General features: G+C 42.2%; 3 protein-coding genes, 1 non-coding gene and 1 pseudogene across 13 annotated transcripts; 3 read left to right on the top strand and 2 right to left on the bottom strand.

Moving 5' to 3' along the window:
* Positions 1-6444: 6444 nt before the first annotated feature.
* PLA2G15 (phospholipase A2 group XV) lies at positions 6445-18807 on the bottom strand. Its single transcript, XM_068993299.1, has 6 exons — positions 18696-18807; positions 12549-12705; positions 9962-10080; positions 9615-9713; positions 8992-9216; positions 6445-7125 (listed from the first exon to the last, which is right to left on the bottom strand). The coding sequence occupies exons 1-6, from the start codon at positions 18805-18807 to the stop codon at positions 6614-6616; spliced, it is 1224 nt and encodes a 407-aa protein (XP_068849400.1). The 3' UTR covers positions 6445-6613.
* Positions 13821-14221, top strand: LOC138096100 (small ribosomal subunit protein uS19 pseudogene; annotated as a pseudogene).
* Positions 18808-25436: 6629 nt separating the features above from the next.
* ESRP2 (epithelial splicing regulatory protein 2) lies at positions 25437-32088 on the top strand. 9 transcript variants are annotated; one of them, XM_068992079.1, is made up of 15 exons: positions 25437-25656; positions 25745-25873; positions 27350-27463; positions 27591-27705; positions 28044-28142; positions 28365-28419; positions 28490-28597; positions 28672-28804; positions 28883-28925; positions 29082-29383; positions 29494-29706; positions 29802-30000; positions 30151-30337; positions 30649-30814; positions 30890-32088. In XM_068992079.1, exons 1-15 carry the CDS (start codon positions 25459-25461, stop codon positions 30977-30979), a joined length of 2151 nt encoding a protein of 716 aa, XP_068848180.1. In that variant the 5' UTR covers positions 25437-25458; the 3' UTR covers positions 30980-32088. The 9 variants fall into 9 exon arrangements, with proteins under 9 accessions (XP_068848180.1, XP_068848182.1, XP_068848183.1 ...); XM_068992081.1 differs by having other exon boundaries at positions 28487-28597; positions 28744-28804; XM_068992082.1 differs by having other exon boundaries at positions 28487-28597; positions 30235-30337.
* On the bottom strand, positions 31948-124782 carry NFATC3 (nuclear factor of activated T cells 3). Of its 2 annotated transcripts, none has more exons than XM_068992075.1 (10): positions 124663-124782; positions 93325-94459; positions 91390-91552; positions 74408-74607; positions 67855-68027; positions 65131-65271; positions 62534-62589; positions 61293-61419; positions 54676-55677; positions 31948-34827 (listed from the first exon to the last, which is right to left on the bottom strand). In XM_068992075.1, exons 1-10 carry the CDS (start codon positions 124763-124765, stop codon positions 34706-34708), a joined length of 3222 nt encoding a protein of 1073 aa, XP_068848176.1. In that variant the 5' UTR covers positions 124766-124782; the 3' UTR covers positions 31948-34705. The 2 variants fall into 2 exon arrangements, with proteins under 2 accessions (XP_068848176.1, XP_068848177.1); XM_068992076.1 differs by lacking the exon at positions 31948-34827 and adding an exon at positions 45190-45290.
* On the top strand, positions 47305-47412 carry LOC138097285 (U6 spliceosomal RNA). Its single transcript, XR_011146484.1, has one exon. It is a non-coding gene; the product is annotated as a U6 spliceosomal RNA (small nuclear RNA).
* Positions 124783-126637: the final 1855 nt, after the last annotated feature.

Below are 126637 nucleotides of genomic sequence, written 5' to 3'. Positions count from 1 at the left end.
TGTTTGAGTTTTCATCTAGGATACCAGGAAACTCAAGATCAAACTCATTTCCCAGTCACAATGAACAGATGTCTTCACTTTTCAACAATACTTGATATCTAGTCTTTTTCATGGCTTCGGTTTCCTATTTTTACTTGCTCATTGCAAGTACCATTAATTATGGGACTTTCCTGGTGGCTCAGAGGATAACGCATCTGCCTGCAATGCAGAAGACCCAGGTTCAATCCCTGGGTTAGGAAAATCCCCTGGAGAAGGAAATGGCAATGCACTCCAGTATTCTTGCCTGGAGAATCCCATGGTCAGAGGAGCCTGACAAGCTACAGCCCACAGGGTTGCAAAGAGTCGGAAACCACCACAATTACTCTTTAGAAAGAGATATAATAAATATATAATTTATCTAATAAATTTTAGTGTTACATAATTGTTAATTATGTGTGAGCCATTCTCTTTATTACTATTGTACCCACATTGTACTCAAGTAACTAAAACTCTTTACAACTCACAAAGATCCAAGAAAGTTAACAAAGAGCAGAGCAATTTTATTCACCTGTGAGGAAATAAGCACCCATCACACTTTCACAAGCCACTTCATCATAAATGGTCAGGTACAAAGAAGAAAATGAAGTCTCCCCAGTCAGACCTAATTCCAAGTGTCTGTCTTGTCGAATTAATCTCTGCAACAAAACGTGAGAGGTAACTTATCCAAACATGAACCTAGTAAGCAGCAAGACCCTATTTCCTTTTGTAAAATCTAATTTTGACATGCCCAGCAGGGGTAGCACTCAATTACTGAGAAGTCCCATTACACCCACAGTGGGGTGTAATTGAACACCTGTCTTGAAAACTAGCCTGGTCACTTCAGATCATGCATGTCTAGACAACTGCAGCTCCCTCTGTCCCAGGTCCCATGAGCACCACTTCAGTCACTTTTATAGAAAAGTATCCACACATCCTGGAGACTACAACAGGAAGCAGAGGGCATAGGTCAGGAAATTTCCTGTACCAAGAAATGCCAGGGAAATCAGCCATATAACTGGTATTTACTTTTAGGCGGTAATAAAAATACCTTGATAGACAGGGAAGGAGGCAGATAGGAGAACATCAGGCTTGTGGTTTCCCACATATTTGTCATGAAAGAAAAATCAAAAATAAAGAACTTTAAATGATAATCTGAGGCCATAGTTGGCAAGCAAAAGCCAGCAGTACACAGCAGGGCTTCAGCAATGCAAGCAGCCTGGGTCGTTTACTCAAGGGCCTCCCAGCAAGAAAAGAAAAGAGAGTTGAAAATGATTTCAGGAAGCACTCACAGGTTTTCAAAAGTCTGTTCCTCCCAGATCTTCAAAATCAGGCATCAGTCCTGAGAGATAAGCAGCAGTTGGCTGAACTTTCTGCCACCGGGCACTAGATTTGTTGGCAGTATTTTTTTTTTTTTTTGCCCCCATCAAGGGCAGAGATTGAATTCTTTTTACCAAGCACAGACCAGTGCACACAGAGGTATTCAAAAACAAATGTTAAATTAAATATTGATTCCTGCTTATCACTGCCTATAACACAAGTGGTGCCCAGTTTGCTCAGTGCTTAGTGAAGAGTTCTCTGAATGCTTCACAAATATCGTCTTCCATTTAACATGAGATGATCAAACAAGATGACGGGATATGAAGACACTAAGCCGAGCACACCGTCCTCCCTTCAACAGGCTAGACTCCAAGTCCAACAGGAGCCTGTCCGCCCCCCAGGGCCTCCCAGAGAGCTCGGCTCAGGCGCTCACATGCTCAGTCTTGCCCCGTGAGCCTTGCTCAGTTTGAGTCTCTCCCACGCAGCACAGGTTCTTTCCCAGAATGAGACCCACATGCGCTCTCTCTCGTGTTCCCAGGGCCACACTCGGGGCCACTCTGACCGCGGTCTCTCTCACACTCACGGCCTCTCACCATCTCCTCTGTCTGTCTCTCGCCCACTCATGGGAGTCATGCTCACGCCCAGGGTCTCTCTCACACACAGCGTCACCTTCACACTCCGCCTCTCGCACACTCAGAGTCACCCTCAGACCAACTCTCTCTCTCTCACACAAACACACACACGCGGCGTCTTTCCTCACACACTCAGCCCTTACACTTCTGCAATTCCCCTCACGCTCAAGGTCCCGCTCACACGCACGGCTTTCCCCTCAGGAGGGAGCGCGCTCACGCGCAGCGTCTCTCACGTGCCCGCGGCCTGCGTGGCCCGCGCGGGGTTCCCGGGACTGCATCCCGCACGCGGCCCCAGCGCGGCCCGGGCCTGGCTCCCCGGGCCCCGCTCCCCTCGCCCGGCCCCCTCCCCCGCGGCCGCGCTCTTCCAGCCCCGCTCGCCCGGCGCGCCCGCCCGCGGCCCGTTACCTCGCGGTGGCCCGGCGCCTCCAGGATGCTCGCTCGTGCTGCCGCCGCCCCCGCCGCGACCGCTCAGGCCCCGCCCCCGCCACGTCACCCGCAGCCGGATCGCGATAGCGCGCGCCGCGTCGGGACAGAGCGCGCGGCTCAGCGCGGGGCTCGCGGGCGGCGGCGCTTCCGGCCAGCGGGAGGCCGCGGCTGCTTCGGGGATTCAGCGGGCTGCGCTGCGGCGCCCGTCCGTGCGGTCCCGGTTCCCGGGACCCGGGCCCAGTCACGCTTGCCGACTGGATGGCCGCTCCCCGACTCTGGAGACTCTCTGGGCCTCTGAGAGGACGCATCCGCGGGGGAACTCTAAGTGACCCCACATACGTTTCCTCTGTGGTTCTTGGCCTGGGCCACATTCCCGGTGCGGGGGTTGGGGGGGACCCCATACAGCTCACACGAGGAACTCTGAAGAGCCTCCCTACTTTGTTCGCCGCCAACACTGCTACTAGAGACCCTGCGGAGACACAGACCCAGGACGCGACCTCCAACTACCGCACATCCTTTATAGTCCCCACAGACACATGGACACAGCTGGGCTTCAAGAGTAAACCCCAGGCCTCCCTGGGGCCCAGGCATGAGGAGCGTTTTCAGTCTTCATCCTGCCTGACTCCTCTTGGAACTGCATCCTCCTTTCTTCCTCTCTCTGGTTCCTCCTCCTCTGCTTTCTTCTAAGGATCCTTTTCCTCTGGTAGCTCCGGGGCTGTGTTTAGGGCCTCCTGTTCTCACGGAAAGCTGAGCTTAGCCCCTAGCTTCCACACCTCAAGCCATGATTCTCTTCTAGGCCATAGAGGCATTTCCCCCAGACACTTGTTCACAGCTGCGCATCCTCTCCTTTCAGGGTGACTACACAAAAAACCTCCCCACCAGGCAGTGACCCTGCAGAAGATAACCCCTTCTGGCCCCTAGGCTCTGCATCTCACGGTTTTCTTCTCCCCAGCCAGAAGAGCCTTCCAATTCCTATCTTTCTGTCTCTAATCCATTCCCCACAGAGTAAGCTGTGCTCCTAAAATAGAGATTGGAATGATTTCATATCTAAATGCCTAAAAGCCCTTCCATCTCCTCCCTATAGACCTGAAATGATGATCCTTGAAAAGCTTTCACTGGTGCTGCCCTCCTTGCTTTCTCTGCTTGGATTATTTTCCCTAAATGTGAATGAGAGTACAGGCATAAGGTGTCATTGCTCTTGGCTTTATTGTGATTTGCAGATATTGCATCTTTTACAATTAGGTTTGTGGCAACCTGATTTTGTCAAATGATGGTTAGCATTCTTTGGCAATAAAGTATTTTTAACGTAAGGTATGCACATTTTTTTAGACATAATGCACACTTAATAGGCTATAGTGTAAACAGCTTTTAGATGCACCAGAAAAAAAAAATTCATGTGACTCAATTTACTGCGATACTCACTTTATTGCAGTTGTCTGGAAATGAACTCGCAGTATGTCTGAGGTATGTCTGCTTGTATATATTTGGAATCATTAGAGTCTGACCCTTTGCCCCCTGGATCAATCCCTCCTGCCTCTCTGGCCTGGAGAGGAAGGGCTCTGGATACTTGTGTCACTCAATGGCAGCCAGTCCACTTGTTCCTGTATCAGCAGCATACATGACCTGCAAACTCCCAGAACCTCCGACTTCACTGTCTCACACCCTGCCAGCATCCTGCCACCTGAAAGCTATTATGAACCAAGTGCTGAATCAGATGTTCTGTAACACCATCAGTGTTCCTCAGGTCTACTGTGGAAGGTACATTTATTCATACCTGTTCTTCAAATGAACAAACTGAGGCTCAGGGAGTCAGACTACTTAGCTGGAGCTGGTAAAGCTCAGGTTTGAACCCCTGTCTGCCAGTCCTGAATCGTGCTCTGACTCCATATCCTTTCTCTGCAGCTGTGAAACCGAGGGTAGAAGTGGGATTGAAATAGGCCAGGGGTGAAGGTGGCTATAAGGCTATAAGGCCTGGGGGTAAGGCCAGAGATGCAGCTGGATTTCTAGACATCCAGCTGTATTTCTATTTCTAGAAATACATCCAATGTACTTCTAGACATTCTAACCCTCAGGGCAACACATTTTTCCATGCTGGGCCAGTAACTGGTGTAGTGAGAGGGTTCAGATCGCCCTCTACTGGCCCAGGATGTATTGACGCCTAAAACCTAGGCTAGCCAGGCTCCTACTCAAGGAGGCAGGAATTGGGGTTCCCACCACCCACACTGGCCCTCAGCTCTGCACAACAAAATTCAGGCCTGAATACCATCCCTATGCATGATTTCCTGTCTCAGACATTCTGTTTCTCTGCCCTTATCCATCTTCGTTTGCTCCCCAGTCTCTCAGTCCCTGTCTCTGCCCATCTTGGTCTCTCCGCCTTCCTCAGTCTTACCCTGTCCCCAGAGACGGACAGATGGTGGGCAGATGAGCTTATGAAGCTAAGTAGAAGGGTGGCATCCTAAAAAAAATTCAGAGGGTGCTGAGACCTGTAAGTTGAGGGCGGGTAGAGGCTGGGAAGGGGAGTCCAGTCCTGCCAGTGACCGGCAGAATTGTCCTTGGCTGCCAGCTCTCAGGTGGCATTTGGGGTCTGTTGACCAGATAGGTGCAGGGAGAGGACAGGAGCCTCTCTCCAACAGGAATGTTTCACATCCTGGTTCTCAGTCCCAGGACAGGAACTAGATGCCCGGAGAGAGGGCAGGAGGATAAAGCCCAAAGAGGAGCACAGGAGCCACAGTTTGGTGCTGAGAGACCCCATCAAGGCCCCACAAAAGGTCAGGGTCTAACCCCCTGATTACCTGCCTCTCTAGCCCCCTCACCTTCCACTGCCTCCCTCCTCTCATGCTCAGAGCAGAGGCTAGGCCAGGGCATTTTACAGCATCCAGAATACTTTTATTGCCAGAATCGAGGTACAACCTGCTCAGAGTCCCATATGGGGCCCCCCACTAAGGAATGAAGGGAAAAACTGATGCTGGGTATGAATGTGACAGAGAAAATCCCACTTTACAGAAACCTTGTAGGAGCGAAGCACAGTCCATCCTGACTGTGGCTTTAGGGCCCCACCCTAGAGGCCAGACACAAGTCTTGGCCGTCGCCCACTTGGAGATCACCAAGGCAGATCCTGATCCTCCATCCCTCCTGTCACAGGGAGAGTCATGCAGCGCCTCTGGAGGGGACCCTCAAGGCACCCGGCTCTCTCAGGGGCCCACTTGAGTTTCTGGGCTCATCCCTGCTGACTAAACACCACTGAGCTACTTGCTAGAGATAGGTGCTGGGCAGAGTGAGCAAGAGTCCCACCTCCTCTCAGTCCTGTGCCAGCCTACGTGGGTGCTACAGAGACCCTAGGGCAGGGCAGCTAGCTATGTGGCAGGTTAGCAAGAGGGCAGCTCTGGGTGGCTCTGATTGGCCTTGGCTGCTTCCTTGAGTTCTGTTTCTTCATAAGTACCTAAAGGGTGAGGCACCAGGCCCACTCTCATCCTTGACCCACAGCCCCAGGGTGAAGGGAGATAGCATCAATACTGTGTACACAGACCAACCATGGAGATCAGGGCTCCTGGGACCCAGTCCCCAGCCCTGAGCTAGGCTGTTCTTAGAGGTAAGAGAGGTAGGAGTGAATGCCCCAGGCCCTGGGAACACTGGGAACACATGGAGAAGACAACAACCTACCCCTGCCTGCAGGGGGAACTGGGCAGCTCCCAGAAAGCCACAGTTGGACTGAGTGAGCAGTTAGGCCACAGGGAATCCAGCAGCTCCAGCCACTCATGGCCAGTAGCAGGCCGACGTGTGGCCAGTGTGTGAGAAGGTGCACCCTAGGGACCAGGAGCCCATCCTAGGGACCACAGGCCAGTAAGATCCCTCATCAGAAGGCCGAGGAGCCAGGGCCTGGTGGGCAAGTGTGAAAAGGCCACAGGGGTAGGAAGAACACACGGTTCTGGCACTGGCGAGTGGGGCCAGGTGCCAGTCAGTCCCCTTATGAAGCTATCCTGAGGTCACAATTCCACCAGCAGTAGCACTCTTGCCATCAAGGGTCCCTCAAGTAAGTCCAGACTATGTCTTCCTCAATTCCAGAGAGGAAGGATAAGAAAACACCATTTCCCCATTTCACAATCCAAGATCTAGGAGTTTAGATGATCAGTCACAAACCGCTAAACTTGTGGGCCATGGTAGAAGAAGCCAGAAGAAGCAGCGGTGGCTGGGTCACCCCATGGCCCTGCCCGCCACGGGCATCAGGGCCCGAGAAGCACACGTTTCAGGTAGGCCAGGGTAGTGGTGTTGGCCAGCATAGCGATGTGCTCATTGCCGGGCAGCGCCTGCAATGACACTTCTTGCTTCTGGAGGCCACGCCAGGTCTGGCAGTGCAGGGCGCTCTGCAAGTTCACAGTGCCATCACCGCTGCCATAGCGGATTTTTGGGTCACGGTCTGGGAAGCTCTCGTAGTCGTAGGACTCTGGCGTGGGGACCCCCGTACCGTAGAGGCAGTGCAGTCGCACGCCAGGAGGCACTGTGGCCTCAATCAGCCCCTCCGTGTCCTGCCGCATGGACCAGCCGTCTTTGAAGCCGATGTCCTGGAAGAACTGGCGGTAGTCCTGCAGCGTGTAGTTGGCCTTAGGTGTGTGCACGAAGACCTTCTGTGGTGACCAGGTATAGTTGTAGGGCAGCAGCCAAGTGGTGGAGACGGCAGACCGCTGCTGTGCCCGGATCTTCAGGGACTTGATGACTGGGATCCGGTTGTTGTCTCCTGTGGGGTTAGGTCAGTCTTTGCTAAGGAATGCCAACTAGCTGGGCAGCGTACTAACCACCAGGCCCCCTGCCAGCCCCCAGCCAGTGCCCAGCCAGCATTCCACCATTGCTACAGTGTGGACATCATTGACAACTCCCCTATTTCCCTGTATTTTTGCTCCACCTGGGAAGCACATGACCAAGACTTGTTCCTTTCCTTTTGCATTTTGTCACTAGAGGTCCAAGAGCACATACCCATAGGGTGATTTGTGGTTAAAAACAATACCTTCCTCAGAGTACTTATCACCTGGCCGGTATGCACTGACCCTGTCGAAGGTGAATCAGCAGGTTGGCAGCCCAGAGACCCATTCCTCTGAATCTTTATTACATTGAGCTTTATAAACTTTTTTTCCCTTCCTATGCTCAGACCTACAGCCAAGCCAGCCCTGGTCTCATCCCACCCACCTACCTGGCACCTGGGCACCCGGGCCTCCAGGAGACAGGGCAGGAGGGGAGGCCGCGGACAGAGAAATGCCAACACCACAAACACACCACCGGCCAGTGAGATCTCCAGAGGAGAAGCAGGAAACACGGACCCCCATGTCCTACTCAGAATCCAGGGCCGCCCATCACCCCCACTCTGACTGCAGACCTTCAGTTCTGCCTGATAGGGCCTGGCTCCAGGACCCCTCAGGAAAGGGAATCCCTAGCTAGGGGTCCATAACTGCCACTCTTCCTGCCCCACCCCCACTCCCAGACTGCCAAGGCCTGACAGCAGTTTCCCAGCATCTGAAGCAAAGCTCTAAGGGGGCTCATGGGGAAGCTTTGAAATTCAGGGCCAGCTCTGAATTCCCCCATAGCAACTTGTCTCAAACTCAGACGATGCCCACATCTTTCCTTTCAAGTTCAGGCTGGACAGAGTAGACAGTGGGATAAGTCCTCACTACAACTGGATCCACTGTCCAACTAATTCAGGGTCACTACAGACAGAAGCCTGATCACAGTGATCATGTGACCAATAGGCAGGTCAGGCAGTGCTGGTCATTTGAGGAAGAACGCTCGTCAGATGCTTGGCCCAGCCCTGGCTCACGGCTCCCACAGTGAGGGGCCATGGCGCTCATATCCAGTCCTAGCAGAGGGAGGAAAGCCCTCTGGCTCCAGCTGGCAGGTTCTAACAGTTGTGAAAAGGCAGGTGGATTGGAAAGGAACAGGGAAGGAGGTGGTTTTCCCAACTGCCAACCAAGCGGGCCCAGATAAATCTGCACCTGCTTCCTCTTTGTGTTGCCCACAGAGGCTGCCTGCGGCTGCCGAGTGAGGTGTAACTCATAAACAGGAAGCCGAAGCCCAGCCTTCCTTCTCTGGGGTGAAGGTGGGGATGAAGAAATGAGGAGGGGGGTCAAAGAGAGGGAGAAGTCTCCTGCAGATAACTTAAAAAAAATTTTTTTTTATTGTTTGGCAGTGACATCTTAGTTTCCTGACCAGGGATTGAAACTGCACCCCTGGGAAGTCCTTCCTCCAGAAAATTCTGGATCAATCCAAGTTAGACCAGCCAGGCCCACACAGTGTGTGTGTGTATGTGTGTGTGTCTGTGTCTGTGCGTGTGAACATGTGTGCCCTATATGACCAACAGTTATGTCCCTCTATGCACATGCTGCAAGCAACTTACACAGATAACAAGGGTCATCGACTAGAGAGGTGAATTTAGAAGTAGTGTTATATTCTCTTTTAGAAAGAGATGTCTGGAAAAGAATACCACTCTGGAGAGGGAAGGCTCTGGACCCAAGAGAAGAGACATGAGGGTAGCCCAGGAAGACTCGAGAGAGGGAAAGAGACTGTGTCACCCCCAGCACCAGCCCTCCTGATGCTGGGCCAGGTGGGATCTTACCTGAGGCCAGGACACGCAGGGTCTTGGCCACGCCCCCCCAGGGCGGACCCAGTGCCACGAAGGCAAGGATGTACTTGTCCTTCCAGTCCTGTGGCTGCTGCTGCAGAAAGTAGAGCATGTACATGTTGCCCATACTGTGGGCCACCAGCACCACAGGGCCCTTGTACAGTTGGTACATCTCCTCGATCATCTTGCGGAGGGCCAGGAAGTAGGGCCCGTTTTCATCTGCAGGCCAAAGCCAGGCGGGGGTCAGGTAGGAAGGGTCCTTGGGCCTGAACCATAAACCATGTGTCAGGCCAGACCCAGGACTACACGGGTGGGGAGAGTGTGAAAATTCCAAGGGGAGGGGTCTGGTTTCCCCTCAATTTCCACAAAGGGAGCAAACAGAGGAGCTCCTTTCCCCTTCCTCTGCCTCATTTGCTATTCCCAGGGCTCAGAGGCCCGGAAATCTTGGGCTGAGGGTGGGGGAAAGACAGGACAGGGTGATCAGGGATGGGAGCAGTGACAGCTGGGCTGGATGCCAGAGACTCGGGTGTAGGGGAAGGCCCAGGGCCTGTGGTGGCTGTGATCTCCTCCTTCCCACCTCCCATGGCCTCCGGGGGGAAACCAGAGCAGCCACTTACTTGGAGCTCGGCGCCAGTCGTAGGGGGCCCCCCGGAGATCCTTGCCTCGTTCGTAGCCCCAGCTCACAAGGCCTTCCACCATGGTATGCAAATAGGAACCTATAGACAGAAATGCTTAGGTTTAGACAGAGTACAGTCGCTGTCAGCCAACCACACCACGCCTACCAAGGAGACTGTGACATCTACAGCCAGGAGATCCCCAGGAGAGCGCTCTACAGCTCTGTGCCCACATGGATCAGAGATGGTTCACGAGCCATCCCTTCAAACCAGCAGGGTTCTTCCCACTCTAGGAACCCCTCAGAACCTCCATCCCCATTCCCTAGGGGGCATGAGGAAGGGCTACATACCCACGCTGCTTTTGCTGGGGTCCAGGAACTCCAGTGAGAAGGTGTCCCCAAAGCCAGGGACACGCACATCCACACCTTCGGGAAACTGGGTGGTGTGGGACGTTTGGTTGTAGACCAGCCTGCCAGGAAGGGATACTGAGCCAGTGACCCAGAGGCAACACCAAAGTTGACATGTCCCAATACTGTCCTGGGCCCTGAGCCATATTCCCTTCCCATCCTCAGGTCTGGTCAGATGTATAGAGACCAAAAAAGTAACAAAGCAAGTTTGTAAAGCATAGATCCAAGTTGTTGCTGTTTAGTTGCTAAATCATGTCTGACTCTTTTGCAACCCCATAGACTGTAGCCTGCCATGCTCCTCTGTCCATGGAATTTTTCAGGCAAGAACACTGGAGTGGGTTGCAATTTCCTTCTCCAGGGGATCTTCTTGACCCAGGGATCAAACCTGCATCTCCTGCATTGGCAGGCAGATTCTTTACCACTGAGCCACCAGGGAAGCCCACAGATCTGAGTAAGCCCATCTATAGGAGGACCCCATCAAGGCTCACTCCAGAGACTGGCTCCAGAACCCACAGGCAATATTCCCTTCTCCTCACTGTCACCCACATAAGAACGCACATTTTAGATCTTGTGGGGAGAGGGACCTGGCTACCAGGCCTGGCTCTGCAATGAACATCACACTCTACCCCAAAACTCGAGCAGCCTAACTTTGCAGGCTCCCACCACTTCCTCTCCGTGGATTCAGTTCCCGCCATCCACCCTAATATGACCCAGGGCAAGGCAGATGATGAATGCAACACACAAAGAAACCAGACAGAGAAACCCTGAGCACCAGTGGCTGCTGTGTGAGCTGGAGGGCAAGGCCTGGAGAAATGATGGGGCCAGGGTGGTAGGAGATAGGAGGAGAGCCTTGTGCCAGGTCAGGACTTCTGCTCTAGCCTCCCCTGATAATAAGGAGGCAAAGGTGCCCGAAGAAACACAGGCTAGACCCGCAGTCCCCAGAGGTCCTGAGTCCCACCCACCCTTAGGGATCAGCCACAGAAAGCTGATAAGTACCCAACACTGGCCCAAATAAAAGTCCTGGGACCCACTCTCTCCAGGGCGATCTGGAGATCATCCCAATGGCCACTCAACAAAGTTCTAGAAGGCCAAAGCACTCTGGTCTGAATGCAAGTCCCAACAGGTCAGAGGCCCAAGAAAGGTAGACAACCCCCTCTCAGGGTCAGTGTGCCCCTCCAGCTGGCATTACCTGAGACCATTACGCCTCCACCACAAAAATAGAAATGCAGATCAACATCCCAGAAATAGCCCTGATCACACAAGGAGGAGGAAAAGAGTCAAGAAAGTTGGTGAAATAAACAACAGGGAAAGGCAGGACACCCAGAGAATTGGCTGGAACCAGACAGTGTGCCTCCAAGGAAAACATTTTAATTTGTAAGATTCCATTCAGTTCAAATACTTACTGAACACCAATTATGTTTCAGGTTCTACAGCTTTAAAGATAAAAGAGACACAGTCCCTGCCTTCAGGGAGCTCCGTGTGCTCAGAATATGCTCAGGAACCCTGAGCTCAGAGATACACAACTCTGGGTTGAATTCCAGTTTGCCATTTATTAGCTGAGTAACCCCAAACAATTTTGTAACCATTTCGAGCTTCCAGATTTCCTCATCTGTAACACAAGTTACAGCACTGTTTCACAGGGTTGCTGTAAGACTCAATGAAAAAAAGTGGGGGAGGTATTCTCTGGTGGTCTAGCGGCTAGGACTTAGCACTTTTACAGCTGGGGTCCGGGTTCAAGCCATGACTGGGGAAATGAGATCACGCAAGCCGCACAATGCGGCCAAAAAACAAAGAAAGAAGAAAATACGTAAAATACATAGTGTCTATGTTCAATAATGAGTAATTCTCATCAGTGACTATCTTATAATGGGAGAAACATCCTAGAAAACTATGTTTGGCAGGCCAGGAATGCAAGTTAGAAGAGGCAGAAAGAGAGATTAAGAGCTCTGAGGGGTGGCAGGGAGACTTTACAAAGGAATCAGTCTGGGGAGAGGGATGGTGGAGATTTGTTAGTTTGGCTGCACCACGTGGCATGTGAAATCTAGTTCTCTGACCACAGATCGAACTTGAGCCCCCTGCACTGGAAGTGCAGAGTCTTAACTACTGGACCACCAGGGAAGTTCCAGGCTTGGGTTTTAAAGAGTGAATGGGAGAGAGTTGATCAGGCAAAGGGTGGCCCAGAGTGAAAGCAAGTGGAAAGGAATCCCAGGAAAAACAAGCAGCTGGAGAAGCAGGCGTGACCAAGGCAGAGGCAAGGGAAGGTATTGGGGTAGGGGGAGGTGGTGGCGCAAAGCAAGGCTGTGAATAGCAACTGGGGCCTAGAAACCACAAACAGGGCAAGAAGCACTGGAGAAGGGAAGGGGAGAAAGTTCTGGCTGGGAGGGCACAAAGGCAGTGCAGACCAGATTGGGGAAGGGAGAAAGGTCAGTGACCTGGAGGTCCCTTGAGGCACAGATGATCTAGAAACAGGCTCTGGAGGCCTCTTTGGACTAGGTCAGGGGGCAGCACCCTGCTGTGCCCCAGCCCTCACCGGATATTGTCAATCCAGCAGTCAATGATGAAGGGCAGCAGCAGCTCCAGGTTCAGCCACAGTGTGAAGTAGTGATCCGTCTTCTTTGAGCAGACGTAGTGCACGACGGATGGCTTGTCCAGCTTTGCCTCCAGCTGGTTGCCCATGTCACCGGGCACTGCAGGGGGACACAGAGCATGAATGAGGCCCTGGGCCTGGCTGGATACCCAGCGGCCTTCTCCCCACAGCTGTCCCAGGCTGTAGAGCAGGTGATACTCAGCAGGGCCGTGTGGGGCTCCTAGACACAAAAGCCTTTCTGTGTCCACCATTTCTTTGATTATGGGAAACAGGCTTCTTTCTGCCTCATGACTTCCCTGAGTTCCAAGGGGCAGATTCAAGCAGTGGTTAATTAGCAAAGGCAGGGGATGGGAGACCTGGGAGAAAAGTTAGTCAGAAGACAACCATGCAGCCTTGGGGCAAGGCCCTGTTGTTCTCCACACACAATATAGCTTTGAGCCATTTTTCAGATTTCAAAACCCCCTCCAGGTAGAAGTTAACATGTTATGGATGGTATGCTGCCCACATCAGAAGTGACAAGCAGATTCAAGGGATTAAATCTGTTAGAGTGCCTGAAGAACTATGGACAGAGGTTCGTAACATTGTACAGGAGGCAGTGATCAAGACCACCTCCAAGAAAAAGAAATGCAAAAAGGCAAAATGGTTGTCTGAGGAGGCCTTACAAATAGCTGAGAAAGGAAAAGACGTGAAAGGCAAAGAAGAAAAGGAAAGATATACCCATCTGACTGCAGAATTCCAAAGAATAGCAAGGAGAGATAAGAAAGGCTTCCTCAGTGATCAATGCAAAGAAATAGAGGAAAATAATAGAATGGGAAAGACTAGAAGCACAAGCTGAAATCAAGATTACTGGGAGAAATATCAATAACCTCAGATATGCAGATGACACCACCCTTATGGCAGAAAGTGAAGAGGAACTGAAGAGCCTCTTGATGAAAGCGAAAGAGGAGAGTGAAAAAGCTGGCTTAAAACTCAACACTCAGAAAATGAAGATCATGGCATCCAGTTCCATCACCTCATGGCGGATAGATGGCGAAACAATGGACAGACTTTCTTTTCTTAGGCTCCAAAATCACTGCAGATGGTGACTGCAGCCAGGAAATTAAAAGACACTTGCTCCTTGGAAGAAAAGCTAGGACCTAGACAGCATATTAAAAAGCTGAGACATTACTTTGTCAACAAAGGCCCGTCCAGTCTTTCTGAAGAACCGACAAGACGATGGAAGTGGAACAGAAGAGGAAGCGGACATTCTGCAAGTTCACCTACTGCAGCGGCGTGGACCTCAACCAGCTGCTGGACACGGCCTATGAGCAGCTGATGCAGTTATACAGTGTGTGCCAGCGGTGGCAGCTAAACCGCGGTCTGCGGAGGAAGCAGAACTGCCAAGAAGAATGTGCCGCCCATGGAGAAACTCCAGGTGGTGAAGACAAACCTGCCGCATGATGATCCTGCCCGCCATGGCGGGCGTCTGCAACTGCAAGACCTTCAACCAGGTGAAAATCAAGCCTGAGATGATCGGCCACTACCTAGGAGAGTTTTCCATCACCTACAAGCCTGTGAAGCATGGCCAGCACAGTATTGGGGCTACCCATTCCTCCCACTTCATCCCCCTCGAGTAACCTGCCAGCCAATAAAGGCAACAGCTGCGGCTGCTGCTGCTAAATCGCTTCAGTCGAGTCCTACTCTATGCGACCCCATAGACGGGAGGCCACCAGGCTCCCCTGTCCCTGGGATTCTCCAGGCAAGAACACTGGAGTGGGTTGCCATTTCCTTCTCCAATGCATGAAAGGGAAAAGTGAAAGCGAAGACGCTCAGTCGTGTCTGACTCCTAGCAACCCCAAGGAGTGCAGCCTACCAGGCTCCTCCATCCATGGGATTTTCCAGGCAAAAGTACTGGAGTGGGTTGCCATTGCCTTCTCCAATAAAGGCAGAAAATGAAAGTGAAACTGAAGTCACTCAGGAGTGTCCGACTCTTTGCGACCCCATGGACTGTAGCCCACCAGGCTCCTCCGTCCATGGGATTCTCCAGGCAAGAATACTAGAGTGGGTTGCTATTTCCTTCTACAGGGGATCTTCCCGACCCAGGGATCGAACTCAGGTCTCCTGCATTGCAGGCAGACGCTATAACCTCTGAGCCACCAGGGAAGCCCTCAACAAAGGCAGGGACTTCACCAAAAAAAAAAAAGGTCCCTCTAGTCAAAGCTATAATTTTTCCAGTAGTCATGTATGGATGTGAGAGTTGGACTACAAAGAAAGCTGAGCACCGAAGAATTGATGCTTTTGAACTGTGGTATTGGAGAAGACTCTTGAGAGTCCCTTGGATTGCAAGGAGATCCAACCAGTCCACCCTAAAGGAAATCAGTCCTGAATATTCATTGGAAGGACTGACGCTGAAGCTGAAACTCCTAATACTTTGGCCACCTGATGTGAAGAACTGACTCACTGGAAAAGACTCTGATGCTGGGCAAGATTGAAGGCAGGAGGAGAAGGGGACGACAGAGGATGAGATGGTTGGATGTCATCACAGACTCAAAGGACATGAGTTTGAGCAAGCTCCGGGAGTTGGTGACGGACAGGGAAGCCTGGGTTTCTGCAGTCCATGGGGTTGCAAAGAGTCAGACACGGCTGAGCGACGGAACTGAACTGAACCGATGCTGTCCACAAGCATGTAGATGCCCAAAGACTGGCTGGAACCAGAAGGTTGATGATCCGCTTTATCTCACCACCAACCCATCAGAAGAATACCTTGAAGAATGTTCACAAGCTGATTACACTCTCTTGGAATCTTAACTATAAAACGTATCACCCTCTCCAAGTTGGGACACACAGTTCTGAGGGCATGAGCCCACTGTGGCCCCCTTTGCCCTGGCAAAGCAATAAAGCTATTCTTTTCTACTTCACCCAAACTTCTGTCTCCGAGATTTAATTCGGTGTCAGGGTACAGAGGCCAGTTACAGCTTCACAGGCAAGGTCTTATACTCTGAAAGCAGGATCAAGAAACAGGACAGCGCTTATGGCCACTTAACCAGTCAAAGCTAAATCCAAAGGCGGCACTCTGGGACAGGCTTGCGGAAGGGGACAATGAACAAAAAAGGTTGAGAGAAGCTGCCACCGGCCAGCCTACCAAGGCCCTCAGACCTTACTAAAGGTCAGAGCCCAGCTGCTAAATCCTGCTAAAGATCCCGGAGGGCAACTGATCTGGGGACCCCAGCACCTTGGCACACCTGGACCCTGGGTTGGAAATGGCTCTCCAGAAGCTACATACGGTTCCAGCCACAGCCCCATGGGGATGGGTGTGGCCAGGCTCCACTGATGACTTCTCTCTACCTGTTCAGTCTATATAGGGTCCTGCTTTACTGCTGTGCCAGGCAAAGGGGGCCACAGTGGGCTCCTGCCCTCAAAACTGGGTGTCCCAACTTGAAGAGGGTGATAAGAAGTTTCATAGTAAAGGTTGAAGGAGAGCGTGATCAGCTGGTGGACATTCTTCTGATGGCTTGGTGGTAAGATAGGAAGATCATCAACCTGCTGGCTCCAGGCATCTACAGGTGTCTACATGCTTGTGGGCAGCATGCTGCTGCTGCTGCTAAGTCGCTTCAGTCGTGTCTGACTCTGTGCGGCCTCAGAGACGGCAGCCCACCAGGCACCCCCGTCCCTGGGACTCTCCAGGCAAGAACACTGGAGTGGGTTGCCATTACCTTTACCAATGCATGAAAGTCAAAAGTGAAACAGAAGTTGCTCAGTCCTGTCTGACTCCTAGTGACCACATGGAGTGCAGCCTACCAGGCTCCTCCGTCCATGGGATTTTCCAGGCAAGAGTACTGGAGTGGGCTGCCATTGCCTTCTCCATGTGGGCCGCATACTCTCCATTAACTGTTAACTTCTTGTGACACTCAAACCCACCCACCTCCATTCCTTCACTGTCCCACCTTCAAGGCCCTTCTCAGTCCCAGTGACCTTTACCTTTTCTCCCAGTGACCTTTGAGACCTCACTGCTCCCACATGCCACAAACATAGCCCCATGTAGGGTCCATGATCACTAATAGGACAACCAGTGTTTGGCTCTCCTGGGCATTCACTGGACTCCAGCTGTGAACCCAGCCCTGCAGAGGACAAGCCCTCCTTGGGCACCAACCTACAGTGTCCTCAGGGCAGACATGAAAGGGAGGTATGGCCCCGGCTCTCATCTCCCTTTGTGATGTGGTGCAGAAGTGGGGAGCATGACAGGCCCTAGATGACACACCTGTGGACTAGACAGTGCAGTGGCGAAACCTTGGTCACTGTGTCCACCACAGAGGAAATATCTGAAGGAGGAAGTCACCAGATCTGCTCTGCCTGGATACCCTTTGCCTTGGTCAGGGCATGTGGTCTCTAAAAGGGTCACTTCCTAGAACTAGGGAAAGAGCCATCCACGTGCCTTTCTCCTCAAGTAATACAGGAAGAGGTGGAAATAGCTTGCTACAGTTCCATCCCACTGCCCAGGGCCTTCTGTATTCCTCCTCTGGCCTCTACTTCCTCTGCCACCAACTGGAGACCCACTCACGAAGACTTGTCACCCTTGGATGCTGATCCTCTGATGGCCAAGGTCAGGTCCCTGCTTTGCACCCAGAAACAACTTGTCTGCTGCCCACCATGGGGTTTCCCAGGACTAATGTCAATAGCCTCATTCTCTGAGAAGCTAGGCAGGTTAGAATTCCAGTTGCTCTGTGTCTCTAGGTACACCCTGAGGCTCCTCTGCTGTGATGGAGGATAACTAAGAACTGAATGAATAAATGAGTCCATTTAGCACCAATCCAGGAGAAAAGGCCTAGGATCTGTCCGATCAGAGACCACATACTTCCCAACGCCACATTCTTCATACTCAGTACTCCTAAGGTCCACACAATGCTCCTGGCAGGCCCCCAGGGTGATGTCCAGGTGACTCAACCAGTCTCGAGCCCTGACCATCCACTCCTACCCCCACTCCATTACAGACAGCCTGCACTGCTCACCTTCCTCCCTCTGATACATAGTTCCCTCTGCCTGGAACTCTCCTGGCCTCAGGCTCCAGCTGCGCACTCCAGGAAACGTCTCCTGACCCCTGATGTGATGGATGGATTCTCTGTGTTTGCCTAGCACAGACCTTACCTCTGGAGATCATCCTGCAAACTTACAGAAGGCAAGGCCAAATATGCCCAAACTCCATGGTGAACCTGGGCCCAGCATCCCCCAGGGAGCATGTCCTGGCCCAGAGTTCCTGGTGAAGGACCCCTGGGATCACACTGCCTGCCAACCCCAGCTCTTCTTGGGAATGATGGCTTGTATGAGGCATCCAAAGCCCCCAAGACAGAGATCTCATCCCTGCCATACCCACCACAAGGAAATACTGCTGGCTTCTGTACAGCTCCCTGGGCTAGAAGCGAGGAGGAGATAAGACTGGGAGGTTGCCTAGCCCCAACACAGCACAGTCCAAGTAGGTCTGACAGGGGTAACGGTGCCATACAACATCTGTTCATAGCAAGGGTCTCAACCCTTCCCTCCACCTGTATCCATCCTCAGATTCCCTTGAGCCTCCTCCCTCAGGCCCAAGGCCACATATTTGATAAGTTAGGGGAAAGCCCTGGTGGCAGGCTAGGAGAGTAATCCTTCCCCAAAGAGCTTACTCTCAGTAATGCCCCTCCTAAATGTGTCGGGCTGGAAGGGTGGAGGGAGACAGCTTACTAGCCAAGCCTAAGTCAACACTGAAGCCCCTGGGTGCCAACTTCGAGGGCACTCTACCGCCTACCCTCAGGAGTAGGGTCAAAAAGCCTCGGTCTTTCCAGCTAAAAAATGGGGATAAGGAGAGGCGAAGCTTGGAAATGAGACGACCCCGCGGACCGATGCATAAACGCGCGATGCATAAACCCTCCCACTTAGTCCCACGTTCTACAGGGAAAGGTGACAAGAGTTTGACCACACCCGCGCCCAGCATAACGGGAAGTGGACGGACAGACCCAGGTGACAAGACAGTCATACGCTCCTCCACCTCGTGCTTAGAGGAGATGCAGACAGCCCCGCCTGCACCCCATCCAGCCGGACGCACGAACGAACGGACCCACAACTGGACGCGCGCCTCACCCAGCACCACCGGTGGCCGACTTCCAGCTGGGAGCGCAGGATCTGCGAGCATCAGGAGGAACAGGAGGCCATCCATGAGCAGGGTGGAGCGGTAGAGGCAGAGGAGACCCATGGCAGGGACCGCAGCTCCGGGCGAGAGGGGAGGACTCAGCTTGGGTCTCGTGCCTAGGCCCGGCAGGCAGCGACGCTCTTAACCCCGCCGCTCGCAGCCTTCACAGCAGCCGGGCCAATCAGGACCCGCCTCCTGCAAACGGCCAGCCAATAGGAACTAGCCTCTAGGGTAGTCCTTCCCCGTCGGAGCTCACCGCCCCGCCCCTACCCATCCCTGGCCCTCTCCATTAACTGCGCTGCACGCCGAGCGCATCGATCGATAAAAGCTCAGCCCTGCTTTCGCGCACGGTCTCAGCGGTTCTCACCCAACCCACCTCTGCTGGGTACCCAGCTCAGCCCTCCGCATCTTAAGTCCACGATGAGCAGCTCTTATCCCTGATTCCTGGCGCTTCCCTCATCTAGGATGCGCCGGGCCGAGTGGGAATTCAGGGTACAAAGCTCAGTAACTCGCCGCTGCTGAGCTACCCGGGTCAAGCCTGAGGAAGAAGAGGATAAGTGAGCCTCGGGCTGTTCTTCAGCCGGAGGAAACTAACCAAGACCTTTGTTCAACTCCCAAGCCGATTCTTGGCACCATTCCCCAAGAGCACCTGAGTTCAAGCAACATTGACCCAAGGACCCACCTGCCATCTGCCTAGGGTAAGGCCAGGTCAGCGTGTTTCGCTTCCCAGTGAGAGTTCAGCCCGCCTGTTTCTGGAGTGTGGAATCACCCTCTCACCCCCATCCCTGGCCAGTTTGTTCGCCAGGTTAAGAGTGGGCTTGAACCTCAACCCTGCGCCAGCCCAAAGGCGAGTTCCCCTGATGTTCCTCCACCATTGCCACCCCACGCAAACCGGACATCCAGAGAGGACACAAGTCTCTATGCATGGAACGGGGTGGGGGGGGGGGGGCGGCAGGGACGGGTAGCAAAATAGAGTGGGCAAAGGTTTGACAGCCAGTAATATTCTGGGACCAGGCATTACTCTGGAATAGAGAACCAGCATGTTTGGAGAGGAGCTCTTGACCCTTCACACATCCCTTTCTTGAGAGCCAGTCAACACCCTGGTCATCCCTGGCTGATTCTGAGACCTTTTCCTGCCCCTTCCTCCCTCTCTCCCTCCCTTTCTTTCTCTTAGTCAGTGGCTGATAGTTTCTAACCTCCTGGAGTGACCCTCAATGAATCTACTCACCACCTTGGCCTGCCCCTCCCATGTGCTTTTAGTGAAACACATTTGTGGTTGGGATACTCTCCTCTCTTAAGGTCCAACTATCTTCCACCTCAGACCCTGACCCAGGGACCCCCTTCCAAAACCCTTCTTCACCTCCATCCCAGACCATAGCAGAGTGGCTGCTGAGGACTGATCTGGTGTAGACCCAGTATGGGTGACCATACTAGGCAGATGTCTAGAGCCAAGGGTTAAGTGGGGACAGGGTGGAGATCAGGACAGCCTGGGCTGCCTTGGACTCTGATCACAGTCTAAATGCCTTGTCAGCCCAGCGGCCTCAGGTGCCTATGGGCCCCTCAGAAGGTGGCCCTGTCCTTGAGAGTGTTTCCCTGCTGGCCCCCTCCCATAGGCCCTGAAGATGATAGAACCGTGACCACTGGAGGAGGGGGTGCCAAGGTCTAGTCAGTAATAAACCAGTGCGGGCACTGTGGAGAGGGGCCAGAGGGTGAGGGTCCCCCATTTTTAACATGATCCCCTGGGCTGCAGACCTCGATACCTCCTTGACTTTCAGACGCACAACTACGTCGTCACCAAATTTTCCCAGCTCTACTCTCCCAAAGCCAGATTACCCGCATCTCCCTAGCAGCCTCCTTACTTATGTCCCAGTTTATGCCCTTATTCCTGTGTCATTAAACATTAAATCAGATCATTGAGACTTCCCTGGCAGTCCGGTAGTTAAGATTCTGTGCTTCCACTGCAGGGGGCACAGGTTTGATCCGTGGTCTGGAAACTAAGAATTCTCAGGGGAGGTAAGTGACTTGGGAGGCGATGTTAAGGGCTTCTCCTTTCACCTAGGCTATCTTAGGGTGAAGTCTCCAATGCCAGCAGCTCCTCCCTGCTTCGCAGCACCAGGTTCCGTCGATGGAATCAGTGCGCCCTCTGGTGGGTACTGAGCGGCTATTCGCGGAGCAAATAAATACATGGAAATGGAAACTCCAGGGAACCCAGTGCGCTAGCTATTCTGGAGGCTTGCTAGAATAGGTAAGAAAGGGTCGCAGCTGGCCCAGCTGGGGGCCGCTGGCCGCTGAGGGTGGGGATGGGCCAGGGCTGGCGAGTTTGGATCGCCGCGATGGACCCCAAGCAAGCGCTCAGCCTCAAATCCTCCGACAACGGAATTATTTCCTGGGAGTGAGGAGAGTGAGTTTACACCATTCCTCGTCTTGGAGTTCCACGAGAAAAGCCACACTCCTCAGATGAGGAACCCCACCATCTACTCAGACCTTCATGTACCTGCAGCTGGAGCGCCCACTGCCTTAGTGGCAGGCTTCCAAGCGCTCCAGTGAGGACGGGATTCCGCTAGCTTGCGGGCAGGCTCACCGCACCACGTTGCTTTTTCCTGAATACCCAAAGTACTGTTTGGAAAAGGAATCTGTCTGTGCCGTTGGAGTCTCGCTGACGTCTCTCGCGTATCTTATCTCTGATTCATTCATTCGTGACTTGTGAACACTAGCTAGTAGCAGGGTGAGGATGGGGGACATTTATCAGTGAAATACAGAAATTTCAAACCGCAGTGGCTACCCTTGCTACAGAGGGAGGTGCCTTGAGGGGAAAATCTGGAGGGAGAGCAGGGGTTAACTAGGGCAAGGGCGGGTTGGAAGGAGAGGCACAGATGACACTCTAGTACAAAGCTCCTGTGGCCACAGGGAAGGTTACTTTTGATGGAATACGGGAAGAGCGCTTGGTCAACCATTCATTCATTCTTGAGTTACTACTATGTGCCTGGCAGGTCCAGTGATAGACTTTGGATAAGCCTTTCCTCAGGCAACGGCAACCCACTCCAGTACTCTTGCCTGGAAAATCCCATGGATGGAGGAGCCTGGTACGCTGCAGTCCATGGGGTCTCGAAGTTGGACACGACTGAACGACTTCACTTTCACTTTTCACTTTCATGCATTGGAGAAGGAAATGGCAACCCACTCCAGTGTTCTTGCCTGGAGAATCCCAGGGACGGGGGAGCCTGGTGGGCTGCCGTCTATGGGGTCGCACAGAGTCGGACACGACTGAAGTGACTTAGCAGTTCCCCAAGGATATTCTCACGGGGCTGGGTTAGAGTGGGGGGTGGGTAGGGGATGGATGGTGGGGTAGGGAGACAATAAACGATTTATCGTGTTAGGAGTTGTTTTAGTGGTGGCAGAAGACATGAGAGCCGGTTGGGGGACAGGAATCCGGGTTGTTTAGTATTAATGGGCTCATCTGGGAGGACCATCTGAAAATAAGTAAGGGAGCTCAGCAAAGCAGGGGGACCAACGAAGTTTTAACAAATTTAGTTTTTCAAGAGTCCTAACATCAGGAATTATCATGTGGGGGGCAGGGGGCGGACAGGTGCGCGGGTATCCGGGGGAGCTGTCCCACGCTTGGGTTTACTACTCGCCAAGGACCTGTACACTCATGAATGCGCCTCCAATGGAAATGCGCTCAGGACAGCTAGAGGTACCAAGGGGTTACCTCGAGCGGGAGGATTCCCTGGGAACCTGACGTTGAGACCTACCTGTGCTGAATGATGAATAAAAAAGGACCTAGCGCGAAGGGAATACCAGACCACCTAACCTGCCTCTTGAGAAACCTATATGCAGGTCAGGAAGCAACAGTTAGAACTGGACATAGAACAACAGACTGGTTCCAAATAGGAAAAGGAGGATGTCAAGGCTGTATATTGTCACCCTGCTTATTTAACTTATATGCAGAATACATCATGAGAAACTCTGGGCTGGAAGAAGCACAAGCTGGAATCAAGATTGCCAGGAGAAATATCAATAACCTCAGATATGCAGATGACACCACCCTTATGGCAGAAAGTGAGGAGGAACTAAAAAGTCTCTTGATGAAAGTGAAAGAGGAGAGTGAAAAAGTTGGCTTAAAGCTCAACATTCAGAAAATGAAGATCATGGCATCTGGTCCCATCACTTCATGGCAAATAGATGGGGAAGCAGTGGAAACAGTGTCAGACTTTATTTTGGGGGGGCTCCAAAATTACTGCAGATGGTGATTGCAGCCATGAAATTAAAAGACGCTTACTCCTTGGAAGGAAAGTTATGACCAACCTAGACAGCATATTCAAAAGCAGAGTCATTACTTTGCCAACAAAGGTCTGTCTAGTCAAGGCTATGGTTTTTCCAGTAGTCATGTATGGATGTGAGAGTTGGACTGTGAAGAAAGCTGAGCGCTGAAGAATTGATGCTTTTGAACTGTGGTGTTGGAGAAGACTCTTGAGAGTCCCTTGGACTGCAAGGAGATCCAACCAGTCCATTCTAAAGATCAGTCCTGGGTGTTTGGAAGGAATGATGCTAAAGCTAAAACTCCAGTACTTTGGCCACCTCATGCAAAGAGTTGACTCATTGGAAAAGACTCTGATGCTGGGAGGGATTGGGGGCAGGAGGAAAAGGGGGCGGCAGAGGATGAGATGGCTGGATGGCATCACCGACTCGATGGACGTGAGTCTGAGTGAACTCCGGGAGTTGGTGATGGACAGGGAGGCCTGGCGTGCTGCGATTCATGGGGTCGCAAAGAGTCGGACACGACTGAGCGACTGAACTGAACTGAGCGTGAAGGTCTAGTGGTTGAATGGATGGGGATGCCAGGAAGGGTGAGACTTAAATCAGGTAGCCGCCCGGATGGCCCGGGGCTCTGTTGTCTAGGAGTAGAGCCCAGACTGGAGCCTGGCGAGGGGCGATACACGCCAGCGAAGTTTTAGGAGACGATGGAGTGCTGTTGGGGTGAACTGCAATCAGCTGCAAGGGCGTGGCCGGGAGGAAGACTGGACTCCGCCTGCGCATGCGCTCTCCTCGTCGGGTGAGGGAGGGGCTTTACCTCCCTGTTGCGTCCCGCCCACCGGACAAATATTTGACATTCCAGGCTTATCTAGAGGAGGGTGGTGCCCGAAGAGCGCTTTTCCTCCTCCCCCGGGGCCTAACTGGCTCAGTGAGTCCAGGGGTGGGGTCAGCCGGCTGGCAGTTGGGTGACGGTCTAACCTAGGACAGCGAAGCGCGGACACTCGCCTGCAATCAAAGAGAAAGCGCGGGTCGCCAGCAGCCGCTGGAAAGCCAGTGTGCTTTCCCTTTGCTTCCCAGCCGCCGTGTCCCGGGCGCCTCAGTCTCTTCATCCGCCTAGTGGGGACGCAGTGCAGCGTATATTAGAGGGTAAGGCCTCGGAGGCGCCTCCTCTACGCCGGGCTCTTTAGCTCTTATTCGTCCGAAAGTCAGAACGCAGCGCCCAGCTTCTCTGAAAGCGTGAAATGCGGCTCGCGCCCCAGTTCCAGATCGGGCTTCGCAACCCGGTGTGTCTGCTCTCTCTGGGCTGGAGTCCCTTCTCACCGGATTCTTCTTCAGTTTCTCAGTCACATAAACGGGAGAATTTGGGGAAGGCCGGGACGGCCTGGAAACTCACCATAAAGGATCTTCACCAAGCCCGACGGGACGAAAGGGTGCTGGGAGCCCTCCACGAGAGACTGTCCAAAGAGAAGAGATGGAGGATCTGCGGCCCCCTTGAGCACCTTGCACTTTCGCCGCTAGCCCTCATCGGGTAGCGCGCTCTCAACTCAGCAACAGGCCTGTTATCCAGGCGGAAGGACGAAAGCATACCGCAGCTCTAACGTCGGGTTGGGGCGAGGCTCCTTGCTGGGGCAGTCCGGCTCAGCGCCGTCTAGAGGCCCGCTCTCGGGAGCTGGGGCGGGGGATGTGGGAGACGCGCTTCTTCCTTCCCTAGAAACGAGGCCTGAGCACGTCCGACTGCGCTTTGGCATCGCAGGCACTTCCAGGAGCCCGGCTAAGGCCCAGCCTTCGCACCTGTGTTCACAAACCCTGCCCACTGACCTCTGGTGAATCCCCCAATGGTTCTAATGCTCTCTTGTGCTTCCGGCCACTCTCCTCCCACCCCAGTCGACCTCTGGCAATCACCCTACAAGCCTTGGGGTGATACCTGGTAACGCTTACCGCCCCTTTGACTTTACCCCTCCAGACCGGCCGTCGTGACCCCCCACAGCCTCTGGGCTGCCGCTTACGGACTGAAGAAGACCCCCAGTTTTGCACTTTCCTTGGTAGAGCCCTGGTGGGAGAGGGGAGTGGGAGGGGATGGGGGGTCGCCCCAGAAGTCAGGCAGGGTCGGCTGCGGGAGTGGAGTCTGGGTCTTGAGCGCGACCCCAGGCCGGGAGAGCGAGTGTGAGCGTCCAGGGCTGGATTCTAGCGGCCCTCCCCCAGCGTTCCCGGGCCCTCGATCACGTGGCCGGCGGGGCCGACAGGTAACTCGCCCGGAGAGGGCGGGGGCCGGTAGCCGCCCCGCCCCGCGGGGCGCCGCGGGCGGGTCTCAGCAGCGCCCACTGCGCCAGCCGGGCCGCAGGTGCCGCCCCCAACACACGGTGTCCCGCCCCAGCCGGGCCGCGTCTGCCATCGGTCGGTGCGTGCGTGCGCTTCGTCGATCCGCGTGTGTCTGGCCGAGCGCCCCTCTCCTCTGCGGCCATGACTCCGCCGCCACCCCAGCCGCCGCCCCCAGGCCCGAACCCCACTGCAGACTCCGCTGCCGACCCCCGACCGGGGCCTGGACCCCTGGTCGTACTGTTCGGGGCCACGGCCGGTGCGTTGGGGCCGGACCTGGGTTCCGACGAGACCGACTTAATCCTCCTAGTCTGGCAAGTGGTGGAGCCGCGGAGCCGCCAGGTAGGGTGGGAAGGGGGCGCTGAGATCTCCTGAGAGCTTCGAGATCCCAGGAGCGCAGTGGCTGATCGGTTTTCCCCGCCGTTCGCAGGTGGGGACATTGCATAAGTCACTGGTTCGCGCCGAGGCGGCCGCGCTGAGCCCGCAGTGCCGCGAGGCGAGCGGCCTGAGCTCCGACAGCCTGGCGCGGGCCGAGCCGCTGGACAAAGTGCTGCAGCAGGTGAGCGCCGGGGCCGCGGTGAATGGAGGCACGGCCGGGCTGCAGGGACATTTCTCGGCGGGAGAGGCGGCAGGAGGCGAGGCCTGGCGCACCACAGCCAAGTGGCCAGGGTGGTAGGACGGGTTCCTGTTGTTTGAAACTTTCAGCGACTCCCTAATGTGCGTGTGTCCGCGTGTGTCGGCCGTTCCATGGGGGGCGTCTTTTCAGACTTTACAGTGATCCACTCCTGCTGAGGGGGTGGAGATGGAGGCTGCGAGACCCCTCCCAGAGTCCCAGGCCTGCGGGGGGAGGTAGGTGAGACGCCTTTGGGAACCTGCCTGGCCAGGTCGTCCAAAACAGCAGCCGGAAGCTGAAAGGGCCCAGGGGCCCAGACTTGGCCACAGGTCACGGTCCGTGCCGCTTGTGTCCTCGGCCCACCCACCCGCCTGGGAGACGCTGCAGCGGGCGTAGGGCGGTGTCTGCCCCGGAGGTAGACGCCGCCAGGTGTAAGCTGCTCGTCCAGGCCTGTCTCGGTCGGCTGGCCAGGCATGGGCGCTGTCCGGACCCCGCCTGGGGGGCTACCTGGCTCCTGAGTGCAAAGGCCTGGCTGAAGTGGAAGGCGGTTCCCTTTGCTGTTTCTCTTGTCTTCTTCACTGCGCTCACCCCTGTGCCTGACTCTTGGGTGAAATGACTGAAAATGCTTTACTAGCACAAATTCTTTTATCTTCCGACAACTTTGGTGGTTCCTGATGAGGAAACAGGCACAGTGATGTGAAACATGAGTCTGTTCCAGGACTGCAAAACTAGCCCCCACTTGGGATGCGTGGGCTGGGTCGCCTTGCTCTGCTAGCCTCAGATGGGAAAGCTCGGGCTAGGGAAGGCTCTTGGGCCTGTGGTTTGTGCTCATACGTGTTCGCCGGCGGGGATGAGAATGGGGGAGGGGCTGGGCCGCTTCCCGCCCCCTCTATGAGCAAACATCTCAGTGCCAGCCGGTCGATCGGGTCTGGGTCAAAGCTCATGCTGCCCCTGGCGTTCAGGTGTGGAGCTCTGTCCTTGAAGTTTTTCGGCCCCCGGGTTGGTCAGACCTAGGGGCGGGGCTGCCATTGACCATGAGCAGGCTGGGCCTCCCACAGGACTGGGCCTCCCTCACCTGTCTGAGGGTGGTGCCTGGTCTGGGACAGGTTTAACCTGCTTTGTCCTGCCCCTCCCCACCTGCTTGTCCCACTCAACCAGGTGTTTGCTCTGGCCCCATTCCAGACTCCTGGAGTGTGTGTGATGGGGGCTCGGAAGATCTGTGACTACTCCCATTTGGCCTGGAGGTGACAGTGGAGGGAGCGGGTGGGACACAGAGCCAGGCCCAGCAGGCGTGGCAGCCTCCTCCCCAGGCAGGGAAGGGCTGAACATCTGGCTGAACCAGCTTTGCAAGCCTGCACCCTCCCTCCCCCTGCCCACCTGGCTGTTAGTCCCTCTGTCTCTCTCTTCACTCCCTATTCCCAGTTCTCACAGCTGGTGAGCGGGGATGTGGCTCTGCTGGGCGGGGGCCCCTACATGCTCTGCACTGATGGGCAGCAACTGCTGCGTCAGGTCCTGCACCCTGAGGCCTCCAGGAAGGTATGCCACCACTGAGGGTGCAACAGGGGGCACAGTTCCCAGAATGCCCACTCTCACAGGGGCGGGGGCGGCGGGAGGCCAGGGCAGCTCAGTTCCCTCATTCATCCCCATTCCCATGTGCCCCCAGAACCTGGTGCTCCCCGACACCTTCTTCTCCTTCTACGACCTCCGCAGAGAGTTCCACGTGCAGCACCCAAGTGCCCGCTCTGCCAGGGACCTCACCGTGGCCACCATGGCACAGGGTATCTGTGGCCCAGCAGAGTGAGGGTGGAAGGGTGGCTGCAGGCTGGATGTATCTTGAGTATGCGCATGCTGGCAGGTTGGATGGACACATGTAGGTTTACATGAACTGCTCAGCCCCCGACTGCAAGTCTGTGTGTCTGTGCTGGGGCACATTTGGAATGTGGGCATATGTCTCCATTTATCTAGGCTGCGGGTCTGTCATGGCACAGATGAGCCAAGCCAAAACAAACGTGTTTGCTGGGATTCTGCGTGTGTTTATGTAGGGGCTGTGAGCTTCAATGGGACGTCAGTTGCCCTCTTGTGCTGGGATTTCCTCATTGTTATTCTCTGCTCATAGACCTGGGGCTGGAGACAGATGCCACAGAGGATGATTTTGGGGTGTGGGAAGTGAAGACAATGGTAGCCATCATCCTCCACCTGCTTGAAAGTCCCAGCGGTAAGGTTCCACTCACCACCTTTCACCTGTTCTCACAGCTGGGTGAATGCCTGCCTCTTACTTCCTCCAAGTTCCCCTCCCCACGTGTCACCTTTTCTGAGAGGCCACAGGTGAAAGCCCCTTTGTTGCCTCCTCATCCCACTCAAACTGTCCTTTTTGCAGAGCTTGGTGGGGACACCCCTCCCACCAGACCCTGCTGACCCACGTGCCATCTCCTCTCAGGTCAACTGTTTTTGAAGCCTGAAGTGGTGAAGCAGAAATATGAGACAGGGCCTTGGTGAGTGAGGGGGCAGGGTTGGGGGTGACAGCAGCTGGACAGCTCTGATTGTGCCCTGCCCCCACAGCAGCAAGGCCGACGTGGTGGACAGCGAGACTGTGGTTCGGGCTCGTGGGCTGCCATGGCAGTCATCAGACCAGGACGTGGCTCGATTCTTCAAAGGGCTCAATATTGCCAGGTGGATACAGCAGGGTGGGTGGCACCGGAGGGCAGGCCCACCCAGGAGGGACTAACGCAGTGCTGGCTCTGCAGGGGTGGTGTAGCACTGTGCCTCAACGCCCAGGGCCGCAGAAATGGTGAGGCCCTCATCCGTTTTGTGGACAGCGAACAGCGGGACCTAGCGCTGCAGAGACACAAGCACCACATGGGCGTCCGCTATATCGAGGTGGGGTTCTAGGGCTGGGAGCAGAGCAGGGCAGAGCTGAGCCTGGGCAGGCATGAGACCCATGAGCTGTCCCCACAGGTGTATAAAGCAACAGGAGAGGAGTTTGTGAAGATCGCAGGGGGTGAGTGTGCTCCCAATGGTGCCTAGTGCCCCCAGCTCTTGACACGTCCTGTTTTCTCATGCCTCTAGCCTTCCTGTTCCCCTGGGTGCCGGTGTGGGTGGGTATTGGGAAGGGCACAGATGAAGTCAGTAGGTGACTCCCACGGCCTCCCCCAAGGCACATCACTAGAGGTGGCGCGTTTCCTGTCACGGGAAGACCAAGTGATCCTGCGGCTGCGGGGACTGCCCTTCTCGGCTGGGCCAGCAGATGTGCTAGGCTTCCTGGGGCCAGAGTGCCCCGTAACGGGGGGCGCTGATGGGCTGCTCTTTGTGCGCCATCCTGATGGCCGGCCCACGGGTGATGCCTTTGCCCTCTTCGCCTGTGAGGAGCTGGCACAGGCTGCGTTACGCAGGCATAAAGGCATGCTGGGTAAGCGATACATTGAACTCTTCCGGAGCACTGCAGCTGAGGTGCAGCAGGTGAGCCCCCCAGGCCCCACCCCCCACGCCCATGTACCTCTCCAGGGTGCCCCTTCTCTCTGGCCTTGCCCTCCTTGGCATAATCAACCTGCTGCTTCCTTTCCTTCTAGGTCCTGAACCGCTATGCCTCCAGTCCACTCCTTCCCACCCTGACTGCTCCACTGCTGCCCATCCCCTTCCCACTGGCAGCTGGGAGTGGGAGAGACTGTGTACGCCTGCGAGGCCTGCCCTACACAGCCACCATTGAAGACATCCTTAGCTTTCTGGGGGAGGCAGCGGCTGACATTCGGCCTCATGGTGTGCACATGGTACTCAACCAGCAGGTAAAGCTGCTGCCTAGGGGGACCAGGGGAGCCAGCATGGTTAGGAGTAAGGGATTCTCGCACATGACGGACAGCTCACAAGGTGGTGTGCACAGGGCCGGCCGTCAGGTGATGCCTTCATCCAGATGACATCAGCAGAGCGGGCCCTAGCTGCTGCTCAGCGCTGCCATAAGAAAGCAATGAAGGAACGCTATGTGGAGGTGGTCCCCTGCTCCACAGAGGAGATGAGCCGTGTCCTGATGGGGGGCACCTTGGGCCGCAGTGGCATGTCCCCTCCACCGTGCAAGCTGCCCTGTGAGTGTCCCAGGGGCTGGGGAAGGAAGTGGCATGTGGGAGCCAGGCTGTTATCACCCTCACTTTCTATGTGGGGGGACTCCTCTCTGGCTGCCCCACCCAGGGCAGTGCTGGGCTCCCTGCAGATACACTCTCTGCTTCTGCCTCTAGGCCTCTCACCACCCGCCTACGCCACCTTCCAGGCCACCCCGACCCTCATTCCCACTGAGACAGCAGCTCTGTATCCCTCTTCAGCACTGCTCCCAGCTGCCAGGGTGCCTGCTGCTCCCACCCCAGTCGCCTACTACCCAGGGCCAGCCACTCAACTCTACATGAACTACACAGCGTACTACCCCAGGTACGCTCAAAGAACTTCAGTCTTGCCCTCCTGTCTTGGTTTGTGGGAGGCTCATGATCCATGATCCCCTTCCTGGGCCACATAACTAAAGGTCTCTTGGAGCTCCCTTATTCTGAGACAGTGCGGGAGTGACAACTGTGGGCTGATTGATGCCACCTACATACTGGAATAGAGAGGACTCTGTGGAGGCAGGGGTTTTAGGGAGGAAGAAATGAACCAAGCACAAGGCAGAGGCAAGGGAGGAGGTGGGTAGGGCTCGGTCTAGGCCATAACGGGGACTACACTACTAAATCCCTGCCTTTTCTTCCCAGCCCCCCTGTTTCCCCCACCACTGTGGGCTACCTCACCACACCCCCTGCAGCCCTGGCCTCTGCTCCCACCTCTGTGTTGTCCCAGCCAGGAGCCCTGGTCCGTATGCAGGGTGTCCCATACACAGCTGGTATGAAGGATCTGCTCAGCGTCTTCCAGGCCTACCAGGTGAGGTGTGGCTGGAGTGCTGGGGAAGCTGGCTGAGCCTGGGGCTCCCTGCCTAAACCTCTGTCCCTCCTACAGCTAGCCCCTGATGACTACACCAGCCTGATGCCTGTTGGTGACCCAGCTCGCACTGTGCTACAGGCTCCCAAAGAATGGGTGTGTTTGTAGGTGAGGGAGCCAGGAGGTAAGAGCTGACTGATGTCCTCAGCTAATGGGACTCTCCTGTCTCCAGAGAACCAGCGCCCTCAACCTGGTGGCTTCTTTCTGGCTTTTCAAAATCCTCAGAAGGCCCCCAGAGGAGATCAAGCTCCAGCTCCATCCCCCAACTTATTGCTCTGCCTGTCCACCTCAGAGATGATGGCTGGACCCTGCATGCAGGGCTGGGGGTGGAATGGCACTACCCTGCTCCCAGTGGTCGGATCTGGGCTGCTTAAGTAGCACCCAGAGAGCCTTTGTTCTGTTCTGGCTATGGCCTGTGCCTACAGATTCTGGGGGGCTGATGTCCACAGCAGGCTTGGTTTCTTTTTAAAAAATGTAAGCCCTGGTGCTTTCAGTGTATGACTCCAGGGAGCTTCTTTCTGAGTAAAGATACCAGTGTCCTACCTTCCCGTCCCTTCTGACGGGGTGCAGGGTCAGCAGAGTGTGCTGGTCCCACTCCCCAGGATACTTGGACCTCTGTGACTACATTGTGCCAGGGGTGGTCCCACCTAAGGATGATGGCCTCCCTGGAGCTTGGCACAAGGAATAGCAGATGGCAAAAATCACAAGCGGTTTTGATGGACTCTACTGCAGTATCCCCAGTGGACACTAGGGGGCAGGAGGCCCCCACAGAAAAACTCAGGCTTGACTTGTAAAGGGACTTCTGCCTACTTTTCATGCACATCTTGGGCAGGTCAGTTTTCCTGAACTCAACAGACACCTTGGAATGTCCTTTGCACCCACTGCAGGGTGCCCAACTGAAGCTTCAGAAGGAGTTTGGAATTCTACCCTCTCCTCTGTAAAATAAAGGTTCCTAGCCAAATGGACTTTTTAAAAGCCCAAGTGCCCTTCCCTTTGGCACACAGTGAGGGGCTCCACACCAGCCCCATGCAGAGGAACACTCAGGCAGATTTCAAGGAGACTGTTGACCTGTCACCGTTTATTATTTCAGCACTGTAACTGAGGAGCCTGAATTGCTGGCTTCTTCCCTTTGCATTTGTGTAAGGAGCACTGTACTCCTATAAAAGGTTTTAAAATACAAAATGTACAAGAAAACACAATCTCAAGTGCTGTAAACATAACTGAGAACCAGTTCCTTAACTGAACATCATCCATTTTATAAAATACAAGGTTTAACTTGAACCCACCTGAGCCATACAGATGACCGACCATCTGTTCTGAGTATCAACAACAGGGCTTTACAGCCGGACTCAGCAGAGCTCTGTTGATAGGGGCTAGCCCTGGGGAGGGGTGGGATGCACCCTGGGCAGCAGCACCACACTCGAACTCAAAGACATCTGTTCCTCTAAAAGCTGTTTTCAGCCAAGCTTTTTAGTGCATCTCCAGTAAGCAGAAGGCTGCTCATCCCCTTCCTCAACCCAAGGCCTAGCAGGGCTGGAGAGGAAAGGGGTGGGCGCTAGCGTGTGCCCAGCTGCTCAGTGCTGTTACTGGAATTCAATTTGCATAGGCCAGTGGATGTGTGCTGTAACACCCCTAGGTTGCACAAAAAGTAAGGTCTCTGTCTACAAAGCCAAAAAATACTGTCTTTTACACCAAAGCTTTCACAAAGCTGATACAAAACTGCTTATGTAGTATACAAAGCTCTATTTTAAAATTTAACTTTTATTTTAAATAGGAAAGCATTTCTAGTGCTACAGGCATCAAGGTATTTAAAAGGCATCAAATTTTGGTGCATAGCAACTCTGGATCATAGAGGCTTTTATTCTTGAGGGCAACAGAGCAACCCCCAAAGGGTCTTCCAAGGGAAGCTCTTGTAAGGACCCCATGTGAGGTGGCTACACCAGGGGCATGAGGGCGGAGGAAAGTCTGGCCATCTCAAGAGGGTCAGCCCCCCAAAACCCTCCAGAGGAAGCTCTGGGCTTCCAACCACAGGCCCTGAAGCAAATCTCACCATCTACAAGCCGTGACACAAAACTCACTTTCAAAGAAAATGTGAAAACACTGGGCTCCAAGAAGGACTAGAGTGATTTGCTGAAAGATAGATATTTTTTTCTAACTAACTTTAGGGAGAAACTGAAAACATTGTGGCTTAAAGGAAAAAAAAAAAAACCATACTTCCTCATTGTAGGTCAACAGCTCCTATCTGGCTGACTAAGAGATGGTGGACATTGAGCTGGCTCCCTCTACCCAGGCCTCACTTGGCCTCAATAGAGAGTCCTGGCATCTGGGACCTACAATCCCCTGGAGTAACAGCAATGGAGCCTGTGACCAGCCCACCACACTGTCTCTCCTATGTAGGCACTCAGAAAATTTGCTTCCTGAATAGAAGTACAACATTTCATTTGAAAACGTACTGCAAGCTTCAGGGGCCTTGAAATAGGCCCAAGCCTTGGAACAAGAAACTAACCCACTAAGGGGATGGGTAAGGGCAGGGTTTGAAGAGAACCCAGGTTGGGCACCTCCTTTGGTAGACAGCAGGCTGGAGTTTCTTGCTGGCCCCTGTTTGGGCATCAGCCTTACCAGCAGCAGCACCAGGGCATCTTTGGTGTGGAGGGTCAGGTTTACAGTGGTATCTCATTTTTGGATCTGCCTCAAAGCCTTTTAGGGAAAGGTTGCTTTGTAGGCCATGTGGATGGGGCAGGATAGGCCAGGATCATTTTAGGCTGTAAACAATGAGGGGAAAGCCTCCCATGCCAGTGCAGATCTTAAGAGCTTCCCATCTGAAATCCTGCAGGTCCTCTGCCCTGGTGTTGAAGCAAAGCTCATTTGTGCTTGGCTTCTGACACAGCCTGGCCTCTAGAGATGAGCTAGAAGCAACAAAGTTGCCTAAACAAACCATCAAGAGACTGTGGCAGCCAAATGCTAATGCTTCCATGTGGAAAAGGTCTGGGACCAGAGGACACAAAAAGGAAAAATACTCCACAGCCTACCTGTTAGTAGGATGGCAGGAATTAAAGATAGCAAGCTAAAAAAAAACCCCCATCATTCAAAGCTCCCTTACATGTAGTTAATTTACCCAAGGCCTTGAGGGGAAAAAAAGCAATTTCAACATGGAGATGGTATGGAGAGACAGCAGGAAGATTACCTAAAAAGTTACAAAAATGCTATGCTCTGGAATGTCATTTTGTATTCCAACACTTCAGTGATTGGAATGGTCTCTTCTCATTTTACCTAAGAGTTTACTTTTATAGAGAAGTATGAGCTACATTTGGCTTTACTTCCTATGAATCTATGAAAGGCTTCCAGGACACATGCTGAGTTTCTGAGGCATAGGTGTGGGCTTGGGGTAAATTTTTTTTTTTTTCTTTTACCTCTGGAAAGTTTTATCAAAAGTTTTCTACTTTAAAAATATCATCAAAGCTAAAGAGTCCTTCAAATGACCTAAAGCAGTACAAATCACCAATCCTAGCTAAGCAATCAGGTCACCTGCAGAAGCACCACCTCTGAAATGGACAGACTGCTGCATTCACACTCAAAGCACCCATCATATAAAAGTATCCTATTTAAATATAAAAAGCAAAGCTCATTTCTCCAAAGATCAAACAGCCTGTACTGCTCCTGTTCTCTTACAAAATCTTCCCAAGGCCTGAGTTGGAGGAATGCTGCTTTCCCCACATTCGGTGATCCCAACTCCTGGCTCCATCCTGAAGGTTGCAGAGTTGGAAACCCAAGGTCCAAGGAGAGAAACATGCTGAGAAGTACATGATGGTGGACACAAGGCTGTAGTGAGCAATGTCAGAGCCCGTCGGATCTTCCTAAATCCAGGGAACTGGGACCCGGGAGGGGAGTCTGCCTGCTCGACCCTGTCCCTTGGGAAACGGAAATCTGGGACATGTCTCTCCCAATTACCTCGTTCACTGAAAAACAAGAAAGGGAAGAGTAATTAGTGACCTCTGTGTGACTAACCATATGATGCTCGAAGCCGAGCTCTATTTCAAAGATGTTTTTTCCCTTTCTGTGGCTTTCTAAAAAAGTGAAGGCAGTGCTTGAAGCCTACTCTTGAACTGGATGGAAACATCGTTCCCAAAGTTCTTCCAGGCCCCTCTTTCTCTATCTTTCAGGTCAGTTTTATTGGGAAGGGAAATGGATCAGAGAAAAGGGAAATGTTCCTACCCTCACTGTGAAGGCTCAGGCTGCAGAACAGAAGACAGGATTCTTATTCACCTTAACCTAACTTTTCCTTAATCTGCATCCCTTTAGGAGAGTTTTCCTTTTCTGATTCCTGCAATGCACCTTGGATATAAAGTGAATGAAAATAAATACTTTGATAAGAGTTGAGATCTGGGGATTACTTTGTTACCCTATGCTAATAGAAACATCCTTTATTATATAGGGGCATTTGTATTGCTGATCCTTTCAGAAAAGGCTCTTGATTTTGTTGATTTATAGTCTTCTGTGAGGTCCAGTGCAAAGAATTTTAATCTTAGGAATCAATATAGAAGGAAACATCCCAAATAAGAACTTTTAGTTCTCTCACCATTAGAATTCTTTGCTTTGAAATGAAAATTGTTTTGCTTCATCAACTAAAAATTCTATACTAAGACCACTACTAAGCATATACTCAAGGGATCTGAAAACTACTTCCACATAAAAACTTGTACTCAAATGTTCATACCAGGCATTATTCTTAATAGCCCCAAAGTGGAAACAACTCAGTTGTCTACCATTGATGAGTGGATAAACAAAATGTGGTCTGTTCCATACAATGAAATATTATTCAGCCTTAGAAAAGAATGAGGTTCTAAATACATGTTGCAACATGGATTGAACTTTGGGAACATTATACTAAGTGAAAGAAGTCAAACACAAAAGGTCCTATCTTGTCTGATTCTATTTATATAAAATGGTCAGAACTAACAAAATAAACAGGTGGTTGCCAGGTGTTACAGGGACGAAGAAACGGAGCGACTGCAAAGTGGTATGGGGTTTCTTTCTGGAGTAATGAAAATGTTTTAAAATTAGATACTGATGATGGTTGTACAACTTTATGAATATACTAAAAACCACTGAACTGTATTATTTTCAAAGATGAATTTTAAAGTAATGAATGAATAATGAATCTCAGTACAGCTTTTATAAATAAAAACAGACCAAGAGAAAAAAAACTTTCCATAATTAGCATCTGAAGTGATCATAGAGCAAAGGAGACACTATTGATCATTAAAAAAAACTTAAAGTATTAGTATCTAATCTATTGTTTAGGTAGTTAAGAAAAAAAATTTTCAAACTCATATACTCATTATGGCTATAAGGAAAAGGGAAGTAACATTCACTTCACAAATATTTATTGAGCATCTACGGGTTAAACTTTAAAACTGAAAATTTGTATCTTGTTTCAGCTAATCTTGACTAACAATTTAGGATCAGTATTATCCCACTTTACATATAGATAACAGAGGTTGTGTCACACAGTTTGCTTAGTAAATGGTAGAATCAGTTTCAAAACACCCTTTCAACTTTTTGAAAGCCAAAACAATAAAAGAAGGTGGAAATCATTTAGACAAAGAAAATGCAAAGGTCTTGGACAAAAATAATTCTAGGAGTGAGTGTGGAGGAAAGGATTGATTCGTTACCACCACCAAGGCTCTAAGTCTAGGAAGAACAGTGCTGTCACTACTGGAGATAAGCTGAGGAGGCATTTAGAGGAGGAAGGTGGTAGGTCAGCTCTGGAACTGAATTTGGAAATTAGAACATCCAAAAGGAAAAGTCCTACGGGTAAGAAACTATAGTGAACAATCAAGAGGAGATTTATGCACCTTCTTACTAGAGACTTGGAAGTATGGGAGCAGTTTCACAGTCCCACTGAAGAGCAAAAGACTGAGAAAAAAATGAGTGGGAGTAGCCTTGTGACCTGAGGAGAAAATAAGACCTGGGAAAGCAAAATATGTAACCAAAGGAATGGCCTGGAAATTAGGTTTGGTTTGAATGAAGGCTTTGCCACTAATTCCAGTGTATCCTTGACAAATTATTTCACATATCCAAGATTCCCATTTCCATGGCTAATGGTGTTATAAACTAATAAGGTCTCTTTAACCATAGAAGTCTGTGATTCTCAACAAACAAATTTTCAAATAGCATTCAGAAAGGTAAAGAAGAGAAGGATGAAAATTTGGCTTGACTGGCATTAGTAATCACACTGACTGTAATTAGTTCAACAGTACGTGAACCGTGAATTTCCAGATGTTCAAGCTGGATTTAGAAAAGGCACAGGAACCAGAGATCAAATTGCCAGCATTCGTTGCATCTTTGAAAAAGCAACAGAGTTACAGAAAAACATCTACTTCTGCCTTATGACTACGCCAAAGCCTTTGACTGTGTGGATCACAACAAACTGTGGAACATTCTTAGAGAGATACAAATACCAGACCACCTTACCTGCCTCCTGAGAAATCTGTATGTAGGTCAAGAAGCAAGTTAGAACCGGACATGGAACAACAGATTGGTTCCAAATTGGGAATGGAGTACGTCAAGGCTGTATATTCTCACCCTGCTTATTTAACTTATATGCAGAGTATATCATGCGAAATAATGGACTGGATGAAGCACAACCTGGAATCAAGACTGCAAGGAGAAATATCGATAACCTCAGATACGCAGATGATACCACCCTTATGGCACAAAGTGAAGAGGAACTAAAAGCCTCTTGATGAAAGTGAAAGAGGAGAGTGAAAAAGTTGGCTTAAAACTCAAAAAACTAAGATCACGGCATCTGCTCCCATCACTCCATGGCAAAGAGATGCAAAAACAGTGGAAACAGTGACAGACTTTCTTTTCTTGGGCTCCAGTATCACTGCAGATGGTGACTGCAGCCATGAACTTGAAAAATGCTTGCTCCCTGGAAGAAAAGCTATGACCAACCTAGACAGCATATTAAAAATCAGAGACATTACTTTGCCAACAAAGGTCCATTTAGTCAAAGCTATGGTTTTTCCAGTAGTCATGTATGGACGTGAGATCTGGACCATAAAGAAAGCTGAGAGCTGAAGAATTGAAGCTTTTGAACGGTGGTGTTGGAGAAGACTCTTTAGTCTCTTAGACTGCGAGGAGACCCAACCAGTCTATCCTAAAGGAAATCAGTCCTGAATGTTCACTGGAAGGACTGATGCCGAAGCTGAAACTCCTAATACTTTGCCCACCTGATGGGAAGAACTGACTCATTGGAAAAGACCCTGATGCTGGGAAAGACTGAAGTCAAGAGAAGGGGATGACAGAGGATGAGATGGTTGGACGGCATCACCGACTTGATGGACATGGGTTTGAACAAGCTCCGGGAGTTGGTGATGGACAGGGAGGCCTGGCATGCTGCAGTCCATGGGGTCGCAAAGAGTCAGAAATGATTAAGCAACTGAACTAAACTGTGATTAGTATTTAATGCAGAATAGAAAAGAAATAGAACTGTAAGCTAAAGGAATTAAGTACAAAAGGGTGAAGATTAAGTAGTGCTGGCTAGCTCCAATAATCATTAATTGAGATCAATTTTTGAAGGTCATTGATATACAGACTTATGAAGGCCTGTGCCAAATAGATGGTGCTTTTTAAATAAATTTTCCAGGCTAGGACTTATTGACCATTCTTGATGGTCTGCATAGAACGATGGAATTAATCTAAACTGACTCTTGACTGCTAGAAATAACTCATTGAAATAGCATGTAAACGAAGCTATGGGGATGTATGTCAGTACATTTTCTCTTCAGTTTCCTAAGTATAATGAAGATTTTTTAAAAATCTTATATAGTATATATATGTATGTATATGTATATATATATGGGATTCTCTGGTGGCTCAGCTGGTAAAGAAATCGCCCGCAATGGGAGAGACCTGGGTTCGATCCCTGGGTTGGGAAGTTCCCCTGGAGAAGGGAACGGCTACCCACTCCAGTATTCTGGCCTGGAGAATTCCATGGACTGTATATTGTCCATATATATAGTAAATAAAGGGATATAAATAGACAAGGCAGCCTTTGGCACCTCTGTCATAACAACAGAGAACAGTGTTTTCAGTGTGGATTCTACACGTGGGTCTATGGGTTAGTTTTGTGCCAAGAGAGAGCCCAAGGATGGCTGTGATCTCTGTGCATGGCCTCTAATGTTATTCATCTCATTAGACTATCAGTAGGTATCAGTATTATCTGTCACTCAAATAGCTTATGAGCTCCCAAAGGACAAGGACCTTACTATCAAGGAATCATCAATTTCTGATAACTGAATAAATGGATCCTAATCGACTATGCCAGGACTTCCCTGGTGGCTCAGATGGTAAAGCGTCTGTCTACAATGCGGGAGGAGAAGGAAATGGCAACCCACTCCAGTACTCTTGCCTGAAAAATCCCATGGACGGTGGAGCTTGGTGCAGGCCACTGTCCATGGGGTCGCAAAGAGTCAGGCACGACTGAGCGACTTCACTTTCATTGACTATGCCAAAGCTTTTGACTGTGTGGATCACAATAAACTGTGTAAAATTCTGAAAGAGATGGGAATACCAGACCACCTGACCCGCCTCTTGAGAAACCTATATGCAGGTCAGGAAGCAACAGTTAGAACTGGACATGGAACAACAGACTGGTTCCAAATAGGAAAAGGAGGACGTCAAAGCTGTATATTGTCACCCTGCTTATTTAACTTATATGCAGAGTACATCATGAGAAACGCTGGGATGGAAGAAGCACAAGCTGGAATCAAGATTGCCAGGGGAAATATCAATAACCTCAGATATGCAGATGACACCACCCTTATGGCAGAAAGTGAAGAGGAGCTAAAAAGCCTCTTGATGAAAGTGAAAGAGGAGAGTGAAAAGGTTGGCTTAAAGCTCAACATTCAGAAAACGAAGATCATGGCATCTGGTCCCATCACTTCATGGCAAATAGATGGGGAAACAGTGGAAACAGTGTCAGACTTTATTTTTGGGGGGCTCCAAAATCACTACAGATGGTGATTGCAGCCATGAAATTAAAAAACGCTTACTCCTTGGAAGGAAAGTTATGACCAACCTAGATAGCATACTCAAAAGCAGAGACATTTACTTTGCCAACAAAGGTCCGTCTAGTCAAGGCTATGGTTTTTCCTGTGGTCATGTATGGATGTGAGAGCTGGACTGTGAAGAAGGCTGAGTACCGAAGAATTGATGCTTTTGAACTGTGGTGTTGGAGAAGACTCTTGAGAGTTCCCTGGACTGCAAGGAGATCCAACCAGTCCATTCTGAAGGAGATCAGTCCTGGGTGTTCATTGGAAGGACTGATGCTAAAGCTAAAACTCCAGTACTTTGGCCACCTCATGCAAAGAGTTGACTCATTGGAAAAGACTCTGATGCTGGGAGGGATTGGGGGCAGGAGGAGAAGGGGACGACAGAGGATAAGATGTCTGGATGGCATCACCGACTCAATGGACATGAGTTTGGGTGAACTTCGGGAGTTGGTGATGGACAGGGAGGCCTGGCGTCCTGCAATTCATGGGGTCGCAAAGAGTTGGACACAACTGAGTGACTGAACTGAATTCAATACAATTACTTGGAAGCTATTTGGACTTGTACCCTGAAAGTTCATTAGGTGGTATGGTAGGAGAGGGACCAGAGAATGTTATTGAAATTCACACACGGCATCTGATTTTGACTTTGACAGTGTCTATTTTAAACAGGTCTCACAGCAGTGGCGAAAAGCCAAATATAGAATCAAGTACTCAGCTCACAGTCATCTTTTCTGTTGCTTATTTCTTCCAAAGATGATAACTTCAGAGATATTATAGGCTGCCATAAAACCACAGCTTTTTCAACTCTTATCTCTCTGTTCAAGTTTTAAAACAAGATGATTAAAAATGGTGCTCTATCATCATAAAAAACCACATAATACAATTTTCGTGTGTCTTTATGAGGAAGTCAATGCTTACATCTTGAGGATGACAGTCTATAACCAGCACTATCCACCCACTCACCAAGTACATTTTAATGATAAACCCATGATTTCCTGAAAAAGTCAGGTGATAACCTTTATAGCAAAAGCCTGATCCAAGCTGTGTTATTTCTGCTCCCCTTCACCAAAGTTCTGCTCTCCTTTTGCCTAGTGTGCTTAACTTCATTTTGCTAAAACAACCTGGAAGGTTCTTGACAGTTCAGGATTCTAAGACTAGGATAAATCCAAGATTTTTCACAAAGAAGCACTCAAGCTGACTATACACAAAAATACTTTGATATATAATATTAATACATAATAATTAGCTAGTAGATTTAATTTCCAGTGGAGCAAAGAACTTGTCTATTTTGGTCTCCACTGACTCCTTTAGTTCATTTCAGTTCTGTCGCTCAGTCGTGTCCGACTCTTTTGTGACCCCATGAATCGCAGGACACCAGGCCTCCCTGTCCATCACCAACTCCTGGAGTTCACTCAGACTCACGTCCATCGAGTCCGTGATGCCATCCAGCCATCTCATCCTCTGTCGTCCCCTTCTCCTCCTGCCCCCAATCCCTCCCAGCATCAGAGTCTTTTCCAATGAGTCAACTCTTCGCATGAGGTGGCCAAAGTACTGGAGTTTCAGCTTCAGCATCATTCCTTCCAAAGAAATCCCAGGGCTGATCTCCTTCAGAATGGACTGGTTGGATCTCCTTGCAGTCCAAGGGACTCTCAAGAGTCTTCTCCAACACCACAGTTCAAAAGCATCAATTCTTTGGCGCTCAGACTTCTTCACAGTCCAAATCTCACATCCATACATGACCACTGGAAAAACCACAGCCTTGACTCCTCAGTGCTTGGTAAATACTGAGTGCCGGAGAAAATTACATCCCACTGAATCTTTAATGGCATGCTGGCAAAACAACAACAAAAATTATGCTCAAATAATAGCTACTGAATATGAATTTTAGGCCAGGGAGCCAGTACTCCAACAAAGCAGTCTTTTCACCATTCTTCAGCAACAACTTGAGAGCAGTGTGGTATACAAGTCCACTGGTGTCCCTTGCCCCTCACTTCTCCCTCAGATTGGGAGCTCTAGGCTCTGGCTCCCTGAGATAGCCTTCTAATGTGGCCAAAATTTGTCAACTTAAGCAAATCAAAATTATTACTGATAAACAAATCTATAATGTAAGTTATAGGTAAATCATTAGCAATCTTGATAAATACAGTACTTCTTAAAAACATTAATGCTTACAATTTCATTTTTACTTCCTTTTGAATGTACATATGCATGTGTTTATTGATTTAAATCCTACTCCATAAAGCATGTGAGTTGGCTTTATATTTTTCACCAATTTAAGGTAAAAACAAAGAGCTATTTATACCCCTCCTATACAACAGTCTCACTTTCTCTCTATAAAGAGTAAAGTGCATTAAAAGCCTAGAACAACAGTCAACAGCCCTCAACACCCGTGCTAACAGGTTATGTAGGTCACAGCATTTAGCCCACTTGTGGCATCCACCGTCCTTGACTCCCATTACCACAACACCTGGATTGCCTGTGTCACCACAACAGAAGTAGTCAGAGCCATCAGCAATATTTGCTATAAGAAAAAACTTTTTTTTTAAAATCCAGGAAATGTTCAAATTGTAGTCCACTGAAATGCTATCTACACACAAGAATGAGGTGTCTGAGTAACAACAGGTCTCTTCTTTAGAGCTATTTCCAATGCTTACGAATTCAGAGTTAGAGCTGCCAAGCATGGTATGGTATGAAATCTCACCACCAGGTGGAGGGGCAGGGTAACCTAGAGCCCTGCCTCTGAAGTAGGCACACACACATTGTCAAACACACAACAGTTTAAAGGGTCTTCATAACCAGCATTTGAGCATCTTGATCATTTTTGTAAACTATTTTTAGGTCTAATTAGTCTCCATTTATGTATACTATTTCATTTTATGCTCCAATCAATGAACATTCATAAAAGTTTGGCAAGTTCATCTTTTCGTTCTTTCCTTACACCCCAAGATTAAAGGTACAGTTCATTCTCTGGCTGAACAATTTTATGGAGATATTATATTTTATAAAATGAAGGTACAATCATTTTCTAGATTTCCCTTGAAGAACCAAGAGATATTTGGAAGTAAAAGAATAGAAATTATTTTAAATGGATGAGAAACTAGTACTACTTTATGGTTTATTACTCTAAAGCAGAGTTTTCCTAAGATTTACTTTCATGTTATTAGGTAAGTTATAAGAATAATCTCTAAATGAAATACATAAAATACTGAACTCAACTATTAATTATTTTGCATTTATCAAAATCAGACTAATTTGCCTTTTCAAGCTAAAGACAGAAAAACATTCCTGAAAATTTAGAAGTCGACCTATGGTAGACTGCTACTGTCCTAATTCATTCTTCTCTAGTAACTGAGCTCACACTGAACTCTAGATAGTTTCCAGCTCTAGGACAGATTCAATTTATAGGCACAATGATCAGAGATATCCTTCACTTTTAACATTAGGTTAACACTACTAGTAAAGGGAAATTATGACACTTTTTGTTTTCAAACTGACTGAGGGGAAGGTCAGTCCTGCTATTACAGGTCCTAAGAAACCTTTTATATATGTGATACTATACTGTCATACAGACCTTTCCTCTAGAAGAAGTTGTGACTCAAAACATTCTACAAAGACAAACACGGAGTCTCCAGCTAAGTAAGTACTTTCAAGTACAGAGTTACTTGAAAGTATATTCAAGTAACAGCACGTATGTTTTTGTATCAGCAAAAAAATGAAATGTAAGGGGAGGATCCAAAGACAAAAAAACTTCTTTTCAATTTGGGTTAAGATGTGGGATTCTGAATTTTAGGCTTATCAGAAGATTGTCCTTTTCCTTTTTTAAAATTTGAACATTTTCTCTGAGTAATCTTGTTCATTTCTATATACTGTTGACTCCTAAATCTACTGTCTCCAGATCCCAAACCTGAGCTCCAGAGTTGTAAACCCACACAACTTATTCCACACCTATGCTATGAATCCCACACGCTTGCCTCTTCAATACCTTGCTCCATCAAATTTCCTCACTCTTCCATCTCTTTAATCAAGCTACCCACCCACCCTCTCCTAAGATTCTTCTCATCATTACTTAAATATGGGTAAGTCTCCATCTCAAGCCAGCTAGCAAATAAAAACCCTAGACCCACATGGCCCTCTATCTCTAATTTTTTTTTTCATTGTTTAATATCTTAAAGGAGTTATCTACCCTGCCTGCTATTTCTCTGTTCTTACCTCCTGCTCATTCCTTAGCCATCCCTTCACTCCACAGAAACACTTCTTAAGATCACAAGTGACCAACCTGTTGGCTTCATACATGGGAAGGACAATGGGGTAAGCACTGGAAGAAAAAAGCTTTAATTTTGGTTCAGCTGTGATGTGCCTAGGGCAACCTAAACTTTCTTCAACTGATTTTTCTCCACTATAATACTAGGAAATTCATTTAAATCCTAGTTATAACTCTCCTGAGAGTTTTAATTTTTCTTTTTTACTATTTTTTAAATATTTATTTATTTTTTGACCATGCTGTGTGCTGTATGGGATCTTAGTTTCCCAACCAGAGGTCAAACCCTCTGCCCTTTTATTGGGAGCAGAGTCTTAACCACTGGACCACGAGGGAAGTCCCTATAATTTCTATCACAGACTTTCTCAGACGGCTTTGAGAGTCTTTGAAGAAAGGAGCTATATGAGGGAAAGGGAGGGTTATGGTTGCTTGCTGAGGTAGAAAAGGCTTGAGGCCCAGCCGGCTCCCTCAAAAGCACAGACTCCTCCCAACTAGAGTCCCAAAAGAAACTACCAGAAATGGAAAGATGGGCCTAAAGGGCAGGTTCGAGGGTAAATGATCCAAGTTGCCTCTGGCAAATGGCTAATATTTCCTGCTTCATTTCCATTCCATACTGCCTTACCTCAAAACTTAAAACGGTACTTGATCAGAAATGAGAAGGCTTATACGCCTGATCAGCAACTATATTTATTCAGCACGCAAGCCAGAGAATTCATATAGATAGGCCTCCCTCTGCTTTGGTTTAATAAATCCAATCAAACACTCATTTTCCTTTTATTCAAATCCAGACTAAAATTGTTAAGTACAAGTGTGAGAGCCTGAGTGTGGTTAAATTTACAAAGCGGAGTATTAAAGTTTAGCTCCAAAGATGACGAGTGGGCCCCTACCAGAAGATGCCCATGGATACCCCCTCCTCTGTAGCACATGCAAATCCTGCCACTGCATGCAAAAATCAGACTTGGGCACAAAAACAATCGAACATTTCAATCAACACTCACCCTCTAGATTCTCCAGAAAGGAGGTGGACATGAGAGCTCACTGTGGTTAGGCCATTTCTCTGCTGAACCTGATGGCTGGTGTTCCAAGTCAGACATAAACTGGTCTGTGTCAAAGAAGACAACATCACTACTGAATGGAACAAACCAGAGGGTAACAATCTACTACATGCCCAGCTTGTTTTTTTCTATAATCAAGAGGAATTTAGTTTTCCTTTACCTGCCAGTCATGGCATAAAATAGCTCCCCACAGTTTACTGGATAATTTAAATACTGGAGTCCAGAGAGTTTAGGTAATGTTGATTTATTTTCAAAATTTAAAAGGGCAGTAATTTTTAACAGTTACAGTGATGGTTTTCAGTGATTGTCAAGGATAGATTTAATTTTCAATAAACTAGTTTCCAAATACTTGTCTGTGGCTATATCTTTTTTTTGGCTGAGATGCATGTCATGCAGAACCTTAGTTCCCCGACCAGGGATCGAACCTGTGGCTCCTGCAGCAGAAGCACTGGAAGCATGAAGTCTTAACCACTGAACCACCAGGGATGTCCCTCTGTGGCCACATCAGAGTTATTTGGGCACTTAATAAAAAATAAACTTCTGGGCTCTAGAGCACAGAATCAAAATGTCTACGGGTAGGGGCCCAGAACACTATAGGGCCCCTATAGACAAATTTGCAGGTCATGAAGGAATGTTTTTTAAACTAAAGTTCACATCTATTAGCACGTTATGAAATCAAGAGGAAGCTGAAATCAATATTAAAAAAATAGAACAAAACAGAAGATGGGCTACATTTTCTTTAATAAAGGTTAAGAATTAACTGGCTTGTCAGACTTTCACATTAGTTGTATGTTTTTTGTTATGTAATGGATCCATGCTATAAAACTTACTTATTGTTAGAAGTAGTCAAAATGTTTGAAAGTCACTGTACTCAAGAAGAGTCACTATTGTCAGTTTTGTGCTAATGGATAACACACTCAGATGCCCAGCTAAAGAGTCCACTATACAATGAGGCAGCCTCCTCCTTTGGCCTATAAAAAATTATTTTTGGCCTATGCTGTATGAATTCAAATAAACGGACATAACCTTCTATTAGATTCTAGAAGAATGCTTATTTTATCAAGGAAGAGAAGAAACTGTACATAATCTCTGATACCACACCCTCCTCTTAGGCAGATAAAAGAGGGAAAACCAAGGAGCAACCAATCTCCTTGCATTCTAGTGAGTGCAAAATGCAGCCTCACTAAATGGGTCAAAACAAAACACAAAAGCCAGGAACTCTTCATGCTTAGGCAAAATTTTTCTGCCTGAAGCTTTTTTATTACTAAATTTGAGATCACTCACCTAGCTTCAGGGGTGACTTAAGCATTACAGTACCTTCAAAGGTCTCCTTTATGAGGCTGCCCAATCTTCACAACTGAATCCTTCAAAACAGACTCTATGGTACAGAACATGGGATTCCAGGTAAATCAGCACATAAGTTAGAAGAAAGAAAAGTCCAGGCCAAGATACACTGGGGGCTTTTGAGAGTTGGCTGATACAGTGGCAATTTCAGATTGCACTTATGGAAACTTGCAGCCCTCAAGACACTCTTCTAGTTCCCTGAAACTCTGCTGCCAGCTCCAAAGAACAACTGATTTATCTCTTTCACAAAAACTTTGGCCAGACATTTAAAGAATTAATACGAATCCTTAAATTCTTCCAGAAGACTGAAGAGAAGGGGACACTTCCTCTCATTCTAAGGCCAGTATTACCCTGATTATCAAGGCCAGACAGACACTATAAGAAAAGAAAACTACAAAATATAAATGGGAAAACATCCCATGTTCAAGAGCTGGAAGACTTATATTGTGAAAATGATAATACTACTTAGAGCAATGTATAGATGCAATGCAATCAAAATCCCAACAGTGTTTTTGCAGAAACAGGAAAACCCATTCTGAAATTCATATGGAGTCTCCAACGACCCTCAAGAGCCAGAACAGTCTTGAGAAAGAATAAAGATGGAAGACCAACACTTCCTGATTTCAAAAGTTACTACAAAGCTACAGTAATCAAAACAGTATTACACTGGCCTCAGGACAGACATACAGACCAAAGGAATAAAACAGCCCAAAAACAGTGCTCACTTCAGCAGCACGTATACTAAAACTTGAATGATTACAGAGGAGATTAACATGGCCCCTGTGCAAGTATGACACACAAATTTGTGAAGCATGCTGTATTTCTAAAGAATTTTAAAAGAGTGGATATATATACACGTATAACTGGTTCACTGTGTTGTACAGCAGAAACTGACACAACACTGTAAACCAACTACACCCCAATTAAAAAACAGCCCTGAAACAAACCCTCACAATACATGGTCAATTAATTTTCACTTTCAAACGAGGGTTCTGTTGGATATACACAGGCAAAAGAATGAAAGCTGGACTCATCCCTCACGCAAAATTAATACAAAATTAACTCAAAACAGATCAAAGGTCTAAACATAAGAGCTAAAATTGTAAAACTCTTAGAAGAAGAAAACATAGGGCAAATCTTTATGATCATGGATTGGGCAATGATTCCTTAGGTATGACACTAAAAACACAGGCAATAAAAGAAAAAAATAGATAGATAAACTGTACTTCATCAAAATTAAAAACATCAAAGAATCATTTCAAGAAAAAAGACAATCCACAGAATGGGAGAAAATATACGCAAATAATTTATCTGATAAGAATTTTTTAAACTAATTTGTTTTTAACTGAAGGATAACTGCTCTACAATACTGCATCGGCTTCTGCCATACATCAACATGATGGTACGGACTCAATATGTGAAATACATAAAGAACTCCCATAACTTAACAACAACAAAAAAAATCTAAATAACTCAACCAAAAAAAATAGGTGAAAGATCTGACTAGCCAGGTCTCCAGAAAAGATAAACAAATGACCAATTAGCTCATGAAAACGATATGCAACATCATTAGTCACTAGGGAAATGCAAATTAAAACTGCCATGATACCACTTCACACCCATTTAGGATGCCTACTTTTTTTTTTTTTTTTTTTAATAACTGTTGGCAAGAATGTGGAGATACTGGAGCCCTCATGCACTATAAATGTAAAATGTTACAGGCACTGTGAGAAAAATACTAGTTTGGCAGTTCCTCAAAAAGTTGAACAAACAATTCTACATAATCTAACAATTCTACTCCTAGAAAACCCAATGGAATTGAAAATAAAGACTCAGATACCTAAACTCCAATATTTATAGCATCATTATTCACAACAGCCAAAAGGTGAAAACAAACCAAGTATCTTTCAACAGATATATGGACCAAAAAAATACGGCATACACATACAATGTAATATTATTCAACCATAAAAAGGAATGAAGTTCTGATATATGCTTTTAACATGTTGAACCTTGGAACCATTACACTATGTGAAATAAGCCAGACACAAGAGGATAACTGTCGTATTCTACTTGCATGAGGTATCTTGAGTAAGGAAAGTTATAGAAATAGAAAGCTGAACAGAGGTGACCACAGGCTGGACTAGGATGAGATAATGAGGAATTATTGCTTAATGCCTATAGAGCTGTTGCTTAGGGTGATGAAAAAATTCTCTAAATAGACAGCAGTGATGACTACACCCTACTGTGAATGTACTTAATGTCACTGGACTGTACGCTTAAAATGGTTAAGCTTTATGTTATACATATTTTACTGAATTCTTAAAATTTCAAAAACAAACTGGGTTTTCTCATGGGAAAACACTGTATGAAGTGACTAAATGAGTTTTTCACAGCTCTATCATTAACTCAAAAGCAACACCCAGAGGATTTTTAGTGTCAAGTTGTTCAAATAGAGTAGCTACATGGTGGGTATTATTTATGGGAACTTTCTGCCTCTGGAATTATTCATCATAAATGTTTAAGGCTGGATGGCACATACACACCTCCCAGCAGAGTATTCATGAGAATTGTTGAATCCTAGTTAAAAAAGAACATTCAGTATTATCTACCTTCCTCCACTTCTGAGTTCCTAAGTGACTAAACACTTCATTTGTGACCCATCCTCATCATTGGCGATGCGTTTATTTATTTAAATACAACAAACACCAGTAAAATGAGCATCCAACAGGTGGACTAGAATACTGACAATATTAGCTGTGCTGCTCCTCCATACCAGCATCCTGATTCTCCCATCCAAGTTAATCACCTGAATCTTGCACTTATCTTTCCCTACGAACTTGAAAGCAGGTTCATCTGCTTGTCACCTATACCGAACCACAACAGCTGAGGTCACATTAGAGTCCCTGTTTACAGTCAACTTAGCAATTGCCCTACATTCAAGATCAGCATGTTACTGCAGAGCCTGCAAGTGGCGGTGTCAGTTTTCACCACAACAGCAGGTCAGGCTATATTTAACGTCTACCCTCTTCTCTGCTGAAGAGCTGCAGCTGCGATTCTGTTAGTTTGTGAACAGAGGAGGACAAGAGGGAACTGAGGGATTCTAATGGCAAGTTCTCACTGGTTTCAGCTCAATCACAAATTAGAAGAACCTGCATTTAAAAGTCTAAGACTAGCTTAACAATATTATAATCTTAATTAAAAATGCTTAAAACACAGCTGTGATAATTTCTACATTTTTGTACTGTTTTAATGTATATCACTTGGTCCAAATCTGGGACATACACATGATAAAGCACAGAAATGTTTAGGAAAAATCAAAGTTCCAGGCACACAAACACTGGAGTAAAAACTCAAATGTAACACATGCTTATCAAGCAGGGACAATAGTATTAATACATCTAGGTAGCAAGGAAAAAAGAAAGTAGCAAAGGAGTTTTGAACAATATTCTAACTGGTTGAATAAGTATATATTACAAGGCTTCCAAGGACACTGCTTGAAAGAGAACATAAATTAGTAAAGGTTGGTATTCTGCTGTTGCTATTATCACAAGGAATAAACCCCTCTGAGGAGGGAGCCACATTACTCTGAAAATGTTTCTGAGACTCACCTGAGCCTGGAAGATCGATGTGAGGAGCCCAAACTCACCTCAATGAAACCAAACAAGGATAACTGCAAAGTTTAGTCTTGGGTTCCAAAAACAATACATGTAAAAATCCAAGGAGGTGGGGCAGGGGGTGGGGATACAAAATGGACATGATTCAGTTATGACTATCAGTTATGACTAATGACTAGTACTTATGATTCACTAAATTAACAGCAAGATGGAACTAAGAAAATCCCCTGACCTAACACCAAACTGATAAAAGTTTTCTGAACAAGGAAGGTGACAGCCCCAACCCACTTCTGAGCTGGCTAGAGTGTTGCCTTCTGGATACAGCACTATGAAAAGGAACTAAACCCCAGGGTTCAAACAGAAGGGAATAAGCATGTTAGCGAGGCTGAGGGAAGGATGAAATTGCTCGAGTGTTTTTAACACTTAGGAAAGAGATAAAGATTTCACACACATGAAGGATTATTACAGAAGAATGATTAGATTTGTTCTGCATGATTTCAGACACATCAGAGTCCACACAAAACAAGGGCAGCTGGAACTTAAAAGGCCCTGAGATGTTCCAAAGAGCTGGAGAGGAAGAGACTAACAGGAATATAATATTACTAGGGACACCAGATAGTGAATTCCAGTGTGAAAAAGGAGGATGGAATAGAGAGGCTTTAAGACTTCATCTCTAATGAGAATCTAAAATTTTAAGATTGCCCTGGTCCCTCTCACAAACCAAAGCTCTGCTGAGAAAACAGCATTTTCTCTCATCTATTCTGCTGAACAGATGCTACTCTGCGGATGCTCTACATCCACAGTTTCAGACTACAGACTGATGAGAAACATGACTGCAAATACTGAAAAAACTCCTGCAGTCCTGAATTAGGTGCTCGGATTTGTTTTTCCTTTATTTATTTTTCTGACTTGGGTTTTACTCTGCTATTAAATCAGTGTTAACCTGGATGAATACCTTAAGCTCTGTAAAACTCAGATCCTCTACCTATAAAACAAAGGAGCTGTATTATTTTCAGTTCTGTAAGTCTTGAATTTCCAAGCTGAGGTGCACTAATATCTTCTCTATTAAATGTCACTGAATTTATAATAAAAAATTAATGTGTTAATGGCTGCATATCTAAAGGTAACAGACAAGTGTGAAAGAGTCTTGACAAATTCTATTTTAATTAGAAATCTCAAAAATAAAAAGGACATTTTATTTGCTTTAATCTTTAAGTTCAATCCCTGGGTCGGGAAGATTCCTTGGAGAAGGAAATGGCAACCCACTCCAGTATTCTTACCTGGAGAATCCCATAGACGGAAGAGCCTGGTAGGCTACAGTCCACGGGGTCGCAAAGAGTTGGACACGACTGAGCAACTTCATTTATTTCACTATTTAACTAGTATAACACAAATTTTTAAAAAATTACTCATGTTCTCTAGTTGTAGAGTGGAAAATTACTTTGTACTTAATGCTTAGCACAATATAGAAAAGTTCACTTTAAGTAGTATACTTCCAATCATTTTTGGTATGTTTCAAGGCTTACTTTTTTTAAATTACTCTATTTTATTAACAGTTATTGTTAATCTCCTACTGTACCTAATTTATAAATTAAATTTTATCATATGTATGTATACGTGTATAGGATGCTCAGGAGCTCAGTCATGTCTGTTTACAACTCCATGGATTGTAGCACACCAGGCTCCTCTGTCCATGGGATTTCCCAGGCAAGAATACTGGGTGGGTTTTTATGACTTACTTTTAAAGCTTATCAGAAAGTGGACATTCAAGTACTACAGAGTTCAAAGACTATGAAATACATAACTGTCATTTTTTAATGAATTTATATTAAAACTGCAGAACCGTAGGATTTTCTAAGCATCTAGAAGTTTACCTTCAATGGCAAATCTAAATAATGTAATCCATGAGTCAGTTGGCAAATATCAAAAATTCATTTTAGAGCTCATGTTAAGCACCAAAATGGAAAAATTATACATCTAAGATGTACGACCCAAGATATACAACCCATCCAAGATATACAATCCAAGATGCGCAGGAGTGTATTTTAATCCCCCAAATCCCTCTTTGATTATGGCTAGCGCCACTGAGCTCCTGTCAAGTCTCCTGACGGGTGGGAATGAGGGAATTCTGCAGCCAGTCCTTGTCCTCTGTGGGGCTGCAATCTGGGAACTTTGCTTGATTGTGAATGGGACAAAATGGAAACTGCTTTTTTACTTGCCCTCATAGATCTCATTTTTCCAGATTCTCTGTTTCTGCAATACATTTTCACATAGTCAAAAGATGAAATAAAATCTTCATAAAACCTTTCTAAAAGTTCCAATTTGCTGTGCCCCCAAATCACTCAGTCTGTAGTAAATTATAGAGAGTAAATTCCAGTTTTGGTGTGTTTTTAGAAGAAAAAAAGTCTTCACTTGGAAAGAAAATGAGCTGGAATATCCCATGAGACCTGCTTAATAAATCTTCTATCTTCAGTGCCATTACTGAAGAGGTAGGTTATCATACTCCAGGTCTCACCCTATGTTTCAGGGACTAAAATTTTAAACACGAACCCTGAAAGCAATACTAGTGTGACGAATCAGATGCAGTTGTGTACACACGTTCATGCAGGGAAATTCTATACATGCATTCTGGATAATGTTCCACTATTCTCGAGGAATGAAAAAAAGCATGAGGGATCCCATTAAGCACTCAGTTAGTTCTAACCATCATGGCCTGCTACTGGACGGGGCAGCTGCAGTGCTGCCAAAGGAAAAAAAAGAACAGACTGAATAGATCTGATTCCAGTCTCAGCTCTACAACTTACCAGCTATGTGACCTTCAGAAAGCCTAATTCTCTAAATGAAGCTATCTAGAGGATTCAGACAGAGCATGAGGTGACTGAATGGCATCACCAGCTCAATGGACATGAGTTTGAGCAAGCTCCGGAGTTGGTGATGGGCAGGGAAGCCTGGCATGCTGCAGTCCATAGCGCTGCAAAGAGTTGGACATGCCTGAGCAACTGAACTGAACTGAGAGGATTTAGTAAGAGTTTAATTAGATAACAATGCTATGAAAATTGTAGGTTTTGCTTTAGTTTATTATACCTTTTGTTTACACACAAATGACCTAGCCAATCCCCTTGGCTTTTTGAAAGCCATCCTCTACTTGCCATCTGCCCTCCAGCCACAGATAATCATGCTTTCCTAGACACAGCTTTATGTTTCTGCTTCTGTTGTCTGATTTTCCCTCTGATTCTCATTTACTGGTACTACACTTGATCTTAGCCAAAAGGTTAAGAAGTGATCAATCCTCATTTACTGAAAAATACACTCATCCTCCAAGACTGGCTTAAATGTCATCTCCTCAAGGAAGCCTCTCTGAATCCTTCCTATATAATCTTTCACATCTTTTTGCTGATCTCCTAATGTGCTACTTTTATATCTTGGTTGTAAGTGACTAAGACCTACTGTATCATTGTATCCTCATGTACTAATATGACAGTAAAGCCATGGTGTCAAGTTGAGGATGGGGGTAGGGGCTCCCACATTTTATCATTTTATTTATCTTCCTTTTCTCTTTTGCTTAGAATTTGGAATTTAACACCAGCTTTGCAAACAAGGAGTAAATAGCCTCTCCAGATGTATAAAGGAGAAGACTGACCTAGAGTTAACTTTTCAATAGATTACAGAATGAGAAATAAAATTCTATTTCCGTATTTCATACTGCAAAAATGTTACAGCTAGCTTTCACTGCACTCCTATTTAGACAGTTTTTCACTACCATATAAATGACAAAGCCAAGAATAAACTCTAAAATTATTACCTGAAAATTCTATCTTGGGGGAATTTTCAACTATTAATACCACAGAATCTGCTGTCCAATTTATGATTTCATAAAAACAGAGGTCTACACACCAACTTGTTACATTTATATAAATAGCTTCTTTTTATCATGGTGCCAACAGTTGTACCAGCAGCAGCAAACCAGTCTGGACTTGCACCATCATCACTATCTGACTCAGCAAGCTGGCAGGGCCACAGAGAAACAGGTTCTTTACTTGTGAAGAATCTCAAGGACAGGAACTCTACCCTGATACATTTCTAGTATTTCTAGCATCTAACTCTGTGTCTTGCAAAGGGATGGGATTCTGCAATGTTTGCTGAATTAACATTTCTGAATTCCATTCTCTAGACGCTGCGACCTCACTATATGTTCTGGAAGAAAAACTGCCCAATAAAGCTCACATCTTCAGTTCCATCACAAATAGGTGGTAGGTTATTACTCAAGGTCTTAGCCTTCACAATAGATATAAGTGGTAAAATAGACTTTAAAGCATGTATGTTCATGCTTATCTCTCCAGAGTCATATATTAACATATTTCTAGTAACAGCCCAACCATATACAAAAAACAATCGATGGTAACTTTCTCAAGACTTAAGAGAAGGAAGTTCCTGAATCATCACTGCTTCAAGAACATAAAGATGAACTTACCATCATCTAAAGTGATGTCCTGCAGACCAATTGTAGAAAAATTAGGTTCCTGTTCTTCAGGTTCAGGTTTAATGTTCACAGTTGCCTCATCAGGTGGAAATGAAGCTGGATCACACAAACTGTGACATAATAAGGATGAAGGTGCAGAAATACCTCCCTGGCCTGTACTTTGTGCTTGAGCTGAGTGCTGTCCAGAATGCATTCTGGTGGCTAGAGACGGTGACGAGGCAGTTCCTGAGCTAGGAGACTGGTAAGGCATAGGCTGCAGCTGAGGAGATGGTGGCCCAGAAAGTGGCGAACTGGCCAGGGGATGAGAGGCTGCTGGGGAAGCGGTTATAGCAGTCCCTGAATGTGAAGGACCATACGTAATGGTTTGTAACTGAGAGGAAGGCTGACCTGTGACCTGATCGGCCACTGGAGAAGAAAGAGATCTTTGTCCTGTGTTTGAACAATGGTATCCCATTGTCTGCAGATGAGGCAGGGTCTGCACAGAATGAGGTGTGTGGGCTAAGAGATGTCCTGTTGAGCCTGAATTTGAAGAATTAAAAGGTAGGGATGATGGTGTTTGACAGCCAAGATTTATTAAATTAGGAAGAGCTGCATCCTGTTGAAACAAAACTGGATCAAATTCTTGACTAGAGGCAGCATTAATAGGAAGACACGTTGGTCCATTGAATACAACATTAGTTTGCATAGGCTGATAGGAAGACCCCATAGGAGGTGTTGGTGTGACTTGAAAAGGCTGGTGCACGACTGAAGAAGATATCATATGCTGTTCTTTACCAGCACTCTCATCCCTACACTGCAGCTGTGGCAGATGGGATGCGGTTACCATGGATGCATATGTTTGCTGGATGGGACAAACCAAGCTTCTCTGTGCAGACAGTACGCTGTCATGCAGGTGTCCTGTATCTGAAGAAGTCCTCTGAGTCTGGGCAGGATGAGGCAACGATGGAACTGAAGACAAGTCAATCTCTTCTCTGTGTTCTTGCTTCATCAAAACTGAAAAGGAAGAGATTAAAGCAAATGTTATTACATAATACATAAAATAATTATGAATAGCCTTCATTCTAGGCTATACAACTATATCATAGATTCAAGTCAGGGGTTAAAAACTCAAAAGGCTTCAGGGAAGCCAGATAATTGAACCATATGTTTTTGCTTATACATGTATGGATGTCTCTGGAAAGATGCACAAGAAACTGATAACTGTTGGGTTTACTACTGGGAAGGGAAATTAGGTGAACAGGAGAAGACTTACTTTTTACTGTAAAAAGTTTTGGGGCCTTTTGAATGTTTCTCACCATGTGTATATATATATATTATCTATTTAAAAATAAATAATTTTTTAAAAACCCAAAGATCTTTATAAGGTAGAGATTATTATTACCCTGCCTCACAGATGGCTATACTGAAGAGGAGATTAAAGACACTAAGATCTCACAGCAGCTAAGTGATATCATAAGGTCTTGAACACAGGTTTTTCTGCCTTCTGCTTCTTGTTCAGGTATTTCAAATTTGGTTCACTGTGTCTACTGGCTCCTGACCTCTTTAATGTCTTTTTTCTTCTCCCCTTAATGTCTTGATATACTTACTTTTCTTCTGACTTTGGCAGAACTAGAACTCTGTCCCTGGACTATTGGATTTTTTTCATCTTTTACTTTGCCTCCAACTCTGGTCTCAGGAAAGCCACAGTGAATCCTATACCCATATTTCTACATAAGGAGGGAGAATATCCAAGAAAGCCTATTCTCATCCTTTAATCCTGAATGGAACAGCTGGCATCCTTGGTTACATAAATGGTTGGTTATCATGTACTAAAAAGGACACAGGGACTGAAAACTACAGCATAACATCCACCTTTTTTGTGTGTGATCTTAATCCTTATTTCTACATTCCTGACCAATATCTGGGTATCCAGTCTGAGAACTCTGCTTCACTAAATCAAGTGCATGTTCACTATGCCACATCAAGAATTATTCTTTTGGTTTATAAGGAATTCAGACTCCAACATGACATCCTCAACACTGGTCTATGGTAATTTATTCTTGTTTGGAGAGAAATACAGTTAAAGATATCTTACAATATCTACAATGAGATGAGTTTTGGAAAGAGATTAATTCTACCTTTTGTATTATACAATCTATTTCTCAAATTTAGGATGCTGAAGAACAGAGGAATCCAGGGGAAAAAAAAAGATCAACTGGTCTAGTGGTTTTCAAACTATGAGAAATCTCACACTCTTCAAGTGATAGATATAGAATAAGATCCAAAGAGTAAAAGCTCTGGACTTCCCTTTTCAGTGCTAAAAGAGCAACCAAGCCAGCTTTATTCTCATAAAATTGCTTTTTGCATAAGATTTTATTTGAAGAATGTGTGCTGTGCTCAGTCACACCTGACTCTTTGTGACCCCCATGGTCTGTAGCCTGCCAGGCTTCTCTGTCCATGGGATTTCCCAGGCAAGAATACTGGAGTGGGTTGCCATTTCCTCCTCTAGGGTATCTTCCCAACAATCAAGGCATCAAACCCGAGTCTCCTACATTGGCAGACAGATTCTTTACCACTGAGCCTCCTGGGAAGCCCTTATTTGAAGAATAAAACAATCTAAACAATTTGAAAATCACTATTTAGTATTATACCCTCTTTTACAGAGGTTAGCCAGTAGATACAGTCTGTGGCAGAACTGAGATTTGATCTTCTGACTGTAAGGCATGCTTTTCCTCCCAATCAAAACCACCACAATATAAAAGTCAGTTTACCCAGTCAACTATTTAGAATACAGACTATACCCTCCCATGAGCAAAATATATATCAGAGTTTGGCTCTAACACTGTCTGAAAAATCCCCATGATTCCAAAAACCAGAGCTCAGATGGTATCCCCATGTACAAATAACTTCTGCTGGACTTCAGAGGGAGATACACTTTCTCTGGGGTGGGGGTAGGGTCCCCCACTTTGGAAGTTCTGAAGCTATTGAATACAACCTGGGCAGAAGTTCAAGTAGCTGAACCCCAGGGAAGGGCTGTGTGCTCTATTACTGCCTGTGGTAAGGTTAATGTGTAAATCATACACATATGCTGCGAACTGTCTTCATTCTAGAAAGCAAATGAATTGTGGGACAAATAATACTAAAAATAATCCCTAATTAAAAACAATTTGTTTTTAAATTAGCCACTTGTAGTTAATGATTATTCCCCCACTGGATACTGATACTGGTCAGATCCCTACTGTGAGCAAGTTGCCAAAAAGGAAGCAAATGAACAAATCCTTTAATTAAAAATAAGCAACTTACAAATATATAAAGTTTTTATAAGTAAAAATTTTAAAGGAATTATTGTTACACATAAAATGGCTAAAATCTCTACTATAAATTAATAAGACAAACATAATAAATCTACCATAACAAAGGATCATACAGTAGAACACTAAAAACTATTAAGATTCTGTAAAGTTATCTGCTGTTAAGAAAAAATAAAAATGTTCAGGTTATAAAATTAGTCTATATAAGATAGTATGGTCTCATTTCTATTTTTACAATTATATAGTTATATATGGAATTAAAGGATCTAAAGAAGACAATGATAGAGTGAAAGAGAATATGGATGCTTTAAAAAATTTTTTCAACTTGTCCTTTAAAAACGTTCACAGTAACATATTCGCCTTTGTAAAAACTTTATTCAAAACTTCATTTTAGAAAAAAAGTTAAAAAAGCCAAATGTGACAGACAAAAGGTAATAATCAAGCAGAATAAGGACTGTCCAAACACTTGTGTGTCCACTCTTCCTTCACTAGTGTGTGCCACCTGATTTGTATTCTGTCAACCACAAGGCCAGTGATGACAGCTCCAGTCCAATCCAATGTTCTCTCTGCACTCCAGGGCCCCATTGATTTCCATTCTCATACGTAATGCCCTCTAGGACTCTGCTTTTATACTGTCCTCTCAATTCAAGAGTTGATAATGTAGAGGCATGATATTTGCTCCTTTCTGTCTGCCTGCCACCACCACTGTGACGGTAGTAATCAACACCTCTAACATGCTGACACTATTGCCTTTTTCTCCCAACCCCAGAAGCTCTCTTCCTTCTTATCAGGTTAGATTCTATAGTTCCTCATCTCAAAAGAATTTAGTAACATTCTTGGACCCCGGATGAGCCCTATTATTCATATTTCACCACCTGCCCTGAAGAATCTGAGTGCTGCTTAAGAAATTTACACAGGAGAGCTAATTTGTATCGATAAATTCACCAATAACAACATCAAAGGTGTCCTTTGATTATCCTATTAGGTTTTGGTGGTAACTTACTCTCCCCTCTCTTTACAATAACTTTTTCATATTTTTCCACACCATTAAACTGCCAAATCACCCACATTCTCCCCTCTCTGATCACAGAAGGAGGCCATATGTCATTCTTTATAGAAACAAAACTGAAGCTATCATTTGGAAACACCCTAAACTCTCCACTACTAAGTCTGTAAACGTTCCTAATGTGCATCCATCTTGTTTATCTCCTTTACCTTCCCTCCTTTTCTTTTCCCATTTAATGTCCATGCCAATTGGGATATTTTAAATCCTATCCTTTCCCACTCTTCTTAGAAACCTGATTTTCTTTATCATCACTGATGCTCTCGCCTTCGTATACTCAAAATACGCTAGCCGTTTGAATCATGTTTTATTCTTCCTGGGTCTCTCCTATATAAATCTCACTCTACAGTTAGTTAATTTGAGGAAAGACAAAACTGGTCATTGACATCTTATAAACTGACAGAACCACCATGGGAAAAAGTCACAGATCTGATCCTGTCACCTACCTGTTAAAGTTCACTTCTTACAACTCTTTTAATACTCTCTGATCCAATCAACCGTAAGGCCTTTGCATATGCTACAGCCTTTATGTGGAATGTTCTCCCACTCTTTATCTAATAGTAATTAACAGTATAGACTATTCAGCCATACTGCAAAGATTCATATCTCACGTTTGCCTTTATTAGCTATGGGATCTCAGTTCACTCACTTGCCAAATGGGGAGGGCAACACTATCTACCTTATAGCGTTATGGGAGAATAAATGAGTTTGTATGTATAAACTGCTTAAAATAGCACCTGGCACAGAAAAAATGCTCTGTTTGTTAAATAAATGAACAAATGGATGTAGTCTAGGTTAAGTTAGGAGCCCAGACTCTGGAACCTGACTATATATGATGTTTGGCTCTAGAATATATGCTGTGGGACCTTGGGCACATTACTTAGCCACTCAGTGTCCTCATTTGTAAAATAAGGCAACAATCTACCCCACAGGTTTATTAAGAGGATTAAATGAATACAGAAAGGGCTGAGAACAGTACTAAAACATAGTAAATGTTATGTAATTATAAACTACTACTGTTATTTTTCAGTTATTAACTCAAGCATCACTTCACAACCAGTTAGCCTAGCAACAGTCCCTCTGTTATTTCCACCCACAGCACTGCTTCCCTTTCCTTAACAGTTCTTATATGTTTCTAACTACAAATTTATAAATTATTTATTTAGAGATTTATTAGCTTCTGTTTGTTCCACTAGATTATAAGCTCCATGAGAGAGAAGCTAAGAAAGGTTTTGCTCACTTAGTGCGCACCCTTAAATACTCATTGAATTAATGAATAAATGAAATGGCTAACCAAAATCCTTAGTTTTCAAAGGTTTGAAAATTATCTGAAATATTTTATTTCCAAGTAATGCATTAACATGATCAGATAATAATAATTTTCAGATTCTGGAATATAAGCAGTCTTCAGAGGCTATAAATGAAATATAGCCAGGCTTTAAAAAGAATATGGTGACAAATGAATGACTAATAACCAGAACCCTCTCAAACTCAGTGTTTGTTCTTTTCATTTACAATAAACCCTTTAAAAGTTTTTACAAGAGTAAGTTTTGGAGAATAAGCTTCATTATAATTTTTTTATCATATGTTCTGATGACTAATAATATAGTGTCTAGCACAGAGAAGACCTCTATAAATGTTTGTTCTCTAAGAATGTAAACATCAGTGTCAATTACTGCATATAGGATTTATGTGTCACAATCCAGACCTGGAAAATTATAGTGCTTGAGCTGCTGCAGAAAGAGGTGTGGAAGTCTTCTCTGTTACGGTGTCTCTATAAAATCAGGAATTCTGCCATCAATGTTATATCCCCCCAAAGCCAACACATGCTATAGTTGCTGCTTGCCAAATGAAAAAATTAAGGAGAAATTTTCCATTTTGATTAGAAATGGTTGAGATGAATACACTACAAAACAGGCACACTGCTTTTTTGCAGTGTGAAGGGCAGAAGGAAAGTTCACACGTATTCAGACATTTATCCTTCCAACAGTGCTGGTGACCTTTGGTAACTCCTGAAAAATGGACTTCAAATCTACATTCAACCTTCTAATTTCCTTATGACAAATGACAAAAAATAATTGTTATCGGATCTAACATTTTAAGTAAATACAAACTTTACAGATAAGGCGTATGTTGGGATTTTTATTCATTATAAGCACCCTATCTTAAACATACTAATACAGGATTCACTGAGTAACTTTTTATGCATTATGAAAGAAAGCTCTATAGCAAAGCATCACAATAACTCCTCGTACCTGGTGTGTAAGTAAAACGTTGAGACTGGCTTTTTTTCCTCTTGCCATTGCAAAGATAAAAGTGCACCTGCACTGCAGCTGTAACTGCTGGGTTATGATATGGAGGGACTTCAAGGACAATGTGAGCCTAAGGAGCATGGAAAGCACAGAAAGCAAGATTGCGTTACACTCAGAACTAAAAATGAAATGCACCTGCTAAACTCAACACATCTCATGCGCCTTAACTACTCGGGCTCATTATGCGCATTAACTGGTCATATAAGTCATCTGGGGATTTACTCTAAGGATACTTCAGTCTTAACAGAAAAGCTCTTTCAAGTAAACCATTAAAGGAGAAATTGCTTTTCACTCGCCTACTTGGGTTTCTAGTTGTAGCAGAAATCAAGTCTTATTATTTACTATGTAGTCAGATATTTTGCTCTAATAAATATTATATGTTACTATACATCTTAAGTGAAAGTTTGTTCTAATTTTTAATCAGACTTTAATAGCTCCCACACTGTGTTATAGATTTCTTATCATTTTTTTTTCCTGGCCTCACTGCTTGGCCTGAGGGATCTCAGTTCCCTCACCAGGGATTGAACCTGGGCTACAGCAGGAAAAGCATCAAATCCTAACCCCTAGGGAACTCCTTTATCTTAAATTTTACATTGAAAATGTTCTAAATGGCAAAACAAAAAATCTGTATCTATATCAAGAATAATCTTACATATGCATAGAGAAAATTTTTAGTCCCGTCAACCACAATCTTTAATCTAACTTCTCTAAGTCTTTGGAGAGCACTGTGGGAAGTGGTATTGTCTACCCCAGAGAAAATTCTGTCTCCATTCCAACCAGGATGAAGGGATCACAGCTTTCAGTGTTGAATCCTGTAAGGCTTAATGTGGTGGAGTTGGAAAGAGTGTGTTAAATACAAAACCCCTGAGGGGTTGTCCTCCTATTTTTTTGCCCATTGTTTAAAGTTCTTCACTGAATTTGATCTCTTCTCTGAATTCAGAGAAGTAAATCAATGATAACTTCAGTAAGAACTTCTAATAATCTTTCATTTCTAATTTCTCCTTCCCTATACATAAAAAAGGGGACACCAACAGTTTATCTTTCCTAAACTTTATTTTAATACCAGGAAAGCAGTCTATCTCATGTCCAAACTTGTAAAAGACTCCTCATCTATACCACAAAGCAACATTATCTAATTTTCACATTAAGCATCTCAAATATTTCCAAAGAAATAAACTTCTTACCCCTTGACATTTTTCCTTGATTATTTTCCCTTCTACTTCCCACTGAGGTCGTCCATCTATTGAAAGAAACAATTTACAGTTAAAAGGAAGTCAAAAAGCATGCCAACAAAATCTAACTTATTTAGTATCACAAGTTTATTAGCAAAAGGAATCTTTATCTCACTGACTTCTGTTATGAAAATGTCTACCCATGGGGAAAAAAATGTGAAGAAAGATCTTAGGCTACCTGAATTTTCAGGGCCTGCAGACTTTATTCTACTAGGTGATGTATGAAAATCTTCTGAGAACACCTCTACAAGGTGGCGGCCAACTTCTTTCTGCTTGTGTGCATAAAGTAATGAGAAACTCATTTCCTAACCAAGTAACCTATTTCATCTTTGGATAGTAACTGCTGCTAGAAAACTGCTCTGTCTTCATGATAGATAACATGTCTCCTTCGAGTACCCAACCTCTGGCCTAAGCACTACTCCTTGTAGCCACCCCCTAAAAATCTTGAGTGTCTCTGTGAGACAGTATTTCATATGTTTAAAAGCATCTGTGTTTTCCTGTGTCTCCTTTTCTGCTGCCTAGCACCTCTAGTTCCGCATCTATTCCCTAAACGATATTTTAGCCCTCCTGGTCACTCTCCTTTGAGCAGTCTTCCAGTGTGACCATCTCCCTCCAAATGCATCAGGCTGAGGACTGAATAGACCAGGTGAGAAATGATTCGACACGACAGAGAGTGACTGAGGCTCTTGTCGTCTTACATGGAGATGCTATGTCTGTGAATAAAAGTTATCCGAGGCAGCTACACTATAAAGTGTCTGACACACATAAAGAAAGTGTCTGACACTTCGCATGTGGCCAGCAAGTGTCTCTTAGTCTGCCCCATTTCCTACTGCCAAGCTCAAGCTCCCACACTGTGTACTCATGCAGCTGGTTTTTTGTTTTTTTTCTTTTAACCTCCAGCCCTTGCTATGTTAGTTTCCCCCTACCAGACTTCATTTTCTAGGATTGCTTGGCTTGTCAAGATCTTTTTAGAAACAGATGGTCTTGTGAATAATTTGCTAGGCTTTCCAGATCTGGGTCACCACAGATCTTTATTATCTGGCCAGCACATTTTGTGTCTCTTCATCACAAGTGACTTGTTTACCTGGGAAGTGCCCCATCTGCTACTAGTGCTCGCATTCCAGTCTAATGTGCAGCTATTCTAAAGCATTCTTTTTATGTCATGGGCATTCACCCAGTGACAAAACCAAAGAAGTATCTTCACTGCTAGCATGACTTCATCTGGTCTGTGAAGACTCAGTGAAATGCCTTCCAGACTGTGACTATCACTTTCTACTCCAACAACTAAGTATGAGCTACCCTTGTGCACAAATGCTATGCCTACTCAGAATTACAGCTCAGTTCAGCAATCATCTGCTGGGTCTCAACTTGCCAGGCACTTTGGGTCGCTGAAGAAAGAGACAGGATACCCTACCTTCTGTCTGTGGATGAAAGGCAAATATAAACAGTTCACTATAATGAGATGTGGTGGTTACAATAATTAATAAAGATGCATTCTGGATGTACTAGGAGCACAGATGTCAGGGTCCTTATAACCGAGTCTTGGCTACTGTAAACACTGTGCAATGAACATGGGAGTGTGTATGTTTTTTTGAGATAGTATGCCTATTTTCTTCAGATAAATACCCAGAAGTGGAACTGCTGGATCATATGGTAATTCTACTTTAAATTTTTTGAGGAACCTCCAAAATATTTTCTGTAGTGACTGCATCAGTTCACATTTCCACAACCAGTATACAATTCCCTTTTGTTCACAGACTTGCCAGCACTTGTTTTTTCTAGCTTTTTTTTTTTTAATAGCCATTCTAAGAGGTGTGAGGTGGTATCTATGGTTTTGTGTTTTTCTTTTTTTGGGGGGGGGCTTTGCCGGTCTTCACTGCAGCATGTGGGATCTAGTTCCCTGACCAGGGAAAGAACCCGAGACTCCTGCACTGAGAGAATGGAGTCTTAGCCACTGGACTACCAGGGAAGTCCCTCTCTATGGTTTTGACTTGCATTTCACTGATGATTAACAATGTAGAGAAAGAATCTTCGTATCTGTTGGCTCTCTATGTTCTTCTTTGGAAAAATGTCTACTGGGATCTTCTGCTTATTTCTTAATTGGGATTGTCTAATTTTTTACTATTGAGCAGTATGAGCTCTTTATGTGCTTTGAGGATGTTTTCTCTCATTCAGTAGGCTGCTTTCTCACTTTGTGGATAGTTTGTTTTGTTGTGCGGCTTTTTAAGTTTGATGTAGTCCATTTTATTTCTGCTGTTGCTGCTTTTGGTGTCAGATTCAAAAATTCACTGTCAAGACCTATGCCATGGCTTACTACCTAAGTTTTCTTCCAGTTTTACTGTTTCAGGTTTTACATTTAAGTCTTTAATCTATTTTGAGTTCATTTTTGTGTATGGTTTAAGAGAGTGGCCCAGTTCATCTATTTTATATAGAGTAGTTTGTATCTTCTTATCCCAAACTCCTAATTTATCCCTTTTCTCTCCTATCCCCTTTGGTAACCAAAAGTTTGTTTTTTATGTCTGTGTCAACTCAAATCTTTTATTATTTACCTTGTCCTTTTTCAAGAAAGATGATTTTGGATTCTGGAAGAAAATTAGATCCCGTAACAATCATTTCATGACCTCCATTTACAGAACAACTGTTGATACTGTACTTCTCAATATGAGGAAGTTCTTGGGCAGACCTCTGAGCTGTTTTTTAAGAGTGGAGAAAAATAAATACTAGTTTACAGTCTTTCACATGTAAATGACAAATTCTAGCTATAAAAGAAGAAAATTCTGAGCTTTTATAAAAGGCAGGACAATAGTAACAATATCTACTAAATAACTATGCTATTTAGAAAACAAAATACTTATTAGTCATGTGATTTCTACATTATCATTAGACTGTGACTATAGAGAAACTAATAAAGAGAAATTAATCAATGCCCACAACTTATGTTGACTTCAACACATTTACCTCATCCACTTTTCTCTTTTTAGTTTAATACATATCTTCCCTACAATTTGCCTTTTAAAGTGGGCAAATTTAATATAAGAAGAAAACTAAGTCCAAAGATGCATAATTATATTACACACAATTAAAAGAAGACAAGTTTCTAAAGGACAAACACCAAGTAAACCTTTCATCAAGAAAATAGCCAGATCATCAAGACATCAGGATTACATTTTGGACGATCTTCTGAATAACTAAACGAAGTATACATGCACACATTTCAACACAGAATTTTTAAAAATGAACATCAATATTTCTTAGTGTACTCTACCCTTCCTTCCCAGGATATGTGAACACAATTTATCTTAAAGCCTATAAGTCCTTGGTGAAATCATTTTCTGATATCAACTGATTTCAATTGTTGTATTTTCTGGAGATCCTATTTTTAGCCTTTCTTTTCTTTTTTTAAAAAATGCTTGAGTTTCAAGCTATACTTCTTTTGACTGCTTAGGTTCTCTAAGGGTTTATTCCCGTCAAAGGACTCAATAACTACGTTTCTTTCTGGATTAAAATAAAGTGTGGACTATACTTTCTTCTTCATGTTTTGAAAACAGGTCTACTTTTAGTCCTACTACTTGGGTGGAAAATTGGTGGCTTTGAGGGTCAGCTGTGTTTTGTTTGGCCAAAACATTTTACAGAAATTTAAACAATTTGACTGCCTTTATGATGCATGCAGTCCCAGTTCACTATGTCTCTTCCAAGTATTTCACAGCAAGCCACAAAAGGTCTATGAACTGGGATCCTGGTCCCATTCAAAGAGAATGTGTCATAGGGGATGGGTCTGGTTAGGATGAGCTACAACTTGGAAAGTACCAAGTACCAACCTAGATCTCAGAAAACATTTATGTCCCTATTTATGTTCTAAATGGCCCAACAGAGAAAGAGCATAAAAACAAGCACTGACCACCCTTGGGAGTAAGACTAATTATTTATAGTGGAAACTAACCATCACAAGTACATCTGCTGAACACATCAAACTGTATTCAGCAAACAGTATAGCCATAATAAAACATTATGCATGTGCTAAAAGTATTTTTGAATAATATTTAACAATATGAAAAAATGCCCATTATAAGTGAAAATACCAAATACTCTGTGTGTGTGCATGCTCACACACACACACACCCACACACACACATACACACACACCCAAAAAAACCCAAAAAATGGTTAATAGTGACTATCTCAGAGAAGTGACATTACAAAAGATTTTAATGCTACTCTTTATACTCTTTTTAATGCTACTCTGTCAACAGTCACACATTAAGTAAATAAACTAAAAGAGAAAACAAAATAATTTTAGCATAAATTCATCTCAAAAACTCAAGCTACTCTATGAACTTAAAATTATTTAAATTATGTTGCTAAAAATTAGAGAAATATATACTTATATGGGCACTTGTCCGGCACAGTAACAAAAACTGTGGCAACAAAAGCTGTTTCCAAGAAGAGGAATTAGCTGACTTCAAAATTTACTTTTCATTCTATACTTTTTTTTTAGGTAAGAAGTGGATTTATTCAGATTCAGAGAGACGCACACTCCACAGATAGCATGGGCCACCACAGAGGGCAAATGCAGGGGCCTCACTCTATACTTTTATTCATTTTTAATTCTGTACCATATACCTGTATTATCTACTAAAAGTTAATACAAAAATTATGCCCTAAAGGATCTAAACCACAATCTCAGTATTTCAGTACAAACAGCTAACCTGCCTAAGGTCCACAGTTCTCAATCCACAGCTTGAGTAGATATTGGGTTCTAGGGCCTTTTTCAATTTCTTGGCCTTGAAAATCTGGGTAAATGATACTCACTTTCTCAAGCTGGTGTAAATAAATTTACGATTAAAAGCCAAAAGCCTGTGAGTCCATAGTTAGGTGAAGTGTCAGCTCGTAAAGATAGGCATCTTCCAACATTTTAATAAAACAAAGGTGACCAAGTAATAGTGACACTTAGCGTCAGACTCATAGCTTCATGATTTGGTCCTCAGGTGTCATCAAGCCCTCTTCCTCATTTACAGGTAAGAAAACTGTAGTCAAGGGAATAATGTCTATAGCCACCCAGGCTACCTAGAGTCAGATTATAATGCAAAGCCATTTCCTAACTCCAAGATCAGTACTTACTCCCACTACACATGTAGTTTATTTCTATATAATAAAATCACACCAGCTATCCAGACCCTGGGTTTCAGTTTACTTTTGATCTCAACATAATAAATAAAACAGAAAATGACCTTTTATAAACAAAATTTAAAAAACAGCATCACAAGCTGACTTACAGCATTCAACAGGTATGGAAGCTGTTTGCAGAGAAAGGACTTTTCCATTGGGCTGTGGGATGTGTACACGAAACACAAGTCGAACTCTAGTATTCTTTCTGCCAATATCAGTTTCTCCTTTTCGAAGTTCTATATCTGAATTTCGGAGTTTCAAAATACCGGCACAGTCAATACTAGCGGAAAAAAATATACAAGTATTATTGGCTTACTGAAATTAGTGGTTCCAAAAAACTCAGCTAAACAGTTATTGTTAACTTGCCAGGCACAACCTAAAATCAGGTCAAAAAAGAAAGATATGACTGCTATTTTCTGCTATTTAAATTAGAATAGGATTAAAAATATTTTGGATGACAAATAATACTAAGTGTAGCAACTGACTGTAAAGAGGGCTGTCAATAATTCTTCCCCATGCTTGTATTCCCCACTCTTCCCATTAAGAGGTAGAGTAACGATGTCCCCTCTCCTTGATAGTGGGCCTTATGACACTTTCCTTTGACAAACAGAATGTGGCCAAGTGATGCTTTGTAAGTTACAAGTCTAGCCCTGAAGAAGCTCTGGAGCTTCCACTTTTGTTCTTTTGGAGCCCTGAGCCACAATGAAGAAGTCCAACTAGTATGCTGGAGAGAAAGGCCCAGATAATCCTCAACTACTCTGCACTACTCCAGCTGAGCTCCCAGCTGAAATCAGGTACACGAGTGATTCCAGCTAACACCACATGAATGGACCAGCTGAGTCCAGCCAACGAAAAGAATCATGAAAAATAATAAACAGTTACTACTTTAAGCCACTAAATTTTGAGGTGGTTTGTTATAGAACTAGATAAGTGAAATATAAAGTGAAAGGCTCTAATTCTATACATACAACTTAGCCCAGAAAAGATTATAGGACCACAAATAAGTCATTAATAATATATTAAAACTTTTATATATGTTTATTAATAAAAACAACTCATCAGGCTTGAACCAGTAAAGCTCAAGAAGAATCTGAAAAATATATTTTCACCTTCAGAAAGGCAAAGAAATTTCTAAAAAAGTAATACTTTTGAAAATAAACATTTTTATTTATAAATAAACTGTATTTAGCTAATATTGAAAAACTGTACCTTAGCTCAAAACAGTACTGATCAAATTTTATCAAGGTAGTATTCATGCTAATATGCCAAATGAGTATTTGGTGGGAAATACCAGAGATAATCCATTTTTATTGAGTTTCAAGGGAAGGTATTTTAGCAGAGAGTTAAGTTTCTAGCAGATGATGTGGAGTATCAGAAATGACCATCTTAAACTCTGACTAAGCAATGCGAAAAAAGAAAAAAGCAACCAAACCAACAAAACCTAAATTTATAGGAATGAAAGTGACTATTAATTTCTGCTTACAACACAATTATATTCTAGATCAGAATATAACACTGCCACATCCATATTCATCAAGTTCTAAATCAAGGAGGAGTTATGAGTAGGGTAAGGCAATGAATAATAGCATACTATATTTAAAGCATCTTGTTGAGTGGTTCTATGGTTTATGGGTTGAATATCAGTCTTAATTAAAGGATATTACCCATACAAGATAGATTAGGTTTGAAATGACCAAATTTATGGGAAAGCAGGCAGAACAAAGGGGCTATTTCCCAATCTTCCCCCACGCTACTGCTCTGAGAGAACAGTAGAGCTTTTTCTTTCTTTTGGCCGCATCACACAGGATACTAGATCCCTGACTAGGGATACAACTGGCACACCCTGCAGTGGAAGTTGCTGTTCAGTCGCACAGTCGTATCAAACTGTGACACCATGGACTGCAGCACGCTAGGCTTCCCTGTCCTTCACCATTTCCCAGAGCTTGCTCCAACTCATGTCCACTGAGTTGGTGATGCCATCCAACCATCTCATCCTCTGTCGTCCCCTTCTCCTCTTGCCTTCAATCTTTCCCAGAATTAAGGTCTTTCCTAATAAGATGGCTCTTCGCATCAGATGGCCAAAGTATTGGAACTTCAGCATTAGTCCTTCTAATGAATATTCAAGATTGATCTCCTTTAGAATGGACTGGTTTGATCTCCTTGCTGTCCAAGAGACTCTCAAGAGTCTTCTCCAACACCACAGCTCAAAAGCATCAATTCTTTGGCACTCAGCCTTCTTTATGGTCCAACTCTCACATCCACACATGACTAATGGAAAAACCACAGCTTTGACTAGATGGACCTTTGTTGGCAATAACGTCTCTGCTTTTTAATATGCTATCTAGGTTTGTCACAGCTTTTCTTCCAAGGAGCAAGGGTCTTTTAACTTCATGGCTGCAGTCACCATCTGCAGTGATACTGGAGTCCAAGAAAAGAAAGTCTGTCACTGTTTCCGTTATTTCCCCATCTATTTGCCATGAAATGATGGGACTGGACGCCATGAGCTCCATTTTTTAATGTTGAGTTTTAAGCTAACTTTTTCACTCTCCTCTTTCACTTTCACCAAGAGGTTCCTCAGTTTCTCTTCGCTTTCTGCCATAAGGGTGGTGTGTCATCTGTGTATCTGAGGTTATTGATATTTCTCCCAGCAATCTTGATTCCAGCCTGTGCTTCATCCAGCCCTGCATTTCGCATGATACACTCTGCATATAACTTAAATAAGCAGAGTGACAATATACAGCCTTGACACACTCCTTTCCCAATTTGGAACCAGTCTGTTGTTCCATGTCCTGTTCTAATTGTTGCTTCTTGACCTACATACAGGTTTCCCAGGAGGCAGGTAAGGTAGTCTGGTATTCTCATCTCTTTAAGAATGTTTCACAGTTTGTTGTGACCCACACAGTCAAAGGCTTTGATTCCACTAGCTTTGTTCATAATGATGCTTCCTAAGGCCCACTTGACTTCACTCTGCAGGATGTCTGGCTCTAGATACGTTATCACACCATGGGTCATTAAGATCTTTTGTGTATAGTTCTTCTGTGTATTCTTGCCATTTCTTCTTAATATCTTCTGCTTCTGTTAGGTCCATACTGTTTCTGTCCTTTATTGTTCCCATCTTTGCATGAAATGGTCCCTTGGTATTGCTAATTTTCTTGAAGAGATCTCTAGCCTTTCCCATTCTACTGTTTTCCTCTATTTCTTGCATTGTTCACTTAGGAGAGCTTTCTTCTTTTTCCTTGCTATTCTTTGGAACTCTGGATTCAGATGGGTATACCTTTCCTTTTCACCTTTGCCTTTCACTTCTCTTCTTTTCTCAACTATTTGTAAGGCCTCCTCAGACAACCATTTTGCCTTTGTGCTTTTCTTTTTCTTGGGGATGGTTTTGATCACTGCTCCTATACAATGACATGAACCTCTGTCCACAGTTCTTCAGGCACTCTCTTCCAGATCTAATCCATTGAGTCTATTTGTCACTTCCACTGTATAATCATAAGGAATCTGATTTAGGTCATACTTGAATGGCTTAGTGGTTTTCCCTACTTTCTTCAGTTTAAGTCTGAATTTGTTCCTTCTGATCTATTCCAGGCAGGTCGAGTCTGTCACCTATGGTTGGGGAAGGGAACAAGAATCTTGACTACCACCTCTATTTCATGTTTGGATCCTACAGTTCTGATAATTTCACATTACTTGGTACATAAGGCTTTCTTAAATTCCTGAAAATCTGTTTTAGAAACTCATGTACTCTGTTTTCTTTAATTTATTGATTTATACATTATTAAAAAAATGATTTGAGGCATTTTACAACATGCAAATAACATCAAGAAGAAAGAAATAGAAAAAAAATTTAAATATAAGAAACAGGAAATAAATATATCCCAAATCTAATGTTATGTGAATTACTATAATTACTATAATTGAGCTTGATCATGAACTTCCAGGAAGCTGAGGCAAAAAATAATGATGATAAAGTTTTTGTAGGTCTCTCCTTGTCTGGTAAAGTCTACTGCTTAAAATATCCAGAGGAATTAATGGAAACATGGCCTGCAAACTGTCACCTAAGAAGCAATTTTATGAATTCTTAGAAAAAGATAGTTCAAAGTTGATTTTCAAATTCCCCTCTGCATCTGAATAATAGTATTTTCATGTGTTTTTGATGCTAAATGAGAAAGATCCTAGGGAATTCCCTGGTCATCCTGTGGTTAGAACTCTGTGCTTCCACTGCCAAGGACCTGGGTTTTACCCCTGGTTGGGGAACTAAGATCCCGTAAGTCTCATGGTGCAGCTAAGAAAAATTTTTAAAGTAAGATCCAAGAGTAAAAGGGAGGAAGGGAGGAAGCCTTCTTGCACTCTCATTAGAGACTGGCCACCTCACCTTATTTGAAAATGGGTCAAATATGATGCCTGGAAACAGAGTCAACAAAAAGAGTTTTGCTCATGTACCTGAATAAGGATCAGCTGAGAATACAAAGTTCTTTTTATATACCGCAGAACACAAAAACATAAGAGTAGAGACTATCAGCTAACAGTGCCCCAGCCATGAAAAAACTCCTATTTTACCCATGAAGTGACTTAGTAGGACTGAGTTCTCAAGTACTATTGACTTGAACAAAGCAGGCAAAGATAAGGTTTTATTTAAATCTATATTGTCTTTTCTGCTAGTAAGTAGATAAAAAGCAATTCTTATTTTATAATTGTACAGTTATATCATAAATTACCATGTCTTCAGGGGTATATTCAATTAAATAAAAATATAAATTTAAAAGAGGAGAGCCTGAGACTGAAATCTGATTTTAATAGGACTATTCTTCCAATAGCCTGGGACAGATATCAATGCCATCTTAAGAAAGACCTATATTATAGTTTGAAACAATTTCTCTAAAAAAGTCACTGTAAGTTTCACATACCTGGTTGTGGCAAAGTAATAGTTGCCTACTAAATATCCTTTTTCTGTTTTTCTTAGTAACAGACCCCTATCTTTTTAGGGGTGGCAATGTACTCAGGTTAAAACAAAACAAAACATATCCAGGTCTTCCCTATATACAAGGATGATCAATGAGATGCAATAAAAGTGTTGGGTAACTTTCTGGGAAAAGCTCTTTAAAGAGGCCTGACTCAGATGAAAATTCTCTCCCACCCTTCCTCCTACCCCTTCTTCCTATTCCTTCTAGGATTACAGTTATGATGGTAAGAGCTCCAGCCGCCACTGTGGATCATGAGATAATCTTGAGGATGAAAACTACACCCTAAAAATAGCAAAGAAAAAAACAGAAGGAGCTTGGGGCCCCAATGACTTATGGAGCCACTATGCCAGCCCTAAAATGCGTGTCTGTATATTTCTTTTGCAGAAAGAAAAATTAAACCTCTCGCTGTTTAAGCCACTGCACTTCAGGTTTCTATTACAGGTACTATACATTCCTAACTAATCCACTTGAACAAAACTCTACTGCATTCTCATTCAGAATTTGGCAAAATCTCATTTTATTTGGATATGGATAAAATGGGACATCTGAAAGCAGTCAAAAGTTTTTTTTAAGGAAACTTATCAATCACTATTGTACTGGAATTATTTACTGCCGGCACGCCACTCCAGTACTCTTGCCTGGAAAATCCCATGGACGGAGGAGCCTGGTAGGCTACAGTCCATGGGGTCGCAAAGAGCTGGACACAACTGAGCGACTTCACTTTGACTTTTCACTTTCATGCATTGGAGAAGGAAATGGCAACCCTTTCCAGTGTTCTTGCCTAGAGAATCCCAGGGATGGGGGAGCCTGGTGGGCTGCCATCTATGGGGTCGCACAGGGTTGGACACGACTGAAGCGACTTAGCAGCAGCAGCTATGAAATTTAAAGACACTTACTCCTTGGAAGGAAAGTTATGACCAACCTAGATAGCATATTCAAAAGCAGAGACATTACTTTGTCAACTAAGGTCCATCTAGTCAAGGCTATGGTTTTTCTGTTAGTCAGGTATGGATGTGAAAGTTGGACTATAAAGAAAGCTGAGCGCCAAAGAATTGATGTTTTTGAACTGTGGTGTTGGAGAAGACTCTTGAAAGTCCTTTGGACTGCAAGGAGATCCAACCAGTCCATCCTTAAGGAGATCAGTCCTGGGTGTTCATTGGAAGGACTGATGTTGAAGCTGAAACTCCAATACTTTGCCCACCTGATGTGAAGAGCTGACTCATTTGAAAAGACCCTGATGCTGGGAGGGATTGAGGGCAGGAGAAGGGGACGACAGAGGATGAGATGGTTGGATGGCATCACCAACTCAATGGACATGGGTTTGGGTAGACTCCTACAGTTGGTGATGGACAGGGAGGCCTGGTGTGCTGTGGCTCATGGGGTCGCAAAGAGTTGGACACGACTGAGCGACTGAAATGACTAGACTGTGGGCTACTGAAAAAAGTTCACATATTTGTGTCTCTATCAACTAGCATGATGCTTGGGTGGTAAATACATGGTCATAAACTTTTGCCGAATTGAATTTTCTTTATGGAAATATGATACCAACCTTAGCAAATATACTCTATTTATTAAATGTTATTCAGTTAATTCAGAATAGTGACTATTTTATTTTTGTGCCATAAAAATAAATATATTTTCTTCTGAAAATTATTTCAGGAAAAGAAAAAACAGTCCATTTCAGGATGTTTCAAGATACCTGGCTGACATATTGTTTTCAGGAAGAAGTGGAATTTCCAGAACCTTTGTGCTGGCAATTATTATCTCTTGGCTTGCAGTAGCAACTGTCTTCCCAGTGATTCGATGCACCTGGTAAAATGCATGAGGCCGTAAATATCGGTCATCTGCTGTTCCAATAAACATCTGTAGATTTACTGGCTTTTCACTGTAGCCCAGGAGCTAATTTGGAAGAGCAAACACAGAAAAATAACAACTTATTATCCATGCATTTTACAGTAAGTTTACAACAATAAGTCTTGTATCATATACTATTGATACATAAAATGTTATCTCAACAGTCAAAACAATAGGTGAACAACCCTCTAAACTACAGAAATATTTTAAGAGTTATAAAATGCTGGGATATATTACAAAGGGATAAGGGGGTTTCAGGGGATTAAAAGTTACATCAACCTAAATTCTGAAAAGCCTTGATAAAGTGCTATGTAGAATATAAAAGAAATGTTGATTCTGTGCTCTAGGCAACATTAACCATCCAGATTAGACTTAAACATCAGCGTATGTGGGAAGGTCCCCTATCAGGCTATTAAAATCAGAGACACTTTTAGTAGAAATGACCTAAAAAGTCCTTTTCCATGTTTCCAACTTAAGAATTTCAACTGACTTTAAAAGCTAGGCTACTTGACTTTCTTTGGTACTCTTCGGCTATTGCCTGGGTTAAAACAGCTACACAGGACGAAGAAGGGTGATGGCCAGGAGGTACTGGAGGTAAAAATCGTGACCACAGGAAAAGAGGCAGTTAAAAGAAACAGCCTAAAGCACTCAGGGTGACTCCTGTGTTCAGTCTGATGGCTGAGTAGCACCCATTGGACCTGCCGTCGTGCAGACAGTAACTATGGTGCTATGCTGTGCTGAGTCACTCAGTCGTGTCCGACTCTTTGCAACCCCAGGGACTGTAGCCCACCAGGCACCTCTGTCCATGAGGATTCTCCAGGCAAGAATACTGGAGAGGATTGCCATGCCCTCCTCCAGGGGATCTTCGCAACCCAGGGGTCGAACCCAGGTCTCCCACATTGCAGGCAGATTCTTTACCTTCTGAGCCACCAGAGAAGCCCAACAGCAACTATACACTGCAACAAATATAAAGAATGACTTTGAAAGGAAGGAAAGTTCAAAGTAAAGATACTAGAAACAAACTGGCACATGTAAAAAGAAAATAAGGGAAGGTGTGTTTCCTGTTTTTAAGGCTTTAATCTGAGGGAAAGCCACAGTCCATGCTTTAACAGTATGGCTGAAACTACCAAAGAAATCTACAGTCTGAAGGGCTTGAAGAAACAAGGACAGAGCCTGTCATAACCTCTGGAAAGGAGAGGCAAATCCCAGAAAAGAGAGCCAGAGAGGGGGGTGCTCCAAGTTATATATATATATACACACACACACTCCGCCCAGTTCTTTGACCTGTAAACCATCCGTAACAGGACAGACTCAAGCAGCCTAAGGCTAAAATAACTGAAATGAGATAATGAGCTACCACCAAGCACAGGGAGACAGGTTTTACAGGTTGACTCCAACCAAGTTAAGTGCTTGCTTAAACAAAAATATCCAACATTTGTTGGGAGTACATATGGGTGTGCATTTATATTTGATTTGATGTTTTTCATCAAAGTTGTATGAGTTCTTCACATAATCTGAATATTAATCCCTTGCAGATATGTGATCTACAAATACTATCTCCCATTCTGCAGGGTACTTTTTTCACTTTCTTGGTTGTGTCCTTTGACACACAGAAGTTTTTTAAATTTTGCCTTTTGCCTTTGTGCATGCTCAGTCATGTCCAACTCTGCATACCTGGACTGTAGCCCACCAGGCTCCTCTGCCCCTGATTTTCCCAGGCAAGAATATTAGACAGGGTTACCATTTCCTACTCCAGGGGATCTTCCCGATCCATGAATTGAACCCACGTCTCTTGTGTCTCCTGCATTGGCAGGTGGATTTTTAACCAACTGCACCACCTTGGAAAGACCCTTTTTAATTTTGATGGAGTCTAATTTGTTTCTTTTGTTGCTTGTGCTTTAGCTATCATACTTAAGAAACCACTACCAAGTCCAATGTTGAGAAGATTTTCCTCAAGTTTTCTTCCAAGATTTTATAGTTTTAGGTCTTACATTAGGTCTCTGATCCACTGAGTTGATTTTTGTATATCATAAAAGGCAAGGATTCAACTACATTGTCTTGCTTGTGGATATCTAATTTTTCCAGCGCCATCTGTTGAAAAGACTCATTTCTCCCACTGAATGGTCTTGGAACCCCACCAAAAATTAATTCATCATATATGTTAGAACTTATTTCTGGGCTTTCTATTCTACTTCACTGGTCTTTATGCCAGCACCATACTGCTTAAAATATTGTAGTTTTGTAGTATGTTACAAGTCAGGGAGAGAAAACCCTCCAACTTTATTCTTCTTTTTCAGGATTGTTTCAGCTACTTGAGGCCCCTTGCAATTCGACATGAATTTGAGAATATGCTTTTCCATTCTGCAAAAAGGACTGTTGGAATCTGGCTAAGTACTGCATTAAATCTGTAGATTTCTTTGGGGAGCACTGATATCTTAATTAAGTCTCCTTCCCATGAAAATGGGATGTCTATTTTTGTTCCAAGTATACTTAGATTTTATTTTTACTTTATATTTTGTAAACAATATTGTTTAAGTAGACCATTTTTTAAAGTCTTTATTGAATGTGTTGTAATATTGCTTTCTATCTTATGTTTTGTTTTTTTTGGCCTGGAGACACATGGGATCTTAGCTCCTCAACCAGGGACTGAACTTGCACCCTCTGCACTGGAAAACGAAGTCTTAACCACTCAATTGCCAGGCAAATCCCTATTTTTACTTTATATATGTATTTTAAATTACTTCATATATTTCCATTTAGCTTTCTTTCAGCAATATTTTAGAATTTTCAGCATACAAGTCTTATATATTTCTCCTTGGTTAAATTAATTCCTAACTATTTCTTTTAGATGCTATTGTAAGTGAAACTGCTTTCTTAATGTCCTCTTTGGGTTGTCTATCACCTATATGTGCTTCCCTGGTGGTTTATATAGTAAAGAATCTGCCTGCAATGTGGGGACCTGGGTTTGATCCCTGAGTTGGGAAGATCCCCTGGAGAAGGGAACTAGCTACCCACCCCAGTATTCTGGCCTGAAGAATTCCATGGACTGAAAATAGTCCATGGAGTCGCCAAGAGTCAGATACGACTGAGCAATTTTCACATAGAAATACACAGAAACACAGTTGCTTAAGTATGCGTTGATCTCCTGCCCAGAAACTTCCCTGAACTAATTTATTAGCTCTAGCAGCTTTCTTGGGGATTATTCAGGATTTTTTAAGTAGAAGAGTATGTCATCTGTTAATAGAGATAATTTTACCTTTTCCTCTCCAATTTGGATGTCTTTTATTTTTCTTGCCTAATAACTCTGGCTAGAACTTCCAGCACAAATACTGCATTAGCAGTGACAAAAGCAAGCAACCTTGTCTTGTTCCTGGTCTTCGGGGAAAAGCTGGCAGTCTTTTACCAGGATGATGTCAGCTGTGGGCTTTTCATAAATGACCTTGATCATGTTAAGGACTTCCCCACTTTTCCTAGTTTGCTTCGGTGTTTTTGTTTTTTTAATGAAAGCTGTTGAATTTTATCAAATGCGTTTTCTGTGTCAACTGAGATGATCATGTGGTTTTTATGCCTTCATTCTATTAATATGATTATAACAACTGATTTTCATATGTTGAATCACCTTCTGCATTCTTGAGGTAAATCCCACTTGGTCATGCTGTATAATCCTTTATAAAAAAAATTTATTCATTTGGCTGCATTGGGTCTTAGTGGTGGCTTGCAGGTGTACTTCCCCTGTAGTATGTGGGATCTCTGTTCTCTGGCCAGGGATCAAAAACACTCCCCTACATTACAAGGATTCTTATTCACTGCACCACCAGGGAAGTCCCTGTATAATCCTTTTAACGTGTTGTTGGATTCGGTTTGCTAGTTTTTTTGTTGAGGATTTTTGTCTTAGGGATATTGTTCTTGTCGTTTTCTTGTATCTTTGTCCTTACTATCCTTTCAATTAAAAGATATTTTCCACATCTCTACTGGAATTCCTTCATCCCTTCACATATTTAGCCCACCTTTTCTACTAGCTAATTTAGCATTTTTATCACTGTTATGTCAAAGTCTCTTTCTGATAAGTCCAACCGAGAAGTAGGGCCAGGTTGGGGCCACCTCTGGGTCTGCTTCTACTGACTGTTTTCTCTTCACTGTAGTTCACAGTTTGTTTTTTTTTAAATATATAATTATGTATTTATTGAGTTTTGGCTTTGCTGGGTCTCTGTTGCTACACTGGCTGTTCTCTGGATGCAGTGAGTGGGGGCTACTCTCTAGTTGCAGCACGCAGGCTTCTTACTACAGCAGCTTCTCTCGGCAGAGCACAGCTCTAGGGAGTGCAGGCTTCAGTAACTGTGGCACACGGGCTCAGGAGCTGCAGCTCCCAGGCTCCAGAGCACAGGCTCAACAGCTGTGGCACACAGGCTTAGTTGCTCTGCAGCATGTGGGATCATCCCGGATCAGGTGCTGAACCCGTGTCTTCTGCATTGGCAGGCAGATTCTTTTTTTTTTTTTTGGCAGGCAGATTCTTTACCACTAAACCACCAGGGAAGCCCTGGTTCACACTTTCTCATGTGTGTATGCATTGTTTAACATATACTAGACATTTTGTATAAAAGAACTCTAGGAATTGAAGTAGAAAATATTTATCTCCAGAAAGAGGCATGCTATTTTTAAAATTTTTTTTATTTGATCAGGTCACAGTTCTTAAGCTGTCTCAGCTCTACTACCACAGCTTTAGTCAGATTCCTCTGCTTTGGAGTGGTGGTTAACATGGCACCTGGTGGGGAGGTCCATGCAATCTTCACTTCTACTTCTGGACCTAAGTGCCCCGGGAAGAAAATATGAAAAGGGCACAGTATGATAACATAGACTGCATAAAGTTTATTTTTCAATAAGCACAGTGGAGAAGCTCTTCAAGGCAGTGGAGTTTCTGGCGCCCTGACCCCAAGCACTGTCTCTACAAGCTGTGAATGCTGAGTCAGAGTCAGTCATGTTTTCACTAGAGCAAAACTGAGAAGGGTGGCTGGACACTGTTTCAGGCCACATAGCTTTCAAACCTGAGATTTTACGAGCTACTTAATAACATTAAAAGAAATTCTCTTCTATTTGTATATTATGGTTTTGTAAAGTATCCTGACATATGATATCAACAGAGTGCCTAGTACAGTGCTTGGCATGTAGCCAACAAATGTTAGCTATCAGTGTGCATCTGGAGTCTAAGTATGGAATCTAGTCAAGAGTTTCAAATTTATTTGATTATTATGTTGTCCTTCAGGTGAGTGTTTTACTCCCTCAGGCTTGCCTATCCCTGGCTTTACACTAGAGTCTGTAACCAAGCAACATGATAATTTATTGATTATCCTCCTCTACCCAGGAAAGGACATGAACTTTTTTGCCTATTATCAGAAAAAAAGGATTTGCTCAAGATGGTTTTCAGTCCTGTAACATTTAGAGAAGCAAATAAAGCCTGGACCATTGCAACAGTGTTATAACTGCTCTCCCTGTTCTTACTCTTGCTCGATAGCCTGTTTTCTGTCAAGGAGCCAGAACAAACTTGTAACATTAACCGGATAACTTTACCTCCCTGCTCAGAACTCTCTAGTGGCTTCCTTCCACACTGAGAACTAAATTCAAATGCCCTACAAATATTTACAAGTCCTATGTGATCTGGGCCCTAGATAATCTGCTGCCTTACCTTCTCCTACTCTCTCCCTTCCACAGTCTGTTCTGATCATCCTGGCCTTATTGCATGAACCACTTAAGCTCATTCGGACCCTCAGGAGCTTCACACTTAATATTTATCCCTTTGGAATATTCTTCCCTCTGATCGTCACATTACCTCATTGCTTCAGCTTGCACTCAAAGGTCAGCTCCTCAGAGAAAACCACCCTATCTGAAACATCGTATTTCACCCCTTTATCCTGTTTTATTATTTTTCATAGTATTTATTACAATTAAAATTATTTTATATATTTGTTTATATCTGTTTGCCTCAGTACCACATAAGTTTCAAAAAGGCAAAAACTCTGTCTTGCTTACCACTCTATCTTTTCCTCTTTTTATTGAGGATGTGTTATGAAAATATCTATATCAAATGTCACTGCTTCAGCCAGTATTATATAGCTAACACTAAAATAAAGAACAAAGTGGCATGCATTAAATTTTAAGGAATTAGTGAAGACATTTAAAGGCAGAAATTTATTAATCATAATAATATAGTAAATACGGAAGTACATGATAACAAGCAACTAAGGCTCTGTTTAGGAAAGAAAAGACAAAATCATGGAAACCAGCTAAGAGGCTAAAGCACTAAAATCATGTGTACTCAAAATTTAAACAAGGATAGAAGTGAGAACATGAATAGAAAATAGGAATGAAGATGGATTAATGCAATAAATCTTTCTTATGAGACCCTGAAGAGATTTTTATAACTGACTACATATAGAACAATAAAGAGAAGGGAACAAAGAAATTAGAAGTTCTGAGCTTCAGTACGCAGGAGAATGACGGTATCCCTAGCAAATAAAGAAATAAAGAAATCACTTATTTAGGATAGGTTTGGAGAAAGATAAGGTCATGTCTTCAATGTTAGTCATGTTGTAGTCAAGGTAATGGTGAGATATCTAGATGGAAATATGAGGCTATGTAACACATACATTCTTTTAGCCTAGCCATAGCGCTACTGCACGGTAACAAAATTATATACTCTACTGTGCTTTAAAAGGATGACTGAAATGCTTTCTGTTTCTTATTCTGACATGGTGAGTAGAACAATGACATCATGACAACATGAGTATACACTGTGCAAGTTTCAGTACCCACAGCTCCTGAAACACTACTAAGTTTTAACTCTATCACTGATTTGTACTTCCCTGAGCAGCAGTATCAAATGATCAGAGTGCCAGTATACTCTCTATCTTAACTACTCTGCCACTGTTGCACAAAAAATAGCCACAGACGACTGAGGTGCACTACAGGTATTTAATGCAAAGGGGCCAGAAATCCAAATTCCTATCACTTCATGAGATACTCACTGTTCTTCAAATACCTATCAATGCATGAGATAATCATTGTTTTTCAAAGAGCAGAACTAGCCTGTGTTGCACAGAACTTCAGAATGTCCCATCATGTATATATATTTATACAGAAAAGTTTGTGAACTTGGAACTCAACTCCTTAGAATATATAAATATCACCCAAATCACAAGTTTTAACACATAAGAATTTCTCATGAATATAACTGCTATGTAAATTGAAGAAACTTAAGCAAGAGTTGATCATTTCAGAAAATCATGTCATTGTCAGTAATGCCACTCACTTGTGGCATTCAGGCTGCTGATCAACACATCTGCCTTTGTGCCTGCAACACTGTAGTGATGCTGTAGGTACAAATATCTAGCTACTTTATTATGTTTTATACAGTTGTTACCACTTCCTTTATGGCTCAGCTGGCAAAGAATCTGCCTGCAATGTGGGAATCCAGGGTTCGATTCCTGGTTTGGGAAGATACCCTAGAGAAGGGAAAGGCTACCCACTCCAGTATTCTGGCCTGGAGAAGTCCATGGACTGTATAGTCCACGGGGGTGCAAGCTGACCACTGAAGAATTGATGCTTTTGAACTGCAGTGTTGGAGAAGACTCTTGAGAGTCCCTTGAACTGCAAGGAGATCAAACCAGTCAATCCTACAGGAAATCAGTCCTGAATATTCACTGGAAGGACTGATGCTGAAGCTTCAATACTTTGGCCACCTGATGCGAAGAAATGACTCATTGGTAAAGACCCTGATACTGGGAAAGATTGAAGGCAGGAGGAAAAGGGGACAACAGAGGATGAGATGGTTGGATGGCATCACCAACTCAATGGACATGAGTTTGAGTAGACTCCGGGAGTTGGTGATGGACAGGGAGGCCTGGCATGCTGCAGTCCATGGGGTTGCAGAGTCAGACACAACTGAGAGATTGAACAGTTGTTACCAAGCCTTTTCATTTTGAAACATAACTTTCTGCTATAATTTAGTTTTCTAAATTTATTTCTTCAATATTAAAGCATTATATTGATATTTTCTAAAATTATATTATGTAGGCTGATTATTATATCTTTGCATTTCCATTTCAGATAAATAAAGTAGCATTATAAAATATTTGTTTAAAATTTTGAGAGTGAGGTTGGGTCTGATAAGAGTTGAGAACCACTGGTCTAGAATATTTGCAAGTCAAGAGGCACAAAGGTATTTTATCTTGGACCAGTTTGCCTAAAAGCAAATCCTCCAGTCTCCTGTCTAGGGAACATAAACCTTTAGAAGTCAAGAGGAGTTAGAAGTCTCTCTATTCAAGACACAGACTTTCATCATGCCTCCTCTTTCAGCCCCATACCACTTTCTGTATAAAACCCCAAACCCTGCCTTCAGTTATTCTAGAACCTAGAACTTCTATTTCACGCTCTCTAAAGAATAAATTTCCAAAATTCTCCCAAGGTAAGCCAGTGGTTATTGCTTGGTTATATACCACATAAGAAAGGAAAAACTGTGACGTTTGCTTGTTTTGTAAATCTTCAACCAATTCTTCTGTTTTCAGCCTCACCTCACACTCCACTTTCAGAGATATCAGTGCTTCAACCCCTTGAGCCTTCCCAAAGTTCTTTAGTGTAAAATGATTTCTGGTTCTTATGTAAAATGATTTCTCCAACCAACAAGCTTAAGCTTTAACTGCTTAATGTCTAATGAAGGTAAATACATGTGTTTAATCCAGTATATTGAACTAGAAATTGCAGTTTCCTATAAATACTTAAATATTGTGTATTTAAGAAATCTATTAATAGTAGCTGTGATATCTTTTTACATCTTGGTATGAACAAGTTAATAAATTTTAAAGTTTTAAATGAATGGAAAATATTCCATAAAATGATAAAATGTCAGTATGATTACAGTAGGAAAAAAAGCCTAAATAAATCACTAACTAAAGAAGAAATAGTAAAAATGAGGGCATAGATGTACGTATGCACACAAATAAAGTTCGATCATTTTTCCCTTTTGGTTTGTATGGAGGCAGATGGGTTAAGTGACGATGCAGAAACAGATTCTTTCACATTTTGACCCAGAGGTGAAAAAATAAAGATAGAGCGTGGAGATACACTTTAACTAAATTAGTTCATTTAATTCTAAACCTCCCATGGAATTTTTGCCATTTTCTTTATAGATGAAGAATCTGAAGCTAAGAAAGGTTAAGGAACTACCCCCAAATTCATGGTTAACCATCCTCTCTGCTATACTTACTGCTTTTTTATGTTTAATCCTACATTGAACAAATTACTCTATGGAACCAAGTGTTCACATAGTGGAAGAAAAAGTAACAACTTTACCACTTGCCCCAAAGTACTGTGAAGAGGACAGCATCCATTTTGTCATCTCCAGAGCCTAGTATAGCACCTAGCATGTTACAGGCATCTAATCATTGCTGAATGAATGTATTTTGGAATGAGAGAGTACACTTTGGTGGAACAAAATGACACCAGGTTAGTCAACAAAATTATTTAAATAAGAATTACAGCCACTAAAGTGATTACTTTAAATGAAGTAGTAAAATCTAAAATAGAAAATATAAATTAAAAATTTTATTACTAACTATAAAGTTACCCAAATATCACATAACATACCAGTAAGTACTATTCAACATATTCCAAAGTATGCCAGTCGTATTAGATGACTCATATTAATACCAGTTTGGCAAAGACATAAGCCACCTGTCCTTTATATTTGATAGTAAAATGAGCCAGTGATGGAGGAAGGTAATCAGGCATATAAAATTTCAAAGGGAACATATTTCATAATACATAGTTCAGCCAACATCTGCTCCAAGCATATATACTACAGCATAGGAAAAACAGGGCATCTTGTTTGCATTTTAAGGATTTTAAAAGAACATCAAATTAATTAGACTATTATCTGATCCCATCCCATTTGTTACAGGAAACAAATTATTGTTACTGTTAACACTACTCTAAAATCTTTCTTTTAGTATCAGGACACTTCTCTTCAGATCACCTTCTGGGCTGTAGAAGAAAGTAAGCTGTCTGTTATGATTCTGTACGTTTCCATAGCAAAAGTCTGTGTGTGCTTAATTTAACTAAAGCTGGAGGGTTAAAGCCTGAAGGTCACTACAGGACAGACTAGAGCAGCTTCAAAAAGGGGAGTTCTATTATCAGTTCTGCTACATTACTTGGAGGGAGGGGATCTGAATATATTAATATTAGAAACATGATATACAATGTAGAGATGCTAAAAATTCAAAACTTCCATAATATCGACTGCTTAAAACTGTAAATGTGCATATACCAATATCATATAAAAAGTCATTACCTGGAAACGAATCTTAGTATCTAAGATGAGTACAAAGTCTAGTTATGGAAAAAAATACTATAATCTCCATCTTAAATTTCAGTAACATTTAGGATAAGACTCAAAATATTTACTCCTTTATAAAATTTATCACTGTATAACAAAGTATGTGTCTAGTTTTAAGCAATTTTATCCCATATGTAGATTCAAGTAACCACTGTAACAGTCAGGATCCAGAACTCCTCATTACCACAAAGGAACGCTCTTGTGCTACCCCTTTATATTCATAATCTTCAACCAGTTCCTGTTCCCTGGCAACCACTAATCTAGTCTCCATTTCTACTAACAGTGTCTCCATTTCTACTAACAGTGTCACATATACAAATGGAATCACAATATTGTAACCATTTGAGACTGCAGCCTGGCTTGCTGCAGTCCATGGAGTTGCAGAAAGTCAGACACAAATAAGTGACTAAACAACAACAAATACTTACTGAGCATTTATTATGTTCTTTACATGCAACATTTCATTTGATCCCCCTTAACTCTTAACTAGGTGTATTATTATCCTCATTTTAAGAAAAAGGAACCGGAGGTAAGGTTCCATCCATAATTAACCTCTATCACATCACAGATTAATCTTATCTACAGAAAGTGTCAGGCGCTCAGTCATGTCCGATTCTTTGTAACCCTATAGACTGTAGCCTGCCAGGCTTCTCTGTCCATGGGATTCTCCAGGCAAGAATACTGGAGTGGAAAGCCATTCCCTTCTCCAGGGGATCTTCCCTACCCAGGGATTGAACCCAGGTCTCCCACACTGCAGGCAGATTCTTTACCATCTGAACCACTAGGGAAGCCCCTTCTCTACAGAAAACTAACAATTCTACCCAAAAAAACAAAAACTGCTGTAGATAATAAATGAATTCAACAAAGTAGCAGCACATAAAGTCAACACATGAAAGTCAGCTGCATTTCTATACACAATGAACAACCTGAAAAGGAAATTACAAAAACAATTCCACTTACAATAGCACCAAAAAGAATAAAATACCCAGGAATTAACACAATGAAAACTATAAAACATTGCTGAAAAAAATTAAAGACATGAGTAAATAGAAAAAAATTCTATGCTCAAGAACTGGAACAATACTACCTAAAGTAATCGACAGATTCAATGCAAGCTGCATAAAAATCTCAAAGTTATTTTTACAGAAATAGAAAAATCCATCCCAGAAGTCATATGGAACTTCAAGGGACCCTGAATAGCCAAAACAATTTTCAAAAACAAAGAACAAAGGTGAATACACCCATTCTTAGATTTCAAAACTTACTATAAAGCTACTGTAATCAAAACACTGTGGTGCATGTAAGGATTAAAGATTTTAAAATCAAAAAAAAAAAAAATTAAAAATTAAAAAAAAAAACAAACACTGCGGGACTAGCAGAAAGACAGACATCAAGACCAATGGGATAGAATAGAGAGCCTAGAAATAATCTCTTGCACATATGGTCAAATGATTTTTTTTCAGTTTTGTTTTTGGCCATGCCACACAGCTTGCAGGATCTTATTTTCTCCAAACAAGGACTGAACCTGGGCCCCAGCAGTGAAAGAGCTGAGCCTTAACCACTGGATCACTAGGTTTTAACATTCAATGAGGAAAGAACTCTTTTCAACAAATAATGCTGAGAAAACTAGGTACCTACATGCAAAAGAATATAGATGGATCCACACCTAACACCATATACAACAATTAACTCAAATTGAGAAAAGACCTAAATATTGTATGAATTAAACTATAAAATTCTTAGGGAATCTTTTTTCTTTCTTGGCTGCTGTCACATGGATTCTGGGATCTTAGCTCCCTGGCCAGGAATTGAACCTGGGGCCCTGGCAATGGAAATACTAAGTCCTAGCCACTAGACTGCCAGGGAATCGCCCCTTCCCTTATTTGGGGGTAGGAAATTCATATAAACACGTGTAAATAATTTTTCTTCTGGTAAGAGAAGTCAATTTCTTGACTTTCTATGATGACCTACAAAGTTCTATGATGACCTATAAGACCTTCTAGAACTAACACCAAAAAGAGATGTCATTTTCATCACAGGAGACTGGGTGGCAAAAGTAGGAAGTCAAGAGATATCTGGAGTAACAGGCAAGTTTGGCCTTGGAGTACAAAATGAAACAGGGCAAAGGCTAACAGAGTTTTGCCAAGAGAACACACTAGTCATAGCAAACATCCTCTTGCAACAACACAAGAGATGACTCTACACATGGACATCACCAGATGGTCAATACCGAAATCAGAGTGAATATATTCCTTGCAGCGGAAGATGGAGAAGCTCTATACAGACATGAAAAACAAGACCGGGAACTGACAGTGGCTCACATCATCAACTCTTTATTGTAAAATTCAGACTTAAACTGAAGAAAGTAGGGAAAACCATCAGACCATTCAGGTATGACCTAAATCAAATCCCTTACAATTATACAGCAGAAGTGACAAATAGACTCAAGGGATTAAATCTGATAAACAGAGGGCTTGAAGAACTATGGATGGAGGTTCATGACACTGTATAGGAGGCTGTGATCAAAACCATCCCCAAGAAAAAGAAATGCAAAAAGGCAAAATGGTTGTCTGCAGAGAATTTTCAAATAGCTGAGAAGTGAAAGGCAAAGGCGAAAAGGAAAAATATACCCATCTGAATGCAGAGTTCTAAAGTAGAGCAAGAAGAAATAAGAAAGCCCTCCTAAGTGAACAAGGCAAAAAAAAAAAAAAAAAAAGAGGAAAACAATAGAATGGGCAAGACTAGAGATCTCTTTGAGAAAATTAGAGATACCAAGGGAATATTTCATGCAAAGATGGGCACAATAAAAGACAGAAATGGGATGGACCTAACAGAAGCAGAAGATATTAAGAAGAGGTGGTAAGAATATACATTAAGAACTATGCAAAAAAGATCTTAATGACCTAGATATCCATGATGTGATCATTCACCTAGAGCCAGACATTCTGGAATGAGAACTCAAGTGGGCCTTAGGAAGCATCACTACGAACAAAGCTAGTGGAGGTGATGAAATTCCAGTTCAGCTATTTCAAATCCTAATAGATGATGCTGATAATGATGCCTTCAGTATGCCAGCAAATATGGAAAACGCAGCAGTGGCCACAGGACTGGAAAAGCTCAGCTTTCATTCCAATCCCAAAGAAAGGCAATGCCAAAGAATGTTCAAGCTACCACACAATTGCACTTATCTCACACGCTAGCAAAGTATGCTCAAAATTCTCCAAGCCAGACTTCAACAGTATGTGAACCGAGAACTTCCAGATGTTCAAGCTGGATTTAGAAAAGGCAGAGGAACCAGAGATCAAATTGCCAACATCCGCTGGGTCATAGAAAAAGCAAGAGAGTTCCAGAAAAACATCTACTTCTGCTTTACTGACCATGCCAAAGCCTCTGACTGTGTGAATCACAACAAACTGGGGAAAATTCTTCAAGAGATGGGAATACCAGACCACCTGACCTGCCACCTGAGAAATCTGTATGCAGGTCAAGAAGCAACAGTTAGACCTGGACATGGAATAACAGACTGGTTCCAAATTGGGAAAGGAGTACGTCAAAGCTGTATACTGTCACCTTGCTTTTTAACTCATATGCAGAGTACATTGTGCGAAATGTGGGGCAGGATGAAGCACAAGGTGGAATCAAGATTGCTGGGAGAAATGTCAATAACCTCAGATACTGAGATGACACCACCCTTATGGCACAAAACAAAGAGGAACTAAAGGGTCCTTTGATGAAGGTAGAAAAGGAGAGTGAAAAAGCTGGCTTAAAATTCAACATTCAAAGAACAAAGATCATAGTGTCCAGTCCCATCACTTCATGGCAAATAGATAAGGAAATAATGGAGACAGTGACAGACTTTCTTTTCATGGGCTCTAAAATCACTGCAGATGGTGACTGCAGCCATGAAATTAAAAGATGCTTGCTCCTTGGAAGGAAAGCTATGACCATCCTAGACAGCATATTAAAAAGCAAAGGCATTACTCTGCCAACAAAGGTCCACCTAGTCAAAGCTATGGTTTTTCCAGTAGTCATGTATGGATATGAGAGTTGGACTATAAAGAAAGTTGAGAGCCGAAGAACTGATGCTTTTGAACTGTGGTGTTGGAGAAGACTCTTGAGAGTCCCTTGCACTGCAAGGAGATCCAACCAGTCCATCCTAAAGGAGATCAGTCCTGGGTGTTCATTGGAAGGACTGATGCTAAAGCTGAAACTCCAATACTTTGGCCACCTGATGAGAAGAACTGATTTACTGGAAAAGACCTTGATACTGGGAAAAATTGAAGGTAGGAGAAGGGGATGAGAGAGGATGAGATGGTTGGATGGCATCACTGACTTGATGGACATGGGTTTGAACAAGCTCCGGGAGTTGGTGATGGACAGGGAAGCCTAGCGTGCTGCAGTCCATGGGGTCGCAAAGAGTGGGACACAACTGAGTGAGTGAACTGAAGAAAAGTCAAAGACACAGAAATGGGGAATTTCCTGGTGGTCTAGTGGCTAAGACTTAGTGTTTTCACTGCCGGGGCCCTGGTTCAATCCCTAGTCAGCGAACTAAGACTCCGAAAGCTGCGTGGTGTGGCTTAAAAAAAAAAAAAAAGATAAAAGAATGAACCAAAGACTCCTTCTCCTAAATTAAGCTCTCATTTAAGAGTAAACTAAAGTTCTAATAACAAATGGTAAAATTCCTATGTTGAGTTTTCCTGAGCTTTCTTTTTTTTTCAGTTTTATTGAGCTATAATTGGCATACAGTACTGAAATTTTAAGGTACACAGCATAATTGCTTGATTTACATGTATTTTTACATATATTACAAACTTGCTATTATGATAAATTTCATTAATATCCATGACTTCTTATAGTTATATGGGGGTAGGGTGTTTCTCATGATGAGAACTTTAGGATGTACTCTTCTAGCAACTCTCAAACACAGCATACAACAGTGTTAACTACATTCACCATATTGTACATTACATCCCCACTACTAATGTTTTAACTGGCAGTTTGTATCTTTTGACTACCCTCATCCATTCCCCCTCTTCCAACCCCCTGCCTCTGGTAACCATAAATCTGATCTCTTTTTCTGGAACTGACATTTCTTCTTACAAGTCATTTAAAAACCCACCTAAAATGTAAAGGTTTGTTTGTCAAGAACTATAAATCATGTTTAGATAATGAAAATAAATCATAAAATATGGCTAGTATAGGAAATGATCAGCTATAAACTGTATTTGTTCAATTAATTTCTCCACTACAATACACAATGCCATAAGACAAGCACTAAGGGAAAAAAATAAGTAACAACATATTACAACTTAGCCGTTCTGATGTTTGAGTATATAAAAGCAGCAAATAATTTCAAATATGAAAGAATCCAGGAAATAAAAAATCCAAAGCCCTCCTTAAACATTTAAACAGAAAAAAGCACTTTAAAAAGAAATAAGAAAGAATTAGTACTAAACCTGGAATCCAACTATATATAGAACTAAGCTAAGCAATCAATAGGAGTGGTGGGACATGAGGCAGAGAGATGACTACAGATCTGAAAAGAAGATTAATTAATATAAGCAACAAAATTCAGGAGGTAGATGGCAATGCTGGGGGAAGAAGTTTAACAGAGACAATTACTTCATTTTTCAGAGTAGGGAGCAATTTGTAACATTTAAATCTAAGACAAAAATTTAATTTCTCAATAATTTATTTAATTTCTTTCGCCTTAGAAAGACTGTTCAGGATCACTTAAAGTGAAGATCAATATCCAGAATTTAGCAGTTCATATAGTTTTGGTTCATTTTTTCAAATGTTTCATTCAAGTAAAATTAAAGTTAATATTCAACTCTTGAAACTTATGTATGTATTGTATTTTATACAGTCAGATATTATATAATTTTAATAATTTCACTTTAGTTTTATTTTCTAATAAATTAATTTAATTACAAAGATGTTCAATATATAGTCCTATCATTTAAAAAAAATCCATTCATTTTTCTAGTCATCCATCTACTCTTCCACTAAACATACAAACAGAATTATCTGGATTGTTTATTAAATGCCAACGACTACTTATTTCTGACGGATTTAGACTAGGTAATTCATTGCTTCATTCTTTTTACTTTTCTGTATTATTTGGACCTTAAACAAACATGCATTGTACTTATAAATAGTCTTTTCTTTTAGTCAGAAAAACAATTATTTGACCATTATGATCTTTCCCTAGAGTTTTACTAGCTGAAGAGTCAGTCCAGTAAGAATATCTTTTAGCCTAGCCAAAAAAAAAAAAAAAACCCAAAATGCAAAAGTGCAACTGTATCAACAAGGACACAAAATCTCAATGGAAGCTTTTTAGGTTTGAAATTTTTCTCTCTTCAGGCTCAGCAGTACCTGACTGAATGGACCCTACCAATAACAGATATATGGTATCTGCAAAACACACCCCTAAAATCTCTTACCTTCACCACAGGATGTCCCCCACTAGATGCTTTTACTGCTCCTCGGCTACCTTCAGTTTCATAATGGGCTCGGTGATGAGTTTTAGGTTGCACTTCTATTTTCAGTTCACATTGTCCAAAATGAGTTGGTAAAGGCCAGTCTAGTGGAGGTAATGAAGATGTGCTATAAACAAAACACACAAAGACCCATTTCACCATGCTATTATTGCCAGCCAAGCAGTGATTCAAATTATTTCTTTGAAGGCACCAACATTTCTTCCTATGATCTTTGAAGTAAAGTATTTAAAAAATAAAATTCAAACAAAAAGAAAAAAAAACACAAAACTTCACTTAATAAGTTGTAACCTGGATACAGAGGGCGTTTTAGAAATAATTAACCTGATAATAAAATCAATTTTATTTATTTTTGGTTTCTATTTTTTTTTAAAAAGGACAAATTCTGATATTTCATTAAAAATAAAAAATGTCATAAAACTATAACTATTTCTCAACTATGTGTATAACCACAAAAACAATCAAAACAATTTTTAAATAGCTTAAAGGGGACAGGTTCATTTAGATATGTTAACAATGAAAATATGAAATTAGAAAAGAAACAACTTCTAAGTCTATAGGTCAAATATTAATGGACCCAAAACTAGAATGATTTGTATTAAAAAGTAATACCTTCTATTTTAAAAAAATCTTAATAATTGGTGAAATGAGATTTTAGACATCTTTTCTACCTTTGAATGATACCATGCCTAGAGTAAATTTCTAAGTTATTTCATTGCTTCCCTTAATATCCTTGGCTTAGCATTACCAGCTACTCTGAAGCTCAAAGGCAGTAATTTTTATTAGTCTGAAACAAAAAGTCAACTTCATCAACTCTCAGCAAATTTCTGTACTTGTTTAAGCAAATCCCTAAAAAGATTAAGTTAATTTTCAGAAGCAAAGTGATGGGTTCAAAGGAGTTGTCAATACCATAATTCCACATTATAATTTTCTAAATATCTAGATTCAGAAATAAACATTTGTACCAATAACAAAGCAAAAATTTTTTTAAAAAGTAAACAGACCCACATCTGTGTGAAGATTAACACACGATAACTTATATTCCTTAATCAATTATAGATTAGATTGATTCTAAAAATGGCACTGTGATAACTGATAAGCCATTTAGAAAACAGTCATTACAACAGTCTTTAGTCCGTAGCTGGATTCAAGATTCGAAAAATAAATATATATGTACAAATACAAACAGTATATAAGTTACATACATATATTATAAAAATTATACATAAAAATTAGAAATGTGAAAGTTAGATTTTTCCTTTATTTGTAGTTATTTTAGAGTGGGATAGGCTTTCAAATATAACATAAAATCTAAAAGCTGTGAAGGAAAAGACAAATTTGAATATATAAAATTTAAAAATTCCTCTAAACCAACAACAAAAATCACAAACTTACATGAAGTCTAGAGATAAAATAAATTATGGAAAAAAAAACACTTGTCACAAATATAAAAAAGCCAAATTTCACTTGTATATTATTGAGTTCTTAAAAATATAAAAATTCAAAAATATATATATAATATAAACCTTATCCCTAAGTGGACATAATCAGTAATTTATACTATTATCTTTTACAAGAAGCTTTTGTGGATAAGAAAATTCATTCTGAAAAAAGAAAATTCATTCTAGGGCTTCTAATGCAATTTGTTATTATTTACAATTCATTATACACTTTTAAAATGATAACTTTAGCCTATTTAAAGACACTTTTAAGACTAAAAGGAAAATAAATGTGGTCTTTTTTAAGTTGTCTGGAAGAAACTAAAGAACAAAAAGGAGGAGGAAAGATGGTCAAATTATTCTACATAGATAATGTAGTAATTACATGCCACCAATAAACATAAACATGAAAAATGACCATTAGTCATTTCCATCAACTCACCGAAATATAGGGGTGTGACCAGGCTTTGGTTTGCTCCAGGTAAAGGGTGAAGGAACTGAAAGAAATTGGTCACCAGATGAATCTTTCTTTAAAGGATACTGAGATCCAAGGCCATCATCTATTGAAGTTTCCCGCGACGGTGAAAGATTCCCTTGGTCATCTGAACAGAGTTCTAATTTTCCTGGTAGTATGAGAGCTTGATCTTCAGAAGTCTTCCTTGTTTTCAGAGGAATATCAGTTTCTGCACAGTACTGAAATGGAAAAATTGCAGAGCCAAGGCCTGATCCACCCTGGACAGAAGCATTGAGCCAGGTATCTTCTGTTACACTTCCCCTGGGGGAGTGACCAGGAGAAGGAACAGGCGAATGATGCGGTGAAAGGGACCCAGGGTAACAAACCTCAGCACTAGAGTGCCGCCGTTTCCCACAAGGGGAAGTAGGCCTTGATGAGGGTCCTGAGGCTGGCCTGGGGCTCAGCCAATTCTCATCAGTGATACTAGATCTAGGAGAGTGGCAAGGAGATTGCCTAGGTGACAAGGAATGTCCAAGTCCATACTGTTGATGCCAGGACTCTTCTCCAGGGCAGCCTCCTGGAGAGCCACCAGGAGAAGTCAGAGGGGATCCGAGAGTAAATCGGGCAGCAGCTTCATTCAACTCCGAATCCACATCATCATAAATATGTGAAAGAGATTCACAAGAAGACGCATCTGAGAACCAGCTCCTAGAAGAGATGCTACTGGCAGGACTAGGACTAAGGGAAGATTCCCGGTAGGATGGCTCAAGAGGAAGATAGAGATGATCTCTAGAAGGCCTTTCCAAATATTCCCTTTCTGGGTCATTTATGTGTAGGTCATCTTCATGAGCATCAATTTCTTGATGACAGTTAGGAGAGATGGATGTAATTTGAATACTCGGGCACTCAAAGGGTTTGGGACCACTTAATGGGCTGTATTTAGATTCAGGAATTTCACAAGTTCCTTCATAGTTTTTGTGACCTTGGAGCTGAAACGATGGTGACAAAACAGAAGAGTGAGACGGTAATCCATGATGTGGTAAGCAAAGTGGTGAGTTTAAAGTAGATGGAGGTGGATCTACATTAAAGATGTAAATGGATGCACAATCATCTGGCTCAAGATCTATGGGGGTTGGGGGGAGCAAAAAAGAAAAATAATTAACAAAACAAGAAATTAGAAATTTTAGATGTATAAACTACTAGATGAGAACGTAAATAATAATAATCTTGAGAGAAGAGAGTGGAACAAAAAATGTACATCATTAGCTCCACTAAAGAGTGGCATGTCTGTGTGTTTTAATGTATCTGTGGATACATGCAATTATCATTTTTTATGCAATTTTTTCTTTTTATTTCCACATTTTTCTAAAATTGAGAATCTGAAAACAATAAATGCTTTTATAAAAGAAATAATCACATCCATAATTCTAAAAATATCCACAAAACTATATAAGGATACAATCATATAAATTCAGCCTCATCTGGAGTCAGCAGGTTAAAATGAAGTAAATAAAGGATAAAGCAGAGTTTTTGAAAAGTTTTTAATTGCAAGTATACACACTAGTTTATTAATGGAAAGGATCTGTTATTGTTGTTTGGTCGCCAAGTCATGTCTGACTCCTTGTGACCCCCTGGACTGCAACACAGCAGGCTTCCCTGTCTTTCACTATTTTCTGGAGTTTACTCAAATTCATGCCTATTAAATAGGTGATGCTATCTAACCATCTCATCCTCTGCCACCCTCTTCTCCTTTTGCCTACAATTTTTCCCAGCATCAGGGTCTTTTCCAATCAGTCAGCTCTGGGTATCAGGTGGCCAAAGTACCAAAGCTTCAGCTTCACCATCAGCCCCTTCAATGAATATTCAAGGTTGATTTCCTTAAGGACTGACTGGTTTAATCTCCTTACAGACCATGGGACTCTCAAGAGTCTTCTCAAGCACTACAGTTCACAAGCAGCAATTCTTTGGTGCTCAGCCTCTCTTATGGTCCAACTCTCACATCCATACATGACTACTGGCAAAACCAGTAGCTTTGACTATATGGACCTTTGCGGGCAAAGCAATGTCTTCAGTTTTTAATACAATGTCTAGGTTTGTCATAGTTTTCCTTCCAAGGAGCAAGGGTCTTTTAATTTCATGACTGCAGTCACCATCCACAGTGATTTTGGAGCCCAAGAGAATAAAATCTGTCACCGCCTCCACTTTTGCCCTTCTATTCACCATGAAGTGATGGGACTGGATGCCATGATCTCAGTTTTTTGATTGCTGAGTTTTAAGCCAATTTTTTCACCCTCCTCTTTCACCTTCATCAACAGGCTCTTTAGTTCCTCTTTGCTTTCTGCCATTAGAGTGGTATAATCTGCATATCTGAGGTTTTTGACACTTTTCCCAGCATTCCTGATTCCAGCTTGTGATTTATCCAGCCTGGCATTTCGTATCATGTATTTCACATGTAAGTTAAATAAGCAGGGTGATAATATACAGCCTTGACATATTCCTTTCCCAATGTCAAACCAGTCAGCTGTCCCATGTAAGGTTCTAACTGCTGCTCTGTACCCACATACAGGTTTCTCAGGAGACTGGAAAGGTAGTCTGGTGTTTCCATCCCTTCAAGAATATTCCAGTTTGTTGTGATCCACACAGTCAAAGGCTTTCTCATAGTCAATGAAGCAGATGTTTTTATGGAATTTCCTTGCTTTCTCTATGATCTAATGAATGTTGGCAATTTGCAACACTGGAGGGACAGAAGAATCAGTTTCTTCAATCAAGATGTTATTTTTAAATTCAGTGTAATTTAGGGACTTCCCTGGAGGTCCAGGGTTAAAACTCCATACTTCCAATGCAGGGAGTATGGGTTCGATCTCTGGTTGGCTGCATGGTGTGGACAATAAATATAGTTGTTTTTTTTTTTTAATTTAGTGCTATTTAGGATTGAAATGATTCTGTATGAAATATGATGTCTGCAGGCTGCAAAGGACAGAAAACTGAACTCAAAAATAGCTGAAGGGGACGTGATATTTATCATTCAACAATAACACAAAATCCAAAGGTAGAACAGCTCCAGTATTGGTTATTTCTTCAGTTCAACAAGTTTCTTTCCATATTCCCATTTTGCCAGTCCTAACTTTGTTGTATTCACTTTTCAATCATATATGTGTATTTTGCCCTAAAGCCAAAAATAATGTGATCAGTTAAATATTTTTTGAGTAGGTACTATATAGCAGACATGTTATAGACACTGAAAACATATGAGTAAACAAAACAAAGTCCCCATCCTCTTAGAACTTACATTCTAGTAAAATGTCAGATGGCTGTATTTGCTATAAGGAAAAATTAAAAAGAGTAAGGAGAATGGAGTTAAGTAGGAGGGGAAGTTAATTTGGATAGGTTAGGAGATTGACAAAAACAAAAATTTTAAGTATTACTAAGTAGGGAGAAACAGTCTAAAGAAGGAACCTATTTTACAGAGAGTACTGGGATGGCCTTTCCGAGAAGAGAGCACAGGAACCAGCAAGCAAAGAAAAGGGAGGTGGTGGTGGTGGGGAGGCCTGGGTATACAAGCTTCAACACCGGGGCAGCTCCAGCACGATGGGGCAGACAAGAAAACGGTGAGTCAGATAAGACCTTGGCTTCTCTGAGGAAATGAAAGGCCCAACTATGCCAGAGCCAGCTAACAGCTGAAAGGGGAAAACCGAAAGAGGCAAAGCCTGGAAGGATCAGGTAAAGAGCTTAAATATTATTCTAAGGGTGATATAAACCAGCGAAGCTTTACAAAGGCAATGACATGATCTCTACTATATTTGAGGATAATTTCATTCCTAGTTACTACAGTAAACCTAGGATTGACCAGAACAGGAGGGTTTCATTTTTTTGGATCAAGAGTTTAAAATGGCAGATTAAAAATACTCACCTCTGTAGTTGTACAAAAATGGGACTATACTTAATGCTACTAAACTATATACTTATAAACGGATAAGATGGTAGATTTTATGCTATGTATAGTTTACTAAAATTTAAAAAACAAAAATACAAAAAACTGCTGGTACCCTACTTCAAAGCAAGATAGCAGCACCCAACTATACAAAATCACTGAATTCTTTACTACCATACTCTCATAGTTAAAACCCAGTTTTACTTAGAAATGTACTTAATAAAGTAGCAAAAATTATCAATACATTAAACTTGAAGCCTTTGAGTGGGAAAAAAAGGGTGGGTGAATGGGTTCATTCAAATGTAATTACTGTACCAGTGCCATTTTGTGTTGAATAATGCTGAAATTCACACCCTTCACACAAATGAATTGCAGATGAAGAGACATATTTTATATCAGAATGATGTCTTAAAGCACTGTTGAGATTTGCATACAAAATTTCGGGGAGTGCTGTTTTATCTTTCTTCCTAAGTGTCACCAAAGCCCACATTCTGGAAATGATGAGTGGCCACTACAATCTCCCTATGATAAATAGTCCTACATCTAGATTTCCAATTGTATTCTCAGATTCATGGTGCTTCAGAAATTTGACCATCTCAAGACTTATTTACTCCCTTCAGCCACCAGGGGGCCCCAGGCAAGCATGCAGTAATCTGGGCAACACAGGTTGCCTACCAATGTATTTAAATTGTAAAGCAGGCACTGGCAGAATACAGCCCACAGGCCAAACCTGGCCTACCACTTGTTTCTGCACAGGCTACAAGCTAAGAATGGCTTTCAAATGGTTGGAAGAAAATCAAAATAATACTGTTTAATGACACAAAATAATATGAAATTTGAATTCTGGTATCCACAAATAAAGTTTTTTTGGAATATAACCATGCTCATTCATTTATGTACAGCCTATGATTAATCTCACAGAACAACGGTAGAGTCAAGGAGCTGTGAGAGATGTTTCCCACTGTTACTTGGTGCACTAACAAATTGCAGTGACAAACTGGACAGTATTCTGAGTACAATGCATACTGATGTTAACATTGCAACATTTTAAAAAACGTACCAGTGCAAGGACATCCTGGTGGTCCAATGGTTAAGAAACCACCTTTTAATGGAGGGGATACAGGTTTGATCCCTGGTGAGGGAACTGAGATCCCACCTGCTGCAGAGCGACTAAGCATGAATGGGTCACAACTACTGAGCCTGAGCTCTCTGGAGCCCGTGCACCACAACTAGAGAGTCAGTGCCCCACAACGAAAGATCCTGCATGTCATAACTAAGACCCAACACAGCCAAATAAATAAATACTAAAAAAAAAAAATTCAGGTGGGTGGACAGGAAGTAAAAAAGAAACAAAAAACTTGTCAGTGCATAGATATCACTAAAAAAGAGGAAAGACAAGAGTGGACTTCAAATTGAATGCCATGCTTCTAAGACACAATGGAGTGTGGGTTATCTTCTTATCAAATTAGAGGGCAAAGCATTATGTTTATTGTGCAACAACATTATGGCTGTGCTGTAAGAATACCTTATACATCAGCATTACCAGTAACATTCATCACAATACCTCCAACTTACAGGAAAACAAAAGGAAAAACAAATCAGAAAAACACAGAATATCTTATCACAGCAAGATTTCTTCACAAGAAGAAAAGGTTAAAATGAGGCTGTAACCAAAGAAAGTTTCTGAATGGTTCACTTGTCAGGTAGGCAAAGAAAGCCATTTACTAATGGTGAAACTTAAACTGTCTGATTGCTGTGACTGAAGAAATGTCAGAGAAAATAAACTGGTAAAGACCATAAGCAAGAATGACTGAAAGACTGAAAACACTGGTAGCAACAAGAAGCAATTATAAAACAAGGCAAAAAGTTTCAAGGTTTTCCTTGGCTCCTGATGTGTAACCAAATGTTACTGATTCTACTTATTTATTATTTACTTGAAGACTCAATGCAGAGTTTATTGAAGAATTATTAGCCTCCTATGAGTAGTTTGCATAAGCTTCCCAGGTAGCTCAGTGGAAAGAATCTGCCTGTCAATGCAAGGAGATGTTGGAGACACAGGTTATATTCCCTGGGTCAGGAAGATCCCTTGGAGAAGCAAATGGCAACCCATGCCAGTAATTCTTGCCTGCGAAGTCCCATGGACACAGGAGCCTAGTGGGCTACAGAGTCCATGGGGTCGCAAAGAGTTGGACATAACTTAGTGACTGAACATGTATGCATGAATAGTTTGCATGGAACAAATTCAAGCAACAATGTTTTCAAAATTGAGAAAATAGTTTAGTACCGCCTAAGTGGACTCTGTTAGGATGTTATTATAACTGGTACTGGTAGAAATATATGTGAGAATACTATGATAACAAGAATACTGTGAACAACTGCACACCAGCAACTTAGGCAATATACAAGAAACAGGCAAATTCTTACAAGCACACAAATTACCGAAAGTGACTCAGAAGAAACAAAAATTCTCAAGAGACTGATATCAAGTAAAGAGACTGAATCACTAGCGAAAAAATTTCCCAACAAAATTACTCCAAGACAACGTGGTTTCATTGGTAAATTCTACCAAACATTTAGAGGAGAGTTAACAGCAATCCTTTTCAAACTCTTCCAAAATATAGACGAGTAGATATCACTTCCTAAACATTCTATGAGGCCAGTTTTACCCCGATGCCAAAGCAAGACAAAAATACCACAAGAAAACTACAGGCCAATATCCCTTATAAATATGGAAGGAAAAATTCTCAACAAAACACTAAACAAATCCCACACCACATTAAAAGGATCGAGTGGAATTTATCCTAAGAACGTAAGGATAGTTCAACATACAAAATCATTTGCCTCATTACCAGAATGAAAGAAAAAAAACACATGATCATCTGAATTGACACAGAAAATATATGTGACAGATTTCAATAACCAATCATGATGGCAGGGGAGGGGGAGGGAATATTCAGCAAACTAAGAACAGAAATAAAGTCCTTAAAATGAACAGCGGTGTTTACAGAAAACCCACAGGTAGTATCATACTTAACAGTGAAAAACTGGAGGCTTTCTCCCCCAAATCAGGAACAAGACAAAGGCACCAGCTTTCACCCACTCCTATTCAACATTGTACTAGAAGTCCTAGTCAACAATTAGGCAATAAAAGAAAATAGAAAGCATCCAATTTGGAAGGGAAGAAGTAAAACTATCTCTATTTGCCAATGACATGATTCTACATATAGAAACTCTCATAGAATCCACAAAACACAACTAAAGCTAATAAACAAATTCAGGGAAGCTGCCGGTTAAAATATCAACACCTACAATTCAGCTGTCCTTCTATATGCTGCAATGAACAATCCAAAAAGGAAATTAAGAGAATTCTATGTACAACAACCTCCAAAATTAATATTTAGGAATAAATTTAACTAAAAAGATGATACTTGCACACTAAAAACAACAAAATCTTGCTGAAAGAAATGAAGGAAAACCTAAATAAATGGTAAGAGACTTCCTTGTTCATGAACTGGAAGACTTTTAAATCAAAGCAGGAGAACTCAAACGTCATATTTCAAAACTTACTACAAACAGTGCACAAGGAAAGACACACAAACTAATGGAACAAACAGAACTGAGAGTGGGATATGGGATACAGTTCTCTGTGTTATATAGTAGGTCCTTGTTTATTTTTTTATATAGTAGTGTCTGTCTGTTAATCCCAAACTCCTAACATATCCCTCCCTCCCCTCTCCTTTCCCTTTGGTAACCATAAATTTGTTTTCATGTCCGTGAGTCTACTTCAGAAATAAGTTGATTTCTCTAATTTTTTTAGATTCCACATATAAGTGATATCATATTATACTTTGTGTCTGACTTAGTTCATTATACATGATTATCTCTAGGTCCATCCACGTTGCTGCAAATGGCATTATTTCCTTCATTTTTATAGCTGAGTAACATTCCATTATTTAAACATACTCCATCTTCTTTATCCACACATCTGTTAATGGACATTTCTATTGCTTCCATGTCTTGACTATTGTAAATAGAACTACTATGAACATACGGGTGCATATACCTTTTTGAATGTGAGCTTCCATCTTTTCTGGATGTATGTCCAGTAGTCGGATTGCTAGATCATATGGTAACTCTATTTTTAGTTCTTCAAAGAATCTTCTTACTGTTCTCCATAGTGGCTGCACCAATCTACATTCCCACAAACAGTATGGTATACTTCCCTTTTTCCCATACCATTTTCAGTATTTGTTATCTGTAGACTTTTTGATGATGGCCATTCTAACTGGTGTGAAGTGATATCTCACTATAATTTTGATTTGCATTTCTCTAATAATTAGCAATGCTGAGAATCTGACCAAATGAATTTTTAAAACTTTATTTCTTTACTTTTGGCTGTACTGGGTCTTCACTGCTGCATGTGAGCTTTCTCCAGTTGTGGCAAGTGGGGGCTACTCTCTAACTGCAGTGTACAGGCTTCTCACTGCAGTGGCTCCTCTTGTTGTAGAGCATGGCCTCTAGGGTGAGCGGGCTTCCACAGTTGTGGCATGAGGGCTTAGTTGTCCCACAGCTTATCGAATCCTCCCAGACCAGGGATTGAACCTGTGTCCCCTGCATTGGGAGGCAGCTTCTTAACCACTGAACCACCATAAGACGTTCTGGCCAATTAATTTTTGACAAGGGTCCTAAGACAATTCAATGGGGAAAGAACAGCCCTTCAACAAATGGTGCTGGGACAACTAAATAATCACATACAAAAGAATGAAGTTGAACCCCACCTCACATCATACACAAAAATTAATTCAAAATGGATCAATGACCTAACTATAACAGCTAAACCCATTAAACTCTTAGAAGAAAACACAGGTGCATACTTTCATGACCTCAGATTTGGCATGGATTCTTAGATTTTACACTAAAAGCATGAACAAAAGAAAAACTAGATGAAATGGATTTCATAAAAATTAAAAACTTTTGTTCTTCAAAAGATACTATCAATAAAGTGAAGAAAATCCAGAGTATGGAAGAAAATATCTGCAAATCATATCTCTAATAAGGGTTTAGTATCCAGAAGATATAAATAACTCTTTACAACTCAACAACCAAAAGGCAACCAATTTTTTTAAATGGGCAAAGCACCTGAACAGACATTTCTCCAAATAAGATACATAAATTGTCAACAAGCATGTGAAAAGATGTTCAACATCACTGGTCAGTAAGAAATGCAAATAAAAACCACGATACCACTTCAGACCCACTGGAATGGTTTTAATTTTAAAAGCAAAGACAAACAAAAAAACCCTAGAAAATAATAAGTGTTATATTGTTGAGGATGTGGAAAAATAGGAATCATTATACATTAATGGTGGCCAAGTAAAATGGTGCAGAGGCTATGGAAAACAATCTGACATTCAGATTGCTTCAAAAAGGTAAACATAAAATTACCACAGGATCCAACAATTCTATCTCTAGGTATATACCCTAGAGAATGCAAACATATGTCTTGAAAGAAGCTTATACAAAAATATTTATAGCAACATTACTCATAACAGTCGCTAAGTTGTGTCTGACTCTTCTCGACCCCCATGGACTGCAGCACACCAGGCTCCTCTGTCCTCCACTATCTCCCAGAGTTTGCTCAAATTCATGTCCACTTAGTAGATGAGGCTAACCATCTCATCATCTGCCACCCCTTTCTCCTCTTGCCTTCAATCTTTCCCAGTGTCATGAAAAAAACTGCCAACATTCATTGGATCATGGAGAAACCAAGGGAATTCCAGAAAAATATCTACTTCTGCTTCATTGACTACAGTAAAGCCTTTGACAGTGCGGATCACAACAAACTGTGGAAAATTCTTCAGGAGATGGGAGTACCAGGTCACCTTACTGGTCTCCTGAGAAACTTGTATGTGGGTCAAGAAGCAACAACAACTAACTGGATCAGCGAATGAACAGGGCAGCAAATTATGGTGTATACATGCAATGGAATACCATTCAACCATTAAAAGAGGCAAAATATTAACAGATGCCGCAACCTGGATGAACCTGAGAAACATTATAGCAAGGAAAAAAAGCCAGACTAAAAAGGTCACAAATTGTATGATGCCTTTTATGTGATAGTTTCAGAATATGCAAAAGAGGATTACAGGTTACTGAGGCTGGGGGAGGAGAGGAAATGGGGAGTGATTACTTAATGGTATGGGGTGTTTTCAAGAGGTGATGAAAAAGTTTTGAAACTAGAGAACTGATAGTTGCACAACACTGTGAATACACCAAACACCACTTGACTGTAATCTTCAAAATGTTTAACTGTGTGTTATATAAATTTACCTCAATAAAAAAACAAAAACAATCGAAAGAACTTTCACAGAGAACTGAAAACACAAGTTCACCCATTCCTTACTGAAACTCCGTTAAATGATAGTAAAAGGATTTTTTTAAAGGATGTAAACTCACAAGAGAAACGACAACAAAACAGGACATGAAACCATGGCAACAAAACTTTTAGAAGCTGGAATGCAAGACACATGGTAACTGATTTAGCACCTGAAAAAGCTAAATCTTAAGCCAACAGTGAAAAGAAAACTTATTTCCAATAAAGAAATCCAAACATTCAGGAAATACACTACCAGGTACATTTGGAAGTAGACATGAAGGCAAAGTTGAAAACAAGATTGACACAAAGTTTACTTATTTCGTGAGTCACTAATCACCTCCCCAGTTTCACATACCTCCTAACTCTGCACTACTGGACAACTATCCCTCTAGGCAGAAGGCTAGAGATTTTCTGAAGAAGTAAAACAAGATAACTGAGAGCCAGTTACCATACCGAAAACAGAATGATAAACTAAAAAGTCTCTCTAAAAACGTGTATATTGAAATGCCCAGGACTTTTTCCTCCCTTGTCATAGTACAATGGACTTATACTCTGCAGGCAACACACTGACAGCACAGGAGACCTAGCAAAAATCCTATAATGAGGCTGCCGTTAGCAAGTGCCACTTGTGATCATGGAACTGCCATTAAGATTTTGGTGTCCCATTAAAAAAAATAATAACAAGCAAATAGCCAAAGATTATCAAAGATCCAAGAAAAGCTTCAACATTAAAGACAGAGGCAAGTAAAGAAGAAAAGAAATATGGGGGGAAAAGACTATGCAGTAAGATAGAAATCTCAACAACAAAACGCATCTCAACAACCTCGGAGAAAAAAGAAGATATTGCAACCCCAAAACAAGAACATATGCTTACTTAAAAAGATAAAAGAAAGAGCCCCTAGAAATTAAAAGTAACAAATAAAAGGCTCAAAGAAAAACTGGAAGATCAAGTCGAAGCAATTCACCCAAAGAGTTCAGCAAAAAGACAAATAGGAAATGGGAGAGAATATCAGAACTGGTCCAGGAGTTCCAGCTAAAACTTTTTTAAGTTCCAGAAGAAGAGAACAGAAAAATGAAGAGGAATAAAGATCACTGAAGAGTCCAGCACAATGGGTGAAAAACAGATCCTGACTGATACACATCATCATTAAATTTCAGAATACAAGGAACTAAGAGGAAAAACTCTAAAAATGGAAGGTGAGAAACAGGTTACACATGAAGAACACAGAAATCAGAATGTCATCAGACTTCTCAAAAGCAACTCTGGAAGCTAGAAGAAAAATGGAGAGCTATACCTTCAAAAACTTGAGAAAAAATGATATCTAATCTAGATATCTAAAACCAGGAATAATGAGGTGTGAGGAGAGAATATAGACATTTAAAAACATTGGGCTGGCCAAAAAGTTCCATAGCATCGTACAGAAAAACCCAAACAAACTTTCTGGCCAACCCATACATAAGCTCTTGAATATTTACCTCCCATTACCTCTCATATGCTCCTGGAGTAAATACTGCACCAAAATGAGTGTGAAGTAACCAAGCAAAGGAGGATATATGATATATAGCCAAGAAACATGCAAGAAGCAGGTGATGCAACAAAAGGCAAAGGGACTCCTTAAGATGATGGAGAAGAGAGATCTCAGAATGACAGACGTACAACTGCCTAAGCTGTACAACCAGTCCAGGTTTGAGAAATTTAGAAGGCTCTAAGAGAGAAATTTCCAAGAAAAGAAAATTGATAGACCAACTAATGTGTCTGAAAGTGTTGAGAAGAGATTCAGGCACTTGGAGGAGACCTGAGGAATGAATTAGTTTAAGTACACAGAACAGTACTTGAACCATGAACTTCCTGATGTTCAAACCGGATTTAGAAAAGGCAAAGGAACCAGAGATCAAATTGCCAACATCCACTGGATCATGGAAAAAGCAAGAGAGTTTCAGAAAAACATCTACTCCTGCTTTATCGACTATGCCAAAGCCTTTGACTGTGTGGATTACAACAAACTGTGGAAAATTCTGAAAGAGATGGGAATACCAGACCACCTGACCTGCCCCTTGAGAAATCTGTATGCAGGTCACGAAGCAACAGTTAGAACTGGACATGGAACAATGGCCTGGTTCCAAATTGGGAAAGGAGTACGTCAAAGCTGTATATTGTCACCCTGCTTATTTAACTTATATGCAGAGGAAATCATGAGAAACGCTGACTGGATGAAGCACAAGCTGGAATCAAGATTGCCAAGAGAAATATCAATAACCTCAGATATGCAGATAACACCACACTTTTTGCAGAAAGCGAAGAAGAACTAAAGAGCCTCTTGATGAAAATGAAAGAGGAGAGTGAAAAAGTTGGCTTAAAACTCAACAATCAGAAAACAAAGATCATGGCATCTGGTCCCATTACTTCATGGCAAATAAATGGGGAAACAGTGGAAACAGTGACAGACTATTTTTTCAGGCTCCAAAATCACTGCAGATGGTGACTACAGCCATGAAATTAAAAGACGCTTGCTCCTTGGAAGGAAAGCTATGACCAATCTAGACAGCATATTAAAAAGCAGAGACGTTACTTTGCCAACAAAGGTCTATCTACTCAAAGCTTTGGTTTTTCCAGTAGTCACGTATGGATGTGAGAATTGGACTATAAATAAAGAAAGCTGAGCGTCAAAGAATTGATCCTTTTGAACTGTGGTGTTGGAGAAGACTCCTGAGAGTCCCTTGAACACCAAGGAGAACCAACCAGTCCATCCTAAAGGAAATCAGTCCTGAATATTCATTGGAAGGACCGATGCTGAAGCTGAAACTCCAATACTTTAGCCACCTGATGCAAGGGACTGACTCACTGGAAAAGACCCTGATGATGGGAAAGATTGAAGGCAGGAGGAGAAGGGGACGACAAGAGGATGAGATGGTCGGATGGCATCACCGACTCAATGGACATGAGTTTGAGTAAGCACTGGGAGCTGGTGATGGACAAGGAAGCCTGGCGTACTGCAGTCCATGGGGTTGCAGAGAGTCGGACACGACTGGGCAACTGAACTAAAGTATGTAGAACAGTAATGACAACAGGGCTTCCCTGGTGGTCCAGTGGTTAAGAGTCTGCCTACCAATACAGGGGGAAACGGGTTTAATCCCTGGTCTGAGAGGATGTCACATACCATGAAGTAACTAGGCCCATTACCACAACTACTCAGCCACGGCTCTACAGCTGCAACTACTGAAGCCTGCATGCCCTAGAGCTGGCGCTCTGCAACAAGAAGCCATCGCAATGAGAAGCCCACGCACCTAAGCTAGAGAAAACCCGAGTGCAGCAATGAAGATCCAGCAGAGCCAAAAACTAATAATTTTTAAAAAGCCTAAATGGGGGACTTAAAGGAGAAAACTACAACGGAGAACACTGCCTTAAAGTCAAATCTACCACTTACTAGCTGTCTTCATCAGTTTTTTTCTGCTCAGCTCCCTTCCTTATTTTCCATATCGCAAACCTCTCATCTCTTCAGTCATATTCTCCATAGTGACACCTCATTTAGCAAGGGATCTTGACCCTACTTGACAAAGGCAGCAGAAAGTGAGTATCTTCCATATCACCCTCAAAAAAATATGTATCTATACAAATTCTACGATCACCTTCTCATTTCCTTCCTCATAAAAAAAGTGCCTTGTCTCAGATATAAACCTACTCTCTCCACCTCTGATCTAAACTCCTACCTAAGTTCCATTAGCTATCTTCTCTTTTATAACTTCAACCTTCTCCTTCTCTTTTTCTTACTCGCTACTTCTCTCAATCTCTCACTTCCTTTAAAAAGCTTCCCTAAGGGCTTCCCTGATGGCTCAGTGGTAAAGAATCCTCCTGCTAATGTAGCAGAGGTAGGTTTGATCCCTGGTCCAGGAGGATCCCACATGCCGAGGAGCAACTAACCCCTCGAGTCACAACTACTAAGCCTGTGCTCTAGACTCCAGAAACCACAACTACTGAACCCATGCGCCACAATTATTGAAAACTGTGTGCCCTAGAGCCCATGCTCCACAACAAGAAGCCACCACAATGAGACACCTGTGCAATGCAACTAGAAAGTAGCCCTCATTCTCCACAACTAGAGAAAAGCTGGAGCAGCCATGAAGACCCAGCACAGCTAAATAAAAATAATAAATAAGTAAGTTTTTTAAAAAAGCTTCCTTGATATGAGTTCTTCTTTAGGGTCTTCTCTCTCCTCCTTTCTCTAAAACAACAGCTTCTCATAATGAGCATAATGCCCTCCTGGAACATTTGATAATGTCTAGAAACATTTTTGATTGTCACAACTAGAGGGCTACAACTTGCATACAGGGACCAAAGATGCTACTAAAGAACTTACAATACACAACTCAGCACCTCTACTTATTATTTTGGCTGCACCATGCAACTCACGGGATGTTAGTTCCCCAACCAGGGATCGAACCCGGGCCTCCTGCAATGGAAGCATAAGTACCAAACACTGGACCACCAGGGAATTTCCTCAGCCCCCTTTAAAACAAAGAATTATCTAGTCCAAAATGTCAGTAATGCCAAAGCTGAAAGACTTTGCTCCAGAAACTAAGTTTTTAAAAAGAATAATGTACCATCACTGTCACCACTTCTTCACTCTTCAGCGTCATCTGGCTTCAAGTCTCATCCATTCACTGCACCTATATTGATCTCCTTGAAGAAACAGATACATCAACCACTTCTCTTTCTTAAAATTCTGTTTGAAAAGCAATGATGAAGATGAAAGCAGAGAATAGAGAAAAATTAATGAAACCGAAACATGACTGTAAGAGAAGACCAAGTGAATTAAAAACTTATGGTCACACAAAATCCTGTATGTGACTCTTTACAGAAGATTTATTCATAACTGCCAAACATCAAGAAGAACCAAAACATCTTTCAACAGGTAAGTGGATAAACTAACTGATACATCCATACAGTGGAATACTTTACAGTGATAAAAAGGAACTAGATATTTCTTCATACAATGAAATGAATGAATCTTAAATGCATTTTGCAAAGTGAATGAAACCAGACACAAAGGAAAGAAGGAGTGGGTGAATTTTTAAAATAACGCATCTGTTCTTTATGGTATTCAGGTAAGGAATAAGTAACTCTATGCATTTGCCAAACCCCAAAGAACTGTACATCACAAAGAATGAAACTTTAACCTATGCAAATTTTTAAAAATCAGCAAGGAGTTTGGGGAATTCCAGGATGGAATGCACACAATGCAAAAAGAATGTACTGTTTTATAAGCATATGATATAATCTCAAAAAGTATCCAGAATACATAAAGAATTCTTAAGACTCAACAAGAAGTAGACAAACAACCCTATTTAAAAATGGAAATGTATTTAGGACTTGAATATACATTTCAGCAAAGAAGATGTAAAAATAGCCAGTAAACACACGAAAAGATGCTCAACATAATTAGTAATCAGAGAAATGAAAATCAAAAGCACATTGAGAAAACACAACGGAAAAATAACAAGTATTAGCAAGGATGTAGAGAAACTGGAACTCTCATACACTGCTAACAGGAATATAAAATGGTGCAGCTCTTTTAGAAAATAGTTTGGTGTTCCTCAAAAGGTTAAACATAGAATTAGTTTATGATCCAGCAATTCCACTCTCAGGTATATGCCCAAGAGAAATGAAAACAAAGGTCTCACATAAACTCTGTACATGAATAGTCATAAAAACACAATAGCATCAAAAAATATTAACTACATAAGGATAAATCAGACAAAAGATGTATAAGCTTGCACATGAGAAACTCCAGACTATTGCTGAAATTAAGTAATAATAGCAATATAATAAAATAATAAAGATATTTAATAAAATAAATGAAGAGAGACATTTCTGGATTTAAAGACTCAATACTGATATTTGTTCTCCTGAAACTGGTCTATAGATTCAACACAATCCTAGTTGAAATTTTACTAGGCATTTTTGTAGAAGATGGCAAACAGATTCTAAAATTTATACGGACAGGTAGAAGATTTAGAATAGCCAAAACAATCTGGAAAAGAACAAATTTGGAAAAAATGACACTATCTGATTTCAAGAGTATTATAAAGGTACAGATGACAGTACAGTAATGGTAAAGGACAGACACACAGCTTAACACAGAACAGAGTCCAAAAATAAGCTCATACATTTATGGTCAATTGAGTTTTCAAAAAAGTTCAAAGGCAATGCAGTGGGGAAAAGGATAGCTTTATCAAGAAATAGGGCTGGAAGAACTGGACATCCACATGTAAAAACAGTGAGCTTCGGTCCATACCTCACACCATACACACAAAAAATTAATAGGTAGATCAAAATAGATCACAGACCTCAATACGATAACTACAAAACTTCCAAAAGAAAACCTTGGAGAGAATCTTTGTGAACTTAGGTTAGGCAAAGATTTCTTTTTTCCTTGCAATTTATTTTATTTCAAGATTGAACTTAATTTATAGTTGTTATAAAATGTAGGCTACAGTCCCAATGTTGTACAATATGTAATTGTAGCTTATTTTCTATCTAATATTTTTTACCTCTCAATGCTCTACCCTTCTATTGCCCCTCTTCCTTTCCCTCTCTCCACTGTCAACTACTAGTTTCTTCTCTATGAGGTCTGCTTCTTTTTTGTTATATAGGTTGGCACAATTTCTCAGCTATAATATCAAAAGCATAATCCATAAAGGAACAAACGTCATCAAAACTAAAAACCTCTGCAAAGGACAGTTAATGAAAAGACAAGCCATAGATTAGGAGAAACTCTTGTAAAACATACATCTGATAAAGACTTGTGTTTAAAAAAAGACTTCTCAAAACTCAACAATAAAAAACAATTTAAAGGATGCAAAGACTTGAACAGACTCTTGACCAAAAAATTATACATGGATGATTTTAAAAGATGCTTACTAGAGTAGTCCTTTAGGGGAATATCAATTAAAACCACAATGAGATGTCATTACACATACATCAGAATGGCTCGAAAGGTTAAACACTGTATGACTCAATTTATATAACATTTTATACACACATACACACACACACAGTGTGCGTAAAAATGGGAACAAGTGAATAAGTCTGGTGGATTGCAGCAATGTCATTTTCCTGGTCTTGATATTAAACTATAGTTTTGCAAGTTTATCATTAGAAGAAACTAAGTAAAGGATACTCAGAAACTCCCTCTCTATATTTTTTGCAACACTCTGTGAATCTACAATTATTTTGAAATAAAAAGCTTTTTTAAATATGCAAAAGATTTAAATGACACTTCACCAAAAAAGACATACAGATGGCGAAAAAGCACATAAAAAGATGTTCAACAGCATTAGTCATTAGGGAAATATAAAATGACAAGGAAATACTACTATGCACCTATTAGAACTAAAACTACAATTCAAACATCGGTGAAAATGTGGAAATGTACATTTCCACTGCTAGTAAGGTATGTGAAATGATACATCCACTTTGGAAAACAGTTTATCAGTTTCTCAAAAAGTTAAACTTACACCTACGATATGACCAACCACAGATTTAAGGGTAAAGGAAGTAAGTGCCCACACAAAGACTTACACATAATGTTCATAACAGTTTTATTTGTAAGCCAAAACAATCCAGAAGTCGATCAAGAGGTGAATGGATAAACAAATTGTGAGATATGCATACAATGGAAACTATTCTTCAGTAAGAATGAATGACCTATTGATATACTAACGTATGAATCTCAAAATAACAATGCCAAATGAAAGAAACGAGAACAACAACAAAAAAGACCAAAACTATATACTTCATGATTCCATTTATATGTTTTCTATAGTGATTTCAGTGGCTGTCTGGGAAAAGGGGAAAGGTGAGTGTGTGGGAATGATGACAAAGCATACAAGGAAATTTTCGGAAGTGATGGATATGTTCACCATCTTTAATGTGATGAAATTTTCATAGATACACATGTGTCAAAACTTATCAAACAGCACAATTCAAATAAATAGTTTATTATTGAAGGAGATCAGCATATGCTATTCCAAAATATGCTACTATGGCATAAGGATTATTTGAGCTGAAGTCAACTGAAAAACAGCAAACAGGAAAACCTCTCTATCCTCTCTCTCCATTTCTGCCCAAAAGCTGGGCATAAATTTCCCTTTGTAAAGGTGCTCCCCTCTCCCATACCAGGAAGAGAACTACTCTTAACTGCATAACAAATCTTACAAAAACAACCTTTATTTATAATACATTTCCTAGTCACCTTCCCACAACGTAAACCCCACCAAAAGCCCAAACCCCCTTTTTACTTTGTCTAGTCTCTTCTCCATATTTTTCCACTCTTTGATAAGACTTTTCACAGTGCCTGTTACATTTTATTAAAATAAATCACTTTCCCCCTTCCTACTTCCAAATCTGCTTCTCCTATTACAATTGACCCAAATTAGAAAAAAAGAAATAATCCTAGTCTCTTTCCTCTCTTTACTCAGCTGATACCAGGTCCTTTTGATTGCTTTCCCCTAAATCTATCTCAGCATCATTCCCAACTTGCCATCTCTACACCTCTGCCCATTATCATTTCTCAGACACAACACTGCTTTTGCCTCCATTCCTGCCTTACTCAGTCCATTATCCGCAGTGTAGCAGAGAGATCTAAGTCATAAATCTGACATTCTTGTCCAGCTTGGAATTCTTTGACAGTTCCCTGTCTTCAGTCTAAAATCCAACTCCTTAATACAGCACAACAGGCTCTCCTTTTCCAGTCACATCTGGATACTACAGCTCGTCTTCCAACAAGAAAAGGACTACACTAACTTGTGTTTTTGAAAGTCGGCCTGAAATGTATTTCCTACCCTATCTAGGCAAATAATCCTATTGGATCCAGCTCAAATATAACTTCTGTGACCTCTCCAAGTTAAACTGTCATTTATGCTCTCAGAGGGCCTTCTCTATACCTGTATTACTACTGTATTTAGTATACATCCACTCCAATTAACTGAATCATACTCATATGTAATAATGTTGACACAGTAAGCTATATTAAAAGACTGAACCATTTTAGTACATTCACTCAGCTAATGATCTAGAGGTCCCTTCCCACTCAGTTACTCGGAGCTCTTATACAACGTCCCTGTCTGGTTTCTACTTTCTCTTCCCCATGCATATCCTTCTGTTTTATCTTTTAACAAGTGTTAGTTATTTTTAGACTAGCTTTAAAGATAAAGGATGAAATAAAATACTTTAAAAAGCATTTACAAAGAATTCCCTTGGGCTCCAGTGGTTAGGACTCCGCACTTTCACTGCCAAGGACCAAGGTTCAATCCCTGGTCAAGGAACTAAGATCCTGCAAGTCACAAGGCAAGACCAAAAGATAGACAGACAGCTAGACAGATATCTACACAGATAGTTAGGTAAATACATAAAGCATGTAAAAAATACTTTACTATGTCTATTTTTAAAAATTGGGATTGGTTTAGAAAGACAGTTCTGATGAATTTATTTGCAAGGCAGCAATGGAGAAACAGACAGACAGAACAGACTTATAGACATGAGGAGAGGAGAGGGTGAGATGTATGGAGAGAGTAACATGAAAATTTACACTTATCATATGTAAAATAGATAGCCAATGGGAATTTGCTGTATGTCTCAGGAAACTCAAACAGGGGCTCTGTATCAACCTAAAGGGGTGGGATGGGAAGGGAGGCTCAAGAGGGAGGGGACATACGTACATCTATAGCTGATTCATGCTGATGTTTGACAGAAAACAACAAAATTTTGTAAGGCAATTATCCTTCAATTTAAAAATAAATAAAAAAATTTTTACACTGGGATTGGTTTAACTAGAAGGTTCTTTCCTTATGTTTCTGTATGTCTGCAAGACCATCTGATTCCATTTGAACCATACAAGGAACATGATTTGGTGCCTCATATACGCCATCTACCAAGCCCACTAGAAACCTACTAACCATACTTCATCCTCTTTCCCTGCACTTATATAGGCTCCACTGTCTACCTGAAGAACTCTGACAAAGCAAGAAACTCAAGTGCCAGTAAAAGTAATTGCAAAGGAAAAGTCACATCTACATTTTAAAGTTCCTCAACTGCTAGCATACTGTGGATAGAAAAAACATAATTATTTTGGAGGATCTCAAACCTCCTGCCCCCAGCATCCGTTTCCTCCTAACAGGTTTTCTCTTCTGTGCAGCCTTGTACCTCAGGGAAAGCCAATCACCTCCTCAGACCAAGGGATGGGCCTGGTTGGCTAAGAATAATTCCATTTGTCTTTACTAGTTACTAATTTAGGAAAGGGAATGTAACCCAATTTTGGTCAATGAAATGAGAGGTTATATTTGCTTTAGGCTTCTGGAAAAATCCGTCCTCATGCTTAAAAAGAAGCAAGTGAAGTCAGTGTTTGTGTCTCTTCCCCTGCCCTCACCAAATGCCAACCCCAAACATTCCTATTTTGCATATGTTTAAACTAGAAAATAAAAAGCACTACTATTTCCTTTAAACAGTCATCAGATGATAAAAAGTCAAAGCAAGTTTCAAAACAATGATCAGTCAACATGTACCAGGTAACATAACAAAAGAACCTTCTTGCTTTTGCTCTGAAAGGAGAGTTCTGGTTAGAGCCAGAAGAGTGTATGTAAAAAGAAATACGTAGTAGACAAAGAGAAGCCCAAAGGCAGTGCTGATCTTAGGAGATAAGAACAAGTGGCAGATGGCATACTGATCAAAATATCAAGGAAAAAAATGTGTGTCAGCACTAGCGGCTATAGAAGGTAGAGCAGTTTTACTTCAGTTCTAAATTGAACCGAAGAAATAAGTAGTACTTATGTATCTGCTGAAGCATTTGAAAGCAAAATGTTTAAATTAAAAAAAAAAAACAAAAACTATCTTAACTAGTAATTTAGCATTTTTTAAATTTTGAACTTTTGCCTTATTTAGGTTTAGGATAATTTTCATGACAAATCTAAAAGTGCTTTAAATTTTAAGACGTGCATAATTGGCCTGCAAAGGCCACAAGCCAGACCCTAATTAGGACAACTTGGGAGAGAGTTACCAAAGAGAAAGACGAAATCCTCACTACTTAAAACCTAAAAGTATGACTTCTCGACCTCCAGATCCATAAGGAAGCAAAGAAATCCAAAAGAGCCAAATTTTGGCCAAGCATGGTTAGCTGCATGGTACCCTTTATTGGTCTGGCTGTACTATAGCTACCATTTAAAAATGTCTAGAGCAGGCAGGAGTAAGAGGCATTCCTCAAGCGGCCACTCTGAGCCCAAAGCATAAAGTCTAGTCATAGGAACACGGGTAACTGCCTCAGGTATGTTTGATTCCATGTGCTCATCATGAGTCTTGGTTTTACCAAAGGAAAAACTATTTCTGTACTTGAACTCTTTCTGGGAGTAGAGAGACAAGAGGAATACCAGAAAGAGCCAAAGTCAGAAAACCAGGATTCAAATCCCAACCCTTCTATTTTCTAGATGATCAAATCTACCTTCGTTTATGCTTCCTTGGGCAAAATGGAAATAGTACCTACCTCTTCAGGTTATAAGACTTAGAAATAATATATATATAAATAATTTGCATATAATAGTACTCAATAATGTTGGGTTAAGTATTTACTTAACACCACACACACAAAAACAGAAGTTACAAAATTGATGAAACTTACAGGCTAGGCAAAAAAAGTTCAGGATTTTCAAGTAGAAATTAAGCAATTTACTAACGAAAAACAAAAACTAGGAGCCAGAGATCCCGGGCCTCTGTTTTGTAACTAACTAGTTAAATGACCCTGGGCAAGCCAACTTGAACCTACGTTTCCTCTCTTATAAAACGAAAGAATAAAATGAGCCTGAAATTATTCTGTGCTTTTTGGCAGTGTCACTCAACTAGCAATGGATATGAATTTAGAACCCAGACCTAGTTCAGTACTACCTCAAAATAATGTTTCTAAACTGTCTCACAAAAGAGACTATGAAACAGTATGTGGCTGGCAGAGGCACTTCGGATATATGGGTAGAAAGATTTCATACTGGTCCTGAAACGAGATGATATAATTTTTAAAATTAATATTAATAAAGAAAATGTTATATTAATGTATAGAGTAAGGGATATAAAAAAGGTAAAAGCACAATGAGGAAAACCAGTTTAGAGGCAAGTTATAGACAGAAGGGAGCAGGAATCAAAGATAATTTTAGCTGTGACTTTTAAAATTGAATTAGGGAATAAAATATGAAGAGAAAACTACATAAATCCAAATAGAAGCTGACCAAGACTTGAGTTAGAACAAAGAGCGAAGAGAAAGGGGGAGATATAACTCATTTTCAAGAAGTGGCAAAATTCAGCAGTAAAAATACAGCAATATGCTGTATAAAAGATAGCAATAAAATAAAAAGGCAGCAATATGCTAATTCAACAAAAAAATAATGTACATCAGTAGAGCTGATTTACAATGCTGTGCCAATCTTACACCAAAATGACTCAGTGTTACATACATATACATTCTTTGTTAAATGTTATTTTCCATTATGATTGTTCCGAGGAGACTGGATATAGTTATATAGTACGGCCTTGTAGTTTATCCATTCTAAATATAATAGTTTGCATCTACCAACCCCAAATCCCCAGTCCATCCTTCTCCCTCCTCTCCCCCCTTGACAACCATGACAACCACAATAAAAAATATTTTTTGTATTGTATTAAAGAACTACAGACACAGGAAATATGGCTTGAATAATAACAACTTGTCAATGACCTACCAGTTTTAATATAATCAGAAATATGAAACCACCTTTTAGAGCTCAGTTTTTCAAACTGAAGGTAGTTATCTATTAGTGAGACATGACCAACAATGTTTTAAAATAATGAAAAAGAAAATATGAAAGTAATGCCAGAATAAAGGTAAATGCTACTTTATTAACACTTCTATCTCAGTTCTCTCTGTTTAAACATGTATCTGCTGGCTCAAAACAAAATTTCTTACTCTGCATCATGGCCTAAAGGTTTTGAAATTCTCTATTATAGAAAATTTCAAACATAAAGTAATGAATACAGTAATTAGTCCCCATACCTTTATCATGTAACTTCAACAATTTCTGAACATCATTCTTCACTGAACCTTTACTGAAAGGAAGTGAAAACTACAAGGAAATGTTGCTGGCAGAGGAAAATATCAAGTTTCCTTAAAATGCTTATACAACAATAAAAAAATTAAAAAGTAACTTTAAAAAAATTATTTATTTATTTAGGTTACGCTGGGTCTTCACTATGGTGTGCAGAGCACGCATGGGCTTCCGTAGTTGTGGTGCACAGGCTTAGTTGCCCAGTGGCATGTGGAATCTTCCTGGACCAGGGATCGAACCTGTGTCCCCTGCATCGGCAGGTGGATTGTTAACCACTGGATTACCAGGAAGTCCCTAAAAAGTAACATTTAGATACAACTTTCAGTATTTTCCCCAAAGACTTTCCTTATATAAAGGACAAGGTTAAAACTTACATTCCTTTAGAATTCAGTATGATTCATAAACAGCAAAACTTAAGATATAAATTTCAAATCTTCTTTGCTCTGAAAGGTACACAATCAAAAGAATTTATATGTGCATTATTTTTGTGAATTAATCTCCACTAATTACGTATAGGGCTTCCCTTGTGGCTCAGATGGTAAAGAATCGCCTGCAATGTGGGTGACCTGGGTTCAATCCCTGGGTTGGGAAGATCCCCTGGAGAAGGGATACCCACCAAGATTTAAAATCTAGTCTTAAAATTAAGATCAAGTTCTCTAGTTTCATTTCATAATAAATTTAAAACTTTAAGAGATTAACAATACTTAATAAATATTAGACTGATGGATATAAGCAACATGGTCAAACATTAAAACTTTTCAAACATTAAAAAATTTTTAAATAATTTCAAGCCATTAAATCATTAAACAGTAAGTGAATTTTTCTGATCTCATGTAGTTACTTAGAAAATATTTTAGAAAAACTTAGAAAAACTAAAAAATACCTACTCAAACGCACATCACAAGATCAGTTTCCTTCCTATTTATGTACACCACCAACATCCCACTGCTAATTCTACCCAAAGAGAGAAATGGGTTTTGGAAATCAGACATACCACAACTAGCTTTTGCTAAAGCAGTTTTCAAAAAAAGTACATGCCACAGCAAATTCTATCAACTTCACAATGCTACTTTTTAAGTGAATATTTTTCTTATCCTAAGAGAGAGCCTTGAAGAGTTTGTCATTTTAAAACTTTCTATTATGGAAATTTTAAAACATACATAAAAATACAGACTATTACAATGAATTCCCATATATCCATCATCTAGCTTCAACAATTTCTGAATGTCATATTTTTCCTGAATGCTATTTAATTTAAAAATATTTTTAAACTAACACTGAAAAATATTTGCATTTAAGTATGACTCACAAACTGTCCAATAAAAGTGTTCTGGCCAATGATGGAAAAAATGTTTTTAGAAATATTTTTATGTGTGACATAAATCAACATTATTTTAAAAAGTTATAATTTCTAAGCTCACATAATCCTACCTATTTTCTAATTAAACAGCAAAGGTGATACAAATTTAATACAAAATTAAGAAATATAAAAATTTTAAGACACTGAAAATAGATTTTAAAACAGTAAAAATCTCACCCACTTCTGAAACATAAGATAAACAGGAACTGTACATTTTGTAAGAAAATGAAACCGTCAAGTGACTTTTCCAGTGTACCTGAGATTTTCAGGTTCTCATAAAGATGCATTTCCCTTACATACAGGAATATCAATATGCTAATTAGAACTATCCCAACAACTAAAGTTCAGCTATCAATTCATAGACAATTCATAGAATATTCTGCTCAAATCTTACAGATCCAATTGTTCCTGTCTTCTCAAATCCACTGAATTCATGCAAACAGGTGAGACTCATGCTATATAATTTATAAACATTACCAGAAATATTGAAATTTATGCAGACTCATGCTATGTATGAGCTAAAATTATGGCTGTTAAAAAAGCTTGCTACTGCTTGTGACTCTCCTAAGCCTCCCTGAACAAATTCACTCCTCTTAAATTCCACTGTTACTTGAACCTCATATGGCATGCCTGGGCAAATTTGATGACTTGGATTTTGTTTTAGAAGCCAGGCTTACTGCCAAGTCTGCTATGTCTACTCCCCTGACCCACCAGAACAGCTTTAGACAACACCTTCCTTATTTATGTTACTGCTGTGAGCAGTCAAACCACTGCTTTCTATCAAATGAGGCTCAACCAACTCAGGTTTCCTATCTCTTAGGAGTAATGCAATTGACTTCAATGTATTCTGGCTTCCTCAATCCTACCTCTTATTTAATATAAAACATCACCATACTGAATCACATACTAAGAAGGAAAGTAAAAGATACATTAAACTTCACAATCAATAACCCAACTTATTATCTTCTCTTAAAATGTTTCCATTTTACATATTAATATTTATCATTTTTTCTAAAGAACAATAAACTCCATCCACATTTTCTTACCAAGAATGTCTTCATGATCACACTTCATTGAAAAAAATAAACACAGAGCAAGACTCAAAAGCAAAGTCTGGGATATAATTCAGTAAAAATATATACAATAATTTTAGGCAAAGTTCACTGGTTGCTACCAAAGGCAAGTCATAATAATAAGTTAATTCTACAACTTATCTTAATATTTCAAATGCCCTTAAATACTTAAGTTTCAGGCCTTACTAGACCCTCCCCGCAGTGTCTTGGCAATATACATAATACCCAAGTTTTAATTTTTATATCATCTAATAAAATTACTATAGTATTATCTCTGGTAATAGTTTAGAATATATGCCAAAATAACCTTTCTGTACTGGCAAATCCCACTGACAGAGGAACCTGACAGGTTACAGTCCATGGGGTAGTAAAAGAGTTGGACACAACTGAGCAACTAAAGACTTTTCAGAGTCCCTTGGACTGCAAGGTGATCTAATCAGTCCATCCTAAAGGAGATCAGTCCTGAGTATTTATTGGAAGGACTGATTTGAAGCTGAAACTCCAATACTTTGGCCATCTGATGTGAAGAGCTGACTCATTGGAAAAGATCCTGATGCTGGGAAAGATTGAAGGCAGGAGGAGAAGCGGACAACAGAGGATGAGATGGTTGGATGGCATCACCGACTCAATGGACATGAGTTTGGGTAAACTCCGGGAGTTGGTGATGGACAGGGAGGCCTGGCGTGCTGCAGTCCATGGGGTCACAAAGAGTCGGATACAACTGAGCAACTGAACTGAGCAACTATAAATAACAACAAAAATAATTAGCAAATGGGAAAATCTAAGAAAGCACAGATATAGCAATGCTCTTACAATGATAAAGTTTTAACAAAACAACTATAATGTTTTCCTTAATTTTCCCTCATACTCGCTAAAACACAGTTATTCACTAATCTCCATCACAAAATTCTGCTAATACCCTCAGGAGTATTGTCTACGTCTATCAGGAAAAATGTCAAGGAAACAGAATATTATTTTTCCAAGTGAAATGGTGAAACGTTTATCATTGACTCAGTCACCAAATATATATTCTCACTGCATTCAAGTCTAACGAAAAAGCTGACCGATGGTATGAAAGTAAGGTTCAGCAGTAATCAAATCTTCCTTTATAGTATCTAATGTGCTATATAAACACACCATTAATTTCTACAGGAAACCATACATGCAACTTCCCTTTTTCATACTGATTTAAATATCCAATTATACTTAGTATGGTTAGTAAAGCAACCATCCTTCACACCATTCTGAGTTAGTAACAACCTAATTCAAGTAAGTAGAAAAATGTAATTAAAAGCAAGTGACCTTCAGTGCGTATATTTAGAAAGATATGAGAAAGGAGGTAACACTGAAAACTGGAATAAAATTAAAAGGAAAAAATAAAAATATTTAAGACAAATATTCCAACACATTTAGTAAGGTTTAAAAGACTAGATCTCTCATCTGCCCTTATTCTCTCTCTCAATATTTTAGTTTACTATAAAAAAAAGGTCTAGGAAATGGGAGGAAATAAAAAAATAATCAATCATCAATTTTCAGGTGTTTTTTAAAAAATCTTACCATTTTGAAAAAAAATTACCACCACTTACTGAGTACCACTGGGCCAAGGACTGTGCTAAGACCTTTAAATACATTATCTCATTTAAAACAAGAGAAACAAAAATAGAGTACAAATTTTAATAAAAACAAAAAAGTGAGAAAATGAAATTATCTAAAAGACAGTAAATTATAAAGAATACATGAATCAGATGTCCAAGCACTAAACAAAGTCAAACACTACAGATTAAAGATTAGGACAATGATCTAGAGAAAGTTCCTCAAATTCACTGTTTAATTTTTATTTTAAAAAAATTTCCCCTCAACTTTATGTGTGAAAAAGCTGCATATTAAAGTGGTATCTGACAAAACTACACTTATCATAAAGTAAATTTCTAGTAAAAATACATATTCCATCTATTTCTCTCCTTTTAAAAACGAACAACAGATAAAATACAACACACCTACAGCACACCCTCCTCCCAGTGACTCTCCTCCGGGACTAGAAAGTCAAAGTTTAGTAATGAACAAATCCTAAGAATGAAACTTTAAATCTGAAACATAAAGATTATTATAACACCTAACTAATATATATCAATACACTAAAATAGAGCACCAGAAGCTACCCTTCATGGTGGCAAATAATATTAGCGAAATACATTAAACACCAATTTAAAATTCTCTATTTACTCATGAGGTATATCTTCATTTTCAAACTAGGTATTAAGTAAAGGAAATGTAAACATAGTATTTTGATTCACTTTTAACTGGAAAAAATGTCAACGTTAACACTGTCCTCATATTAAAAAAAAAAAAGCTAAAGACTCTAGAATCTTAAATTTTCTTTAATGGAAAAAAATCTCAAAATACCTTGGTAAGTAATAAACTTAAGTCAGTCACAATGTATTGACTTTCTCAAGTGTCAAATCATCTAATTTGTATTTTATAAGCTTGCTTAGGATATTCACTAAATTCAGCTTCTTGCCTTGTCCTCAGTCTTCATCCACTATCCTCTCCAACTCCAAATATTTTTTAAAATCTGTATGGAAATTTAGATATGACACAAGTACTCTCAAGCATTTAAGAGAAGGAAAACCTGGAACTCAAAATGACTGTCTTATGGTATTGACCAATAAAAGTCAAAGAACTAAGACAAGTCTCATAAACTTCCCTTATGACAAAAAAAAAAGAAAAAACAATTGACTCAAAACTTAAGTGGTACTTTTTCATTAACTGAACAAATAGTGGGTGCCTACTATGTTAAAAGCACTGTGCTAGGCATCTATAAACAAGATATCTATATTATCCCTGCCCTCGTGGAATGTTCCACTTCACTGAGGAAGAGAACTCAGACACAAGCAAACTCACTGCTATGACCCAATACTGATCTGAATTCTAGTAAGCAATTTTACTCTCATGGCCCACCTTACTGCATATTATCATCCTAAAAGCATATTAGTTAATCCACTTAGTCCTTCAAACTACACACTCTTAATTATCCTTAATAAAATGAAAATTTATTTTGAACTTCCCTGGTGCTCCAGTGACTAAGACTGTACTCCCCATGCAGGGGCCTGAGTTAAATCCTGAGTTAAAAGAGCTAGAATCCCATATGCATCAACTAACATGCAGCACAGCCTAATAAATAAATATTTTTTAATGAAAATTAATATGACAAATAACTTTGAAACCTTGATTTTGAACATTTAACACATCATTTTCAAAAGAATTTTAAAATTAGCTAGTAGGTGTTCATAGCAGCACTATTTACAACTGCCAAAAGGTAGAAAAAACTCATGTCCATCAATGGATGAATAGGTAAAGAAATCGCAGTAAATATACGACAGAATATAATTCAGTCATAAAAAGGAACAAAATACTGCTATCTTCTATAGCATGGATTAACCACAAAAACACTGCATTAAGTCAAAGAAGCCAGACACTAAAGGTCATATATGTATGAGTCCATTTATATGAAATATCCAGAATAGGTAAATCCATAGAGACAGATCCCAGATTAGAGACTGGGCTGCCAGGGACTGGGAGGGGGCAAGGGAGAAAGAAAAGCAACTGCTTAATGGGTTTGGGGTTTCCTTTTAGGGTGATGAAAATGTTTTGAAACTAGATAGATGTGGTTGCACAATGCTGTGACTGCACTAAATGCCACTGAATCATTCAATTAAAAACAGTTTGTGTCATGTGTATTTTACCCTCAGTTTTTGAGACTTAAATAGCTACTAGACTACTTTAAAAGGGACGTTTCGTCACAAAGCTGCTCAAGTTTAACTTTGGGAAAACCAGTTATAAATCAAGTTTCAAATCTTAACTTCTTCTAGACCCATTTTGATTTTGACCCATATCAAAATGTTTTTTAGAGGACTTATGGCAAAAATCATTCCTTAAAAAGCTGTTTTCATAGCTTGTAAATGTTACTTAATGTTTGAGATGTACATACAATTCCAACTACATGATGATTCTCCTTTATTACATGTTTGATTAACATCCTTATGGATCATCTGTTTGGTATATCATGTTCTCAATCAAGTTTGTGTCCAATAAAAGTTTGCTGACATCATTAACTGTTTATCTTCTCTATAATGAAAATACTCATTCAAACGATGTATTTTTTTTGTTAAACCCCAATGATCTAAGTACAATTCAATGCAACCCTCCACAAAAGCCACTTTTCCCGTTTCTACCTCTATCAAAACCTGCACCATTCAGTTAGCCTAGTAGCACAGTTATTTGGGTTATGTGCCTCCATCCCATTTCCCAAGTTCCTTGAGGGGCCTCTCAGTTCTTTCTTCGCCCATCATTAACACTACCAAACACCATCCTGAGTATAACAGGTGCTCAAACAATGTCAATGGAATTGAAAAAGACATCTAACATAAAAAAAGCTAAGAGAACTGATAATACAGTACAAATACTTCGCAGAGAATTTTTATATAATACGTTCTGATATGTTTTTCAGTGCAAGCCTACAGAACAGTCTGTTGAACATCATATGAACATTAAGTAATTCACCTAACACTCGGAAAGAATAAAGGGGGGATTGATTTTATCCATTTTCCTTTGGAAGTTCGCTTGCATAAGTAATAGGGAAACTGAACTTAATGAACCACAGTATTCCAAACCAGGTCACAGGAGAGTTCCAAGTCCCCAGCCATCCTGTTTCTATTTCCTGATTGGTCTGACCTCCAAGCATTATGGTGCCCAGCCTTTCATGATCTCCTTTAAACTCAATACAGGATCTCCTTCAAAACATCTTCCGAGGTGAGCTTTTTCTGAAAATAAAAACTGACTTCCAGAACTTTCTAGGAGAATTATGGACAAGGCACCCCACTTTTAAAAATGTTCCGAAACACTCTGCTGCAAAAAAAAAAGAAACCTATTTTTCAGAAAAGTCCCGTTATAGTTACACTTCTAACTAAATGTGAGCCATTAACTTGCACAAGTGGAAATTTAACACTGCAGCATTACTCTCCTAGCGAAGTATATTTAAATAGACATGAGCACGAATTTTAGAGATCTCCTGCATTTCCAGAATGCGCATCTTTCAAATGGAGATTGTTTTTAACACCTAGAATAGATGAAAAACCCTGCTTACACTTTACAGGGACATTTCCTTCACACCACGCTGGCAAAGCAGCGACAACCAGACGCCACTTGGGCAGCGGCCCCGACCCTCGGCCTCCAAACTCCCGGAGTCCAGGTCCCCACTAGTTTGCTTCCAGCCAAGCCCGCAGCCACTTCCAAGTCGCTGCGACTCACACGCCTCCTTCAGTGGTTTAAATCCGCTCTTTACTCACCACACACACACACCCACACACACACGACGTTACCAGACTCGGGACGACCGGGGACCAGGGAGGGGGCGAGATCGTGCGAGCGAGAAGAGCTGACGCTCCTCATTCCCGCCCCGCCCGACACCCACCTGCAGGCCGCGAGCCCGGGGGCGGCGGCGCCGGCGCCCCGTCCTCGCCAAAGACGAGTTTAAAGTCGAGCTCGTCGTGGGCGCCACAGTTTGCAGTAGTCATCGGCGTGGCCCGGGGTGCTGCGGCTCCTCCTCAGGCGGCGGCGGCGGCGGCGGCTCCTTAGCGCCGCTTCATGCCGGGCCGCGCCGGCCAGGAGTTCGCGGCTCCGCACCAAACTTTCCGGGCGGGGACCGCGACGACGAGCTTTTCGTTCCGAACTGGAAAACTGGCCGCGCGCCGAGCCGCACCACGAGCCGCCGCCACTGGCAGTCTTCGGTGCCCAAGCTGCCACGGTCGCCTTAGACGATATTCCCCGCCCCCCAACAGCCGCCGCCACCGGCGCGCTCCCGCGCCGTAACGCGCGCCAGGCCCCGCCCCCTACCGCGCGCCCGTCTGACCCGGCAGCCCATAGGCCACTGGCGCCGCGGGCTAGCCCGACGGCCCCGCCTTCTCAACCGGCCTACCGCGTGACTCCCTCTCCCAGAGAAGGAAGCCATGTGATCATGGAGAGTCGGGTAGCCCTGCTACCTCCTGGGAGTTGTAGTTTCGCCTCTACTCCATCACCTCCAGACCCGGTACCAGAGTGTGGGGTCCATAGCCCTCTAATTAGATTGAGGAGCCCACTACCGGCCAATCAGAGATCCCCTTCCTTCTTGGGTGGACCCCTAGCTGGGGAAGGGGCGCTAAGAGCCTTGGGGTTAAGGGTGCGGTGACTGGTGGCTGCAGAGTTAACTCCAGCGCTCGGGAGGGTTATGTGGCTATCACTCACACCCTCATCTCTTCACCCCAACCTTAATGGCGGAGTCTCCAGAGGGCGGGGACTGGGTTGGGCTTCCAGCTAAGCTAGAGGGGAGCGGGAGAAGACCTGGCTTGCGCGACGATCCTCAAGCCTGAGTTACCCGTCGCTGCAGACCCACCCCTGCGGGGCGGAGCCCGCGCTTCGCCGACTGAGCCTTTGTCTACCCCCGCCAGCCCGCCTAGCAGTTGCTCTCTCGAAGACAATCGGCGCATTCGAGACCTTGGCGAAGTCCTAGGAGCAGGGTCTGTCCCCTGCTGTAAGTCAGGCTAACTGAACGGGAAAGCCCATCGTGAACTCACGCCACTGTAAGGGCTCTTGTGACCTCTGCATCCCGATGCACATCCATTAAAGCGGGAGTAACTGTACTACCCAAACTGAGTGGCTGTTAGTGGGAAGGAAGTGACACTGTATCAACAGTTTTCAAACTCTCGGCCCCTCCCCAGCGGGCCAGTCTTCCCCGGAGACAACCTAACATGCCTCCTCCTGGAGCCTGGGGTGGAGGCTGTGCCCAGGGACGCTGAGCCTGGCTTGTTTACTTAGGACTCCTCCAAGGCACAGGTTGAACCAAAATCTGGGAGAGGTAACAGTGACCAACTCTCCTAGTTCCAGGCCCTGAAGGGCATAGCATCCCTAGAAGTGTCTTGCCAGAAGAACCAGGGTCTCAGGCAGATGCAAGAGCCCAGGCATATTCTACACTGTCCACAAAAAAACCCCTAGCTAGAGACTTGAGAATCCCTTGGACTGGAAGGAGATCAAACCAGTCAATCCTAAAGGAAATCAGTTCTGAACATTCATTGGAAGGACTGATGCTGAAGCTGAAGCTCCCATACTTTGGCCACTTGATGCGAAGAACAGACTCATTGGAAAAGACTAAAGGCAGAGGGGATGACAAGAGGATGAGATAGTTGAATGGCATCACCGACTCGATGGACGAGTTTGAGGACGCTCAGGGAGTTGGTGATAGACAGGGAAGCCTGGGGTGTTGCAGTCCATTAGGTCGCAAAGAGTCAGGCATGACTGACTGACTGACTGACTGAAGAGAGCAAGGTGGACCACCCTGAAGAAATGTCTCATTATGTGGACTGACAACATGAGCTACCAGGGAACCCTAGGGAGAGGCCAACTAAGCCCTAGGA

The sequence above is a fragment of the Capricornis sumatraensis genome, chromosome 20 (genome assembly GCF_032405125.1).
Source record: "Capricornis sumatraensis isolate serow.1 chromosome 20, serow.2, whole genome shotgun sequence".
Classification (NCBI taxonomy): Eukaryota; Metazoa; Chordata; class Mammalia; order Artiodactyla; family Bovidae; genus Capricornis; species Capricornis sumatraensis.
The sequence above is the reverse complement of the archived record's forward strand: the minus strand, read 5'-3'. Positions and strand labels throughout refer to the sequence as shown.

Coding starts and splice junctions, on each gene's coding strand:
- PLA2G15 (XM_068993299.1), bottom strand. CDS start 18,807: ATGGGTCTCCTCTGCCTCTACCGCTCCACCCTGCTCATGGATGGCCTC. Junction 10,081..12,548: donor TGCTGGATTGACAATATCCG/GTGAGGGCTGGG, acceptor CCTTCCTGGCAG/GCTGGTCTACAACCAAACGT. Junction 9,217..9,614: donor CGACTGGCGCCGAGCTCCAA/GTAAGTGGCTGC, acceptor TTTGGCCTGCAG/ATGAAAACGGGCCCTACTTC.
- ESRP2 (XM_068992077.1), top strand. CDS start 25,459: ATGACTCCGCCGCCACCCCAGCCGCCGCCCCCAGGCCCGAACCCCACT. Junction 27,464..27,590: donor ACCCTGAGGCCTCCAGGAAG/GTATGCCACCAC, acceptor ATGTGCCCCCAG/AACCTGGTGCTCCCCGACAC. Junction 27,706..28,043: donor CGTGGCCACCATGGCACAGG/GTATCTGTGGCC, acceptor CTCTGCTCATAG/ACCTGGGGCTGGAGACAGAT.
- NFATC3 (XM_068992075.1), bottom strand. CDS start 124,765: ATGACTACTGCAAACTGTGGCGCCCACGACGAGCTCGACTTTAAACTC. Junction 68,028..74,407: donor GAAAACAATATGTCAGCCAG/GTATCTTGAAAC, acceptor TTTTTCCGCTAG/TATTGACTGTGCCGGTATTT. Junction 55,678..61,292: donor ACGTTTTACTTACACACCAG/GTACGAGGAGTT, acceptor CTTCCTTTTCAG/TTTTGATGAAGCAAGAACAC.